This window comes from Telopea speciosissima, chromosome 7 (assembly GCF_018873765.1).
Source record: "Telopea speciosissima isolate NSW1024214 ecotype Mountain lineage chromosome 7, Tspe_v1, whole genome shotgun sequence".
Classification (NCBI taxonomy): Eukaryota; Viridiplantae; Streptophyta; class Magnoliopsida; order Proteales; family Proteaceae; genus Telopea; species Telopea speciosissima.
In genome coordinates this window covers 27955503-28084729 of record NC_057922.1, presented here as the reverse complement: position 1 = coordinate 28084729, position 129227 = coordinate 27955503, and the positions used below count along the sequence as shown (strand labels likewise).

Sequence of the window (129227 nt, the reverse complement as noted above, 5' to 3'; positions counted from 1 at the left end):
TCTCTCCTTTCTCATCTTCTTCTAATGTGAGACTAAACATCCCACACAAAAAAGTGCATTGCTTAAAAGCAAATCTCATGTGCAAAATTTGTGGGAGGGAAAACGAAATTTCAAAGGTAAGAAAAGATATTTTGAAACTCATTTATTAAAACCATTTAATATAACATTTTATTCTCCGTTCTTCCAATTTTATAAAGATCTAGTTTTCCTTCACCCAAGATTAAGAGAGAATATCTGTATCCACCACTTTTAATGATTGAATGGAATTCCTGGAGCATTGTGCGAGCATTTCAGACCTTCGTACAATGGTGAGTGAGTGAGAACATGGAAAAATGTTATCACGTCTTTTAGAAGAACAGTAATATCCTCCTCTTGGTGGAGAGAAGGAATAATGATAATTAAGTCACTCTCTATTTTAAGGTCTAAGATCCATGAATATGATTCCAGTGGAGGCATAAGTCAATCCAAAAAACGGAAACTCAAGAATAATGATAAACCACTCTCTATATTAAGGTCTAGGATCCATGAATATGACTTCAGTAGAGGCATGACTCAATCCAAAGAATAGAAACTTTTAGGTTGCGGACAAGAAGATGTTAGGCATCTTGGTTCACCTAGATAAACCAGTCTTCTTAGTTTTTGGTATTTTTATTAAATAATATTCTTATATTAACATATGTATTAGATAATAATAAAATAAAACAAGAAGATTAAATAAAGAACAAGGTCTTGAATTGGTTCGAGAAAAGACACCTCTGCCCCCTTATTTTGAGGAGGAGAGAGATAGACTCATGGGACTCATGGGACTGATGGCGTAAGCCACACCCCTAAACAAAAAACTACTCCCCCCCCCCCCTAAAAAAAAAAAAAACACATTTTGCTACTTTTCAATTCCAATTTTCTAGAGTTCTGACTGATTTCGATCGATACCGATCCAATCTCATTGAGGCTAATCCCATATCCAATTTACTCCCATAATAGCAAAAAATGCTGGAAAATTATCTCCTGCGATTCTCTGCCCAACACAATTCCCTAGTACCTCTAATAAGAGGGGGTGGACCCCACCCAGATAGTGTGTTCGGGAAGGGGGTAAGGTGGTCGTTTCTACCCCCTACGAGAGGAATTGCAGGAACTGTACCGGACAGGGAACCACAAGGGATAAAGATCCGGAAATGCTCACTTGCATAGATGAACTCAAGGAGTATAGCCCTATTTAAGAAGACACAATTACCCCTTTCTAATGCAATCCATCAATGCTGATGGCCTTGGGGTCCTTCACCTCAATAGTGTTGAAGAGAAACTAATTTACCCGTCTCTAATGCAATCCATGGTGTCCTTCACCTCACTAGTGTAGAAAGGAAACTTGGTTCTAAATAGTGGGTGAGAAGGCAATATGACACAAGACTCCAATTATGGGATTACATTACTAGTGAGAAGGATTTTTTTTTTTCTATTTGAACTTGGCCTAATTTGGTATGATTTCAATTTCAATATCATTGGGTGATTTCTGTTTCGGAATTTGTTTGGTATGATTTATGCACTTAATTGGGTGAAATAGTAGTCAAATTTCGCTCAAATTCTGAAATAAGTGAGAAACTCTTTCAGTTTCAAAATAGAAATTGCATTCCTTTTTGTTTTTTTGGTGGAAAAATTGAAATTGAATTCACTTCTACTCTTTAATGAGCACATGGTTATGACGGGTAACACAGTAATTTCATGTTAAAAATATAACACCAACCTTCTTCTTCTCTTGATGGTCTTACTACCCGCCATTGCCACCCCCTTCCCAACCCCGCCCTTGGCACCACCACCGCTACCACCATCACCCTCTCCTGAAGAAATATAGAGAACCTATTCTCATAAATTGAATTACCAAATGAATTTTTTATTCTTGAAATATTTAAGATTGATGCAACCAAACAATTTCAAGAAAAAAAAATATATTTGTTGACAATTTCATAAAAATCATATCAAATCAAGCCTAATGTATTATTTATAGGTTTAATTTAGAATTTGGCCAAAAGTTTTGTGCAGGATCGTGCACCCTTGCATGATCTTGCTCCCTCTTATAATAATACATCATAATTCTTTCCCCCTTATACGGTCGTGCATGAAAACCCTCCCCGTAAAATTTTTATTTCCATAAAAAAAAAAAGGGTTTATGAACCGGGTAATGTACTTTAGTATCTCTATTTATCTATCAAATGTAGATTGCGCCTAGACACATGGGGCGATCATCTTAGCCATTCAGAGGCGCAGGGTGGTCATTTCGCCCACCCCCCATGTGTCTAGGCATATCCTACATCCCCAGCACATAGAACATTTGGCCTTTTCTATCTCTATGAAATGATCTTGCAGCACTAGCACCTCTATATCTATCTATTTTTCCTTCTCATATGAAATGATCTTGCTACACAAACACCTCATAGGTACGCTCTCTATGCCGCTACTAGCTCACGCAACCCTTTCCCTAGGATTTTCTACCGAAAAAAAAACACCCTTTCCCTGGGATTTATTAATCGAGTTTCTACCAAAAAAAAAATTAATCGAGTTTATAATAAAAAGTATTTTATACAAACTATTCCAATCCTAAGGTTTTCGTTTATAGTAACAATCATACATTTTAGAATCCAACGGTCTGATTGTGTGTATAAGATTAAAGTTCAGATTTTCCTTTTGAATAATTAATATCAGATAACCTCAAAAGGCGGAAGATATTTTGCTGCCGAGTCGGACACAGTGAGACTCTTCTTAAACCCTAGCCGCAAGCCCCCTTCCTTTTATTTCCTTCTCTTCTAAAACCCCGAATACCTTTCCTTCTTAACTTCATCGTTAAGAGTTTCTCAGGTAAAATCCTCTCAGAAACATGTAATGGACGCATTTTTTCATGTTATATTCTCCATTTATCACATGTGGTTGTTGTTATTATTCTGTTTGTTCTGTTTTTTTTTGGGGTAGAATTTGTGATTCTCTAAGTTCCTTCTGTGGTATGCAGTCTTGTGTATCTTTTTTGTTTGTTGTTTCATGGATTGTAACTATTGTTATCCGCTTGCAATTCTTAAGCATCTAATCTTCATAATTTGTGGTTTAGATTTTTGGTCAAACGTTCGGTGATACGGTAGTTTTTCTTGTGGGTTTTAATCGGGAGAATTTTTTGATTCAGACCATTATTTTATTAGGGTTTCTATTGGAACCCTGCAACTGATTTAACTTCGATAATCAATTTGGTAGCGTCTAATGTTCCTTTCCTTTACACGCATATGTGTGGTCGTTTTCCGTTTGAAAGTGGAAATGGATTACAGTTTGAATTTGGGCATAAGGTATATAAAAATGTCTATCGGAAGATCTTCTTGTTAATGTCTTTCCTCATACCACAACTTTAACAATTTATTTACATATTTTCTCTCTTTCGTTTTGGTGACCTATTTTGTCCTTTTGCATCGGTTTTAAATATTGCATGGCATGTATGATAATCAGGTCAATAGCTTCTTCTAAATTTCATTAGCTACCCTATTGGGAGCTGAGTTTGAAAATGCTTGCAGAAGATCCAAACTTGGTCATCTGGTTGCAAGTATTCCATAGATCTAGGATCAGCTTGTGTGTTATGAACATGTGGATTGTGGGCAGCTGCATTGTGAGATTTTCTTGTCATTTCATGTTGCCCATTTATAGTGGGTTTCTATGTTTATGTGGATTTTGAAGAATTAAACAATAGATACCAAGTAAAAAGATGTTTGTATATGTCTATGTAATGGCATAATAGCTTAAGAGATTTAAAACTGTGGTAATACTGTCCATGTTGTATTGTATTTTTTGGTGCCAACGGATTCATGCCACACTCAGTGTTTGGTATATTCCTTTTATACCACCCCATTTTTACATTTTAAGTTTAATATATCGTTGGGAGGTCTAACTACTTATTTGGCATGGCTTGTATTTGTTACTGGGCAAGGATAGCAGTAGCTTCCGTGAAGAACCTTCTTGACACGTCATATAATCAGTAGCATTTCTGTTTACAATTCTTGTATCAAAACTGAATCTTCTTTGCTTATCTTCTTCTTATTCATGCTTGGGGGGTTTAAGAATGTTAGACGTTGATGGTGGTAGGAGATTCTTGTACTTGACCTAAACTTTAATTCCTCAAAGTACATTATTATCAAATACTGACTATTTAATAGCATGTTCTTATTGGTATAGAATTCTGAGATATTAGTTTCCTGAAACCAAACATATTGAGGTTGGATGTGATGGTGAACAGTGTACACTTGAGCCACCTAGGGAAGTTGTTTGAAAGGCTTTTGTTGGAAGCTGGTTTCAAAGTTTACAGCGGATACATATCATTTAATCTATCGTAGACATTAAATAGTACTGGCTGTGCTGTCCTAGAGTATTCTTGCTTTGTAATGCATATATGAATCTTGAGGTGTTTGAAGATGTTAAAATAGTTATCTTCTTATTACAGCCTTGAGAAGACCAGTTAAAAAGTCAACACAATCACGATGGCAATGTCTAGTAGATTTGGGAGCCTTCTCAGGAAGAGCATGTCACCGAACATTCCATCAAATGGGCAGGCTCCAGTGACATCTATGCTGAATGCTGTTCGGTGTGTTTCGACAAAGCTCTTCATTGGAGGTATAATTAAACAAGTTTGTTATTTTTCATTGAATGCATATGTAATGTAGAATGATGCAAGGATATTGATTGTGGCTTGTTTGTGTTGTTAGGTCTTTCTTATGGGACTGATGACTCATCTCTCAAAGATGCATTTTCCAGCTTTGGTGATGTGACTGAAGGTGAATTATATCTGTGCTGGTGTCAATTCTGCATTAAATAAGTTGTAACTCAGTACAAAAAATTAAATAAATGCTTGATTAAGACAAGAAATGGTATTGCTATGCCCTTGCATTTTCTTCTGCTTCATAATTTGAATAAACCAGTAGGTTGATAGTGGTGAAAATAAACTTTTTGAGTAAAAAATTACATGTTGATGAGGTTATGACTTTAAAGCAGAGGCATGTTCATTTTTTTTCTGGGTGTTATGATGCAGCAAAGGTTATTACAGACCGAGATACTGGAAGGTCAAGGGGTTTTGGATTCGTGAGCTTTGCTGATGGTGAATCTGCTAACTCGGCACTCTCCATGGATGGCCAGGTTTGTATGATAAATGGTACAATTATCTTTCGATTGGTTGCACTTCCTAATTGAGGGATTTGCCTACCCAACAAAGAAAAGAAGTGGTATGCTAAGTGGCTTATTTTTCCAGGAACTAAATGGACGGAACATTCGTGTAAACATTGCGAATGATAGGCCAAGTGGACCTCGTGGTGGCTTTGGTGGTGGCGGCGGCTATGGTGGTGGTGGTTATGGAGGTGGTGGTTATGGAGGTGGTTCTGCTGGAGGGGTTGACGGGTTCTAAGGGTTACAATAATAATTTCTATGTAGTATGGCATCTCTGGCTGCCATTTCGGTCTTTTATAGCTTTGGGTTTTTCCTTTTGACAGCTGATAGTGCTTCTTTTGTTGGATTGAATGAATTGCCTTTGGATTATTACACTTGATGTTAGCGTATAATTACAATCCTGCACACCTGTTTTTGCTCTGTGTGTCACTTCTCCATTAGCACCTCTAATTGATTAGACCTGTATTTCCATAAAAAAAAAAAATACTGTTATTGGAGGTACTTACTGGTAAAGGGAAGATGAAAAAATGATCCTCCCTTCTTAAGGGTTGTTCAATGTTATTGTTGAGGGAGAATCTCATTTCTTGGTAATGTGCATCACAGACTTGTCACTTGGGGAGAGAAAAAGAGATCTGATGAATTCAAAATATTAGGTGTTTGGCAAATCACTGCCTAACTATTCTCCTTCATGTTTATTCTTGGACTTGCAGTCTTGTCTGTTTGTTTTGGGAGACAGAGTGGCTACATATTACTAGAGTTAGGTTCACCGTTCACTCCTGTTTTTGCCTCATTTTTTTGGGTAGAAACTTTGCATGTGACTAGGGGATTTTTGGGTCTACTGGTTATTAAGATTTGATTCTTTCTCATTTGTTATGTGATGTACTTTTGCGCAAAGTCCAAAGATACCTACATGTATATAGGTTCCCCTAGTGGAGGAGGGTATGTTTCACCATGGCTTTCGGATGAACGGGAGAGGGTATCCCTCAACAGTGGAGGGTATGTTCAGTTTTAAGGCCCTAGGATGGTGGTTAAATCCTTGAAAACTTTGTTCTAACAAAAAGGTTTCAATAGGTCAAAGGCAGATGATGAGTGAAGGTATTCGGTTCAAACTCACTACCAGAGTTTTAGTAATCGGGATCGGTCTTGGTTGATACTGATCCAGCTCGGATGGTATCAGTCCGGATTGGACGGATTTACCATTACATTTCAATAAAAAACAGTTTTATTTACATTTTTTTACCCTTGATCAGTACCCCTGGATCGGTATTGTATGGATCAGGTATCTCATCTTTTCTTAGATAAATCACAAGGTAAAAGCAACTGATAGTCTCTTTCTAATTCCTTATGGCGAAAAACACAGAGCTAACACAACTTCAAAAACTTAACCAATCGAACTTTATTAGTCTACCCCCATTTAAACTTCTCCATAAAAATAATTTAAATTTGAAAAGTATTTGGAGACTCCAAACCATTTTCCAAAGTTTCCTGTTTGAAGCTGTCTCACCCAACACCTCTTGAGAGGTAATCAAAGACTTTGAAGCCCCCACTGGTACTTAAAGACTCATTCCTGGTTAAAGGGCAAATCCAGAGATTTTCAAAAGAACTCCTACTTAAAAGAATAGAAGGAGTTAATAATAGCATTCGAGAAAACAAGTAGTTTGAGGAACACACACAAGGATCTGATAGTTATTAAGGGAAGGAATCCATGGATCCTTCCACATTGACTCTTTCCAACAAACCATATTTCGTAGCAAAAGGCAAAACTTTAGGAATAATATTTCAAATCACCAACCATTCTTTGAGGAGAAATATTAGGATCAAGCAAATGAGAATGAATTAACTATTTAGCTTTCAATACTTTGACCCAAAGAGCAGATGGATTGGTTAATAACTTCCAAGCTAACTTTATGCTACGCCGAAAACCAAGTCCCCTTAGAGGCTTGGGGCAACAAACTGAATCCCAAGAGATGAAGGACTATCCTTTCCAAAACCTACACTTCATAGAATTCAAATCACTAAAAATTTTAGAAAGAAACAAGACATCCAATAAGTTAATAAGGAAGACCCTATCAATTTCATGTAAGACAGTTTGACCGCATTCCATTCTTTGGTTTCATGAGCTAGTTGTTCAAGAAGCCTTGTGTAATCTACGAAATTCTAATATATGATTTCTCTATTACCGAAAAAAAAAAAATTAAAATATAACAGTGGTGAGGGGGCGTTTCCCAAAGCCCAGATAACTATCTTAAAACCTCTTTTCCTCATTTAATTGGGGAGGGAACGATTAAGCAACATCACCCTTACCAGCCCGGGACATAAGTGAAATTTTTTAATTACCAAGTTTATACTTGACTCTACTAAACACTTGACTCCAACTGTTAGATTTACAATGCAGAAACCTAATTGGAGTTTCAAGAAATAAATCTCCCTCAACGACTAGTTTAACCCCAAGACTCTTAAAAACCATGTTGTGAATGTCAACTAGGGTTGATTTACTGAAAAAACCAAAATTTTGGCAAAATTAATCTGCTGGCCAGATAGATCCTGGAATAGATTAAGAATTGCATGCGAAGTATCCACATCATTCTTATTAGCCCTATAGAATATAAAAGTGTCAACAAGAAGTAGAAGGAGAGACACCTCCGGCCTCTGGGGCTATTCTTCCAACCTTTAACCTCCTAAACAAGTTTAACTCCTTATATACATTTATCAATCTTGAAATTTTTCCACGGTTTTAATATATTGATAAGGACTGAGATGAATTGAACAAGAAAGCACAATAAAGTTAAAATACCTCTCTTCCACCATGATTTAATAAGTACAAAATGATATCAAATATCCAATTATGTCAAACCATTTTTTATTAAAACCTAAAAATTAAATATATCTAGTTTTAATACTACCTAACCAAAATTCCTTTTATGATTTTTATTAAATGATGGAAAATTTCATGAGAAATGACTATAGTATCTTTATTATCTGAACAAAAGCTATATAAAATGGGTAAATAAATCTATTGAGCAATGACTTAAACCTATTATTACCGGAAAAAAAAATGGCTTAAACCTATTAACTAAAAGTTCAGCAATGATTTATAAGTAACTATATACAAACTAGTAATCCTGAATTCATATACATTTAATGTAATGAATTCTTTATTTTTAATCAAAGAAACGGAAGAGAAAATTCTGCCCCTGAGATGCTAGTGCATGTGCTCTCATTGGCTGCCACACGTGCGTGGCCCCTGCGCTCCCCCACAAAGAACACTCTCCAAAAAATTATTATTATTATTTTTTTATGAAAGGAAAAACTTTATATTGCAAGTTAAAGAGATGTTCAAAGATCCATTAACCACACATCATTAGTAGGGAGATTTTCCTGAGCTAAAGATTTAAGCCAAGCAGGGATAGAGGGGGTCGGACAAGTCTTAAACACAAGATCTAAAGAATGATCTAAGATCTTCAAAAAAATTTCCAATACTTCTAAGGGCCATGGAGAGAGGGATGGAGTTAGAAGAAGTCCAGGTATCGCCTTGTTATAGCACCTAATTTCTTTCAGCTTCAAACCCCTAACTTTGGCTAAAACAATACCATTGAGAATGCCAAGCAACTCTGATTCCAACTCATGGTGACTCTTAGTTCTGCAGGCGTTTAACAAAATGAAATTTCTTTTAAACAGGATTACAAGGGTCCATCCAGAACAACCTATGTCCTTTGGATCAAGCCCATGTCGGCTTCTATTTTTCAAATTATTTTGTCTTCTTTAATAGTCTCCCAACATTTTGGTAGGAAATGACAAGGATTCCATCATGTTGAGGAACCTTAATAGCATTAAAAATTTTATTTTGACAATTCATATACATTTAATGTAATGAATTCTTTATTTTTTAACCAAAGAAAAAATTCTGCCCCTGAGATGCTAGTGCATGTGCTCTCATTGGTTGATGCACGTGTGTTGCCCCTGAGCTCCCCCACAAAGAACACTCTTCAAAAAATTATTTACAAAACATAGAATGCCTTCTTTAATAATCTCCCAACATTTTGGTAGGAAATGACAAGGATTCCATCATGTTGAGGAACCTTATTAGCATTAAAAATTTTATTTTGACAATTCTAAAATGATATTTCCAAATCAATACAAATACACCCAAAAAGAAAAATCAAACAAAAATAAGTAGAAATTCAAATGAAAACCCTAATGTCATGTTTTCAAATGAATATCAATTTCACCTCCACTTATTTACCAACAATCACGATGCCCAAAGACACAATTGTAATGCCCAAAAAAAAAATAAGTAATATCAAGTACAAGGCAAAATAATTTGAAAAAATAGAAGCCGACATGGGTTTACATATTAGCTTAGGCCTGCCAGCCCGAAAACATTAGGGTCAGCCCTGGGATTGACTAGGGAAGCCCAAGCCAGGCCAGAAGCCTGGTATCTTATATATATTGTATAATATTAGGGGGGATGTTCCCTGTCTGGGAACACATGAGGTTTAGGTTGTGCCTAGATACATGGGGGCGCAATAATTATTTCAGCCATTTAGGGGGTGGAGCTATCATTTCGCCCATTCCCATGTGTTTTGGAACATCCTGAGCGCCCAGTGCAGAGAACGTTTTCCCATAATATTATATATGTATTATATAATAAAACAAGATACAAAGATATTTGAAGGTTTTTCGATCCCAAGATTTTAATGTAGAAGGATAATCGGCTAACCAATTAAGCTAAAGCTGTTTTGCATTTTGAAAGATCTATATAATTGAGAGGAGAGGGTTCCCCATGACGCCAAGGTAGGGAAGAATCTAAACGCCACACTAATGGAGGTGTAGAGAACTGTATAACACAATGGGTTAGAATAGGAGAGAGAGAGAGTGTGTTAGTGTGGATTCCCGTGCTCATTGTTAGAGGGTGCATTATGGAATCTTCACTCCACTGTCGTGGAATTAAATCCAAATTATTTAAGGGTGTGAAGATTTACTACTCGGTGAGGGCATCAGGAACCCCGAAAAATTATCTCCTACAATTTCCTGCCCGGTCTAATTCCCTAGTGCCTGTAATAAGAGGGGGGTGGACCCCACCTAGACAGAGTGTTTAGGCAGGGGTCGAATGGTCATTACGCCTTCCCTTGTTAGAGGCACTAGGGGAACTAGACCGGGCAAGGGTGAACCCCTACTTCCATGAAAATATTGGAAAACAAAAAAAATATATATGTAAAATTAAATATAGAAATTTAAAAAATCAAGTGTGTCGGTATGCTTCATTTATACTGCATCTAATATAAAATGTTACAAAGTTATGTTAAATGAAAACAATATGGAAAAGTGTCTAACTAAGGCCAACAATGATCATGTCATTAACTTAAAAACCTAGAGATATATGGACAAATCTTTCAATTAAATTCTTTTGATTTTCATGAGAGGTGAAAAAATAAATATTTTACTTTGATAACTAACCACTATCTAAATTTTTTCTTTACAAGGATGGCAATTAGGGTCACAATAGGATTGTGTTTGGCTAGGTTTTTTAAAACTCCAACCCAACCTTAAGTCCCCTTAGTTGGGCCCAACCCTGACGTAGGGCCTGAAAAATCCAACCCTTACCTGACCTCAGGGTCGAGCCAGACTGAACCTGATTAGCCCTAACCATATGGAGAAGAAGAAGACAAGGTCGGACCAACTTGAAGCCTCTTCAAGCTAACCTCGCAAGGTGCCTTCACATACACTAGATTCCCTCTCACAAATATCACTCCATCACTATTACAACCCCGAACTTGGTCGCCAATTCCACTTTCTCCCCTTATTCCCTTCAAGGCCTAATCTATCCATCCAATGCACCCACCAACAACGAAAAAAAAAAAATCAAGATCTTTTTGACTTTTCAATCTTCATAATTGAAGATTAAGAAGAAGAAGAACAACAATCCTAGGGACTTGAGTAGAACTCATTCTCAAAAGCTAGTCGTTAAGGAGGAGAGGCTACCCAAGTACCTATAAACCTCACATATTTTTCGTTCATATCTAACGTGGAACTAATTTTTTTGCATTTTGCATGAAACTCAACAATCTCCCCCTCCACATGGGAGCTACCGAGATCACACTGGGTTCTCATACTCTGGCTTTGCCCCAAGTCTGGATCTGCCACACCCTAGTTCTACTATAATTTTGGCTCTGATACCACTTGTTGGGGATGAATACGCAATCACAAAAAAGAACCCAAATAAACAATCACACATAACTCAAGAATTTTACCGTGGCCATGGTAAAATTACCTACACCCGAGAAAACAAGTTATTTTCCACTATTTCTTGAAAAACTCTCTCCATTATTCTCTATCTTACAAAGTGTTTCCTTTTGCTTGTTACTAGGGTTTTCTATTCTAAGACAATATATAGGGAACCAAAATCCTGATCCTCCACATAATTACAATTCTATCCACATATAAGCAATTAACCCAAAATCTATTTTAATTATAAATACAGACCAATTATAATTACGTAAACCTATTAAATACAAGACACACAAAATCAAATATAGTGATTATCCAACCGTACCCTCTGCATTTGCAAATCTAATTACAAATACATTGTGCAACCACCATTTTATTGCAAAGGTAGGGGCTATGTACATTAGCTCTTTTATGAGTCTCTTTCTCTCAAATATATTAAAGAGTAGAAGTAATTACTTATTCAATCAATTTTCAAATCATTAAGCAACATGTGGCGGTTAAGTACAATGGGCCTGGGGTTAATGATAACCTGTGGTCAACTAAGTTTGACTGACTCTCTCAAGCTAGCTGTCATCTAATAGATATAGTGATATTCCTGGCTGGCCCGGGGAATTTTTCTTTTCTTATTTTCTGGGTTTGAAAACCCGGAGAAATTATTATACTCTTTAACTACTTTCTATACTCATCGTGGTCCATGTGTTTCTCATGCCCATTCTTTTAAATTTCATGGACATATCCGTGGTGGGTGCAAGAAATTTTTATCAAGTAGAATCGGGTGTACGTACAAGCCTTGTTCTTTTCTACAAAGTCTCCTCTAAGTGGTTCTTAGAATTCGGGTAAATATTATATTCGTTTCTCATCAAGCAAAGTAGATATAAAGAACATGCCAGTGTACGAGGCTCCTACTATTGGAGGGTCAGAGTAAATTTACATAGCTAACTTTACCCCTTGCTTCGCAAGAAAGGCTTTTTCCAACCAAGTCGAATAGATATAGGACATATATTATGTTAAATGGGTATTTACTATCAAATTCAAAATCATATATTCTAATGTATATAGAGAGAGAGAGAGAGAGAGAGAGAACCCACCCCCAAAGAAGAGTGCTGCTCTTCTTGTTGACATCAACCAAAGGTCCGGGTGTTGGCTGCAAGATCGTGGATATTGTTGGAGTTATTGAACAAAGACCATTATGAGAGTCTGTGTATACCTACTAAAAATTGTCAATCTGAAAAGATTTTGGAGAAAGTTCTCTGTTTGGGAGTGTGGCCTATGCCAACACTCTCATGAGTCTATCTCTCTCTTTTTCATTTGAAAAGATACTTCTATCCCTTTATTTTGAGGAGGAGAGATAGACATATGGGAGTGTTGGTGTAGGCCACACTCCCGGACAGAAAACTACATCCCAAAAGATTTATAATAAAAATGTTTTACAATAAAATGTTTTTATTATTTATTGATATAAAAATAGGGAGAAAGAACGCCATCGATCCGTTCATGCATTGCATGTCACCCCCTATACCTAGACACAAGGGCATGCTAAATAACCGTCGCACCCCTTGGAAAGCACCCCACCCCCGAGAAAGATAGAAATGACTGAGGGTGCGGTAATCATTTAGTGTGCCGCTGTGTTTGGGTGCAAGGGTGGCGTGCGCTGCGCGACTAGGCGGCATTCTTTATCCCATAAAAATATTATCTTCTTTTTTTTTTTCTAATTGCAAAACCAATGTTACGATTTGTTTTATGTAAGGGCTGATGTTCTCTGTGCCGCAGTGCAGCCTACACCCAGACATATAGGCCTGCCATTCAGGGGGAGAGGGTGGTCATTTCACTCACCCCCATGTGTCTGGGTGCAGCCTACACCCCTAGCACAGAGAACATTTGGCCTTTATGTGAAATATAGTTTTGCATTTTTAGTCCACATCGTATGTTGGGGGCATAATGCGTTAACTAGCAAAGTAAGCCCAATGGGCATTCCCGATATGTGCATTAAGTGACTAACATCTTACTTAGAGTTGAACTTTATGGCTGGTCATTTCCACCCTAAAGATATATAAAGATCTTAAGGCCGGTTGCAGGCAATGGGAATAGGAGCTCGAAATTTTAGTTTGTGATATACTCATCTAGTTAAGGTAAAAATTAATTCTGATTGTCTGTGAGATCTTTGAAAATTCAAACCAACCCAATTTTACCAAAAATTTGCAGAAAAACCCGACAGCATCATATGGTTTAGATGTGCACCTTCTAATTGAGAGTATATGCCCATCCCATGCTTTTTTAGATAGGTCAAAGTCATTAAATCCTTAACTCACACATGTGACCCGGTCGGACCAAACCAATCAAGATGGAATTGGACCAATAAGTTGGATTTAAAACACCAAGTAGATAACAAAAAAACAATGTCATGACAGCCCAAGTACCCATTGGTCCTAATTTGGCCAATTAACTTCATGCCTTCTATTTTTACTTCTTTTTTTTTTTTGTGGTAATTGCCTTCTATTTTTACTTATTACAATTATCAGTACAGTCAACTATAAACTATTAATTAGAGCCACATAATAAAAAAAATTTGAAAGCTCAAAATGGCTTAACATAAATGGCTGCAAGTTGAGCATCAATAGTACTGAAACAAACATACATATTTATATATAAGTTAAAAATTGAAAATGATTAAATGGTCATTGGAATCTCAAAATCTAATGTGACCACACATGTGAATATATGAGGCCTCTATAAGCAATTAATATTTGATACACATTTACTAGCTATCTCTTGAATATTGATGTGACCTAATAATACCAACCATTCAACTAAGATTCTATCATTGTCCCCCCCCCCCCCTCCAAAAAAAAAAAAAAAAAAAAAAAACTAAGATGTATTTATTAGGTTTTTTTTTTTTTGGTAAAAAGACCTATCTATTAGTTATAGTTGATTAAACATGCAAATGTAGTTCATTTAGCTGTATAATGTTTTATGGGGTAATTTGTTACAAATCAATATAAATTTGGGGATAGGGTTCCCTGAAAGGCCGCATGACCCTTGCACCAACATGGGACCATGGGAGCATGCGGAGAAGTATCAATAGGGGTGAGATTGCCATACACCACTAGCTAGCTACCCCTACCCTTTGGGCTCACTAGGCGCCCACTCCCTCTCTGGACCACCATAGTAGTGAGCCCACTTGGCACCCAAAAAAATAGAAGTAAAGTATAGCTATAGAGTTCATTCTATTTAACAAGATTTAGAGTTGAGTTCTTAAGGGGGTGTGGTGTCGGGATCCACAAACTGTTGAGGTTGATAAGATGAGATGACATGTAATGTTAATAAGTAGTAGATCAAAATGTTTAAGATAATAATTGATAGAGGACTAAGGTAGTGTTCGGTACATATTCTTGGAATCACTCTAAATCAATTTTGCATTATTGAGTGATAAAAATAGTTGTTTTTATCGTCTGAGAATGCAAAATCGACCTAGAATGTATTCCAACACAACCTAGATTTTCCATGGATTCACAAAGATAAGTCATAAAATAATTGAACTAGATAACGAATTAGGAATCGTTATCCCCTCCAATTCCTCACATGGGGGCGGAAATAACCACCCTACCCCCTGTCTGAAAACACTACCCAAGATGGGATCCACTCCCTCTGTTAGAGGAATTGAAGAAATTGAAAGTGCCCACAAATTAGAGGTGATAATTATTCACAAACCAAAGATATTTTTAATTTAATTTTCTTAGAAATTTTAAGGAAGAGAAGACCAACTAAAAAGTCTCGCCTGAAAGCCCTTCTAGCTACCATGTGAGAGTGACTTTGTTGTGGCCCAAAACTTAGCACGATATGTTGTCTGCTTGACCTTCTAATTATTGATTCAATTATATATAATCGACTTGACTACTTCAAGTGTTAATTTTTAATGTATTAAATTGTTTTCAAAAATCATTTGCTTTGTTAATCTTTGAAGAATGTTTGGAATATTTAAGAAAACAGTGTGAAATTGAAATAAAAATGATCACATGAGCCTAATAGATGAGGATATTATTGACAGTGCTCAATAGAAAACAATATGAAGTGGTTATGGAGAATGGGAGCAGAGCTGTTCTTTAACAATAATTGGGAGTAACATCTAAGAACTTGGACACAAGAATTTCTATTTTGTAGACAAACTTAATACAAATTTTAAAGTCAAGTTCCAAAGTCCAAACAAGATTGAGGGACGTCGATCTCAACTAGTTTTTTTGTGTCTTTTCTATCTGAATCTGAATTTTCAATGGGTGTTTCTCTTCTATAAATGGAGGCCGTACTAGTGGATGGGATGCTTTTTTTTAAAGCTTTCTTGCGCCAAATTTTCTATCAAAACTCTCTTTCAATCAATTTCTTCTATTTGTTGTTTGGGAAAAAGAGTACACACTAATCGCATGGTTCCTATTCCCTGACATATGATCAGTTTTACCGTTCAATCTCTAGTGAAATAAAAAATCTCATTCAGACAAATCCCTTACGTTCATTCTCATTGTAATCTCTTGTCCTTATTGTTTTACTAATTTTCTAGAGTTTTTTTATTTATTTATTGAGTCAATCCGGATCCTTTGCAGTACCGACGAGGGGACAGTGCACATCCGACAACACAACAGAGGTCAGGTGGCACACATTGCACACATGATCTATGCTGTGCTACCGGATGTGCACTGCCACCCCGCAGATACTACAGAAGATTTTAATTTTAGCATATGCCACGGTGACTCTATTATCTACTTCTTAGTCTTCTTTCATGTCTCTCTATTTCTAGACAAAAATCTATTTGATACTGGAATGTAGAAATTAAGTCAATCAATCAATATAGACTAATCTCTAAACGTAAAATCAGTTCTTCCTTACCAAAAAAAACCTAAAATCATAACCAGCCTCTTCAAAGCCATCTCCTAAGCCCTTGGATTTAATCAAACATTTATATTAAATCAAAAGAGATTGAAAAAAGAACACAATTGTTTTGATTCCAATTGGACGGTTGATCTGCACCCGTTCCGGCAGAATCAACCCCCCTTGTGCTACACAGAGTTCATCTTTATACATTATTATTACATGCAAATCCCTTCTTACCCCCCATGACCTTTTCCTTCATTATCTTCTTCTCTATATAATACAACATCCAATGAACAACTTTGAACAAGAAAACAGAATAATCTAAAATAATAAATAAATAAAAATTCTTCTTTTTTATTTTTTCCTATGAAGAATGCGAATCACTATCTCCTTCCTTTTTTACCCTTGACTGAATCCCATAATATCCAACGTACCACTTTACGAACTTCCTCAACCCAGTTCCCAAATCAGTGGTAGGCTTGTACCCGAAATCCCCATAAGCCAGGCTCACGTTAGCATGCGTATAGGGCACGTCTCCATTCCTAGGCATCTTCACCACTTGCTTTTTAGCCTTCACGTTCAATAACCCTTCTAGTATCGACACGAGCCTTCCCACCGTCACCGGTGACGTGTTACCCAAATTGTAAATCCTCAACTGCGCTTGCCCTTTCTTCTTGCCACCACTACCCGTACTCTTCTCCGCCGTATCCAAAGCACCTAAACACCCTTTCACGACGTCGTCGATGTAAGTGAAATCACGCGCCACCTCCTTATCGTCTGCGGTCTTATAGATCGTAATCGGCTTCCCATGTAATATATCTTTGGTAAAGAAGAAGTAAGCCATGTCGGGTCTACCCCAGGGTCCGTAAACCGTGAAGAACCGGAGACCCGTGATGGATAACCCGTAGATGTGGTTGTATGTGTGAGCTATTTCTTCGCCGGCTTTCTTGGTGGCTGCGTAGAGACTCGCCGGTTGGTCTGTTCTGTGGGACTCTGAGAAGGGATTCTGTGTGTTGAGGCCGTAGACGGAGCTTGACGAAGCCCACACAATGGATGGCTGTGGATTAGCCGATTTGGCGGTTTCCAGTAAATTCACGAACCCAGCGATGTTGGATCGAATGTACGATTGGGGGTTTTTCATGGCGTATCGAACTCCTGCTTGTGCCGCTAAGTGAAGGATGTGGGTGAATGGGATGATATCGAAGAGCTTGGAGAGCAATTGGGCATCGTTGAGATCGCCTTCGACGATGAAGATTTGGTGTTTGGAGAGCAGAGCTTGACGGGCTCGTTTCAGGGTTGGATCGTAGTAGGAATTGAAGTTATCGAGGCCGAGAACACCATCACCACGCTTCTTCAATGCGAGTGAGCAGTGGGTACCGACGAAACCACCTGCGCCGGTGACCAAGACAGAGAAGCCGTGTGGTCGACGAGGGGTTGAGGAGTGGATGGCTTGTTTTTCCCAGGCGGCGCCACCATTGAAGGCGGTGGAGAGGATGTTCTGGTGGACATGGATACGGTGGGGATGATCTGAAAGTATGGGGTAATTGAGGGTGTAGAACAAGATGAGTATGAGGGCTACGAAAAGGGTTGCTCGAAAGAGAAGCTTGGATGAAGCTGCTAAGAGTTTAGTGTTGTTTATACGGCGGAGGTAGCTGTTGTAGCGCTCAAGCTTGCTCGTGTCAGGTGGAGACGCCATTAAAATTCGGTGATCGATCATTTTTGTGAATGGACTCTGTTCCTCTCTGAGTCCTGGAATGATTTGACTACAGATCGATACATTTATAGATGGGAGGGAGGGGAAGAGATAAAGATGGAGATAGAGATATAGAGAGGGAGCTGGAGTAGTGGACCAAGCGAAGGTTGGTGTTGGTTGTAGTCCACTGTGTTTCTATTACTCAATTCACACTAGAGGATGAAATTATGTACAATCATCAGTTGGGTTTCGTATCGGGTCGGGTATTTGAATGATTGGACGTAGATCTAGAGGGGAAAGATTTAATAGGAGCCACGTGGGATATCACGTGATAGTTTTGTTTATGTGGTGCGCTTACCTTGTTAACCCTAGATTAAAGGGAACGGAGACCTAGTTTTACGGTAATCAACAACAGGGTCATTTTAATCATATGGTTTAGAGATCTTTACTTGATCGTATGCTCTCTACACAAGCATCAGGACTAACAGGGAAACACGTCAAATATCCATTTAAGAAGTAGAGGTGTCATTTCACCGTAACCTGTGATACAGTCAAGCTTTGGATTTTGTATCGGGGCAATGGTGGAAATATAAAAAGTACAGAAGGAGTTGATAGTTTTACTAAACAGCTGTGTGTGTATTTACTATTTCTTGGGGGGCCAAAAAATAAAGGAATGGATTAGTAGTAGTACTTTAAAAAGAGTCAAAAAAGAAAGGGGGGAGAAACCGTATCACGCTAATTACACGGTTTGCACAGAGTTTTCACCGCTTTATATTCTCATGCATGGTGTGGGCTGGACTCTGGAGAGGGAGTGTGGGGCCCACAAGTGGGGGGGGTTCACAGACGCGTCTTTTTCGGTTGAGTCCCGAGTCAGAGGGAACTCGGAAGGTTCTTCGTTATGGTGGGTGGTGCCGTGGTGGGTAGTGGGGACTGGGGAGAGTCAAGTCTCTACACGCGCGAGTTGGATCTTATCTGGAGTAATGCTTCTTCTTTTTTTTTTTTCTTTTTTTTTTTTTTTAGAATTGAAAACTTTATATATATATTTTCAACCGAAAAAGAAAAAAATACTAACTAAGAGATTCGAATTCGAAACCTCTTGAAGAAGATAGGCTTGAAGCGTACCAAGTGCTCACCAACGGCGCTAGGAAAACAACGGGGGTTTCGTAACGACTCACATGGCATTAAAATTGAGAAAATCTTTAATCTCCATTTTCTGCAATATATAACTCTGTTTTCGCGTTTCACGCTCGTATGAAACAAGTCGGTGCACATGGGACCTGCTGGCTGCTGCCCCACCACACTTGGGTTCTTTCAATCTCTGTTGTGCGGCTGTTGTGCGGCTGTTGTTGGGATTTGCTTTTAAGTATCTGCTTTAATGTGCATTTTGTTATACGGATTTCATCAATTTTAACATATACGCAAGACATCGCTGCCTGGACGGGTGGCCTTCCATCAATGTGGGGCCCAATGAGAGCCCACTTTGATAGAGACATAAATATGAATGGATTTTATTTTTTATTTTTTTTTTATTTGTATTTTTTTTTTTGGTAAAAATCATTTTATTGAGGATAAAGGCAAGAGATACACATGAAATCCTGCTTACAAACATCCAGGAGCCATGGATTGAAAAAAAGGCAAAACTATTCTACTTGCCCAGGATAAAGCCTTCCTAGCTAGGGAATCTGTGATGGAGTTGCAATCCCTAGATATGGACATGAATGGATTTTTTCAATCTACGGGAAAGGGGCAATAGTTTTGTGTGTTTCTATGTTTGGATAGAGACGTCATGTGACTTTTTTATTTCACGGGGTAAGGTGGTAATTTGGCATGCTCCTTATTTGGCACATCCCTATATTTGAGCATAAGAGCCACATAGTCCACGCAGCTCATTCCTCAGGCTGTGTAAGCTAGCACCTCATTGTATCTATATCTCTCCTCCAAAATAAGGGGCATCAAATATGTCATTCGATAATTGAGGATATTAAGTATCTCCAGCCTTATCTGGTGGCTTGTAACTTCCTCTTTGTTCCTAGAGCCTTAAGCAGCATAGTTGATGCTCTAGCCCGGAAAGCCACTTCCTTAGCGCAAAGGACTGTTTGGCAAAATTCCACTCCTTGACTCAAAGATCTTTGTATCCCTGAGGCCTCAGCAATCTAGCAATGTCCTCCCCCCCACCCCCATTAATTTATGAGAACAAAAAAGTGCCTAGGCATGTGGCCCTTGCGCCCACAAACAGGAGTGTGCAAAATTATCATCTTATCCTCGTAAAATAAAAAAATCTCACTTATATTGATGCCACATGACCAGACAACAATCTCTTGCCCTTAATTTATTAATGAAAAAAAGAACTCCAAAAGGCCGCTACACCTAGACACAAAGTGGGGGAGGCAAAATGACCGCCCCTCCCACATGAAGGGCGATAAGGACCAGCTTGTTGATGCCATCATCCATGCTCCCATTGGCACCCGTTCAGACGTAGGGGCCACGTTGCCTTTTGGAGAACCCTCCCCCTTTATTAATTAGCTTTTAACAATGGGTGCAACTTCTTGTAACGAAAGTGGTGAACAAAGAAATTGTAACCTTTTTTTAATAACCCCTTGTCTTATTCTCAAAAATTACTTAATGTAGTATTTAGTTAATAGTAATTTAATACAATATTTATGTGAAATGATATAATTTACCCTCATTTTAAAAAAATATTTAAGATTTTTTAAGATGAGATTGAGGGTATTATAGTCATTTTGTAAGCATTTCAAAATGTAGTTGGTTCCTTAAGATTTTTTCGTTCGTTCACTTAGGTTAACCACTAACATGAAATGAAGTTCTATGGGCTTCTTTGTTTTCAAATAATTTAAGATTGACCCAATCGCTACTATCAACTTCAAAAACGGTGTGGACTCAGACAAGCCCAAATTTGTTTCTTAATTAGAGAGAGAGAGACATAGTACAATAGTAGTAGTAGTAATAGTGAGACTAAGTCAATAAGAATCTTAAAATTCTTTGACACTACATTCCCATGTGGACAATCTAAGGGGAAAGATAATGTATGGCATGTTCTCTTTACATGATTAGTCCAACAAAATTATTTTATATATATATATATATATATATATATATAACTATTTTCCAATAAAATAAGTTTCTCTTGTTTCTTTCATTTATTTAATTAGAACAGCTGGCTTCAAAAGTTTTTGAGAACAATTTCAGTTTTTGTGATGTGGCAAATTGAATGGGATTTAAATTTTGTGGACAAGCGAACCCTCAAGGTATGTATAGTTGTTTTAATCATTTGAAAATGCGAAATGGATCTAAAATGTATTCCAATAATACATATCAAACACAGTCACATGAATGTTAAATGACAAAATTAAGCTCGTTCCTGAAATCAAAGGATCACAATCACAAAAGGGTGAAAATAAGCATATACAACCACTAGAAAATGCAAGGATGCATGTTTATAATCTTGAAATTTGATATGTGATTAATCTAAATTTAAATCCATTTATCCAAATTTCAAAATTATCATATTAATTAAAAATTTTGTAGTAAGAGTATTTTAAGAGAGAGCGTTGAGGAGGGAAGGAGGGAAGGAGGGAAGGAGGGAGGGTTTTGATGTTGAAAGAGACATGATAAAGAGGTAGAACCCGAGCACATGCAGAGGCTACATCACCACTACACCATTTGGCCTTTTCAATCCCAATCCAAATTCAAAATAAAGTGACGTCATCTACTTTTTTTCTTCCTTTCAGACTTGTCTGGTGGACTATAGACTCTACACTCGTCGGTGACACGAGATTTCAACATTTTGGGTCCCACTCTTTCTCCCACCCGTTTGAGAGTAATACTAATGGGAATACGGAAAAAAATCCTCTGAATACATGGGTGTCAATGAGTAATCACTACCCAAGTACTGAATCCGGATCTGGATCGCATACCTGGTTTTGATCCGGATCGAATTTAATATGGTTAAGTCTTGGATTTAAAAATATCTTTATAATTCAGTTCGGATTGGATCTGGATCTACCCAACTATCTTGCGGATCTATCCGGATCCGGATCCGGATCCAGACCGAATACCCGCCTTAAAAATTAACATAAAATCCTAATATTTTATTAAGTTTAAAAGACTCTAATTGACAGTTACGTGGTTAACTTAACTTTTCAATTCTCATTTTTGTCTCTTTAGTCTTTATTATTTCATCTTCCCTGAGGTAAGCAAACTACAAACGAAGGATCTGTCGCAAACTAAGGTGTCAATTGAGTGGTTTCTTACAAGTTTCTTATGGAAAAGCAAACATTGATTTGTCTCGTAAATATCATAACCAAACGAGAACCGAATGACATAACCGAATTTAAATTGGATATAGTAACCGGCTGTAACAACCAGATAAGAATTGAATACAAGAACCGGATTGTAACTAGATCCGAACCGGAACCGTCCAGGAACCGATAGAGTATTCAATTCTAGAATCGTTTCGGGACACGATCCGGATCTGGATCCCACTGCCACTACTTGGAACTGAACTGGATCCAAACCGAATACCCGGTTCCGTACCAAATTGACACTCTTACTTATAGTACAGAATATGGAGAAAGCTTACTAACAATGCCAAGGTTAGAAACTAGAAAGGGACGCCGCTCCTCTCTTGTCTCCAGACGCTCTACTCTCCAATCTCCATGCGCTTGAGGGTACTAATAGCAGTCCTAAGGGTGTCAACTGGTCGGGTCTAACCGGACTCTACCAATCTCAAGTCCTACGTTGTGACCGCCCGTTTAACTAATCGGGTCAGGCCTGGACGGGCTCGGTCGGTCTCTGGGCTATAATCAGGTTTTAACCGGATTATGGGCTTGTTTAATTCTAAACAGGCCTTAATCAGACTAATAGAATGATGTTCATCATTTATTCATCTTAATCAATTTATTATTCATTAATTAAAGAATAACTTGATTATCAGAGTTTCCTTCCTAGATGTTTCTTATGGTGTAAAGAAGAGCACCACTTTATTACCGGGAAAAAAAAAAGAAGAGCATTACTTAAAATAGCACATGAGGTCCAATCAGGTTAAAAATAATAATCAATTGCTCTAATTTGTCCAAAACATCTTTCTAGTTCTGCCCTCAACTACTCATCCAATCACCTTAATTAGTGAAAAATATATCTTAGGGTAGAATTGAAATTTCAAGTCCAACACATTTAATAATCGGATTGGGCTTTAATCAGGCAGGTTCAATCGGGCCAGGCGTGGAATTGACACCCCTACTAACTACTAAACCAAAAAGGGGATGCTTCGGGTCATATCCTCCCTTATGGTTCGTTAATACTTTCCAGTGACCGGAGAGAATTTGGGGGGAGGAGGTGTAATGGTGGGATGTGCTTTGCATGTCTCTTTGTGAACTAAATTTATGTAGATGGGTGATGATGATCATGGTTTTAGTACACGGTTTTGGATCCGGTACTGGCATGGATCGGCTCGTATTGGAGAGTTTTGCCCCTGATCTTTCTTAATAGTTGGGTTTTTAAACCCATGGTTTAAAGTACCACACTGTATCATATCATATATGTCAGTGTGTATCAGTATCTGAAGTATCGATACGATACAACAAGATATATATATATATATATATATATATTTTAAATATCATGTATCGATAAGTATTGCATTATATCGGCCAATATTGTGTGATATAATATGATACTACCATTACGTATTGATATTCATCGAACGTCAAGTTAAGGGATTGGGGAAAAATTAAAGTATCAGTACTTACAGCTAACGTAAAGATCGATACGACACGATATGATGCGATACATTGCAATACATTGTGATACATCACGATACATACAAAACAAACTATTAAAAGCTCATGCTCACATTTCAATTCTCATAAACGAGTTCTGAAGGCGGAAATGACCACCTGAAAATCTCATTCATTAGTCTAAACCTCTTTTATTATTATTATTATTTTTTTTTTTGAGTTGGGATTTACATTGAAACAAATGAATCAGATTCAACTAACAAACCTTTCTTTCTTCCGATGATTCAAGTGGCTGAAATCATAGATTGAAGGGGAAGTTCTCAGAAAAGGTAGATTTTCAAAGAACTTGATTATACGAGTTCTCCATTTTAATATTTATGCATGATACATATTATATATTACTTATCTGTATTATTTTTAACTTGAAAAATATATTCTCATACTTTGTAATATTATTTGTTCCCCCATATTGTATTTGCAACTTGGCTTTCAAACTACATAAAATCCATTATTATGAGAGTATTTTTAAGGAAGACTAAGTAGTTCAATCAAACTTAACCTAGGTCGGTATATCCTAAATCTTAAATATATCATTTTTTCAAAACTAACTCGAACAAATGTCAAATTTAGTGGTATACCTCAACTAGTAACACATCTTGTATAAATTATTTTTCTTGTCTTCTCAATTATCTCTTATCTTAAAATATGGTTGACTTTTCAAATCTCTGTATATAATAGCCAATTGGATGTCTTCCGAATCTCTATGAGCTAAATTTCTATAGGTAATCAGCACCCAAGATGTGTTAGCTTATTTGACTTGGCCTTGCTTATGGTATCCTCTTTTTGGTTATGGTATTCTTGCTCACGTTACCCTCTATCGTCATCAAAGTTTTAAAATTTAGTATTGGAGATATAGATCGGTGTTCTTCGTGGGGGAACGTGGTGCAGGGGCCAATGAGAGCACTTGCATTGGCATTATGGGGGTGGGTTCTTCCTTTCATAGGAGGTGGGGTGATTATTCGCCCCTTTTGTGTTTGGGCATGGGCGATACACTCCCCCACAAAGAAATTTCTTCCTGAAAATATATAAGACTATTTCAACCAACTTGAAATATTGATTGTTATAGTATTTGCAACTTGGCTTTCAAGGTAAGACCAATATTATTTTGAAGGAAGGGATTAGTTCAATCAAACTTGGTTGGGTCCAGCCTTAATCTCAGATATATCATTTTTTTAATTATCTTGATCAATTTTTGTATAAAGTACATGTCAAATTTAGTGGTCTATCTCAATCATATGATCCAAATGGTAATGATTTTAATTTCCTTATCCAATGGTAAATAAAGTTCCTGCATTTTAGATTCCATTGTGTCACTAGAGTGTCTATCGCCCCGCTTCCTAGAGCGTTAATGATGAAGAGACTGGAAAGAAAATTAAATTAGGAGTAAATGACCATTTAAGCACCAATGAACACTTGAGTCATAAGTCATGCCATATGATCTAAATAAATAATCAAATAGGCCTCTTTCTATATTTATAGGTAAATGTCATAAGTAGGGGATGAGCTTCTATCTCAAAGACAATCGCCTAGACAGTTGGGTCTATCGTAGAATTTTTATCGTATGCGGTTCCTTGATTGGTGCGGTTTCCTAGTGCCTCTCACAAGAGGAGGGTGGACCTCACCCGGGCAGAGTGTTCGGTCAGGTTCCCCGGGTGGGTCCCACCCCCTCTTGTGAGAGACACTAGGGAACCGTACCGGCCAGGGAACCGTAGAAGATAACGATTCATCTACTGTAAATCTATGGAAGGTCGAGAGTTCGACCCTCCTACTCCCACCCCTTTTGAGATATGAGTAGTATGGTAGTATAGTAATAAATGTGACCCAGTGAGCCCCTAGTGGGTTCTTGTCTGGCCCAAGCATAGGGCCTAGCACCCAAAAAAAGAGGTCAATGTCATAAGTCTAGTGCAGTATAGCCTAGTCCCTAGGAGGTTTCGAATTTGTTACCTATCCCACCATTTTAAAAAAAAAATTATTGCAAAAGTTTTCCTTCACCCATGTAAGAGGTCTTCCTTCTCCATGGATGAACGGACTAGTGATGGATTCTTGGGTCATCATTACACTCCCACCCGTAATTTAGGATATCGAAACTACCCTCCTCTTTAGCAATCTGATGTTATTGATGCCCATTGGTGAAGGAACACTTGGTCCATAAATTATTATCCAATATTAAATCATTAAAAAATGGACGTATGGCATACTTTCAAGTGTCAACACTCAACAAGCCTATGGTTTAAACCCACAATGTAGACTACGATGAGTGTTTAAAACCAATTTTATGCGGGGTTTAAATTTTGTGGACAAGTATCTAGACTTGAAGGTCCCCAACCTAAATATCAAGTTTCAGCCCAAGCAAAGTTCCCTGACCAATCAGGTTTGTAGGTTCCTCTCATAGGGGGGCGGAAATGACGATCTTACCCCACCTAGGCAATATGTTCGGGCTGGGGGTGAGGTCGTCATGCCTGCCCCCCTGTTAGAGAAACCTATGAACTTGACCGAACATGGAACCTGAGAGGAGAACGATCCCTAAAAGTCTGGCAGAAAAAAAAATTGATGGTTGTATGCCAAAGTAGGGTATTGATTGAATTAAATCCTAAAATGTGACATGTGACTAATCCATTTCTAAAACTATCTATCCATTGGTACATCATCTGTCACGCGCTTGATTGTCATGGACCACCTTGATAAGCTTATCAAGTTGGCAAGTTCAAAGCAACTTTTGCCTCTATAAAACGTACAAATTTGATGAAACAAACAAGCAAAGTGAAATGTAATCACACAAACCACACACCAATTCCCAGAGAGAAGAAAAAATACACCTTACAAATTTGGGTAAAGAAAAAAGGATGGACATGCCGTTGGGGTGCCCACCCTATATCTATCTTTCTCCCCTACCCGCCCATCCCACTTACCTAGAGCGGGCAGCATGCCCAATCCTAACTCTGCATATGTCTAGGTGGCAAGCTTCTTGAAGCCAACGACCCGGGCCAAAAAAGAAAGTTCAAGTAATAGCGATTTGGGGGGACCTTTATTCTCTAATTTTCATTTTTTGGTTTTGAGAATCTAGTTTCTAAAACTTTAAAAGCTAGAAACTCAGAAACGTGGGCTTGAAGCTTCGGAAAACTAAAATGAAATTAACTAAAATTTTAGTACATATAATCCAAGCAATACTCTATAAAAATAAAAATAAAAAAAAGCAATACTATTATCTTTCACCATTATGGCACATTTTTTGAATGGATTTGATTTGATGTTAAAGTCAGTGACATGCTTATACGGAAAAAAAAAACATCTAAGATTCAATTTCAAAATAAGAATAAAGTTCTGTGCACTCGGGGCGCATGGTATGCCTAAACACATGGAGGTGGGTGAAATGACCACTCCCTTTCCAATGACGCAAACCTTGTCTCTGTTCCACCTCATGTGTCTAACGTGTTCTCAGAGAACGTGTGCTTTTCAAAATAACATCAAACAAGAAAAGTGTACTTAATCTTAACAATAGGTAGAAGGGAAAAAGAAGCATACCCCACCAGAGTGCAGATTTCAATATAAATCCTCTCATATAATGAGTCATAGATTCCACACTTGACACATTCTCTCCTATTATAACTATGTAAGTTTCATGTAGATGATAACATTCTCCCAACTTTCATTGGTATGGCAAGCAGATTTCTTCTTACACTGAAGTCGTGGGAAACCCTCTTCCTAGAAAGAGTAAAAGGGCCCACGGGGATATCCGAATAGTACTAATATCAAATATAAAGTGGAGCTATAGGTGATTATGTTACTCAATTGTTTCCTTTCTTCTAATTAAAATTGTTCCTTCTCTACTCTACAAGTGAAGGAAAATAGTCCAATTGAATCAAAATCCCCTTCACCCATGGTGTGGAAGGAATTCCTTCACCATTGGCATAGGTACGATCGGATTGTATTAGGAAGGGGTAATTTTGACTTTGTAAATAAGAGATGGGAATGTAACAATGACACAAGATTCCACTCATGAGCTTACATCACCAGTGGAAAAGGAAGTCTTTCTCCAATGATGAAGGAAAACTTAGTCCAAATTTCATGATCCCTACAAAATGTTCTCTTTCTCTCCTCAATAGTTTTAAGACTCTGAGAATCAAATTGCTGAGTCAGCCGATTTGTATTGAAACTGTCCATGAACAATCCCGATTCCGACCGATCCAATACGGCAGATTCATACTAAAAACCTTAGAAATTCCCTGTTTTTGGATTTGAGGACCGATACTACAATTCTTAGAGTCAACTTCCTCCAATCCAAATCAAAATTGCCATAGACCAATTCCAATTTCATCCCCAATTCTGCCTTTTAAAACCCTCCTCCCCTTCTTAACTCTTCCTTAGTGAAAGAGGCACTAAATCCTAAGACTTCACACCAACTATGCTAGTAGGCACCTTTGCTCATAAATTTAATTAACAGAAAAAAATAAAAAAGTAAATTGTTTGGTCGCCCATCCCTATGTCAAGACATGCTTACCGAAATGATCACCCCGCCCAATGTTGGATGCTTGGGCACCCCGTCCCAGTTCCATTGGCCTTGCACTGGCATAGGCAGTGAGCAATAAAATAGGGTTCTCTCTCCCATAAAAAAAAAATACAATAATCACTAAGAACAAAATAGAAGGACATCTCAATTTTCGCTCCTTGATTTAGGATATTTTATATCTATACCTTTTGTATTTATCATGTTTTCTATCTGTTTTATATATCTTGATTTCCTTTGCTTGGCGTACCCAAAAATCTCTCTCGGTCTATAATTGAAAACTTCTGCTATCTACTTGCGGAGACTGTCTTAAATGTACACGCATTAAGTGGTGTTAGAACGTTGGTGAACGTGGCCAACTTGGAAGGTTGAAAATAATTTTTTTTAGGGGGGAGAGAGATTTTATTACTTGGAGTGAAGTGAAGTAATGAAGTGAAGAGAAGAAAAAAGATTTCATTTTGGAATGGAGTGAAGGGGTGACAGGGAAATTGTTTGGCAATATTTTCTGTCAAGAAAAGAAAGGATCGAGTAGAGGACGAGGAAGAGCATGTGAGAAAGGTTCCTCTTTGTAGTGGGGGGAATCATAAATACCCAAATAGGGGGGGCCCTTACAACATGTGGAAGCATATGCATGTTTGGCAACGTGTGCTTCCCCCCTCTTTTGAAACAATTTGTAATCGGCATCTTTGACAATTGAGGTGGGAGACTATTAGGGGAGAGAGACAGAGGAGTACCATGTGGGACTCACATGGAGTGGATTCCATTTGAATGACTGTGAGTCATTTTTGTACGTGAATCTGAGCCTAACGAGAGAGAGAGAGAGAGAGAGAGAGAGAGAGAGAGAGATGGTCAGCTCTGATTAAACTTGGTTTGAATGATCAGTCTGGTCTGATTTTCAAAACTGTGGTTTCTTCATCAAGTTGATAAACACTTGGATGGTATTTTTTTTTTTTGTTTGGGATAAAGATAGGACAGTATTATTATAGAAAAATGAGAACCTAAAGCTTGCAGAAAAGAATGAAAATCTTAAACACCATTTACACAATGCAAACATGATGATTTATGTAGAATTGTCTATGTTCACAATGAGAAGAGATCTGCTTCACAATCAATGGAGAATAGGGTTACAATCGTTCGTTCTCACACCTCTCTCAGATTAATTGCAGAGAAAGAAATTGCTACAAATTTATAGTGAAATCTTATACAGGTAATTTACTCAAATACCTGTATAGCCTTTCGGGCCCTACAACCCTTTAAAATCAGCTCAAAAATACAAGCAACAGAATGCAAAACATCGTACCCAACAATCATACAGTCTCGATCGATTTCGATTGTGAGTTACACAATTCTAAAGATGCCCATTGAATCAGCTTTTGAGGTTCAAATCTGTTGAAACTATATAGTCTTACATCAGTTTGTTCATGTTCTTGGTGCCTTCGTATACTTGAGGAGTTCATTCTACAATGCAATTCAATTTTGTGTTAATAAACACTACTTTCTAACACCGCAACCTCAAAGTTACAAATCTATAGGAATTATTTGAGCTCCATTATTTGATTCATAAACACCATTCCTATAATGTCATGAAATTATTCTTTGATTGTGATATCCTTGAGTTTTGTTGTTAATTATTGTTTAGTAAAATGGATCAAAATAGTGGACTCCATTGTTAGTTGCTGTAAAGCTGTATATTATTCATTGTTTTGATCACCAAAAATATTCCTCATAGAATGGTTAAGTGGAAGATGATGCCCCAGCTGTCCCTATGCCTTGCAACTAGCATGTGTAGCCTTCCTCTTTTTTTCCAAACTCTATGACTAGAGCTCTGATATGGATGGACTACCAATACCATCTTTCACTTTTAGAATCATTCACTTTAAGAAAAACTCCAAATTGGTAGTGCTGGGCTAGATTACTTCTACAATGACTTATAGAAAGGTGCATCATTCGCTTCTAATCAATACCTTTTTATTAATTTTTGTGGGCCATGCTAATCTTAGATCTCTCCCATTCCAACTTTATCAGATTTGTATTGAGGAGGGAACTTTCACAGTCCCCAGTTTAAGTAATAAACCAGACTCCTATGCATAAGAAAATAGATGGACTTGAGTATGTGGGTTTTGTAGAAACTAATAATTCAAAAAACACAATAAATACAAAGAATAAATAATCACACAATGTAAGGATTTACGTGATTCGATAAGATGCTTACATCCATATATATGAGGGCAATTTTCATTAACAATAGAAAAAGGGTTACACACTCTCTTCCTCACGCATCTCTGAACATCCAATAGGGGATCAAAGTGGTCATTTTGCCCTACCTATGTCTAGGAGTAGGGAACGCAGTCTAGCAACGTTCTTTATATTCTTTTCTTTTATACACATGGAAAACTAAGATCGAACCATTAATAAAACCAATAAAGGAAAGATAAGAGAAAATCAAAAGAAATCGATAATAAAAAAAATTTAAAAAAAAATGAAACCAATCGGATGAATATTATCAATTGCGGTTCGGTTTTAGAGACCAAACCCTTATCGGTTCGTTTCGATCTGAACCGATATATGCAAAAAACATCAACCAATACTGTGGACCAAACTGATCGTTTGGTACCCTTAACAATGTGAGAAAAATTCTACCCAACAAAAAAAATGTGAGAAAATTCATATGGTCTCAAATGGTAAGTTGGGGACGTGCTTCTAGCGCATTGGCAGGCCTCTAGTCAGTGGGATCTAGCATAAGTCCAGGGAAGGTCGCGTGTTCCACCCACTACCCTCAACCCTCTCTAGTAGTAATAAGTGTGGCCTATTGGGCCCCCCTGCTGACCCCATTATGGGTCTTGCACCCCCAAAAAGAAAATTATGATATTTTGGTATCCAATAATCATCAACAATTTTAATGAACCTTGGGAAATGATTAACTTTCATTTACAAATTAAATAGTCTTAAAATTTTTTACCAATTTTATATCATTTGAAAATAACGTTTAAATTCCTACCAAAAAATTAAAAAATAAAAAATAACGTTTAAATATATAAGAATGACCTATGAATCTACCATCTATATTTTATGAAAGTAAATGCTACAGATATAATTAATCAAACCACTACTTTAGGAATGGAAATAAAAGATCTCAAAGAATCCATTTTAAGCAAGTCAGATGCAATGTCAAACAAAAATAGAATTTTGGATTTCAGGCAACAACCAAGCATATAAAGCCTTTCTCTTATTCAGAAAATCCATTCCAAAAGCAAGATTCCTTTTCCAAAAAAAAAATAAAAATTTTGGGTTGATATAAGGTCTATAGCTCATTTGAGAGGTCATCTTCAAGTTCCTAAGATAAGGTACATATGCCTTTCATTTTGATTTTAGTGTACTCTTATTCCAGCATAAAATAAACAGCAGCTTCCAAATATGGCTAAAAATATGGATGGCTGAGTCCCATGTATTTTGAGCTCTTTCTGGGTCCATCTGTTGTGTGATCAACAGAGGTGAACATCCTCCCAGGTTAGCCTCCACTGTCTCTATGCCCCAGTCTAACATCTGCTTCCTAGAAGTTTTTAATTGAGAAATGGGTACTAAGACAACTGAAGCAAGTAAGTGGCAATGGCAAACTGATAAGCTTCTTCTGTTGGAAAAGAATGTAGCGAAGTAGTGGTGAAAATGTAATAACAGATAAGTTCAGCATTTAGCATGATAAATATGTTATCATGATTGTAATGACCCCAGATAATTGTTCCATCAGCACAGCTGCTAAAGTCAGACACTAAAGCATATCAAAGACCCAAATCGGCAAGCTTTAAAAATACATGTATCGAAGGCCTCATCCGAGGATAATATTTCATGTTTTATGTCATGAATTGTGTCACTTATCCTCGCACAGGACCTGCTAATCTTCTCGCCTCTCGGTACCTTTACATTTTTTGTCTGAAGAGGCTTTAACTACATATCACTTGTATATCTATTGTAAATAACATAAACTATCTTATTGAAACTTCCTATAAAATAGATTTAAGTCCATCGAGTGTACTAAACATTAACTACAATGACAAGAATGAAATTAAATCTAGTGGTGTCACTCGGAACCTAATGCATGTCCAACACGGACGTCATAGCTGCATTAAGGCCCCAATAATGGAGATAATGATGACAATAACATAATAATGACACTCATGATGACACCATCACCTAGCCATTTCAACTTTCAGTTGCATCTGGGAAGTTCAGCAGCACCTGTTAACGATAGATGGCAAATAAAGCCATAAACAAACCAACAAAAGGGGGGGGGTATTATTTACCTGATATAAGTACCACGAAACAAAAGCATCTGTTGCTGCATATTGGAGTTGCTCCCTTGATAGGACATCAGCTTCCCAGTTTCCTAGTCTAATTTTGCCAGGCTTCTCAAGCTGTAGTAAATAAATGAAGATTAACAGGTATATTCCCAATTATACTGCCGCAGTGCTAACATTCATGGGTAGATAATGCATTCAAACCAAAACAACCAAGCTCTGTCAAGGAGGGCTATAAATAACAGTTCTTACGAAGTAATGGTCAGTCCTGAAATTGAATGCATGCATGGTTGCGTTAATACATTGAGAAGCCGAATTGCTTCAATCTTTTTCCAACACAACTTCTCATCTAATAGAGGCATGACTTATTGATTATTTGAATAACTAGTAATTACCCATTCCCCCAACAAATACAATTATAAAGTGCCATACAAAAATTAATACCAGAGCATCAGCATCATCGAGGATGTGTATGTTGCGTATCTATCACTTTGTGTGAGTACAGCAAGGAAACTGCTTTAACCATGCACCTCATGCCTCACAGTGAGAGGTGCAATGCCTCATTGCCTTGCACCTGGCACTATGTCAATAAGGCTGGTGCCCCTCTGCATTTTTCATCTTTAGCGTGTTTTTGCACCTGCATGCTTTTGTTGTGTCTGTGATTGGGTTGCACTATTCAAGCAAACAAAGCATAGCCCATTGAAGTTATACAATTACATCCTGCGGAGTTACTCTAGTTGGATAAATAAAGCATGTTGTGCAATTTTACAAATTGGTCAAGCTTTGAACTAAGGCTTTGTTATCTTCCACACATGTAATGTACTAAGAACGAACTTAGTTATCTTCCACTGATTAATGTATTTGTAGCCTCACATCAGTTAGGCACATGCCTCACCTTGCATGTCTCTCCCTAAAATAACTTTGCACCATGTGCATGTACACTCGCCAGAAAGTAGAAACGTAGAATCTTAATTAATGAGATATTTTTTTTACCCACATGCCTCACATTGCATGTGTTGCATGTGTCACTCCCTAAAATAACTTTGCACCATCTGATAATAATTAATTCTTTTACACTTCTGTTTCCTAGTTGCTGTTGCTTGCCAGCTTTCTGAATTGAGGAAACAGCTATAATTCTCTTGCTGTAGTGTTATTGCTGTTACTAGTGTTTTCTGTTGAGTTTATTCCTTGATTTCAGATTGGATTAGCTTTGAGCCTGCTACTTGTTGGATACTTCATTGATGTCCTACATCACCTATTCAGTTTGCAAGAAGCCAAGAACAAACAACCAAGAAACCTAATGATCACGAGATTTGCATGAAATCATTATTGCCCTACTTTTAGTGAAGTCAAAGATCACATGAATGCAAGTAAACATAATTAGGAGAGGAAAAGAGATGATAGAGAAAAAATATTCTATATGAGGACATGATAGAGAAAAATATTCTATGAAAGAAGATAAAAAGAATTACCTGTTTGCAAGTAAGCATTTCAGTTAGAGAAGAAAGACTCCACCTAGAAAGACCACCAACCTTCAAATTTGCAAGACTGGACAAATCCTCCAGAGGTTTAACACGTACATTATAATCGTTAAAGATCTTGTTGGCATCATTGGCTATACAAATTCCAACCTTCACATGTATTGAGCATCAGCAATTAATACATAATACAAACAATCCATGTAGAAAGAGTTAGATACTATATGAAGTGTACCAAAATTTCAAAGCCAAAAATTAACTAGACAGACCTTCAAAGATGTTGAATCCTCCAGAAGGGTCTGCAAAATGGGAGGGATTCCAGAATGAATGATGTGCATTACATAACAATTACTACTATCCCCACATATCTGAATAACCGCTGCCTTACGTTGAGCATGTCCTGCAGATTCCAGGTTATTTTCAGCAAGGTTCCAGCATCCCATTTTTTAAGGCAATATATTTTTTCAATTTTAAGCTCTACCAACTTGTCAGAAAATTAATCTAATATAACTAATTCTTAGCCACCTTAACCAGAATTTAACCAAGTTTTTGGAAAGTATTAGTGCCAGGATTTAGTGAGTGTGAGGCTCCTATTAACAGTCAGATTAGTTTGGGAGGGTACTTCTACTGATCCAAAATGAGTAACTGAAAATGCTACATGTGCATACCGCATAAAAAAAAGTCCTGCAGATGGTGGTATTTACCATAGAAATCTTTTACCAAGCGCAATTTTAAGGATGCTCTGAATCATCTTTTCATTCAAATTTCTAATTAGATGGTTTTATTTGGGAGACACATATATATGCACACAACACATGCACGCATGCACACTGGAAAACATACTAACTACACCTATAGTTCTCAGAAAAACATCAGAGGCACATGATAGAGACCTCAAATCGGAACACTCACACATGAGCATGAATATATGCAAAGAGAAAAGAAGAGAAAGAAATGGTTCCTCTTCAGAAACATCTGATAAATTTTAAATAATACAGCATTAAGACAAAGAGGACACCCCCCACCCCCCAAAAAAAGGAATTAAACACATGCATATTCTATGGACATAGGTAGATGTATTCTTTTAAAATGCAAAAATTCGCGAGAAGTACATTAAAAAAAAACATGACCCAGAAAAAAAAGGCAGAAAAAAACCATAACCTAACACTTAGAGAAGAATTTGTACATAAAAACAATGTTCAAACATTGATTAAAATTTCAAAACTTAAAATCAGCCAAAAGGACTGAAAACTTGTTCCCCGCTCACTTCACCAACCTCTTCTGAAGATGGGCCTCCACTCAATGTCAAATCCAAGAGGAACTTGGTCCATATTTTTTTTCTTAGTTTCAATGAACTCCAAAAGCTCCATTGTGGCTTTTTCCACCTTGAGAACAGTCCTGCTGTAAGCAATACGACCTCCAAAGTTCATTGTGGGGTATCTCGCTTTTGCCTGTGCTGAAATAGTGCAAGTGTTAAAAGTTAAAATAATATTAACACTTAGGAAGCATTCGAAAACTTCATAGTTCATACACATTGATTGGTTGGCAATTACCCAACTTCCATAACTGAATGCATCAGAACTAGTTCTGGAATGTTCTGTAGAAGCTGACAAGGTCAGCATAGAAGTAAATATAGAACATTTTGATTATGTGTCATTCTGTACATCAATTCATTGAGGAGTTAGTACTTCTCAAGATTGACTCAAAGGCTGAGGGAATGGCTGCTCTACATTCTATAAGTTCCTTCTTTTCAGTTCTATGGAGAAAAGAGTAAAACAACACCAAAAAATAAACCAAACAAAAAAAGCATCACAAATAGCATAGGGTAATCTGTGCGCATCATCTACTACTACCACTAAACTCCTAGCAATCCTAAAATCATCATTAATCAGAGAAAGTTCAAAAGGTACTACATAAAAGAAAGATCAATGTCAAATGGGAGAAGTAATTAGGGTTCCATATTCGAACAACCAAACATATTGAGGCCCCATAACCACTTTTCTGGAAACAGATTACCCAGGAAAATTATATCAAAGTTTTCTGAATATATAATTTTACATTTTCTCTAAACAAGTTGTTTTGATATACTTATTAGAGTATGCATTTCATTCATGTTATATGTATTTTTCCTCGTTTCAGTTGTTTGTCATTAGATAGAGAATTGGAGAGGAGAAATGGGGGATCGGAGCATGAAAAGATAAGGTAAGGGTTGACCCATCCATTCTATTAATCATCAACTTGCAAAACCATAATGCATACACAATCAGTTTGAAGTTTTGAGCCAGGTCCAATCAGATGAGAGACAGTCGACATAATTGACACATTGCATGACCAACAAGTAATGAAATCTATAGTTGGCAAACCTTGAAGCCGACGTGGGAGACCACCTTGAAATCTAGGAAACCCAGGATGTGTGAATTTACATAGATCCAAATGCCTAGCCGTTCAGAACAGAATGAATGGCTTAGGCTCTACCGGTGTGGCAATTTTATTTATAGAATATAGAAAGAGTACAATTAGTTAAGTTGTGATACAAAAAATAAAGTTCTACTAAAATTAGAACTATTAACATAAGAGGATTATGGTATCTTAAACATAGAGACAAATAAGGCCTGATTTTCTGCTTGATTTCCTCCCTAATTATCTGCTTTATTTCCTCCTCCATCCGGCTGCTTGTGTGAGGAGCAGAAACACTATCCCTATCACCCCCTCAAGCGAAAGTGGGAATGATCATGAACACCAAGCTTGGACTGGACATATATGAAGAATTGACAAAAGCTTTGGTTAAAATGTCAACAATCTGAAGCAGAGTGGGAACGAATTGAGTAATAAGAGAGCCAGCAGCCACCTTCTCACGAACAAAATGGTAATCAAGTTCAACATACTTAGTTCAAGCACGAAAAACAGGATTAGTAGGCTAGTAGCCAAGAAAAGTGCACTCAAATTATCACAAAACAGAATAGGAGCATGAAGAAGAGGCACAACTAAGTCCTGAAATAAAAAAGGAATCCAAGTTAATTCAGCGGCACTGACATCAAAGGAACGGTATTCAGCCTCAGCACTAAAATGGGTGACAATGGGTCGTTTCTTAGCACTCCACAAAATGAGATTAGATCCAAGAACTAAACAATAACCAGAAGTAGAGCGTCGAGTATCAGAACACCCAGCCCAATCTGCATCACCAAAGCCACATAAATTTAAGGTACTTTGCACCAAAATTCAAAGACTGAAATAAACCGTTCCTTTAACCTAACGCAAAATGCATTTGACTGCATGTAGATGAGATAGATGAGGCTCATGCATAAACTGGCAAACCAAGTTTACGGCGAAGGATACGTCGGGACAAGTCATAGTTAAATTAAATATTGTTAAGGCGCCCACAATACTACAATAATAATTTGCATCGACCAAAGAACCCGAAGCATCTAAACGCAAGTGATGACTGTCAAGATTAGTAGTCTTTCTCCTGTCCTGTCGGTAGGAGTATTTTGGGGTATGGTCTCTTTATGTTTAAGTAAGGTTGTACGTAGTTTATTCCTGATTTATACTAATGGGGGGTATACTTGTCTTTTGTACTTATTCTTTTCTGTTTTATATAATAACAATGCTGCTCGTGGCAGAAATCTATTCCATTCTACTGTGAGCTCTGGTTTACCCATCTCTGTATTGATTGTTTATTGTTTTGATACTGCTACGTGATATCAGAGCTCTAAACATTTAATAGCTTCAATCCTTACCTTCCTTTTGAGGGTCTATTTAAGATCTTCTTCCTTATGGTTTAAAGCAACCTATGTTGTCCTTGCTTTGTCTGAAACCATAGTTTATAATACATGACAACTACGGTTTTCAATGGTGTTGATCATTGCTACGCGAATGGCCCTTCTACTCAAATGGAAGAACATTAGTTTCTGCTGATTTCTACAAGGGTCGGTACCCCTGTTTTTTGCCTTTTTTGCTGCACTCTTGGATTGAAGATCTCTCCACATCTAACCGTTAGTTGATTGAGATTTTTTGGGGTTCATTCATGTGACCAGAGACCTCATATTGCACCAAAATTGTTGCTGTTCCGACAAGTAATTAGTTGAAGCTTGAAGATTTATAAATTCTGCAATTTTGGAATTTCTGTTTTGGTGTATCTACTTATTCTCTATCAAACCATTGGATTGTTGTAATATTTTGGGTTTATTTTCTGCTACATCTAAGCCCTACTTGAATTGGTTATTGGATTCATCTGAGGCTCTGATGATCTGCTACAAATTTTCTCTTGGGCTGCTTGTTGGTTATCTTTTGCAGTATTGGCCCTACATGGTGTTTTTATTTTCTCCTTCCATAGATCATTAGTTTCTGATCTTAAAGGTGATATATTGCTGCTGGTTTGTATTGATTGTGACTTCTTCACTGATTATTGATTACCTACATTCATCTGTGAACCTTTCTGAGTTCCTATATTGGTATTTGGTTGGTTCCTCTCAGAGTGTTGCTGCTGTACTTTTCTTTTTCTTTTTTGTTACTATGGGTGATTTTAAACCTCCTACGAACAGTGTTATTGTCCAGATTACTACCATTAAGCTCAATGGAGCTTCTCATTACTTACTTTGGGCTCAAGCTGTTAAGATGTACATCAATGCTAAAGGAAAATTGTGAGTATTTGATTTCCTCTCCTCCAACCACCACTGATACAGAGTATAAGAATTGGATGAGGGAAAACTACATACTGCTAGTGTTTCTATGGAATAGTATGGAACCAACTATTGCTGTCTGTGATATTCCACACAACAACTAAGGGAGTGTGGGATGATTTGAAGGAAAGCTTCTCCCAAGACAAGTATATGGCTCGTGTCTATGATTTGTATGAGAAAAACTTCACATTCAAACAAGGAGATTAGTTTGTTGATGAATATTACGGTGCCCTTAAGGGGATGTGGAAGGAATTCAATGTTTACCAACCTCTCACCACTGATTTAGAGTTGTTAAGACACAGAGGGTTGAGTTTCAAGTTGCAAAATTCTAGTCTCGGTTGAATTCAGATTTACAACCAGTTAAAGGCCAGCTACTTGCTGGTAAAAAGGTACCTTCTATGAATGAGGCATTCTGTCGTATTCAACGTATTGTCTCTCCATCTCATTCTAAAGCACTGGATTTATTACTGGTAATAGTGGTTGTGGCCATGGTTCTAGTTTTCCTGATAGAGGTTGTGGTTCAGGCTATGTTTGGATGTCAAGAAAAGACAAGAACAGAAAAAATTCAAAAAAAAATTGAAATTGAGGAGAGAGATAGACACATAAATAAATGATTGTGTAATGATGGATTTTGTCTAATTATGTTTTTTCTTTTCTTGGCATCCAAACGTAGCCTCAGGGAGAGGACAAGGACATGGTGCAGGTGGTCGTGATGGCCAACAGACTGATCAATCTATCCGACAATGCTCACATTGTGGCAAGCTTAATTATACCGCAGATACATGTTGGACTGAGTATGGAAAACCCCAGTGGGCACAACAAATAGCCAATGCAGCGGTGTCTAATGGGTATTCTGGCATGGTTGCAACTTGCAACTACTGACTCTAAAGCTAGTACCTCATCTGGAGTGAATTCATCAGGATCCTTGTCTCGTGATGCTCTTGTTACTCAATTACTTAAGCGTGTCCAGCAACTCGAGTCATCCACTTTCTCCTCTACTGCTACACTTGCCCGTTCAGTTAACACTGCACTTTTTACTGCCTCATCTCATCCATCTTGGATTATTGACTCCGGTGTCTCAAATCATATGACTGGAAAGTCTAATTCATTTTCCTCCCTTTCAAAAACTCAACATCCCTCACATGTTATTCTTGCTAATGGGTCTTCCACCCAAGTGATTGGTCATGGTACTATTTCACCCTCTTCTTCGTTGTCCTTATCATTTGTCCTCCATGTACCTCTTTTACCCTTGAATTTATTATCTGTTAGTCAATTTACCAAAAGACTAAATTGTTATGTTACCTTCTACCTTTCCTATTGTGTTTTTTAGGATCTTCAAACAAAGAAACGATTGGTGGAGGGTATTATGAGGATGGCTTTGTACTATCTCAATTATGACACTTCTTTTACGGTTGTTGTTACATGTTCTAGTATTGTGTCTCCTCTTCGGTGGCATCATCACTTAGGTCACTTGTCATTGTCTAAACTTCAGCACATGGTTTCAAGTTGTAAGTTTGTGTCCCGTCTTGAATGGGAAGCCTGTGAGCTCAAAAAGCATCACTGTTCTTTTTTTTTCCTCCTCGTAGTGAGTCTAGAAGTCGGTCCTTATTTTCTTTAGTTCATTCAGATATTTTGGGTCCTTGTTATGTCAAAAATAGGTTAGGTGTTTCTTATTTTGTTATCTTTGTGGACGATCATTCTCGTTTAACATGGTTGTATCTGTTAAAGGATCATTCAAAGTTTCTATCTATTTTTAAAGTATTTTTTACACTGAAAACAAAACTCAGTTTGATGTTTCTATTAAAGTTTTTTGATCTGATAATGCACTTGAGTATACTCAGACTCTGATTTCCTATATTTGTTCTGGCCATGGTATGATTCATCAAACAAGTTATTTGCATACTCCTCAACAAAATGGAGAAGTTGAAAGAAAAAATAGACATTTATTGAAGGTTGCTCGGTCATTGGTCATTCATATGAATGCGCCTACAAGTTTTAATGCGACATTGTTTTAACCGCTTGTTATTTAATTAATCGCATGCCTTCCTCGGTTCTTAATAATCAATCTCCTTTGTCCGTTGTTTTTCCTACTTCTCCCTTGTTTTCCTTGCCACCTTGTATTTGGATGCACTTGCTTTGTTCACAATTCTCTCATGACCATTGATAATGTAGAATTTCGTAAATACTAGCTTGAGTTAGAGTGACTACAGCCATCTTTATTTATAATAAAGAGAAGAACATTCTGGAATGAGTACAAGGATAGAAATACCCTTATGACTATTCTACCTCTGAACCCATATTACAACACTCCCCTCAAGTTGGTTCATACATATCAAACATGCCCAACTTGCTAATAATAGGAAAAAATAACATATTGCTGATCCCTTTGGTAAGGATATCAGCCAGTTGTTCACTAGACTGGATAAACGGAATACAAACTGTTCCCTATTCCAATTTCTCTTTGATGAAGTGCCGATCAATCTCAATATGTTTCGTACGATCATGTTGGACCAGGTTGTGAGCAATGCCGATTGCTGACTTGCTGTCACAGTAGAGCCGCATTGGAAGATCAGCATTCATCCCCAAGTTTTGAAGAAGCCTCTTGAGCCAGAGAAGTTCACAAATACCCTGTGCCATAGCTCGAAATTCAGCTTCAGCACTAGATCGAGCTACAACAGCTTGTTTTTTGCTTCTCCAAGTAGTTAGGTTCCCTCCAACAAATGTGCAATATCCGAATGTGGACTTCCTATCATCAGGACTGCCAGCCCAATCCGCATCAGTGTATGCTTCTATCCGGAGATGGTTATGTGAAGAATACAAGACTCCCTTTCCAGGAGAGGACTTGAGGTAACGGAGTATTTTGTATGCTGCTTCCAAATGAGAAGAGTGAGGATCATGCATGCATTGACTGACAACACTTACAACAAATGTGATGTCTGGTCAAGTATGTGAGAGGTATATCAATCGGCCAACTAGCCTCTAATAGCTACCCTTGTCTACTGGGTCACTTTCCTTACTCTTCAAATGTATGTTGGGCTCAAGAGAGGAATCTGCTGGTTTACACCTAAGCATCCTTGTTTCACTCAACAGATCCAGGGTATATTTTCTTTGGGAAAGAGATATGCCCTTAGCTGAATAGGCAACCTCAATCCCTAGAAAATATCTCAATCTCCCCAAATCTTTGACTTCAAATTCGTTGCCTAAATATGTCTTCAGCTACTGGATTTCATGTGCATCACTACCCGTGATCACTATGTCATCAACGTAGACAATCAAAATGGTCACTTGCTATCCCATCCTTTTAACAAACAATGTATGGTCAGCATTGCTCTGCTTATACCCATAGCCTTATGGAATCGGCCAAACCAAGCCCTTGGTGATTACTTCAGACCATAAAGAGCCTTCTTCAACTAACTTACCTTTCCCTAAGTCTCTGAAGAGGTAAAGCCAGGAGGTATCTCCATGTAAACATCTTCTTCCAAATTTCCATGTAGGAATGCATTCTTCACATCAAGTTGTTGGAGTTCCCATCCTCGATTCACAGCACAAGAGATGATAACCCGCACAGTATTCATCTTTGCTACAGGAGCAAAGGTCTCTCGATAGTCAATTCCTTGGGTTTGGGTAAACCCTTTGGCTACGAGTTTTGCACTCTTGCTTTGTATCTTTCCACTGAGCCATCAGCCTTGTGCTTCACAACAAAGACCCATTTACAACCAACCAGTTTCTTTCCTAGTAGAGGACTTACCAAATCCCAGGTCTGATTCTCTCCAAGGGCAAACATTTCTTCATTCATCGCATCCTTCCATTTCTGTTCGACTATTGCTTCCTGCCAATTGTTAGGGATGGAAACAGAGGATAAATAAGATACGAAAGCATGGAAAGCAAGAGTTAGAGAGTTGAATGACACAAAGTTAAAATTAGGATGTTGTGTACAACTCCTTTTTGGTTTTCGACTAGCAATGGATAAATCAAGACTGGGATCAGTAGGTGGCTTACCAGAAACATGACTAGGAGCAAGACTTGGGGTAGGAACAGATGCCGATTGTGTAGGGTCGGTGGTAGTGGTCTCTTTGTACCGAGGGCCATCCACAGGAAAATCAGTTCCCCGAGTGTAAGTTTGCACATTAGTCTTCACATTATTCTCCCCCTGCACCTGTTGTTGTTGCTTAATCTGTCCCACTTCTTGTTCTTGACTTGTAACTCCATCTTCTAGTTCAACAAAGACATGCTCTATAGTTGGTATCTCAATGTCCAGAGGAGCAATCAACGGGACCTATTCACCACTTAGAATCTCCCCCTGCAGAGGTACCGGCTGTTTAAAGTAAGCCTCAAACTCCCGGAAGACGACATCTATAGTGACAAACACCTTTCGTGTAGGAGGATGATAGCATTTATGTTGGATTGTATGGGCCAGAATACCGTGGGGGTATTCTGGACTTTTTCCTATTTTTATTTCATGTACAGCCATGTCGGCTATGTTAGGGACAATTCTACCCATGTATTTTCTTCTCTTATTATAAATATATGGCTTGGGGTCTACCTTAGACCATCCAAGCATTATTCTCTAATTCTAAATCTCTCAACATGGCATCAGAGCAGGTTGTGAATTAGGGACCTTCCCTTCCCTCCATTCTCGATTTTTTCCTCCCCTTCACTCTCGATTTTTCCTTCCCTTCTTCTTCTTCTTCTTCTTTTGTCTTGATCTCCTTTGCTTTCATTCTCCCACTAGGGTAGCACTGATGAGGTGATCTACAGATCCAATTGCTGCCCTCAATTACCTCTTTCCATGCTGCAATTTTTTGATCGATAGGGACAAAGTGGTGCCTGCGATATTTGGAACTTCAAGTTTTTTTGGGATTGCTTCCATCTCTGCTACAAGGAACCAATCTTCCTCTTTGAAGACCAAGAACTGCAACAGGCTCTCTTCTCTGATTCAGTTCCTATCTCCAGTTGCATTGAAGACCCCCTAAGATCGATTTTTCACAAAAATAGGGTTTTTTTCAAAACCCTGACAATTATCGATCTAGGAGTTGTTGACTTCTATTGGTTCTGATTTTTTGAAGGGTGGTTCTCTACTTATAAAGGCACCCTCGACTTCAATTTGAGCTTCAACAATTCAGTTTTTGGGCCCATTCTTCCCTATATCGATTTCAGCAAAATAGGGTATTTTCAAAACCCTGACAATATCGATCTAGGGGTTTCACTTGTCTGCTGCTGCTGATTTTTGGAGACATATATTCTCCCATTGAAAGGGGATTCTCCTCCAATTTTCAGTCCTTAACTTGATGGAATTCTTGGGTTTCTCATCACCACAGCCCTTTTCTACGATTTGGGTTTCTCTGCTGCATTATGGGTGACTCTGAAGTCTCTACTGGCACTTCTGCTACTGATGGGCTTGGTAGGAATGATAACCGTGATCTCCTCCCTAATCCTATCAAATTGGATGGGAGCAATTATTTGATCTGGTCTCGCTCGGCATACTTTGCTATTGCTGGTCGTGGGCTTACTGGCCATATTGATGGTACTATTGCTGTGCCGACTGCCCCTGGCCCTCTCTTGACCAGATGGATCTCCAACAATGGTATACTCATGTCCTATTTGATTGGCTCAATGCAATCAGACCTTGCCAATGGTTTTCTTCTCCTTGATACAGCCCATCAAATCTGGTCTGCATGCAAGGAGACATATGGGCAGCTCAGTAAGATGAATGAACTCCGGAAGAAGGCCAATAATACTACTCAGGGGGAGTTATCTGTCTCCAAGTACGATGCTACCTTGCACAGTCTCTGGCAGCAATTGGACCATTTTTCTGATTACCACCCCACTACAGCTGCTGATATCACTGCATATAAGAAGCATCTGGACAAAACCAGGGTGTATGATTTTTTGGCTGGTTTAAACATTGAGTATGACCAGATTCCTATTCAAGTGTTGAGTCATTCCCCTTTTCCCACACTTGAACAATCCTATGCTTTGGTCTCCTCTGAAGAGAACCGTCGGGCTGCTATGCTCCACCCTCCTGTTACTGATAGATCAGCCCTCCAGACTGCTGCCCAGGCTACTCCTGCACCTGTCAGACATGTTCCTCTTGGTGATTCTACTACATGGGCTGTTACTTGTGAGCATTGTCACAAGCCTTACCACACCAAAGAGAAGTGTTGGAAGCTTCACGGGAAACCAGCTGATTTTGAGGCCAAACGGGCTGCCAAGAAGAAGACAAAAAATAAGGCAAACCACTCTGAATCTGTTCCTACAGCCCCGGCTAGTGACATTGGTCTATCCCAGGATGATCTACAGGCATTCCTACGTGTGCTAAGGTCTTCCGCTGCCGCTGCCTTTACTGCATCAGCTACTGCCAACTCTTCTGCTCCTTCAGGTTCACACATTGCCCAGTCAGGTATTCCATTTGGTGGTCATTGTGCTTCAATAGCTTCCCATCCTTGGATCATAGATTCTGGGGCTACAGATCACATGACCGGTTCCTCTAGCCTATTCCATCGATATTCTCCCACTTCTGGGAAAAACAAGGTTAAAGTAGCAGATGGTTCCCTTTCCTCCTTATCTGGAAAAGGTAATCGTGATCTTAACTGTAAACTGACTTTTTTTCTTTCCCATTGTGTTTTTCAGGATCTGGCCTCTGGGAAGACGATTGGATTGGGTAAAGTGCACGGTGGACTGTACCTGCTTGATGATGATCGTCTCTCTACACCACCATTACCTTTTCCGCTACACCAGAACTCCTTGGTCTCTTCTGAACTTTACCAATGGCACTCTAGATTAGGTCACCCTCCATTAGGCATTTTAGCACATTTATTTCCTACTTTAGTCACCAAATGTAACAAGGATGATTTTTTTTTTGTGAGGCTTGTGTTCTAGCCAAACAGACACGTTCCACTTATTCTCTATCAAATAAAAGGAGTTCTTGTTTTCATTTGGTGCATTCTAATGTTTGGGGGCCTAGTCGTAAAACTTCTCTTTCTGGCCATCAGTGGTTTGTCTCCTTTATTGATTGTCATTCTAGAAACACATGGGTATATCTTATGCACACAAAAAATCAGGTTTTTGCATGTTTTCAGCATTTTCATAACATGATCCAAACTCAGTTCCAGGCTACTCTCAAAATGTTGAGAAATGATAATGGGACCGAGTACAAGGAATCTCAATTTCAAAAATATTTTGTAGATCATGGGATTATACACCAGACTAGTTGTGTCGATACCCCAGCCCAAAATGGTGTGGCTGAAGAAAGAACCACCACTTGTTGGAAGTGGCCAGAGCATTGATGTTTGCTCGGCATGTTCCATCCCAATATTGGGGTGGTGCTGTCTTAACTGCAGCTTATCTCATTAATCGGCTACCTTCCCGAGTTCTTGATTCCCATAGCCTAGCTGAAGTTTTACTTCGGAATTCCTCCTTTGTAGTTACTCCCAAAGTGTTTGGTTGTGTCTGTTATGCTAGGGATACCAAATCTCCTAGCAAACTTGAACCCCGTGGGTTACAGTGCATATTTTTGGGTTATTCTCCTACCCAAAAAGGTTATAAGTGTTACCATCCTCCTTCCTGTCGTACTATGGTCAGTATGGATGTCATTTTTCATGAAAACCTTTCCTATATTTCTTCCCCACCTCTTCAGGAGGAGAGTTCAGGTGAAGATGAGGTTCCCCTTCTTTTATCCCCTATAGTTGCTGACCCGCCTCCTCTAACTGATGACCAGCCTCCCATGGCTGCTGCCTAGCCTCTTATGGATGCTATCCAGCCTCCTATGACTGCTGCCCAGCCTCCTTTGACTGCTACCCCTTCACCCAAAGGGAATCCTTTACAGGAGGAGATCATGGAAACAAGTGGTGGTGATGTTCCTATTCAGGGGGAGCTGACTCCAATACAGAGAACCATCAGTAAGTTTCAGAAGGCCATTGATGACTCTAACATTCTCACTTATAAAAAGAGAAGTTCCAGCAAAGGGAAGTTTCAATCCCCGTAGCACCAATACCTATCCAGTTGCCGACTCAGGACCCAGATCCTTCTTCTCTTGGTAAGCCTTCCTCTTCCGACCTACCTATTGCTCATCGCAAAGGTACTAGGACTTGTACTCTGCATCCCATTTCTTGTTTTGTTTCTTATAGTTCTCTTTCTCTTTCTTTTCATGCATTTATATCCTCTCTTTCTTCTGTTTTCATTCCTAAAAATTGGTAGGAAGCATCTACAGATGGAAAGTGAAAGGCAGCAATGTTGGAAGAAATGAGAACATTGAACAAAAATAATACGTGGGATCTTGTGGCTCTTCCTCCAGGGAAAAAACCAGTGGGATGTAAATGGGTGTTTGTGGTCAAACAGAAGGCAGATGGAACAGTGGATAGATACAAAGCCCGTCTGGTTGCAAAGGGCTTTACTCAGACATATGGAGTTGACTATCAGGAGACCTTCGCACCAGTAGCAAAGCTCAATACTATAAGAGTGTTATTATCTTGTATTGTGAATCTTGGATGGGATCTTCAACAGTTAGATGTGAAGAATGCCTTCCTCCATGGAGAACTGGAGGAAGAGGTATCTATGGACATTCTTCCAGGTTTTTCAGGTAATACTACTAAGGGCAAGGTGTGTAAATTGAAGCGTGCTATCTATGGGTTGAAGCAGTCACCTAGAGCTTGATTAGGCAGGTTTCACAAGGCTATGGCTTCTGTGGGATAAAAACAAAGCAATGCTGATTATACCTTGTTCATCAAACGTGTTTGTGATAAGGTAACTATCCTCACAGTCTACGTTGATGATATTGTTGTGACTGGAAATGAAGGTGATGAGATCAACAAATTGAAGCTCTTCCTTGGCCGTGAGTTTGAAATAAAGGATTTAGGAACTCTAAAATATTTTCTAGGGATATAGGTTACCCGATCTTCAAAAGGCATCTTTCTTTCTCAAAGAAAATATATCCTAGATCTATTGTCTGAGACTGGGCTGCTAGGTTGTCACCCTTCAGATACTCCTATGGAAGCTACTACAAGACTTAAGGAGAAAGAAGGTGAACCTGTTGACAAAGGTCGTTAACAGTGATTGGTGGGCAAACTGATCTACCTCTCTCACACACGACCTGACATAACCATTGCTGTAAGTTTGGTAAGCCAGTTTATGCATGATCCTTATTCCTCTTATATGGAGGCAGTCTTTCGCATCTTGCGATATTTAAAATCTGCTCTAGGAACAGGAATCCTCTTATCTCCCAATGATCATCTAAAGGTTGAAGCTTATACTAATGCCGATTGGGCTGGCTCTATTGACAGAAAATCCATTTCTGGATATTGTTCTTTTGTAGGTGGAAACCTTGTCACATGGTGCAGCAAGAAGCAAAATATTGTGGCAAGGTCCAGTGCCAAAGCAGAGTACCGTGCAATGGCACAAAGAATCTGTGAACTGTTGTGGCTTAGAGGATTGTTGCAGGATATTGGTGTTGTTGTCCGTCTTCTGATGATGCTTTATTGTGATAATAAAGTAGCCATTAGCATTGCTCATAACCTTGTCCAGCATGATCGTACTAAGCATGTGGAGGTTGACCGACATTTCATCAAGGAGAAGCTCGAAACCGGACTCATCTGTGTTCCCTTTGTGAATTCTGTTGATCAGTTAGCCGATGTGTTCACTAAGGGGCTAGGTGGCAAAGTGTTTCTGCCTATATTAGTCAAGTTGGGCATGCATGACATATATGCTCCAACTTGAGGGGGAGTGTTGGATTGTATGGGCCAGAATACCGTGGGGGTATTCTGGACTTTTTAAATTTTTGTTTCATGTACAACCATGTCGGCTATGTTAGGGACAATTCTATCCATGTATTTTCTTCTCTTATTAGAAATATATAGCTTGGGGTCTACCTTAGATCATCCAAGCATTATTCTCTAATTCTAAATCTCTCAACAATTTATACCCTTTCTGGGTAGCTGAGTAACCCAGAATAATGCACCGCAATCCTTTGGGATCAAACTTGTTGTGTACATGGTGATTCCTGGCAAACACGACACAACCAAAGACCTTTGGAGGCACAACAAAAGTGGATTTTCCAACCAATATGTCCAAGGGACAGCGGCCACCTAAGACTCGAGAGGGAAGCCGATTGATAAGATAGGTGGTTGTAAGAATAGCATCACCCCAGAAACATGGAGGAACAGCCATAGTAAACATAAGAGAACGAGCAACCTCCAAGAGATGTCTGTTCTTGCGTTTAGCCACTCCATTCTGAGCAGGAGTGTTAACACAAGAAGTCTTGTGTATGATTCCATGGCAGTCCAAATAGGAGCGAAAGGCACCATCCATATACTCTTTTCCATTATCAGAGCGGAGAATCTTCTCTTTGGCATCGAACTAGGTCTGGACCATGTTATGGAATAGAGTGAAATAAGTGAAGACGTTACTTTTACTATGCATCAAATACACCCAAGTTGTCCGGCTAAAACAGTCAATGAAAGTGACAAACCATCTAAATCTAGAAGTAGAAATACATCGGGCAGGGCCCCATACATCAGATTGTATCAAACCAAAAGGCACATTACTTCGATTATTAGAAATAGGAAAAATACTTCTAGTTTACTTTGCCAAAGTGCAATCATCACAAGAAAAATTATGTTTATTACACCGTTTCACTAGACTAGGAAATAAAGCAGATAAAACTCCTATAGGAGGATGGCCCAAACGACGATGCCAATTATTCAACTCAAATAGTGCAGAATCAAAATCAGAAGATGCCAGTTGAGATGTCAAAGCTGCACGGGAACTGTCAAGCACGTACAGACCACCAACCACTTTACCACATGCAATCGTATTGTTCATTGCCAAGTCCTGAAACAAACAATAGGTTGGAAAAAATGTGACTTTGCAGTTTAAATCCTTAGTTAGGCTACTAATGGAAAGCAAATTAGTAGTAAACTTTGGAACATGTAATATAGAGGAAAGGCTAAGAGAGGAAGTGCACTGGGCAGATCCCTTCCCCGAGATAGGAGAAAGAGATCCATCAGTAACACGAACCTTGTTATGACTAGAAAGAGGAAAATATTTGGAAAAAACAGATGAAGAACCTGTCATATGGTCGGTTGCCCTTGAGTCAATTACCCAAGAATCGGGCATGGCCGAGGTGCAGTTCCCACCAAATGAAATACCTGTGGAAGAAGATGAATTTGGGTTGGTAGGCAAAGACAAAGCAGAGGCAGCCATGGAAGGAGATACCGATGCCGAAGAAGATGTGTCCAATCGATTCACCATATCCCGAAGATTTTGCAATTCAGCCATAACTTGGGAAAGAGATTGATCAAGTTGGTCGTCAGCAGTTGCCTGATGAGCACGAGTGTTACTAGGTCAATTGGAACCACCCTCTCCACACCTGCGAGTCTCTGCAGGGTGATCGTGAAGCTTCCAACAGCGGTCTTTAGTATGCCACTCCTTCCCACAGTGATCCCATTTAATGGCAGGGCGATCATCAGATGTCCGATTAGTACTAGCAGACCGGGAAGAAATTCCTCAGGAAGCCTGTGAACCAGAGATAAGAGCCGATTGTTCCTGAGTAACAGGATCAACCATGGTTGTACACCTACTGTCCACAGCCAAGAGAATCGCATAGGCCTGCTCCAGAGATGGAAGTGGGTCGCAATTTTAAATATTGGCAAGGATCTGATCAAACTCAATATTGAGGCCGGCCAAAAAATCAAAAACACATAAGCCATCCTCCCACTTACGGAAAGCCTTGACATCAACATTGCAGGTGGCGGTGAATGTGCCCAGAAAGTCCGACTGCTGCCACATAGTACACATGGTATTGTAATACCGAGACAGAGACAACTCCAACTACTTGAGTGATTTTCTGGCGAAGCTCATAACATTGGGCAACATTCCCAACTTGAGAATAGGTGTCCTGGGCTGTTTTCCAAATCTTCGTAACCGAATCAAGAAGGGGATAGCGCTCGGCAATATCTTGGTTCATGGAATTAACCAGATATGACATAACCAAAAAATTGAAGTTCATCCATCGATCCTGTGCAGAACCAGTCTCATCAGGCCTGACCTGAGTGCCCGCGATGTAGCCAGAGAGACCACGGGAACCAATCGCAAATAAGCAGGAGCGAGACCATAACAAATAATTACTGCCATTCAACTTGATGGGATTCACCGGAAACGGAATGAAGTCACGTTGCGACGAACCATCAGAACAAGATGAGGCAGAAGTGATCTCAGAGTTGTCAGGCATGATGACTAGTAAAAAAAAACAGAAATAAATCCCCCAAAATATAGTTAGAACATAAGGAGGAAGGGGGAAAACCCCCGGTGGGAGTCAACTCACCACCAAGGGTGGATAAAAAATCTCGACAAGGAGGGAAAAAGCCTCTCGCAAGAGTAAAAAGAAAGGGCGAGAGGCCTGTGGGCTGGAGGGAGTGGCGGAAGGTGGTGGAGAGGCTGGCGGAGCCTGGCGGAGGTGGCAGAGGTGGCGGAGGGTGGTGGAGGGGCTGGCGGAGGTGGCGGAAGGTGGAAGAGGGCCTGCTGCTTGCGGTGGTGGCTGGCCTTAGGGCAGAATCACGATGGAGAAGAGAGAGAGAGAGAGAGAAAAAAAAAGAAAAAAACTCAATTCCCATATCCCCGGAATAATTTTGGCTCTGATGCCACGTAGATTTCAGTGAATACTGGCTTGAGTCAGAGTGACTACAACCATCTTTATTTATAATAAAGAGAAGAACATCTGGAATGAGTACAAGGACAGAAATACCCTTATGACTATTCTACCCCTGAACCCATATTACAACAGATAAGTTGTCTCCTATGGCTATCAAGTGTATGTTTCTTGGTTATTCTCGTACCCAGAAAGGGTACCGCTGTTATGACCCTAGTGCTGATGCTACATTTTTTTAAATACTCCATATTTTTCTGCTGTGAGTCGTGATTTAGTTAGTGCTAATTCTGTGTCTAGTCCTCAAAAATCACCACTACAAGTATATCTGCGCCGTCCCAAGCAACTAGTTGTGGTTCTTACTACTTCTATAGTGCCCTCCACTCAGTCTGATTCCTTGCCTGCAATTCCTGCCCCTTGATCTGACAGCTTACTAATGGTCTCTATAGAGGTACTCGTTCCTGTATCACTTGGTTGCTTATCCCATTAATAAGTTTGTTTCCATTTCTCATCTTCCATCGCCTTTACATAGCTTTGCTTTGTCATTATCCTCTCATTCCATCTCTAAGAACTATTATGAAGCTTTATCTCATCCTAGATGAAAGATTGCTATGGATGTGGAAATAGATGCCTTGCTTTCTCACCAAACTTGGACCTTGGTAGATTTAACTTCAATTAAGGACCTAGTGAGGTGTAGTTGGGTGTATACAATTAAGTTAACCCCGATGGCTCTGTTGAACAGCTTAAAGCCCGCTGATTGCCAAAGGATATACACAAACCTATAGTGTAGGTTATTTTGAGACTTTTTTCCCAGTTTACCTCAATTCCATATGTGTGCTTATTGATTTAGTTGTCAATTTTGATTGCCCATATATCAATGAGACATAAAAATGCCTTTTTATATAGTTTGACGAAGGGTCTCCAGCAACTGGTTGGGATTTTATCTGATGTCTCCTTAGTTTGGGCCATAAGGGTGTTTTGGTATATGTCCCAGTCTCTAGATCTGGTATGTTCTTTTATTTATTATTCTTTTTTCTTTTGGAATTTGGACAATACAGAATCTGAGATTTTGTTTATACTAATAAGAGAAATCAGATTACAAGATGGGGGCAGCACACCTTACAGCTCTATAATGGCCCGATAAGTTCAAGCTTCTAGAAGTCTGCTACAACATTGGTTACCAACAGTCTCCATTTATGCTTAAGTAGATGAAGAATATCCTTTAGATAAAGGTGCTTCCAATTCTCAACCCTTCCTTCCTTCACTGTATTAGCCACTACTTGGCAATCAAGTTCCATTATAACAACGTTGAATCCTGATTCCCAGGCCACATGTAATCTTTCTCTTGAGGCCAAGAAATCTGCAGAAATGTTAGCAACTAGCCCATCCTGCTTTGCAAAAGATCGAGTCAGTTGTCGCCCTTGCTGGTTTCTAATGATGTCACCAATACCAGCTGGCCCATTTGGTGAAACAGCAGAGCCATCTGTATTTTATTTCACCCACTCCTCTACGGGCTTCGTACATGACATCAATCAAAGGGATTGAGGTGATGTTTGGCCAAGAAGTGGGTGAGCAGACTGATAAAGTGATGATGCTTGGCCCAGAAAACAAGTTTGATTCCATATTGTAGACATCATACTTTCCTGTTTGAAGATAACAGAGTTTCTGTTCTTCCAGTAAAACCATAACATGGAAGGGAGCCAAGTGTGGATGGAAATTGATTGGAACCAGCAATACTTCATCGTTGCACTAGTGAGCATATAGACAAGCCAAGACAGGAACTTGAATCTGGAAAGCCCTCCAAATTTTGCATTGGAAGAAGGACATGAACCCAGATTTCATCGGCAATCAAGCATGATCTGCAAACTGGTGAGGTTATGACACACCTTTCTATTAAAAAGCTCATTAAGGGGTAATTTTTGGTGTATCAGCTTCCAAACAAAAAACCTTGCCCTTGGTGTTTCCAAGACATTTGTGAAAAAGCGGCCATAAGTATAGATGAGCTAGTTGGCCACTTATAAGATGAGGTCACTATGAGGATTCCACTAGGAGTCATTTTCCATTCCGGCACATCAGATTGAGGGGCTGTGGGTATTGGAAAGGCTAGGATGAGCTGAATAACCCAATCAGGGATTATTGACATACTGTACTCAGGTTCTAGCTACCATTCTCATAATCCATGACCTCCTTTATTTGGAAATTCAGGCTGAGATGTGACAGAGATGGAAGATCGAAAAATTTAGTATGCTAGAAGTTAGTAAGATCTGATAGCCAGGTATCCATGATACTCCCTGCTTAAACAAATTTTCTCTCCAAAGTAAAGAGGGAATGCTCTGTAAGACCTGTGTAACAGGAAAGTCCTTGGCACGCATTAGCTGAGTGAGCATTGATTGTGGCACAGTAAGCAATTTCCTACAGTAGCTTAAGGAGGAAAGCCACATTTCTATAATGTAATAAATTTAAGCCCAATGCTCCAAGGCTATAGGCACACAAAACAGTTCTAATTCCCACCTTGTTCCATTGGGATATATTTAATAGTTGCTAGAAGACCATAATACAAGAACATTGCATATTTTGCATTTAACTGATTGCTGTGATTAATTTCATTGCAAAAGTTCAAATGCCCACTCAAGAACAATTGACAACTTACATTTATAAACAAATGAACAGGACAAAAGAGAAAGAATGAGTAGGTATCTTTACCTTGGTAAGGAGAACAAACAGGGTTCCACTGCCCAATTCTGGGAACAAATGAATCTACATCGGTAATCGAACAATTTTCCACTTCGGAGCGATCGAGAGAAGGGATTTGCTGGCATCGACCCAGTGAACTGGGCAAGCGCCGGCCGTTGTAGCGAACTTCGACGACATCGGGAGAGGAAGATCTTCTCCGCTTGATAGAAGACGAATTAGCAGCATCCGTGAATGCCGCTTCGATTGCGTCCAGCTCTACTTGGGTGATGGGTTGGTCCCAGTCCGGCACGGAGGCGAACGAAGGTTCGCCGCTGGACTCCATTTTCACATTTGCGACTTCTTTTCAACTTCAACGTTCATAGAGAACCGGTATCCGTCTCCTCTCTCCAATAATCACTAATCAGCGTCTTTAGCCCGGGAGTGCGCAGCGCCAAAATTTCATGGGTTTTTTACAATTACCACCCCAAAATCTTTACTATCTATTATTATCCCCCTAAAATTTTCAAACAACTGTTACCCCCTCTGATGCCTACTAACCACTAACTGACCCCCACCGTTACATTTCCGTAACGGTAGGGGTTAGTCGTAACAGTATGCCGTTGTCACGAATTTTTGAGGACCAAAATACCCTTTTGGGGTGGTAATTGTAAAAAAAAAAAAAAAAAAAAAAAACCATCACCGTCCTCCTCGTCCTTCTACTTCTTCTTCTTCCTCCTCTGCAACCCCAAACCTGATTATATTCCTTTGGGAGATAACCAGCTTCTTCCCTCGTCTTCTTCTTCTTCTTTTCCACTTTACTTTTAATTTATTTTGCTTAACTCCAGCCATGACTAACCAGTAGCAGCATCATACCATCCCCTGTTGTTGTCTTTCTCTGGTTCTTCCCTATTGCGAGCTCCATTTCTTCTTTCCATTTCCCATCAATCCCTGAAACCCCTCTTTCTTCCATTTCATTTTTATTTTTTTGATTCTCCTTTCAATCACCTGAAACCCATTCACCACAACCCACTTCCTCTTCAAAAAACCATCTTTCAAAACCCATCTGAAACCACCGTTCCTACCCCATTTGTAAACTTCTTCTTCGGAATAATCTATTTCCTTATTCCTCTTCAATTTCTTTTCTTCTTTTCCCCAACCGAAACCACCGTTCCTATTGCGAGCTCCATTTCTTCTTTCCATTTCCCATCAATCCCTAAAACCCCTCTTTCTTCCATTTCGTTTTTATTTTTTTGATTCTCCTTTCAATCACTTGAAACCCATTCACCACAACCCACTTCCTCTTCAAAAAACCATCTTCCAAAACCCATCTGAAACCACCGTTCCTACCCCATTTGTAAACTTCTTCTTCGGAATAACCTATTTCCTTATTCCTCTTCTATTTATTTTCTTCTTTTCCCCAACCAAAATCCCAGCTCCCACCGTCTATAACCGAATCCTAGTCTTGGTTCATCACGCTCGATTGTGATTTTTGGTGAAGGATTCTGCAGATGCTCCATCTTCGATCACACCTAGCACAGTCAGAAAAATCAACGTTGGTGCTGCTGCAGATTACGTTGGAGAACTTGTATCTGGTTTTATTTTTATTTTACTATTCTTTTCATTTATTCTTCATGTAATGGTTTGTAATTAAATCCCCCATCCCCTTTGTTTGATTTGTTCTTCCCTTTGTTCCTGATCAGTCGCCGGTAGCTTTGCTCCCATTGCTGGCTTTGCAGGTGGTGCTGGTGTTGTTGGTGGGAGTAATAATTATGTTAGTGGTACTCATGTTAGGTTTTAATCTCTCGAATTCTCTTCAGTTCCTCCTCGCGGCGTGGTTTCATTCCATCCAAGGTTTTTTATTTTGGTTTGATGGCAGCCACATTTTGGGGTTGCAGAGGAGGAAGAAGAAGAAGAAGAAGAAGGAGAAGAAGGAGGAGGAGGAGAAGGACGGTGATGGGTTTTTTGTTTTTTTTTTTTAACAATTACCACTTAAAAGGGTATTTTGGTCTTAGAAAATTCGTGACAATGGCACACTGTCACGACTAACCCCCACCGTTACGGAAATATAACGGTGGGGTCAGTTAGTGGTTAGTATGCATCAGAGGGGGGTAATAGTTGTTTGAAAGTTTTTGGGGGGATAATAATAAATAGTAAAGATTTTGGGGTGATAATTATAAAAAAACCCCAAATTTCATCATTAAAAATTTGGAAAAATATTGGTAACCGATTGTGTGATTCCTGCGCTTTGACACAGGAGTACGCACAATAGACCGCAACCCTGAAAAGATGTCAAAATCCGTATTCGAATCCATGTTCGTATCTGTTTATGAGAATCCAAAATTGTTTGAAAACTAATCAGATACGAATATGATAATCCCCCTATCCGACCAATTATTATCTGATTCGTTTAGCATTTCGATAGGAATGAAATGTTTGAAATGTATCTTTGTGTCTTTCTACCTGATTAAGTTTTTTTTTTATTTTTATAATGTGATTAATTTTTCTATATTTTCTATTGGTATATATTTTATGTATTGTGATACATGGAATCACATATCTATTAAAATAAATACAAGATAAAATCAAAAGTATAAAATATAAGAAAATCAAAAACTCAGAAGAGTACAAGAAAGAGTGGTTGTTGAATTCTCGAGTCTCAACCCTAACCCTCAACAAAACGATAAAGATGTCAACGGATAGGATATTATCCGAATCCGTCTGAATATAATTGGATATGAATATGATAATGCCACTATCCGACCGAATTCAATCAGTTTACATCCTTAAACACTGGGTTGAGATTATAACATTGAACTAAATATGCAACATTGGAAAAGTTTAGGGCCCTTAGCCCTATTTCGTTACAAGCAAGATGATGTGAATTCGGATTTTGGAAGCACCTCTTGATGTGTTGGTGGGTGGCTGCCAATGCAATCACATCAAAACCTGGAATCAGGGATGAAATCAATTAATGGGGATTTCGATCTAGATTGGATTGGAATTGATCCGAATTGGTGCTTAAGAACCCTAGAATCGGTCATCACATCCAAAAAATATGGAATTTCTATGATTTTTTGCATGAATTGATTGTATCGTGTTGGATCGGTAGAAGTCAAAACCTGTCACGGTTGATTCTGATCCGATTCTTAAAACCCAATGTGGAATAGAGCGCTATCCTAAGTCTAGGAAGAGGTGGCATGTTCGACCCTACCCCCCATCGGATGTGTATTTCCCCCAAACACTGTCAACCCTGTTGCCCTTCCTTGAGTTGGGACGCCAACCCCTAGTGACCTAAGGGCTCTCTTGTTAAGAGATGTCCCAAAGATAATCATGGGTATTTTTGGCAGCCCCTGCACTAAAAGAGAATCCTAGATCTACCTGATTTTTGGAGTGTGCAATATGAGGTTAGATCTTCAACTAGCTTTGGAGTTGGGTATTCAGAACATTGTGGTGTAATTAGACTGTGCTGATTTAATCAAGTATGCAAACGTCCTTCTAATCCCCCTTGGGAAATTTTACCTTTCATCAGGACATTTGGAGTTTCGCCTCTAACTTTAATTCTCTTATTTTTTTGCATGTTTTGAGGTCTGCAAACTCTTCTCCTCATATTTTAGCATCATTTGCAATATCGTCTAAACAAACAAGATAATTCAACAATGCGGATCATGCTGTTACAAATGCGTTGTAAGAAACCGAGTCATCGGTCCTGGTTCGCGATTTAAGTCGTAACTCGAAACCTACTTACGCATCGCCACGTATGCATGGCTCATTGACTACCAAAACATCAGAGCGTATACACCAATATATAAAAAAGAGTAAATTACTCCCCCCTCCCCTCGATTATGCCTGAATGACAAACCCCTCCCCTGGGTTTTGAGTAATGACTCTCCCCTCCCTTGCATTCCCAAGATTCTAACAACCGTACCCATTCCGTTAAAAAGGGCTATTAAGTGATGACATCACCCAAAATATTTTCATTTAAACCCCAAAATGCCCTTATTATTCTGATATACCAATAATACCCCTTAATAAAAATAGACAAAATCTCTTCTTCTTCTCCATTTCGTTCGAACATTCCAGCGAAAGTTTCCCTCTCGTTCAAATACTCCGGCAGAACCAGCGAAGATATTCTTCATTTCGTTCGACCACTCCAGCGATATCAGAGATTACGAATCTTATTTCTTTCGTTCAAACACTCCGGCAGAATCAGAGAACTTCAAGAAGTTCAGTTCTCCTCTTTTTCCTCTCGTTGAACACTCCGGCAGAACCAGAGAGCTTCTTCTTCGTTTCAGTCGAACACTCCGGCGCTATTCTTCTACCACCAAGTTGTTGAAGGTAAGGTGTTTCATCATCATATCCAGTCCATAAGAAGAAGAAGTTCAAACAAAGTTGGCAGCTCTGGTGCAATCACCCACTATAGGTGGGTTAAGTTTGAACCCGATTGGAATTGACCATGTGTAAAAGGATAAAGGTTTGAAAATTTCTCTGAAGAAAAAAAATACAAACAAATGGAAATTCAAGGGGAGGTTAACTATGGTAAGAACAACAACAGTTGCCAGTGAAATAAACAATTGAGGATGCTTTGCCACCATTAAAATTGAATTGTTCTCAGACAATAAACACAAAATTCATTTTTTAAAGAAGGTGAATTATTTTCTACAATTATATCCATAAGTTCTAATCCCCAATTGAATCAGTAAACTATTAATGGTAAACCATACGACCTTAAGAAAATTTAATTCATCAAAACTTCTTGTAACCTATCGGGATACAATCTGCACTTTCTTGATTGAAGAGATTTAGCACAATGAGCTTCCCTTGTCTTTCATTTCAGCAACAGTAGAGGTGCAATTAAAGTGTGTCCCACAGAAGATTGTGGAGACACTGTGCCATGTGCACAGAAACGAGTGGCTGGCTAATGGCTAACGGGTATGAGCCAAAATGACGAATCGCTTTCTTAATACAGTTTTGTTTTATTTGAAAGAGAGAGAACGATGAGTTATTATTCATTAATCAGAGAAGCTGGATCATATCAATCTTCATTCTGAGTTTGTGAAAAGATTATGGATTTCCAATTAGGATAACTCCAAAGAACAGAGGAATTGAACTACTGGAGTCCTGAGCATCATAGTTATCGTTTGCTATTCTGTTTGGACAGATATGATAAAATCTTCTTCCCCAAAAAACCCACTTGTGATCATTCATAGAATCAAAACTGTGTGTGGAGAAGTAAGAGGTTTTTGAAAAATTCATCACAAATGGGGCAAATAGATATGAGAGCAGTTCAGAACTTCAAACCAGATCTCCTAAAGTTGGATAGAGACCAATCAAAGATGCAAATAAAAAGTCAGAAATCTGATTTAAAGGAAATCCGCCAATTTGGCTCCCAACTAACTTCTCAAGTGTTTTTTTCTGTATCTTCAATAAACGACGAATCTAAGAGGTTATCTGAATCGGGTTTTGATCCATTTACTGTACTCAAACAATAGAAATGGTGGCCATGGCTTTAAATTCATTCTCCTAAAAAAATGAAGAGTTTACTGTAAATTTCTTACCTCCAGTACATGCATGGAATGGAATCTCTAATTGTCTGGCATTAATTTGTTGATTTTCTGGGTCTGGGCTTCTAAAAGAAATGTTTTTGATAGTGATGGTGAGAAAGAGACGCACTCAAAATAGTCATAAACGTATCTTTTATCTGTATTTGAGCAGGTGGATGTTGTGGAGTGCCATTTTCACCAATAAATTTCCACTTTCCACTCATCTTTTTTAGTCCAAGCTGTGAGAGAATAACCGAGATGGGAGTTGGTTGCAGGTCCAAGCGGAGATGGAAGATGCACGTCCAAGCGATCTGCGAGTTGTTGCGGCAATGGTCGTTTCAATGTGGAAGATGCACTCTCCATCTTCACTTTCTCGTTTCCATAGGTGGGAGACGATAGAGCAAGGAGAGAGAAGTTAGAATAGGGGTTTTAGATATACTGTAAAAGGGTAATATAGTCTTTTCCTAACACTTAACAGCCCTTTTTAACGAAATGGGTACGGTTGATAGAATCTTGGGAATGCAGGGGAGGTGAGAGTCATTACTCAAAACCCAGGGGAGGGGTTTGTCATTAGAGAATAATCGAGGGGAGGGGGGAGTAATTTACTCTATAAAAAACATTACCCGCCATTTCTGTGTTTCTACTCTGGCGCGAGAAACTCTACTTCGCCTCTCACTCGTCCATCACCTCTCTCTCATAGTATAATCTTCAACCTGTGAAGATGAGCACCATTGATAAAATGCTGATCAAAGGTATCCGTAGTTTCGACCCGGAGAACAAGCATGTCATCACCTTCTTCACACCCCTAACCCTAATCGTTGGCCCCAATGGCGCCGGCAAAACGGTAAAAAAACTATCATACATTCTTAATTTTCTAATAAATCTCTTTTTTTTTTTTTGTAACGTTCACTGAACTATCGATTGTTATTGGATTGGTGGTTCGCAGACCATAATCGAATGCTTGAAGCTTTCTTGCACGGGGGAGTTGCCTCCCAATGCGAGGTCTGGTCAGAGTTTCATCCACGACCCCAAGGTCTGTTGTGTTGGATTTTAGTTTCAGTTGCGGTATTTGTGTTTGCGTTTTTATGTTTTGAATTTGGGTTTTGGTTTTAGGTTGCTGGGGAGACGGAAACGAAAGCTCAGATTAAACTTCGATTTAAGACGGCGGCTGGAAAGGATGTGGTGTGCGTAAGGTCGTTCCAGTTGACTCAGAAGGCGTCTAAGATGGAGTACAAGGCAATTGAGAGCGTTTTACAGACTATTAACCCGCATACCGGGGAGGTATGCCCCCCCCCCCCTTCTCTTCTGGCGTTGTGTTGCGGACTTGGGGTTTAGTCTAGGAACTAGGAAGTGAACTACATTAAACCCCAACAGAATTAGGATTTAAAATTTTTCATCCGTTGTTTTTTAATAGAACAAAAAATGTTTTATTGCCCAAAGAACTAAAACATAGCATAAAGGATACAGCAACAACACCAACGACAATAAGTAATATACAACAACAGGGGCCAAATCCCACAAAGCAATCTAGGCTATCCAGTGTGCACCCTGATGCATGAATCCCTATTAACCATTGTTTACGAGCCTTCTAATATTGTACAAAGACTTGCATGTCAGAGTTGACTGAATATCTGGCTTTTGTTTTCCTTCCCTTTTTTCCTTTTATTCCCCTAACTTGCTGGGTGTTACTTTTGAGATCAAAATTATGTTATTCAGTGGTAGTGGCAGTTTTGAGGTGGGACCTGTTGATTGATAGGTCTCATTCCTTTGAAGTATGAAACTTGGCAAATTGTTGATTCGGGCATTTCCTTATACCAAAAAATTGTGGTCTATCAATGTTTGTTAGGCAGTGTGGCTTAGGAGTTTCAGATTTCGGTACACTGTTGCATCTCTTCATTGACCAAACATAGATATTGACCTATCTGGGACATTTTTACAGGGCTATTAGACTTACTGGACATCTGAAGATACTGTTATCTTCTTAACCAAGAAAATGGAAAAAAATTATCATTAATTATCAAGAAATCTTAAGTTTTTCCTATAAAGCAAGGACGTGATTTCTATATTGTTGTGTAGTTTCTGTGATTTTGCCATCTTGGAGTTTTGTTGTACCTTTTTTCCCCCCTTCTTTGTATTTTAATAAAGGGACTTGCTCTGTGTAACCACTTGGTTAAACTGAGACTCTCACCATAACGATTTTTACCCTTTTTCATGTGTAAGGGGGCAGTAAGAGTATTACACTTGATGATTAATAATTTCCTTACCATAAGCTACGGTCAGATTACATAATAGTCCGTTGTCTTTTTGATCCATGCCAGATCCTGAGGAGCACAAAATGGTGGTTACAAACACTGTGTAGACATGTATTGTTACACTGAAAATAAGTGTTAACAATTTCTTACTTGTCAAAGAAAAGGGGATTTTTATTTTTTATTTTTGAAACCAACACCAAATGCTGTTTCATCACTTTATTTCACAATGAAGAATTCTTGATATTTTTTTTTCTATTTGTTCCTTAAAATCACAATCTGTGGAACAATAAAAAGTAATATGACATTAATCTTGAAACTAATACCCTTTCATTGATTTAATTCACAGTGAAGAGTTCTTGATTGTTCAAATGAGCTGCTTGATTTATTTTATATTGTTCTTTATGTGTGTGCTGTTTATCCATTTATTTATTTTCCTGATATTTTGATATAGTTATGGGCTCTACCCAGTTTTTTTTTTTTTCTCTGTTATGTGTAAGTCATACACTGTTCTATATCTCACTTAGGTTTCAACTCTCCTTGGTTATTGCCAAACTGCAGAAAGTTTGCCTCAGCTATAGATGTGCTGACATGGATAGGGAAATTCCTGCTCTAATGGGTATTTCAAAGGCCATCTTGGAAAATGTTATATTTGTGCATCAAGACGAGGCTAACTGGCCATTGCAAGACCCTTCAACATTAAAGAAGAAGTTTGATGATATCTTCTCTGCTACTCGGTACTTGCTAATGCCTATACGTTATTCCTTTTTGGGTGCAATTTTGACTTTTGTTATATATCACCCCCCAAAAAAAGCCACTTGATTTCATTAACATATGTGCATATATTACTAGTGACTTGTAGATAACCTTATCTTTACAGTTCACTAGTTTGGGCTATATGGACTGCTAACCTAGCTGAACAGACCAGTGGATAGGTAGAGCATCTCTTGGTTTGTGTACAAGTCAAATTTGTTCGTCACGTCAGTGGACGTCTTACGTGGCAATTATAGTCATTGGATAGATAGTGAACAATGTGGATTAGCTGTCCGTCTAATTGTGAAACCAAACTCATTTGTATGACCCACAGTTTATGGACTCTTTTCCATTTTTATCATCAGTGATCCCAATTGATGGAATTAGGAATTTTGGGGAGAACTTATGTCAATGAGACACAAGTCCTCTTTATTTATAATGAATGATAAGATGTACAAGTTACAATCATACCCTAGGGCAACACAAGGAGCACAAGCTAAACCCCACAGGGCAATTATACCCTTGTACCCATATTACAACACTCCCTCTCAAGTTGGTGCATAGATATCAATCATGTCCAACTTGCTAATAACAGAAACAAAACTCTTAATGGATAAACCCTTAGTGAATACATCATCTAATTGATCATCCAATGGGACAAATGAAATACAAATAAGACTCTGTTCTAGCTTCTCCTTGATAAAGTGGTGATCAATCTCCACATATTTGGTTCTACCATGTTGGACGGGGTTATAGACAATGCTGATTGTTGATTTGCTGTCAGAGTATAGGCGCATGGGCATCTCAACTAGGACTCCGAGGTCCTGAAGTGACCCCCTAAGCCAAAGCAATTTACAAATGTCATGGGCCAAGGCTCGAAATTCTACTTTTGCATTGGAACGAGCCACCACTGCTTGCTTCTTGCTTCTCCAGGTGACTAAGTTACCACCAACATATGTACTGTAGCTAGAGGTATATTTCCTATCATCAGGGCAGCCATCCCAACCAGCATCTGTGTATGACTCAATGAGTAGGTGGTTATGAGATGAGATGAGGACACCTTTTCTAGGAGCCGTCTTTAGATATCGCAAGATTCGGTATACAACATCCAAGTGAGATGAATGTGGATCATGCATGTATTGACTAACCCACAAAATACTCCTAGCAATTTCCCGGAGCCAAGATGCTAAGGCTCCATTGCTAGTTCAAACTGGTGTTGGCTAATCTGCTACCTGGCCCAACACAATTGGGTCAACCTTGCCTCACTCAAATCTGTTGACAAATTCAATAGACTATCTGCATTAGGCAATCATTTTCTTCCCTGTGACAGTGGCTTTTGGCACTCAAATTTCGTGGATGTTGACTGCGTCATCATCTAATCATGAGCTAATGTTAGCCCAATCTGACACGGTCACATGTGAGAATAATATTTTGAAAATTGTTTGAATTGGTCAACTTGGTTTTATGAGCATGGACCACTGAAACAAAAAAGGGAAAACCCAATAGATGGTGAACCATATGGTTGAGATAGACGTGGCATATCCGAAAGAGATTCCTCATCTATCAAAGGTCAATTTGACAAACTATCAGTCCACATGGCAGAAAAATGGTGAGGCAGCTAGAGAGGCTCTATGTTTTTGTTGTTGAACATTGATAAAGCATCAATACTTATTCCCAATAAGGAAGCAGACACCCGTAGAAATGTATCATCTAAACTTAACCTCTAAACATAAGAATAACACAATGCAAAGGAAAAGGTATGTGGAAGGATTATAGAGAGGTTAGATACAATGACTGAAGTGGGATGATTGGGAGGTGGCCATTTAACAGAAGGCTTCTGCAAATGCTCTATGCCATTTCCAATGAATTATTGTACCTCAACTCAGTTATTGCGAGTGATTCCCCCCCCCCCCCCCCAATAGATGCCATGTTGGAAGTGAAAAGTATATTTAATTATATAATTTTACCTCAACTAAATCAAGCTTGAGCTTCCTTGCACGTTCTAGAGCCTCACGCCTCGAGACAATTGCATGCCCTACAAATGTATACAAACATTAATCAGATCGTGCTGCGGTTAGCAGTAACTGTATACTGCAACACACTCATCACCATAAATATTTTCAGATATTTGATTCGTCTATATACTCTCCATTAACTGCTTTATGATCCAAATATGATCCAAATAATGACATCAAATAGGAAGGAATCCCAAATCTGCTGGAATGATCTAGACATGGAGGTCCATCTTCTTAGGTTGTGGTCTAACCAGATATGGTAGATGGCTGCTCCGAAAGCAAGTTTTTCCACTGTGTCACAACAAGATTTTCTTGCAAAGGTCATGTCCACCCAAATCCACTCTGTGTCAAAGGGCAAAATCCTTCTTAGGTTAGGCCAACATTTGGCAAGAAGGCCTTTCCAAAGAGAGGAAGCAAAAGGGCACTCGAAGAAGAGGTGATCTGTGTCTTTGGAGGCATTCAAGTGGAGGCAACAGCGAGAGGAGAAATTCTTTCTTTGGCCAGTTATTAAAGTAAAGCCCTCACCGTTGAATAGTTGATATCTAGATAATGTCAAATCCCCCCTGTAGTTTTTTTTTTCTTTCTCTGAGAGATGCAAATCCCCTTTACCTTGCGCGATAAGGAGCTTGAATCAATGTTTCATCTTGGCCCAGGCTTTCACTTGGGCTGTTTGGGGAGTGGATTGGCCTTATGTCAAATTTAAGTAATTTTGGACAATGTTCAAAAGACTCCCCAGTCTGATTTGTCTTGGGGCTGCTGTGGGCTAAATAAGTGTGGAAGTTGTTATGGAGCCTCTATCCAACAGTCATGAACTGGCGGATGTGGAAGGAGAGAAATTCTAGGATTTTTGAGGGTTCAAATTATCATGAAGACAGTGAAGACATTGTCAAGAGTCAAGACCCACCCTTTTGTGCTTCAAATAGTGAAGGGTGTTGATGCAATATGAAAGTACATAAGATCAGACCATAGCAAAGGCTGTTGTGCTTCAAATGGTGAAGGGTGTTGACACTGTAGCTCGGCCGGCATTCATCCTTGATTGTATGAAATCATTGATCAGACCATGATCAAATGGTATGAAATTCGCAACACGAAGATCGTTGTTGAAGTAGCAACTTGGAAATACAAAATCAACTGGTTCACTCAAGAGATCAACCGATTTATTCTCTCCTACAAGTTGATCTTCAACGATCAGCGATTTCATCTCGTTCCCCATCATTGGTGTCTCATCTTCTGCTTCTTCCACCCTTTGCTCAATGACTGAGATTGATTTGTCAAAGGAAGAGTCCATTAGCTGACATGTGACCAGCAATCGGTTCTTGAATTCCTTGCATTGTCGTTGAGTCTCTTTGAGATTCTCCTGCATAAGTTGAAGTTGTTGACGGATAGCCAACAAGAGGGTTGGACCCATCGGCCAGGTTTGTGCTGATACCCAATTGATACAATCTGTAAGTCCAGAATTTATATCTCAGATTCAAGCAGGCCCAATGATCAAATATGTGATCAGATCTAGATAATTGAAAAATCTCGAAGACATTGTCTTTGGGCATATGCCCACACTTTTTGATGCAGGAGCATCGGTTATTAGGGATATTTTAGTTTGAATAGGGGTATATTTGTCTTTTATTGAATGAAGGGCCTAGATCTCGTAGCAAAACATGTAACGAGTCAAGACACATCAAGAACCACTTAGTTCTGAACTAAGCAATGATATTGGATCAGAAGAAGGATCTTATGCGGAATCAGATATCCGTCAACAAGAGAGTTGCATCCATTGGTCAGGTTTGTGCTGGTACCCATTGATACAATCTGTAAGTCCAGATTTTATATCTCAGATGCAAGCAGGCCCTATGATCAAATATGTGATTAGATCTAGATAAACGAAGGAATTGCATTGTTAAGGGAAGAAATAAGGGGTAGGGGTAGGGGTAGGGGAAGGGGAAGGGGAAGGGGAAGGGGAAGGGGCAGGGGCAGGGGAAGGAAGAGAGATGAGATCGATCTTCTTGGGCGTCGTTAAGGGAAGAAATCAGATCAATGGAAGGGGAAGGATAAGGGGAAGCAAGAGAGATGAGATCAATCTTCTTGGGAGGAAGAAGAGAGAAGAGAACATAAGAGAAGAGAACAGAAGAGAAGAAATCAGGTTTGGGTTACCAATCCCGTATGCACTGTTCAATCGCGCACCAAAACTCTTAAAAAAACCCATATTCTTTACTCAAATCATTTCTAATTGATGGAGGTTGTATTACATATAAAGACCTTCTAAATTTTTTAATTTAACCCATAAAAGGACTCCTATTCACTCTAACATACTCAATAAAATAAAGAAACTCAAAACAAAACTCTATCTAGCTATTAGGTATTCTAATCTAACTCAATTACTCAAACACTCAACTTAACTACTAATCCCCTGTAGTAAGGGTGTCAAAGCCTAAACCTAACCGTTCAAACCGGTCCGAACCGACCTGAGTGAGCCTGAAACAAACCGATCCGAGCCCTTATTGCTTCGGCTTTGGTTTTTGTTTATGTCACTATCTTGTTTTGGCTTGGTTCGGGCTAAAATGATGGGCCCCTGATTAGCTCGACCAATAGGACTGAACCAAAACCTGAAACGACCGCGAATCCTAAGAACCCTGGCTAATCCCTACCGTAAACCAGTCCATGCATGGTTTTCAAACCGAACTGAATCGCATCGAACCTGATAACACAAACTGGAACCGACCCAAACCCAACCCAAACTGAAGCCGAGTAGTCCTTATAGGTTCGGTTTCAGTTTCCTTGAAACTCACACCGAGACCGAAAAACTGAACCGAACCGCCTGATTGACACCCCCATCCTGTACTAACTTATCCCCCACTTTATGGTCTTAAAATTAGGTCCATTACAATGGAACCCAAGAAAATAAAATGCCCAACATTAATATAACTACCCAAGTCAATTTCAGCCCATTGGACTACCATCAATGCCTTATGGGCTTCCCAAGCTTGCGCATGGGCAGAGTACGGGATTAATGTCTAATCCAACTGCATCAGAATCTTTATAGTGGCAATTAGTACTCACTGGCTGTGCCTATTTTTGTTTGAATTGTTAACCACTCATACATTCTTGAACATATTATTCTTTCTCGTTGATGTGCAACTTGCCATCTTTCATAATATAATCTTGACTTTATTTAAAAAGAAAATAAATGTTATACTACCTGTTAAGTTTCAATTTTTTTCTTTGGATCTTCTCCGCTACTCCTCCTTTTAATAAAATTTTTATTATAAGAAGAACATGAAAAAAGCTAATACTACCAGGATACTTCAAAACAGAAGTGGTGCATGTGTCAGACAGTTGATTTCAAGTATTAAATGCTATAACTGAGTCATTTATCAAAAAAAAAAGGAAAAAAAAAAGACTGGGACATTTATTCGCCGTATGTTTGTAATGTTGAATGAATACATTTTTTTAAAGATTGCTTTAGCCCTTCTATTACAAAGTTAGCGCGTATCAACTGTCAAATCCGCTGGAGTCTCATAGTACTGCTGAGTTTATGTTCTCGATGTCAATAAGAGAGGTTTGGCATGTTGTCACTCAGAATTAGTTCAGGGTTATGTCACGACTCATGCAATTGGACCACTTGCTTGTAAGTTGTAATGGTTTTATGTTCTTGAGGACAAACAAAGTAAGTTTAGAATCCTGTAAGTAGACTTCCTCTCATAGTGGATAATCAATTTCTTAAGTTGCAGCATGAAGTTACTTGTTCACCATAGGAGAGATATGATGGCATCTCTCTCAACTCAGCTTCTTGGTTTTGCAAAAAAATAGGCCACAAATCTTCACTAAGTCTTGTGGCTAGGTAGACTGAATAGTGTAAGAACTTCCCATCAAATTACTGGGAAGATAAGTTCCAAGTCCTTTAGTCCTTACTCAGGATTAGGTGAGACATTTGATGCCCATAAACATCAAATATATAATGATTATAATCCCAAAGGCATCTTGAAAATTGTTGTAAAGAATAACTCAATAAGTTAACCTAGACCAAAGTTGAGTTATAGGCATCAACACTATGAGGAATATATGCATTATTTGCTATTATTAGATTGTGGTGTTCAGGATTGGTTTGTCAAATATATTCGCTTCCCACTTGTATCACTTGAAGATTAAGAGAGTTCTGGGGTACAAAATCTGCCAAAAGTTTGCCGTCTTAGGTAGAATGAATCCCTATCTTGGGAACAGGAAAACTTTAATCAAATTTGTGTGTGTGTTAATTGATTTTCTGTATTTGAAGTTAAGTTTTTTTTTGGATTAGAGTAGTATTCTATTACTTATTATCACATCTGCTTATTCAGATACACAAAAGCATTGGAAGTCATAAAAAAACTTCACAAGGAGCAGGCTCAAGAGATAAAAACGTACAAGCTGAAGCTGGAGAATCTTCAAACCTTGAAAGATGCTGCATATAAGGTTTTTTTTTTAGGGGGGGGGGGTTGTGGGGGAGAGTAATGCAAACAGTTGGTTTTGATAATATCTTTTTATCTTATCTTTATTATGTTTCTCATTTTATGATTTTGAGTTTATTTAAGCCATGACTGTATGACTAGTAATGAATGCTGATGAGGTCCTTCTTGTTGTAATGTTGTTTGTTGAACTGTCTTATCATTTTTTGCGCTGCTGTTTGTTACTTTTGAGAGCCCTAAAGGTTAATTTTGTTTGAATTGGTTGCTTGATGTGGTTACTGTATTGAATTGAGGGAAGAATTTTTTTTTACGTTACTGCAACTTTGAAAGATTTTGACTGTTTGCTATTACAGTAGTGAATAGAGGGTGGACCTTGGTGCAATGGTAAGGTTGCTCCATTGTGACCAAGTGGTCACGGGGTCGAGTCTTTGGAAACAGCCTCTCCGTGAAGCGAGGGTAAGGCTGCGTACATTATGATCCTCCCCAGACCCCGCAGTGGCAAGAGCCTCTTGCACTGGGTACGCCCTTTTTGCTATTACAGTAGTGCATCTACTGGAAAGAGCTGCTGAAACTTATTTCTAATAATAGTTTCCTGATCACTTATTTAGGAAAATGTATTAAATTATGTTTAATTAATTTCAGAGTTGCTTGAGGGAATGTCAAGTAATTCAGCTTTCCAACCAACCTTCTGTATCTTTCTGGATCATCAAGGGCATCTCCCTCATCTGCAACAAGCTTGATATTGGGATCCATTGGGTTATCAAGAGGTTTGCACCCTAGCATCCCAGTCTCCGTAAGCAATTCAAGAGTACACTTCCGCTGTGAGAGAGATATTCCTTTCCTGGATTGGGCTTTCAACTCCTAGGAAATAATTCAACTTTCCTAAATCTTTAGTTTGAAATCTCTGTTGCAGATGAGTTTTCAAACTATCAATTCCTGTAGGGTCATCACCAATAATCACAATGTCATCAACATATACAATCAGAAACATTCTTCCAGCACTTGTCTGACAGTAGAAGAGAGAGTAGTCACTATTGCATCATGACAAACCAAACTCAAGAACCACTTCTGTAAACCAGCCAAACCAGGCCCTTGGAGACTGTTTCAATCCCTATACACCTCCTGAGCAACAAACCCTGGAGGTTGCTCCATATACACCTCCTCATGGAGATCTCCATGGAGGAAGGCATTCTTAACATCGAGCTGATGTAAAGTCCACCGATGAGAGGCGGCAAGAGAGATCAAGACACGAACAGAGGAGAGCTTGGCAACTGGAGAAAAAGTATCCGAGTAATCGACACCATACACCTGTGCATAGCCTTTAGCCACCAAGGTACTAAAACTCGGGTCTCGGTACCAACTCGACTCTTGGAAAAACCGAGACGAGTCGAGATCTCGCCGAGTTGGTGCATTTTTTTTTTTCCAACTCGAAGCCTAAACTTTGGGTCAACCCGAGATCTGGACCCGAGATCCGAGATCTCGCCGAGATATGTCGAGTTTTGTCCAATTAGGTAAGGTATTTAAGTGGTAGGTGGGTTAAAATAATGGTGGAAACCGAGATCCGAGATCTCGCCGAGATATTGCATTTTTGAGACTCGTAGGCAGTCTCGTTTCGGCTTTTCCAAAAACCGAGATCCGAGATCTCGCGAGTTCTCGAACTATGTTAGCCACCAACCTAGCTTTTAGGCGAGTAAGAGATCCATCAACATTAACTTTGATCACATAGAACCAGCGACAACCAATGGCAGACTTCCCAGGGGGCAGTGGAACAAGGTCCCAAGTGTGGTTATGTTCCAAAGCCTGTAATTCTTCTTCCATAGCTGTCCTCTAGCCAGAAATAGATAATGCCTCTGTAATGCTCTTAGGAATAGGATGAGATGCAACAGTGGAAAGACAGGTTTGAAAGGTGGAAGATAAACCAAAATAAGAAACATTAAAAGAAATTGGGTATTGAACACACCGACGGGTACCTTTCCGATGAGCAATGGGCTGATCCAAATCAGAAAAGGGAGGATCATGGGTAGGATCCGCAGACATCAAAGACGTGGCAGCAGGCGGTGCATCAATAGGGGCAGCAACTTCTTCCCTTGGACGAGGTTGATGGTAATAAACATGAATGACTGGAGGCCGAACAACAGGAGGCAACACAGGAGATGGAGCAACAAGAGGCTGCACAGGAGGCTGAACAACACAAAGGGGAAGATCCTCATCCAAGGAAGGATCCACAATAGTCTAATGTACGTAAGACTGAGACTTAAAGAAAGAAACATCAGCAGTAATGAAATACTTACGAAGAACAGGAGAATAACATCGATACCCCTTCTGAACACGAGAATATCCCACAAAAATGCATTTAATAGCTTTGGGGTCTAACCTCGATAACCCTAGAGTATGGTCTCGAATAAAGTAGACACACCCAAAGACATGTGGGGGTAAGGGCAATAAAGGTTCAGAAGGAAAAAGCAAAGCATGAGGAATGCCCCCACCTAGGATAGAGTAGGGCATTCAATTGATAAGGTAACAAGCAGTTAACACTGCATCAGCCCAGAAAGACTTGCCCACTTTCATTTCAAAGAGAAGGGACCAAGTCACTTCCATCAAGTGACGGTTCTTCCGTTCAGCCACACCATTTTGTTGGGGTGTGTCGGAACAGGAAGACTAATGAATGATCCCACGAGTGGTCATAAAGTCAGAAAGAGGGGTAGAAAAGTACTCCCGTGCATTATCACTGCGGAACACTTTAATATAAGATCCAAATTGATTCTTAATTTCAGCAATAAATGAAGAAAAGGTAGAGACCAATTCAGAACGGTATTTCATTAAGTACAACCAAGTCACACGAGAGTAGTCATCAACAAAAGTAACAAAATAAGTAAAACCCAACTTGGAAGACACACGACAAGGACCCTATACATCTGAGTGAACTAAAGAAAAGGGATGTAAGGCCCGTTTGTTGACTCGAGGGGGGTAACTCATACGATGGAGTTTCCCAAACTGACACGACTCTCAATTTAAAACTGAAAGGGAACGCAAACTAGGAAACAGTTTTTGCAAACTCTGCAAGGACGGATGACCAAGTCGACAATGGAGCTGATGAGGGGTGGCTGTGCTCGAACAAGCAACTGAAGATGTGTCCTCAAGAAAATATAGCCCCCCAAAGACCCTGCCTCTACCAATCGTCTCTTCGTTTGCAAATCCTAAAAGACACAAGAATCAGGCAAAAAGGTTATGGAACAGTTGTAGGTAGTGGTAAGTTGGCTAACAGACAAGAGATTAAAAGGAAATTTAGGTAAATACAAGACAGAAGATAAGGACAAGGAAGAAGTGGGCTGAACAGTACCAATACCTCGGACTATAGCACAGGAACCATCAGCCAAAGTAAAGAGGTTTGTAAAGAGGAAAAGATACTTGAAGTTCCAGAAATATGGTTTGAGGCCCCTGAATCGATAATCCAAGGCCTAGAGGTGGAGAGACACGCAGTGGCATTACCTGTCTGAACAAAAGTAGCAGTGGAAAAAATGTCCTGAGAAGCCTTTCCCTGGCTGGAACGAGCATATTCCTCCTCTGTCATCGACAAAGTCACACGGCAGTCCTCTATAGGGACAAATGGGGCTGCAGGGTCAACACTGGCAATGTTGGCTATCTTGGACTGTGGAGGTTTGCCATGTAATTTCCAACAAAACGCTGAATGTGACCAGGTTTGCCGCAATGATGACAAGTCCTCAAAGGACCAGATTTCTCAGACTTCTCTGATGAGTCATGAGCACTAGCAGAAGGTGCAGCTGGGGGGATCTTGGCAGGCTGACGACCCCCACTGTGGCCACTACTCACAAGAGCAGTGCTATCACCAGAAGAGACTCGAGTAGTGTCACGAGACACCTGAAGAACTCGAGAGAATGTGTCTGCAAGAGATGGAACTGTAACACCTCCAAGAATCTGAGACCGTACTGAGTCAAATTCAGGGCCCAAGCTGCCCAAGAAACCCATAACTGCTAGTTGCTCACGTTGTTGATGCATCTATGTAACATTAGAGGTAATGGGCAGCAAAGCATTCAATTCCTCATACGTTCTCTTGAAATCAGTAAAGTGTTGGGTCAACAGGCGACCCTTCCGATCAACTCGATAAAACTCTTGAGAGAGTTCATAAATCCAAGAGAGGTTGTTGTATCCAGAATATAAAACAGCCAGATAATCCCATAGATCTTTGACAGTGTCAATATGGGTCACAAGGTCTACAATGTTATTATCCATAGAATTTAACATCTGGCCCTAAATGCGAGTATCAGTAACCTCCCAGGTATCGTCATCCATGTTGGCAGGCTTCTTTCCAGTCAAATGATGTTTCTCACCCCTTCTTGTGAGGACCAAGGTCACGATCTTGTGCCATTGCTGAAAATCGGACTGCCTTCTAACTTCTTAGAAGTCAGAAAATTTGGGGATGAGGATGCAACCTCGGTCACAACCTTTGTGTCCTTCAATGTCTCTCCCATAATTACCACCAAAGAGGAACACCAACCAACAATAATATAAAGGCCCTCAAATAGCTCAATCCAAAGTGCATACAGCAAAGAGTAGCACCACCCGAAAGTGCATAAAACAGCTCAATCCAAAAGAAAACTTCAAACAGTGGCCATCAATCAGCAAACCAGTAACTCAATAGGCATCAAACAGTAGCTCAATCAGCAAGCAGTAACTTAGGAACCACATATAAAGGGTCCTCAAATAGCAAACGAGTTCAATGAGAACAACCAGATAGCATAACAGTAGCTCAACCGAAACAGAACAGCCAAAAAACAGTCCAAAAAATGGATTCAAAAATCGATATCCATGCTAAGATTAAGCCAGCAGTACATTAGGCCTAAAAAAAAAGGATCACAGCAATGGAAAAGCGCCAAAAACATTCCAGAAATGTATCCCATTCAGCCTTAAATCATTGCAAAGAACATCGAACCTGATATAGAGTAGGAATCGATGTCTCTAAACCATTGCAGCAATCCTTTGAGCACCTTCAAGGCTTCAAAAATGGGGTAAACTACCCCTACAGCAGGGTAGATCCCTAGATTGTCTTCAAAATCGAATGGAGTCTATCCCACCTTCGTCTTTTGGTTATAGAAATAAGAAAGGGACAGAAAGAGGAAGTGGAAGCTAGCCCTTCTTGATTAGAATAGCTCTGATACCATGTAAATAATAGCATAGTTCGAGAACTCGTGAGATCTCGCCGAGTTTCTCGGTTTTTTGAGAAACCGAGACGAGTTGGCATATGAGTTGCAAAAGTGCAACAACTCGACTGAGATCTCGAGATCTCGCTGAGATCTCGCCGAGTTCTCGAGATCTCGAGAATCTCGACCCAAACTCCTTTATATGAGTGCCAGATCTCGAGATCTTGGTAGAAAATCTTGGTATACAGACACCTATCTAGGCAAACCTTGGTGTACAGACACTTATTTAGGCCAGGAACTAAGATGGACACTTATTTATGCCTTCATTTACTTAAGATATTATTCATACATAAGCAAATACCCCCTATTTGAATCCAATAAAAATAGTTAAAAAATCAAATTCCAAAAGGAAAAAAGTCAACCCCCTAGTTCAAGAACAAAAACTGGATTTTCGACAGTAGGTGCAATTTTTAACTTTCTAATGCTGGTGTTTTTCTCAAATCTAAATACTTCTTAAATCTTAATATGGTAAAACATTGCTAAAAACCAAAAGTGCGGTAAAATATTCATTTGTTTTGATGTCCAAGAAAATATTTTCATTTAGAGCGATTTTGACAGCATTCGTGCACACCAAATTAAGTATGACCGGTGCATAACTCCTATTTGGACTTTGTTTTTGCAAGATTTGATAGTGCCATTGTGTTTAAATGGCCTAAAATAGGCTGAATACCAAGTTTCAGACCCAAACTAGGTCTAAAACCCACCGAGTTGAGGCTTCGAGTCGAAAAAAAAAATGCACCAACTCGGCGAGGGCAAGATCTCGACTCGACTCGGTTTTTCAAGGGACCGAGTTTGTACCGAGTTCCGAGTTTTAGTACCTTGAATAATAGAGATATAAAAGAAGGGAAAGAAAGAAGAAGAAGAAGGACAAGAGAAGAGAATGAGGGAAAAGCTAGACTCTCAAATCTTAGAGAGGCCAGGAATCATCTCTTTATATAAAGCACTTTATAGGGGTAAAACAGGAACGAAAAAGAGAGGAGGGGAAGCCCTCTCGGTATTAGCGCCAGATTGTTTGTTGCTAATCCCGAGAGGGTCTTTGCTCCTTTTACCCTCCAAACCATACTTCTAACAAAACTTAATTGTCATTTCACCATACATATATTTGAAAATAAAACAATAAATTAGGGAAAATAACCTCCCTAAAAGGTCTTTGCTCCTTTTACCCTCCAAACCATACTTCTAACAAAACTTAATTGTCATTTCACCATACATATATTTGAAAATAAAACAATAAATTAGGGAAAATAACCAAAATGTTTTTGATTAAAGATACACATTTTTTTTTTTTGACAAACATTAGCCTTTAATAACATGAAAACAATAAAAAATTTAGTTATTCATGCATAATGAATCATGAAACAAAATTTCTGTATATATCATAGTTGTTTAATTTTTTATAATTTTTTTTTATTACTTGCAAATTATAAAAGGGAAATCTGTTTGTAACCAGGGTGGTTACAATATAAGTTGTAAGCTCTCTTTTATATCCAATGTCAGACTACTATTGTTCTTGTTACATTAAGGACTGAATTGCCATTTCACTTGGAAATATGGCAGAAGAAAAAATTAAAAGTTCCTACTATAGGCGCATTAACATATATTGTCAAAGAGAGAAGAAATCTATTCATAGCATTGCTCTTGCTGCCTATGCCGGTAGTGGCCAGAATAGGCCGGTTTCTACCATTTTCTTATAAGAGAGTGGAGGTAACCGTATAATGTCTGGAAGTTGTTGATAATGGGTTTTTTGATGCGTCTGTGTTGCTTGTAAACCAGAATACTCACCACTGCTGCAAGCAATTTCGCTCCTGATCCCGTTGTAAGACATGTAAATCCCAAGTTTCGTAAATCAATCAAGAACAAACTGTTACATTGTTACACCAACACCGAGTCATGTAACACCAACACTAAGTTTCCATAATCTCTTTCTTCCTCTGCAACTACCTACCAATCAATTTATCAATCCTTTCAGTTCCAGAGCAGATATTGAAGCACCTTCCCCCTGCTATGCTCTGTTTATCTCCAGACCCAAGTCCTGCCGCACTACCACTCTCTCTCTCTCAACTACCCCACAAAGAGGAACAATGGGAGAGTGACCCAACTCACTAACAAGGCATCTATTAGTGATCTGTAGAAATTTTGGTTCAATCTACTCCCTGCGATCAAAGTCGTGGGTGTTTCAGTCTGAATCCTTGCGATAGGCCACAAAGCTCAACGTTTCTCCTGTCAAACAATCCGCCTCTCTCACGGCAATGGGAAAGTTACTTTGATCTAGCAATCCATCTCTCGTTCATGGCAATGGGAAAGTTACTTCATTCCGGCAATTTACTTCGGTCTAACAAGCTGTAGACACTTAGTTGGGACACATAATCCCCATTCTACCTTTTAACCTAAGGGATTTTACTTATTTAAACCGCCTGGCACTTAAAAGTGTGAAATTATGTCATATACCCATTTATTAAAACTGAAATCAATTATACTCGGGGGCATATAATGTCTGGTTACAAACAGACGAACAACAACAACAATAACAACTCAGCCTTATCCCAATTAAATGGGGTCGGCTACATGGATCCTTGCCCGCCAATCAACAGTTACAAACAGATGAACCCATTATAAAAATCCTATTTTCCTTAAAGGTAAGCATTTTTTGACAAAAATACCCTTTAATAAAATAAAAAAGTTGGTTGTTCATGCATAATGAGCCATCGACTAACGTTTCCACATATATTACAACATATTTTTTAAATTTTGAATACTTACAATTTATAAAAACCATATTTTCCCCATATGTAAGCATTTTTTGTTTACAAATTGGGCTTTAAAAGCATGAAAAAAATACAAAATTTAGTTGACAATGCATATGTAGTCCTCAAACATCATTTACGCACATACACACACACACACACACACACACATATATATATATTCAATTTTGTAAATTTTTTATTACTTAAACGTTATAAATCCTTATTTTCCATCAAATTACGTATTTTTTTGACAAAATAACAACTAATAAATATGAAAAATTATAAATTTTGCACATCATGCATTCTTACATATAAAACATCATTTGCATATATTTTTGCATTTTTTTTAATACTTTTTGAATTTTTATTATTTTAAAAAACCCAAAAAATTCATTTTTCATCTCCATGTCTGCCATGCCCACAGCCATGTGCGCGGTAGTGCAGCAATGCCTGCCATGCCCACAGCCTTGTGCGAGGCAGTGCAGCCATGCCCGCAGTCATGTGCGCAGCAGTGCAACCATGCCCGCAACCATGCCCGCGGCCTTGTGCGTGGCAGTGCAGCCATGCCCGCAACCTTGTGCGCGGAAGTGCAGCCATGCCCGCAGCCATGTGCCAGGCAGTGCAGCCATGCCAGCAGCTTTGTGCGCGGCAGTGCAGCCATGCCAAGTAGAACTAACCTGTCTCACGACGGTCTAAACCCAGCTCACGTTCCCTATTGGTGGGTGAACAATCCAACACTTGGTGTCGTAATGATAGGAAGGGCCGACATCGAAGGATCAAAAAGCAACGTCGCTATGAACGCTTGGCTGCCACAAGCCAGTTATCCGTGTGGTAATTTTTCTGACACCTCTAGCTTCAAATTCCGAAGGTCTAAAGGATCAATAGGCTACGCTTTCATGGTTCGTATTTGTACTGGAAATCAGAATCAAATGAGCTTTTACCGTAAAACATTCTCTTTGCCAAAAACCCACTAAAACACAAAACTCAAACAATCAAAGTTGTAGCCTTGTAGGTATAATTATTCTCTACAACATATTCAAATCTTAGTTTCATATCCATTTTATTTTTTTAATTAATGTATTTTGAAATAAAAAATTAAAAAAAAGCATCCAAATCTATTTTTCAAGGAGTTTGGGTAGAAAAATCCACCAAAACCCAAACATTTAGCAAATGAATGTTGAATATCCATGTTTGATTTACAACATACTTGAATTTCATCATCATATATAGCCTATTTTTTTTTAAAAAAAATTTGTAAATGTTAACCATATATGGAAAATGACTAAAAAATGCATATTTCATGGTATTTACTTAAAAAATTTCCCAAATTGCATGCAAATCAAGGAAAACAACACATAAATTACCTCTAACCTAAGCTACACTAATCATAGTAGGAATCATGAGAAAAGCACAAAAAAACCTGCAAAATGGTTTGGAGGAAGAGGATGGATTTGGTGGGTTTAGATCTCCAAATTCGACCTTCAGATCTAAAACTGCTCCATTGGATGTTGAGAACCCGAAAAAATGGTAAGAATCCTAAAATATGAAGTCGATTGGATGAGAAACCAGAGAGATATGCCCTCTGGAAGGTTGCTGCCTGACTTAAAAGAAATTCTGAGTTTTAATGGGTAATGGGTTGGATTGGCTGATCCTGATCATTACCCGATCTAGAGGCCGATACCACTACCACTCTGGTATCTATCAGGAATTGGTATCGACTGGCCGATCCAATACCGATTTTCAAACCATGGCCTAAATGCCTTCTATTTTGTTTCTCTAGAACTCTCTTGCTTGTGTTTGAAGAGTTACTATTTGGTTGTATTTTTGCCAAGTTATAAATAAAGGAGTAGGTGATGATACTGCCCAACGATTTGAGAAACAACTTAGCCTTGAGCTTTTTTGAGTTCTGTGAGAGACAGAGCATGGTTCTGTGGGATTCGGAACTGCTCCACTGTGGGATGCAGTAGGGGAACCTTGGTGGGATGCCAAGGGTTGAGCTGGTGAGAGACCTTCTTCACAGTTAGGTGAGAGGCGTAACATACCCTTCTTTCTTCTTCTCTTCATACAATTAAAGACAGGTTCTGTTTTCTTCATCCCTATGCATATTCATGATCTGTCTACCAATCTGTTGTGCTTTTCTTAATATTAAACTGCCAACTAACTGCTGATGGGTTCTTTTCAGTTTCAGATCAGAATCTTGTGTCAAAACAGTTCACTCACTTTATCGATTCCTACTTCTGTTGATAATTTCTGCTATGTCCTAGTTCTATTACAGCAACCTTTCTTCTTTGTTTCTGTTCTCTATTAGTCACAAATTACTGATGCACTTACTATTTTGGTTCATCTGAGTTTCTTGATCTGATTTCTTGTTTCTATTTTGGAACTTGACTTGCTAGTTTTGCGTCTAGTTGCTATTTCCCAATAGTTTTTTTGGGTGAATAAAAGAATTCAGTACCAAAGAGAGAACAACAGAGACCCCAAAAGGGGGGGGGGGGAGAAAACAAAAAAAATACAAGCTAACACAGCCTCAAACAAAGGAGGAGGTCAGCTGGAGGGAGGAGAGGGGGAGATCCCAGGAAACAACAATATGTCTATTCCTTGGTGAATCAATATAAGGGGAAGTTACATTTGAGAGCTTTGCTTTGATGTCAAAGGAGATGGAGTCCCAAATCTGGCCAAAAGTCCTGGAGTTGGAAGTCCATTTCCTAAGTTACGCTCCATCCAAATTTGATTGATGGTAGCACAAAAAGCCAGTTTACCAACTGTGTCGCATATCAAAGAGCCCGAGAAAGTCATATCAATTCACAACCATTCCTTGGAGAAGGAGAGAATTCTCCATCTGCGAGGCCAGCATTTGACAAGGATTCCCTTCCATATAGCCGAGGAGAACGGGCAATCAAAGAAGAGATGTGCTGGATCTTCTATTGCATTCCAGCGAAGACTGCAAGAAGGGGAAACTGGGATCTGATGAAGACGGAGGAAGGACTGCGTTGGGAGGTAGTTGGTGAAGACGCGCCACACAGTGAAGCTGTGTTGGGGAATGTGGCCTTTGAACCAGACAAGATTTCTCCAAGGAGCCAGAGCACTTCTAATCCGAACAAGGTTCTAGGCATCTTTTGATCTAAACACACTAGAGGAAGAGGGGGTCCAGGAGACACAATCACACCTCCTAGAAGGTCCTCTAGGGATAGAGGGCAAAGCATCCCAGACTTCATTAAGACCCAGGTGGAGAGAGGGGGGGTTCCAATCTCCATTGGATATAATATCAGCAGCCCACGACTGCCTACTCAAACCACAATTGTATATAGCTCCGGGACTGATCGAGTGAATGAGGATACCCTTAGGGTGCCAATGATCCAACCAAAGAGCAGTAGAGGAACCATCCCCATTCTTGGAATGAATTGCATAAAGAGCCGTTTGCCTAAGAGAGAGAATCTTGCGCCAGGCCCAAGAAGCATCTGATGTGGAAGAGACTGTCCAAATAGAGTCAGACCGAAGAAATCCGGAGTAGATCCAATCTACCCTGTTGAAGTACTGTTCATGTGACACTGTTCACGTGAACAGTGATTTGGTTGATATGTGTATCTTCTATTTTCCTAGTCCTAGTTTCTAATTATGTCAAGTCCTAATTCTTCTGTGAGTTGTTAGTCTTAGTTTCAGTTTGAGTTGTTAGTTTTAGTTCTTTTCCTATTGTAACTTGGAATCCTATCATGATTAGGAATTCCTAATCTGATTAGGAGTTCCCCTTTCTATTGTAATTTGAGATTATAAATACAAGCATTATGAGGGAGACTGATAAGTTTAACAGTTCTCTCCTCTTCCTCATCTTTTCTTCTCTCTCAAGGTACTAGTTACAGGTCCTAGGTTTTCTACATGGTATCAGAGCTCATGGTCTGAAGTTACCCTGGGTTATCATCGTCTTGCCGGTTTAAGAGTTATGTAAGGTCTCTGGTGTGGTGAGCAGCCACCGTCACCGCTGCTGCATGTTTATAGATATTCAGTTTTTTGTTTGATTTTTGTTGCTATGGCTGTCGATTAAAAGTTCGAAGCCTTGTTTATGTGTCGGTTGCTTGCCGCTGTTCCTTTTTGAGGACTGGTTCAAAGGTGGAAGAAGAAGGACATCCACCTGCAATTTTCTGCTGGCTGTGTTCTTTGTCTGGGGATGGGGCTGCTATTACTGCCCTTTTATTTTTGTTATCATGGAGTGATTCTGTTGGAGAAGATGACTGCTGTTGTGTGAATCGAACCAACATCTGAAGAACCTTTGTTCGTTGAAAGTGCTGTCCTCTTTAGAAGAAAAAGGTCCTGCTGATTTACATATTGATTTCCTGCTGGGTTGGTTGCGGTGTTTGGTGCTTTGGTTGTATGTTGTTTGCAGCAGCTGTGGTTTTCTTCTTCCCTTTGGACTACTACTCTTCCCTACTTTACCGTACCGTCGGTTCGAAGACAAAGGTTTCTCGGTTCGACTAGGTCCTCTCCTCCTGAGAAGCTAGTGAACAGAGAAGAAGGTGTTCTTCGATTTCTGGTTTTCAGGGTTGATTATTGCTGTGGGAAATTTTATTTGGATCGATTCATCAATTGTCGCTGTTGTTGTTTACTTCGATTGCTATCGAAGGTTTGTTTGTGGAATTAAATTCTGGTTTTCTTCTTGCTGAATTGATTTGATGCTGTGGGTTGCTTTCGCTATCAGAGGAGATTGAAGGACCTACTTTTGTTTGCTGATCGAAAAAGTAGAAGACCTGCTGCATCTTGATCCATCTCGATCTACCGTATCTGAACCAGATCCGTCAGCTGCTGGTTCGAAGTTTGAAGACAACCTTCATCAATGGGTCCTTTGGTTACCGCCTCTCTGTTTCCCCTTTGTTTCTGCTGGTTCAAAGCCGTGACTGTCAAGAGGTAGAAGACGGTCAAAACTCTTTGCCTTTTGCAATCAATTCTTTCCTTTTATGAGTTGGTTTCCCATGTCACGTGTTGCTATATCCTTTGGTCCAGGATTTATCAAGAATGTGTTTTCTTACTTTTCTCTAGTTGTGTGACTCAAGAGACTTGGTTCTTTTATTAGTTACTCTATTTTATTCCTTAAGTTTCCCTTTATGCCCTTATCATCTTCTCTTATCTACCTCTGTCCTTATATTACTGCTCATTCCAACATTACCTTTTTGCCTTGGGTGGTATTTGTAATCAGATTTCATCTAAATTACAACTATGCCATCCCTTTTTTAATTGTGTTATTTACAATTCTGCCATTCCCCTTGCAAAATACTGGTTATTTACGGAACTGCCATTAATTTAATACATTCCCCTATTTGATTACCCAATTGACCCTTGAAATTCTGGTTTATTACCAGTTTGCCCTTTGGCTTGGTTTGTATTTAAAAAGTGGAATTCCACCAAATTACAGTCATGCCATCCTTTTTTTCCAACACCATTCCCTTTCAATAATTCTAATTCCCTTCATATCCCATACATTTGGCACATACCCATAACCCCTTTGGAAGTTAATGGTATTCTCTAATTTGTCATTTCTTCCTTTTCCATTACCCTTAGCACCTCTTGGAAAAATCTGGAATATTATGTTTTTGCTCTATCTCTTACATCATCTCTGTTATGTCCACGTGTACTACACGTGAGGGGGGGGATTATGTACAGTATACCAGCAGATATTGCAGAACGCAGAACTTGCAGGAACATTGGTGCAAAACATAGAAGATCAGTTTTCTCCGCCATTGCCATTGGGTATCCTTCGTTATTGGGTTGAGTTTGCTGTAAGGGGGAGATTGAAGTATTGAAGATATTTGGTTGTTGCATATTTGAGGACTTTCAGTTGGGTTGATACAGTGTTTTTCCGCTGCCTAATTCAGCTCATTTCCGCTACTTGCTGCTCTAGTTATTTAACTTCAAAATTTTATGTCATTATGACAATCTGAGATTCATTACTGGTTAGCTATTGAAGATCGTTAAAAGTTGCCTTTTTTTGGAAGAAATTCTAGTCCCGGTTTGCTGATCATGTCTGTCCAGGTTTTGAAGATCAATTATTTCAAGTTCTTGAAGGTTTATGTGGGAGCTACATTCATCTGTCAAGCTGGATTCTGCTGCAACTTAGTTTCTTCTCATTTTGTTCAAGTTGGGCATTGATACGTTGTATGCGCCAACTTGAGGGGGAGTGTTTGCATTATTATGGAGTTCTTTTTTTTCCTTTTAGTTCAAGCTGGATCTTCTTTCTTTACTTATTTGTATAATCCAGCTTGAGGGGGAGTGTTGAAGTACTGTTCATGTGACACTGTTCACGTGAACAGTGATTTGGTTGATATGTGTATCTTCTATTTTCCTAGTCCTAGTTGGGGTCGTAGTTTCTAATTATGTCAAGTCCTAATTCTACTGTGAGTTGTTAGTCTTAGTTTCAGTTTGAGTTGTTAGTTCTAGTTCTTTTCCTATTGTAACTTGGAATCCTATCATGATTAGGAATTCTTAATCTGATTAGGAGTTTCCCTTTCTATTGTAATTTGAGATTATAAATACAAGCATTATGAGAGAGACTGATAAGTTTAACAGATCTCTCCTCTTCCTCATCTTTTCTTCTCTCTCAAGTTACTGGTTACAGGTCCTAGGTTTTCTACATACCCAAATGCTGATATTTTCCCAATAGTTACTAAATCTGGACTCGCTATTTTAGTTACTTTCTAATTCTGCTCCCTGTTTCTGATTTCAATTTTAGTTTCTATTTTCTAGCTTCTAAATCTGGGAGTTGCTATTTAATAGTTACTAATTTTGGCAGCTTACTATTTTCTGAGTTTCTAAATCAAGGTGCTATTTGGAAGTTGCTAAATTCTGGTTTCTATTTTGAGTCCCTAATCTCTATGATCCTGGATTTACATGAGGTTTTCTAACCCTACTCATCTAATCCCTTGAGTGATTAGAATACTACATTATACTGAGATTGTATTTTTGAACTAGCCCCCCCGCACCACCCCCCCTCCAAAAAAAAAATAAAATATAAAAGAGTCTCTCTTCTTCCACCTCCTTTCCAGGATGTCTCTTCTAAGACAGATCAGATGCAATGGGCCCAACAGACTCTGCTTTCAGGAAATATTTATGACATAGTCCCTTTTTTTGGGGGGGGATAGGGGGGGCGGGGGGCGGAGGGGGGGGATGCTGCAAGCCTGAGAATTTTCTATTTTTCTGTCCTTTCACTTTGTTTTCTGTCCATACACATTCCATTGAGCTACAGTCTGCAAGTAATGGTATAATTGATCATGCAGCAAGTTTCTCACTGTTTTGTTTGCCACAAATATCTGTGCTTCACTAACCTGTCAGAAGTTGAATCATGGTGCATGTGCTGTGTTATACTTGACTTAAAAGCATTTTCTTATAGTTTTAATATATGAGAAATCTCTATTTAAAGAATATGTTCCCACTATTCTGAGGTTCTGTTCTTGCAGCTTCGAGAAAACATTGCTCAGAATGAAGAAAGTTCGGAGTCTCTAAAAACTCAAATGCATGAGCTCGAGAAGAATGTACAATCTTTGGAGGCTAAGATCCATCATGCAGAAGCAATGCTAGAAGAGTTGAAGAACCTACAAGATCAGATATCAAAAAAAACTGGTGAAAGAAACACGTTATTTAAGCAAGAGCAGGATCAATATGCTGCTCTTGAGGAGGAAAATGAAGGTTGGCATGGCATAACATGGGCAAGAAATTTTATCCTAGTTTTCATATTCTGTTTTGCCTTGTATCAAGGTTTAAGAACTCAGTTTCGACCCTGGTTTCAACCAGCCAGAAACCAAGATATGGTCGAAACCAAGGATTTTTTTCCCAGCCAACTTGATGAAATGGTTTCGAGGCCCAAAAATGGTTTTTTTTTTTTAATCTAATTTTTGCTATATGGCCTATTTTTGACATTTTAAACACGATGCATGAACTATTTTCACCAAAAAAAAAAAAAACACTCAAAATGGTATTGGTGGTTTTGACCCAAGTTTGATAGTGTATATTGTTCTTGGACATTGGCTGGAAACCAGGCTAGGCACTTATTTATGCCAAATATCATTTAAGTAAAACATTTACTTAAGATATTATTCATAAATAAGCAACTATCCCCTATTTGAATCCAATAAAAATAGTTAAAAAATAAAATTCCAAAAGGATAAAAAATCAACCCCCTAATTCAAGACAACAACTCGATTTTCGGTGGGAGGTGCAATTTTCAACTTTCTAATGCTTGGGTTTTAGCTCATCTTGAGTTTTCTAACAAATTCAAGATTGCTTAAATCTGATTTATATTGAAGGAGTTATGTTCTGGTCAAACTTAATTTAGTGTGCGTGAATGCTGTTTAAAATCTCTCTAAATGAAAAATATTTTGCAGACATCAAAACAAATGAATATTTACCGCACTTTTGGTTTTTAGAATGTTTTACCATATTAAGATTTATGAAAATTTTAGATTTTAGAAAAACCCAAGCATTAGAAAGTTGAAAATTGCACCTACCGTCGAAAATCCAATTTTTGTTCTTGAACTGGGGGGTTGACTTTTTATCCTTTTGGAACTTTATTGTTAACTATTTTTATTGTATTCAAATAGGGGGTATTTGCTTATTTACTTAAATGATATTTGGCATAACTAAGTGCCTATCCTAGTTTCCATTCAGGTTTCCTCAAGTTTCGATGGGGATAAGTGACACTCATATAGGTGTTTAGGTCGAACTTGCAAAATGTGGTCGAAACTGGTCGAGTTGGGTTGAAACATGGGATTTTTTAAAATCGCATAACAGCTGATCTCGGTTTCTTGTGAAATCGAGATTTAGTTCCATGCTTGTATGATTGTATCTGCATGATTACATCCCCCTAGCGGCATTATGGGTTTGCCATGGGCATAATTGCTTTATTCCTTTTGACTTTTTGGTGATTGACCATGTTCCCTCTCTTGTTCAGATACTGATGAAGAATTACAGGAATGGCAAACCAAGTTTGAAGAAAGGATTGCACTATTAGAAACAAAAATTGGCAAGTTAGAAAGAGAGATGCATGACACAGAGGAAAGAAGTTCTTTTCTTGTGGACACAAGTACTAAATCCAACCAGGAGATCGGCAAACTTCAAAATGAAGCTGAGGTATTACTGTACCTGATCTGCATACATGTTTTTGTTCTGCTAATATATACTGAATTGATTCCAATTGTTCTATTCTTAAGCACATAATTTTTTGTTTCAGGTTTTTATATCATTGAGGCAAAAGCAGGATTTAACCATTCAAAGGATATTTGAAAAGCATAATTTAGGGTCTCTTCCAAGTGCACCTTTTAGCTATGAAGTTTCTTGCAACCTCATAAATCGATTAAAGATGAGGTTGATGGATCTTGAGAGGGATTTGCTGGATAAAAAGGTGGATATGTCTGCGCTGAACCATTTAATGAGAGCGCCTGTATTTTCTGAAATTTAGCTGTGTCAGATGCCATATTTTACTCATTTTTGCTAATACTTGGACATACTTTCTTTTCACTTCTTCTATGATAAAGCCATGCCCTTGGGTTTTTTTTTTTTCTCTCATTTGCCTCATTGTTTCAAACTCTTTTGTGATTTACTTATTTTTTATTTGCATTTCTTTTAGGTTAGTAATATCTTTTATATGGTGTTGAGTTCCAATTTGCAATAAACTTATTTCAGAAATCAAATGAAGTAGAACTCAAGGCATTGTGGGACAGTTATGATGCTGCAAATAAACATTTCAATGGATTAGAACTTCAGAAGCATAATAAAATAGAAGCCAAGGTATTCCTGGAAACATCTGATTGTGACATTTTTGTTGAATCCCTTGTGTCTGAAGATGGATTTTGAATTTGTAGTTATGTGTCAGGAAGGAATATTGAGTTCCATTAAGAAAACGGAGAATGCCCGGGATCTGGAGGAACAACAACTTTTCAACTTTAATCTTTCTGACATCGATGAAAGGGAAAAGACACTGGTGATTATTGTGTTCAATTGTACTTGGTGCTACAAACTTACCTTTCAGTGTATACATTTAACTATTAAAGGCTATGCTAACTTTTCTTTATATTATATTTGCAGCAAATGGAGTATGAAAGAAAGGGACAGGAATTTAAGGAAAGAAAATTTGAGGAAAACATTCAGCAGTTGTTGTATGAAATACGTAACTTAGACAAAAAAATTAAAACTCTCAATCAGGAGAAGGACTTCATGGCTCGTGATTCGGACAATAGAGTTAGACTGAATGTCAAGAAGGAGGAATTGGAAACTTCCAGAAAAAAACATAGGAAGATGCAAGTGATCCTCTCAATTTTATTTGATTATTTGTTGCCTATGATGCCTGTTAAAAATAAAATCAACTGTATGTTCTTATGCAGGGTGGTCTTGAATTGGATGGTGACATAATTTATTTGGTTTTCAGAATTGATGAACACAAGGATAAAATCCGGAGAGTGCTGAAAGGAAGGCTTCCTTTGGACAAGGATCTGAAGAAAGAAGTCACTCAAGCCCTAGAGTTGTCCCTTGACTTTATTTAATTTTACAATACACTAAAATAGTTATAATTGAATTTGTTGTTTTGTGACTTTATTCAACTTTACATTACGGTAAAATCTGTATAATTGAATTTTCTTCTAGTACTGGACCATTGATCACAAATGATAGGACGATCGTGGCATGTTGCCTACTATTCCTTGGTTTCTTAATTTATTTAGATCTAGGTTCCAACATATGATTGTTGGTTTTAGTTTCGATTTTGACTGTTTTTTGGATTCAATACCAGTTGTATTGCTGATTGCAGATATTGTTTTATACTGCATGGGTTTTTGGTGTTACTTGCTGCTCTATAGTACTATGTTACGTATATCATAGATATAGTTAGAAATTATTTGGTCTTTAGTAAAGTGAAGCTGTTTAGATTTCTTTGATCATTATTTTCAGTTCCATAGGTCTAGTCTCTATAGATATACTGGAGGATATAATCATATAACTATGGAGTGATTTCTTATAATGCTATTTGGGATTTCAGATCAAACAAATGAGAGGGTCTTTGATTTTTAGGAGGGACACAATCGGAGATTACTGGCATGCAAGTCTGATTAGAAGCTTGTATAAAATAGTTATGAAAGTATTTTTGTACCAACTGAAAGAGGTGTTGGGTTTGGAGATCTGTACTCAACAAGGAGCTTTTCTTGTGGTCCGACAAACTCTGGATGTGATGCTGTTGGTTTTGAGTGTATGGATCCTCCTTTCACATGGGGTAATGGCTTGTGAATATATAATATTGATATAGAAAATGCAGAAGTTAATGTGGAGTGTAACTTTTAATGGGCAGTATTGAGGGAGTTTTGATCTATGAGAGATATGGCAAGGAGGTCTATCGTCACCTTTTTTTGTTTCCTTTTCTGTTTGTCGTGAAGGTGCTCAGTGGGATGTTGATTATGGGAGAAGCGATGGAAATGTTTCATGAGGTTCTGGAGGGGCCTAATGCACCTTCTATTTCTTGTCTTTATTATGCAGATGATGACGACTTTGGTTTTTAATTATTATTTGGGGGGTCTTGCTCCGGGAAATACTCAAGTAGCTTTGGGAATGATTTCGAGGAAATATGAGGGTATTTCCATCTTGGAGCTAATCTCTAGAAAAGTATATTATTGGGGTTAGGTTTAGAGGATCTGGATGCGATTGAAGGACAGGCAAGGTTATTGAGATGCAAAATGGTGGAGTTTCCTCATAAATTTTGGGTTCGGATTGCGGCTAATTTCTGGGCAACTTTGATCCAGGATCCATCTATTAAAAGGATGGAGAAGTGGCTGCCCAGGTGGAAAACGTGTATCCCTCATCTGAAGGGAGATTGACTTTGATGTGGAGTACCCTTCTTTCTTTTAGGTGTGGTATACTTTTCCTCATTTTGTTGTCCTAATTTTATTATCTTTGGCATCCGTCTTGGAGGGTTTTGAGAAATTTTCTGAATTTCCTGTGAGATGGATGCATGCATCTGACAAAAAGAAGAATTTGGTTCCATTTTTTTTTGGGTGCAAGGTAAGGGAGGAACACACACCAGCATCCAAAGTAGGACCACCAAGCAATGCTCCTTGGAAGTCAATCCATTGAGCTACAAGCCTCATTAATAAGACCTGAGGCCAATAAAAAAAGAAATTGTCAAGAAAATTGTTTTGCAAGCCAAAGAATTTGGTGGTTTTTTTATTTTTTTAAAGAATCATTAATAAAGAACAAAGTCATTGGAGAAAGCCAGGGAAGGGGGTTTCATTTCTTCTTTTCCTCGCAACTGCCGCCATAAGAAGGAGACGCTGGATTCGCGGTTTTGCAGCCACCAGGAGAGAGATTGAGTTTAAAGCATGACAGAAAGAAAAAGCAAGATATTTTCTCACAATCATCAGAGAAATGGAGATGATGAAATCGTCGGAGTTGTAGTGACTGGTAAATGACAGATTCTGGAAGCGACAGAGACACACATGGCAGATAAACTAGTATGATGGTGCTGGCCCAAGGGGGCAAAGGGCGCTCAAGATAGCATTTTCAGTGAAAAATTTGAGAAAAACTAAATATTCTGATAGATTTCGAGAAATCTGTAAAACTGAGACTCTATGAGACAGCCACCTAAAACATGGTGAAGATTTTGGAGGATGGCATGAAAGGACTTAGGTTGTCTACGTAAACTCTATTTCCTGTGTTATCCTGTTGGGTAAAGTCAATGTTGTTGAACTATGGGTTCTTGAAAAATGGCATCCCTTAGCGGTAAAAGTGGTGAGGGAGATATCCTATTTTGTTTGCCCCACAGGGAGTTTGGGGCTATCAGGCTATTAGGAGGATACAACAACAACAAACTCAGCCTTATCCCAACTTAATGGGGTTGGCTACATGGATCCAAACAAAACAAAAAATAGAAAACCGTAGTTATACTAAAAAACAAAAGGTGAAGAAAAGAAAGGAGAATAGGGATGGGGAAAGAGATGAGAAATGACAAAGGAAAAGGACAAATGGAAGATGGGAAATAAAAGAAAGATGAAAGGTAGTAAGAGGAAAAAGGCACAGCCCAACACGCAGGATAATCTCTGCTAAATGGGGTCTGCGACATGGATCCTTGCCCTCCAATAGGTTCTGTCCGAGGTCATACTTGGGACCAGACCTAGATAGAGATATCAAGCCAACCCCAGTAAGGAGGAGTGATATGATTCCCTTGTTGATTGGAGCTGCAGCTTGTGTTTGTGCTATTGTTTATGTGGGTGGGTTTGTGCCCTTCAGTTATTCTGGGGGAAGATCCCAAAGAATATGTGGGGTAAATGGGGTGGAAATGTTGGAAATGAGACTATCGTCTACCATACCCCCTTTATATGGGGGTATTCCTTAATTGAAATGTAATAAAACATGATCTACAAATGATAATTTTAATGCTTGAAGGTAGGAATAATTTGCAATGAGCTCAGGACAGAAGAGTTCTTGAGTGTGGCCGTTAGCTTAGAAATGTCTCTAGAGAAAGAGGGTTTTTGATGCAGAATTCCTGCAGGAAGAGAAGATGGGCTTGTTGTTTTGGTTTTGGTTTAGTTTATTGGTCCAAATGCACCTGTTATTTAGGTTTTGTTTAAGTTAGGCTTAATTGAGTGCGTAATGGGTTATATGGGCCATGAGCTTAGTATTTTTGGGTTTACTATTGTAATGGGCCAATTCTATAAGCCCACTATTGGGGATTTGAATCCTATACGGGATTAAGTAGTTAGTTTCTATTTTGGTTTTTATTGTTTTTTTAGAAGAATTGGAGGAGATTTGCATGGAGGATATTCTAAAAGATTGAGTGAAGATTGCATGGGCCCCATGTGATTTGTGTGGAGAGGAGATTATCTAGAAGATTGTTGGAATATTCTGTTAGATCTACTATTACTTTAGTTTCTATTCTTTTGTTATTTTGTAATGGGTCTTAGTTGTTAGTCAATATCTACTTAAGTAACTATTTTCTGTTTCTTTCCTTTTTGTGTTTTAGCAACTAAATCTTCTTTCTAGAAAGTTGTTATTTTTCTTTCTAGAGTTCCTTCTGTAAGCTAAGCCAAGACTTGCTATTCTTGTAACATAGCCTCTAATTTTATAAATACAAGCAAGGGAAACACATGCCTTTGAATTGAGTTATTGAGAAATTGGGGTTTCCCCTTTTTTGCTAGTGGTGAAGCTGTCGTTGGACTGTGGTGATGCAGCTCCAGCCCTTGGTGGTGATTCCAAAGCCATATCCTTCTTTTCTTTCTTTCTTCTCTCCATCTTGTTCTCAGTTTCAGCAAGCTACAAGATGAGTGTGTGGATGTCTGACAAGGTGAACTGAATCCATCTTCTTCTGATTCGATCCCCCTTCCTTAGTTCCTTAGTTCCTTGTGTCCATTCACTTTGTTTTGTATTGTATTAGTTTTTATTCACTCCGTGTTCTACTAATCTTCTTCCTAAGTTTCTGTTATTGCGTATCAATTCTGTCCACTTGTGTTCTCAGTCTACTCTTAATCTTGCAGCCCATCGACAGTCGGATTGAGCCCAATTTTGGACATGATGTTCCTCCCTAATAGTACTACTTCTGTCGAGAATTGCAGCAGCATCAGATCTTGAACTTGGGAGATCTACACGTTTTAGTAACTTACTAATTTTCTTTTCCATAAGTTTCTATGAAATTGCATTCATGAGAAGGAGTCGAGTCTATTATTAACGTATTAGCCAGCTTGATAAAATAGTAGGGCGCTTGAACTTGATCGACATCAATAGGCTGTAAGTGGCATTTTCTGTCCAGCGTTGTTATTCACTATTTAACTGTTGGTTTCTTATGATATTTTAGCCACAAGTACAGCAGGTTTAGGCCAGCCTCTGACCCTTTTTTCAGCCTCATCGGTTGGCGGGATTTTTAGTCATTGATCTTCTCTATTTCTGCCCTATTGTTCTCTAAATCTGGTTCACTGCGTTTCTGTCCTATTGGTTATTTTCTCAAATCTGTCCTAACAAATTAGTGGAACGCATCAGTTTTACCAAACAAACAGAAGGATAGATTTCAAATTTCAACTTAAACAAAAGCTGTTGGTACCCCTGCCAGTAGAGTGCATGGGTTCGACTCTCCTTTCTTCACTGAGTGCTTTAAGACACCTGCTCTTACTATTCCCATCCCCCCTCTCTCTTTGTAGCTCATGTGGCATTGTATTCTACTCTGTGTGGTGATAGATTGTGTAAAAATGATGTTTTTGTAACCCCCACCCCCCCAAAAAAAAAAAAAAAAAAAAAAAAAACAGAGCCTCCATCACAACTTTACTTCACCAAAATGTTCTGAAAAGGTAGATTTCATCCTTTCTGTTTGTATTTCATTCTAGATCCATTACTTAGCTTGCCTTTTGGTATTGAAGTACAAGATTGAAGGAATGATACTACCAGAGTTTGTGCTTTATTATCTTGTTGAGAATGAATTTATTGACATTGTTGTGGTTCTCTTCAAGGGGTGCTTGACATGTATCCTCCATTTCCCATGATGTATTGTTTAATGCATATTCTGGTGAACTTACAACATAAGTTGAGGACTGTTTTCAAGTTCTGACAATGCTTACTGTTGGGCACTTGATTATGCACAGCATGAACTTGTTTGCATCCCTTGTTTTAAAGGACTTGAGTTTACTTTAAAGAGTGGCAATGTATAATTATATTTCTAAATTTTATGAGGTGGTTATATTGTATTTATCATTTACTTGTTGCTTTGCATGTTCCAGTTATATTCACTCTTATCTTTTCAATTATCAGTACCTGGTGTCTAAGTTCATTTTAAATTCTGATTGTAGTCATTAGTCATTCTTGATAGGTTTTCTTGTTTCTTTTTCTAAAAATGAATGTTCAGGGATCTGGTGACTTTAGGCAGTACTGTTGCACAGACTTTAAAGGAATGTTTACTTTATTTTGACTTCATATATTTCTCTCGATGCATTTGGTTTCATACTTACTAGGGTATTATTCCTAGTGCAGAGCCCTCAAAAAGGAGTTCAGTGATTTGGAATCAAAATACCTTGAAGCAGATAAGGAGGTGAAAGTGGGGAAAGCAAAAATAGAAGATGTTGAAAGTTCCCTATCCAAGTTTCAAAAGGAAATGGTTGGTGAGTGTAATTCTCCCTTGAACAGCTTATTTACTTAGAAAATCATGTGAAGTTTGGTAATGAATTCCAGCTTCTGTATTATTGCGGTTCCTTGATTTCTGGGCCCACTCGTGTGACCTTTAAGGGGTTGTTTTTATTAGAGCTGTGTACGGATTGGAATTTATCTGGATCTGACCCATATCCAATTTGTTTACTTCAGATACAGATAAGCATATATTAGATCTGAATAACATCAGACTTCATTGCTGGCCGAAGTATCTTGGATAACATCATCCTTTGCCAGGAAATCGTCCGAGGTTTCGACCGCAAATCTCTCCCTCCGTCTGCTCTTTTGAAAATCGACATCCATAAGGCTTTTGATTCCATCCGTTGGGACTTCATCTCCCAAGTCCTCCTCAAGGTGTCCTTCCCTCCTATCTTTGTTAACTAGATCTACCATTGCATCTCCACCCCTCGCTTCTCTGTGCTTCTGAATGGCAGCCCGGCTGGTTTTTTCCCCTCCTATGTTGGTATTCGACAAGGTTGTCCACTTTCCCCTTTTCTCTTTTGCCTTTCCCTAGAAGTCCTCTCCCGTAGCCTCCAATTCAAAACAGACCTCCATCTCATCACCCCCATTCCTAAATGCAAGCCTACCAACCTGACTCACCTTGCCTTCGCTGATGATCTCATGATCTTCTCCAAGGCTGACCCTCTCTCCATTGAGTCCATCATGTCCTCCCTTCACCTTTTCCATGACCTCTCAGGGCTCCGCATCGACCTCCTTAAGTCCCAAATCTTCCTTGCCGGTGTTCCTGATACCACCAAAACCTCCCTTGCCTCCCTCTGTGGCTTCACCATTGGCACCTTACCTGTTCGCTACTTTGGCCTTCCCCTCATCCCTGCCAGACTTTCAGCCTGCCACTGCTCCCCCATCTTGGATCTCCTTCGCAAGAGGCTTCAGATTTGGAAAGCCAAGCTCTTATCTTATGCAGGTCGGCTTGAGCTGATTAGATCGGTGCTTCAGTCTTGCTACATCTTTTGGAGTGGTGTTTTTGGCCTCTCAAAGGCTACTATCAAGGCGGCTGAATCTATTATGTGTGCTTTCCTTTAGAAAGGAGTGGACTCCACCAGGTTCCTTCATCCCATGAGCTGGGCTTCCCTTTGTGTCCCCAAATCTGAAGGAGGCCTTGGGCTCAGGAGAATTAAAGATGTCAATATTGCTAGATCCATCAAGCTTATCTGGAAGCTCCTCACCAACCAAACCAGCATCTGGACTTCTTGGGTTTATGCTGGGCCACTCCGTAGGGACTCCATCTGGTCTATTAGCCCAGGGGCTGACTCCTCCTGGGTTTGGCGCAGGATTCTCCAAGTGAGACACTTAGCCAGGGACGCCATTTCTTGCAGGATAGATGATGGTTTGACCACTTTACTTTGGCTTGATAAATGGCACCCTTCTGGTGTCCTCTCTTCCATTGTGAGCCCCAGAGAGATCTACTCCTCTGGTCTGGACAGATATGCCCTTGTTGCCTCTATCATCTCCAATGGCTCTTGGTCCCCCCCACCTCCCCTCCCCCCCTGGCTGACCTGTGGAGCTCCCTCCCCCCCATTCCCCCTGGGCACTGTGGTAGAGGTGACACCACCCTCTGGCTCCACTCCCCCTCAGGCAGATTCACCTCTCACTCCGCTTGGGACTTGGTTAGACATAGAGGGACCCCATGTCCTTGGCACCGAGTTGTCTGGTTTAGAGTCCACATCCCCCGCCATAGTCTCACCGCTTGGCGCGCCCTAGCAAATTGCCTTCCCACCCAAGGCTTCCTCATCTATCGGCATATTCAGGTTAACCCCAGTTTCTGTCTTTGTTGGAATGGGGTTGAAGATGCAGATCACTTGTTTTTCGCCTGCCCCTTTGCTTCTTCCATCTGGTCCCGTGTTCTTCGTCACTGTTGGCCAGGTCGGCGCTCCCCCCTCCCCCTTAACAGGGAATGGATTTGGATTGACATGACGTTTGGTGGGAAGACGATTTGTGATTCGGTTGGCAAGATTGCCTTTTGTGCCACTATCTCCCATGTCTGGACGGAACGCAACCTCAGAAGATGGACATCCAACTCCCACTCTTACGACATGATTTGGAAGGCCATCTTTTTTGATGTTTCATCCAAGATCAGATCCCTCCCCCCCTCGGATGTGAAGGACACCCCAAGGAACAGGCTCATTGTTGTTGCCTGGGGTCTCCCTCCTTCCATTTTGCACCCTAGCTAGTTCCTAGCTTCGGTTTTGCCTTTGGGCTTGTATATTCCTTCTTTCTCTTCGTAATTTAATTTTTATTCATCCAAAAAAAAAAACATCAGACTTCAGTCCTGACTATGATGACATATACTGATGTAGTCAATCAAGAGAAGATTTTAATTGAGGAAACACAATTTGAAAAAGATGGAGGCCATTGATTTCCTTCTTCCTTCATAAGCCTTGGATGTGAGGCAGCCGATCGTTTCTGATTTTGATCATGAGATGTGTTGGTTCATTGCACCATCAAAGCCAATGATTATGGATGCCAATTGAGTGATGGTGGTGCTACGACACTATAAGACTCGTGGATGACTTTTCTAACAAGGAGGAAATAATGCAGGCCAAGTTTAAATTTGTGCCAGTTTTTTGGGTTGGGCCTTAATGTTTGGGGTTTATTGCTGTAACGGGTTGAAATTCCCAAATGTGGGGTTTTAAGGGGATGCGGGAAAATTATAATTTAATTTGTGGATCCCATGTCTAGTGTCTAGATTTAGGAAGTTATTTTAGCTATCCAAGAGTCCTTAGAAAATGTCAATCCTTGTTGGGGACTGTTTGGAAAACAAAGACATTGAAAAAGTTAGGGGAAAATTTCCATATATTATAGTCCATACAGTTGATATAGGCCACCAAATTTGATGCGTGGCCTATTGAGGAATTCCATCCAATCGATGGTCAAGGTGCCAAATTATCAGTTCATGTGGCATGAAAAATAGCTGGGGGTATTGGACACAATTCCAAATGCAGCTTGTCCTTTTTCCAGATCAAATCTATTATTTATTTTTCGGTGTGAAATATGAAAGTTTTCGTTTCCACAGAGAATTTAAAAAAATGGATCGAAATTTTGTTGAAATTGGGCACTTTTATATCAAAGATTGTAATGGCTAAAATGTGCCTCACTTTGGCAAAACATTTTGCTGATTCCCGCAGTCATGGTAAATGGCATCTAGAATACAAAGTATCGATTTAGCCTTAAAAGGCAAGTTGCAATAAATATTTTGTTCGAAATTAGAAACATTGAACTTGGGGTGTTGTGGTCCATCCACTTGGTTAAGGCAAACCACTGAGAAAGTCAACGAATCTGGGTGAAACGTACTCGCCTGTTACTGGTGTCTGGGTCACTGACTTTTGGGTTGATGCTTGACCTCTTGGTGGGGTTTCTGAATACTGCTGTCAACTAGATGAGGAAAAAATAATGATACCTTCCATGTTTACTAATTTTACCTGCAGTTTTGTTGTGTTAGTGATGAAGGCTCTCTAGCTCCACTTGAATTATTACTTTTACTTGCATGACACTATTATTTTTTTTTTCTGGCTCCACTTGAATCATTACTTTTACTTGCATGAAACTATTATTTTCTTTGTTTTTTTCTCTGTGATGCAGCGAAGAAAAAGTTTATTGAGTCAAAACTCCAGTTTTTGTTTCAGCAGTCTTTTGATATTGATTCTTTCCCTCAAGTTGTCAATGAAGCTAAGGAGAAAAGAGACATTAAGAAAAGGTCATTACTTTGCACTCTACTCATAGGGAAACAGACACACACATGCAAGTGCATGCAAAGACAGAGGAGCTCAGAGCTCTTCCTATATTCACAATGAAGAACTTCCTGGAGGGTCACATATTTCTGCTCATATATGTTCACTGCACCCACAGTGATGTTCCTTGTTTTTTTTTTTAAACATTTTCTTGCCATTTGGAAGGTCTGTATGATTCATAAGCGCTAATAGCCTTTGTCATTCATCGCTTGCAGTAAATACAACATTGCAGATGGCATGAGGCAAATGTTTGATCCTTTTGAAAGAGTTGCGCGTGCACATCATGTTTGTCCCTGCTGTGAGCGATCTTTCTCCCCTGAAGAGGAGGATGAGTTTGTTAAGAAGGTTAGAATTATTTCTCTGTGCAATGTAATACTGAGTTGGCAGGTTCTTAAATTGCTCCAGTGTTCCCTCTCTCATGTGTGTGTGTGTGTGTGTGACTTCTCTACCCACCCCAACCCCCTCCCCCCCCTCCAAAAATAAAAAAATAAAAAATAAAAAAAATAAAATCGAGGGGGAGAGGGTTGAGTTTGTTAAAAAGACCAGGATATCTCTATGCAAGCGATGCATTAGTGAGTTGCCAGGTTCTTAAAAGTGCTCCAGTACTCATCCCATCCCCCCTCTGTGTGTGTGTGGGTTATTACTTTTCCTTAGTTCTCATCGAGGTTGTTAATATGCTGTTGCGCATATTGTAGCAAAGGGTTAAAGCAACAAGTTCAGCAGAGCATATGAAGCTTTTGGCAGGGGAGTCATCAAATGCTGATTCACTTTTCCAGCAATTAGACAAGCTTCGAATGGTGTATGAGGAATACATTAAACTTGGCAAGGAAACCATCCCTCAGGCACAGAAAAATTTGCAACAACTAAGAGAAGATTTGGACCAGAAGTCTCAGGCACTCGATGATGTAATTTCCTTTCTTGCTTCATTTAGAAGTTTCTATTCATTCATCTGTTGTAGTCAATTCATTTGTCTGAATTTTTCCCCTTTCATAGTTTGTAGCACTACTGTACAGCTTCTTTTTTCATATGGCCTTTCTGCCTTTTTTATTGGTCAGTTAATGACTTATCTTCCATTTTACATGCTTTACTGCTCTATTAGTAAGGTTTCCTTGAACTTTCGGTGTTGGCATCCTGGCTTTATTAATATTTGATTGTTTGAATTTTCTGCTCATAGTACTTAGGACTGTCCTTTGGTTCATTTGAGGGAAAGGAATGACATAGTTTTTAATAACCATGCTTTCCAGTCCATGTGGTGGAAAATATGATCAAATATAATCTAATTTTGTTGTCTTGTTACTAATTTCGAGATACAGGTTTAACTGATATTAGAAACAAGCTCTGTTCTTATTTTGTGTAGGGCTGAGGTGCATTTGTGGATTCTTTCTTTACAGTGTTTTTGGATATTTATGGCCAATATTTTTCTTTTATTTTTAAAAAATAACCATTCTCTTTGGATTATCACAAAATAAAGAGGATTTTCATTTTAAATTTCCTTGAAGGTTCAGCTGAAGACCAGGCCATGCAGTAAAAATTGTTTTTATCTGCTGCGGCTCAACCTTCTCTGAGCCTAAAATATCCAACTTAGTTCTACTACACACTTAATTTCAGAGGAATCTGGTTAGCAGTCTCCTCATCCTTTCTTTACATAGCCTAGTAGTTTGAATCCTCTTTCTATGAGCTGGTCCAAAGTGGATAATCCACCAAGTGATAGTATCCTCAAAACTAGAACTCTCTGTGTTCCCCATTTTGGCCTGTGAAAGCATATCATAATATGATTTTACCAAGAAGATGCCATGAGCTCCATCCTTCCATCTGCTCGAGTCCTTTCTTAGATTATTAATCCTGTGATTTTTGAGTTGTAGAAGGTCTGCATGTTCATCTTTTAAAGATCTTTTCTAAAGCATGGAGACCAAGCCACTCTTTTATATTCATGTGCCCATACCTATACAACGTAGATCACTAGATTGGAAGAACCATAGGAAATATGTGCAACTGCTAAACCTAACCAAGTAATACGCTTGGCTGTGGCTACCACATGAGATTAGAACCATATTGGACATAAGAATAATGTAAATATTGCTTAGAAGGCACATTTCCTGGGAAAGTTTTTGTATAAATGCACCTAAGATATGAGTGACTTCTTAATGAAAGACATGATCTAGGTATGGGGACCTCTTACTAATGTAGTCCTAGATAGGTAGGAGACCTACTAGGAGCCAGACAACAGGATCAATCGCAAAAGGGGTTGCTGGTTCGAATGGACAGCCCTAGGATTTAGGTTAATTCTAGGGTTTAGGATGAGAAATTGGGAATGGGTCTTATATGGCTTTAATATGCAGGTCTAGGGGGTTATTATGGGATAAATATAATTGGATTTGGTTAAGTTGAAAAATCTGCAGAATTAGGGTTAAGGTTTCGGGTTTTAGGAATTAGGAAATAGGCTGAATTTAGGGTTTCTAATGGGAATTTAGGGCAGGGTTTTGGATCGAGTATAGGTAGGGCAGTGAGGGTACTGTGCTTGAAATTTGATGATAAATTAATGGGGAAATTGATCTGAATTGGGAAATTAGGGTTTAATGGAGATAGGATTAATGGAGGTTGATTGGAGAATGATTAGGAGAAGAAGATAGTTGCAGAAAGTTAAATAACTCACTGGTTTTGAAGATCAACAGAAGTAGGAGCTTGAGAATTGATTGAAGAGCACCTCCCGATCATAAGCAGATGCAAGGAGTCGTAGGAGTCCACCCACCCTTTCCACCTTGATAAACCCACAAGGATGCAACACTCTCAAGAAGCAACAGCAGCAACAAAGGCAGCAAGCATAAAGCTGAGTTTTTATTAATCAAAATTCGTATTCAATGTTGGCCTCCCTTACAAACATATATAGAAGACTCAAAAATAGACTTAGACACTAAAAAGGAAAGGCCTAACCCTATCCCTAACCTATTAGGTAACTTAAACTGACTAGGAAACTAGAATACTAAAGGAAATAGACTCAAAATATGGCTGGACTTATAGAGTCCTAATCCAACCCAACTTACATCACATGCCCACTTAAGTTGTCACATGACCATTTAATCAAGTCACTTGATCACTTAAATTGAACCAATTGGATGTAACCAATTTGACCGGTTCAATTAAAAAACATAAAAATAAACTGAGTATTGGGCTAATCCCGTATGCAACCTATATACCCCTAGTTTAGGCTCATTAAAGTGGCCTATTACATAGAAAACCCTTGGGATCAAAGGCCCAACCCTAGACTAATTCCTAATAAAAGAAGTCCAGTTTGGTGATAATTCTGCATCACTTACATAAGAAATTGTTTCTATTTGCTCCCAAAATTTACTCTTAGAAACATGAATCAATGGTACTTATAGAATAATGGTACTCTTTTTATTTTTTTTTATGGAGGGAAAACAAAGAGAAATTTGTTATTGAAGAACGCCTAGGTGTTTTATCCTCCCAACATGAAGCATTGATTAGTCAATGCCCAAAGGATGGCTAATAGACAACAAAAGGTAAATAAAATGGCCTGTCTGTTGGAGCATGGAAGTGGTACCTCCCCGATCCCCTTTCCTTCTCTAAGTTTACTGTATCCCAAAAATTTAGCTCTGATTAGAGAAAAGGGTCTTTTGAGATGGACTTGACATTCATTTAATATTCCTCCAACTCAATTCTAATGGCAACAAGACATGAAATTGGAATTATTGGATTAAATTTTATTCTCTTCACAGTTACAAGGCTAAAATAGTAATAAATGGACGATAATAATTGAATTTTAACTTGGGTGGCTCAGCTTGTTGCAGAAGAGCTACATTTAATGATCTGGTTTATTAAGCTCGAGTAAGAACAGGAGCAAGAACGGATGGTATGAAGAAGCTATATAACACTCTCCCCCCCCCCCCCCCAAAAAAAAAAAAAAAAAAAAGACCTTCACAACCAGCTATTCTTCTCTTTTTGTTTTTAAGAGAGAATGGATGTATATGGTCCCTTCTATGCTTTTTAAGACAAAGGGTATGATAGAAGTGCGGGGCTCTGATAGGGTTTGATATAACGGTTACTGTGCATTTCGGTGGTTATAATGCATGTATTGTGATTGGTTTCTGGCTTCATATCACAAGATGAATAATTTACGTCACATGTTAATAATAAAGGCCACATGATGGCATGAAAGTGGTGATGGGATTATAACAAATTCCTACAGCACCATTCAAATGAAAACTGTATCTTGAATTGGCAATTTTATTCAAGTTTCTGCATATTGATTTAGATAGGAAGTAGTTAATATTTTCTCTAGGCTTTATGGATTGTGGTACCAATAACCATGACCCACATGCGGATGGTATATGCATCCTGTGCAGAAAAGCATCACATGGCAGAAAAGATATGAGGAACTTGATAACTAGACAGTTTTTTTTAACTTTTGGTTCAATACTCGTTTTGACCAAACTGATGAATCAGGTTGCACATTTTCCAAAGTTCACTTGTCATAACCATTTTCCAATGGGTACTTGAATATGCTTCCTTTTAGTTTAATATTACAATTAATACCGTGTTTGTCTGCAGGTTGTGGGCGTTTTAGCTCATCTTAAAGCGGAGAAGGATTCAGTAGAGACTTTGGTAGAACCAGTAGGATCTGCTGACACTCTTTTCCATGAGATGCAAAATTTGCAAAAAGTAGTTGATGATTTAGAATATGCACTTGATGCTCGAGGAGAAGGTGTAAAATCTGTAGAGGAAATGCAGTTGCAGTTGAATACATTGCAAAGCAGGAGGTACATAATTCTTGAACTTAAGAAAACTATAAACTGGTTGATTATTGAGTCAAAGCAAGTGTTTTATTTCCACAACTTGGGAGCTGCTTTTCATGTATTTCTCATCTCTGATTTGATTTCTACTTGCTGTTGAGAGATGCAATTGCATGCAATTCACAATGCTTTTCAGTCTCATACTCTCATGTTTGCTCCAACATTTTCTTTTTTATTTTCTCCTTGCAACCAGGGATAGTCTGGACTATGAAGTGCAGAAGTTAAGGGATGAGAAGGATTCCATGAGCAGTGATTTGTCAAATGTTGAAATGCGGTGGAGAAATGCAAGGGAAGAGAAACTGAAAGCAGCTAACATTTTGAATAGCATTAAAAAAGCAGAAGAGGAACTAGAACATTTGGTGGAGGAAAAGAATCAAGTAGACCTTGAAGAGAAGGTAGACACCATCCCTTTCAAGTTTCTATCTTATCGCAATTTGCCATTATGAAGATGGTGTGGTCCACTGTGGGTAGGAACCTCTTGTGTGAGGTTTAGTTTTGTTGGGTTTCATTAGAGTTTCTACTGGTGAAATTCTGTAATTTAAGATTTTGTTGATTGTTTGAGGCAGTTCTTTAAATAGACAGATTGCAGTGACAGGTTAGGTCCAGACATGGGTTCTGTTTGTTATTACATTTTTGGTTAAGGTTGGGTCTAATGGTCAATCATAGTTGTCAAGACGTCGACTAGGCGTCCAGGCAGATTTTTTGGGGTCTAGGCGACTATCGCCCTTAGTGGTATCAAACAAGGTTTGACCTTTATTTATGCCAAATATCATTTAAGTAAATGCTGTTATTTCATTTACTTAAAAGCAAATACCCCCTATTTGAATCCAGTAAAAATAGTTAAAAAATAAAATTCCAAAAGGATAAAAAGTCAACCCGCCGGTTAAAGAACAAAAACTGGATATTTGGCAGTAGGTGAAATTTTCAATTTTCTAATACTGGTTTTTTTTTTCCCTCAAATCTAAAAATCCCGTAGATATTAATATGGTAAAACATTGCTAAAAAACAAAAGAGCGAAAGATTATTCATTTGTTTGATATCTAAAAAAAATATTTTCATTCAAAGCGATTTAGGCAGCATTCGTGCACACCAAATAGGATTTGACCGGAACATAACTCTTTCAATAGAAATCAGATTTAAGAAATCTTGGATTTGTTGGAAAATTGGTTTTGTGCTCTACCTAATGCAAAAAGTCTCATGTAAAAATAAAATCATTTGACCAGTCAAACTTCTTAGAGAACAAGAACATTTCTCTAAATCAAAAGCAGTTAATTACTTATAGATAAGATCATATTTTCTAGGAACAGTATAAACCAACTATGAGACTAGGTATACTAGGACAATGACCAATTCCAAGAATAGTATAAACCAAATGTATGTTTTGATTGTTTTTAGGGTAAATTACATGTATACCCCCTGTAATTTACCTTAAATACAAATTGATCCAAGGTTTCAAAAAGTGAACGAGTACACCCCCTGTAGTTTCAAAACCATGCTAAATTGACAGTTAGCCATCCAACGTTAAGTGATGACGTTGCATTGAGAGTGGATATGAAAATACACTTTTACCCTTTCATAACAAAGAGTGGGTGAAGAGCATAGTTGTCACGGCGATCCAAAACGTCAATATATCGACATGTCGCCCACCATGGCGATCATGTCGACCATGTTTTATTTTTTATTTTCTCTATTTTTAATGTCATTTAGTATGCTATAATATATATCCTATAACATAAAAAATCAACATGAAAGTGTACTACTGATATACTATGGTTTAATTCATGAAAGTGTAATATCCATTAGTGTATATGAAAGTATGAAAACATAGATTAGCCTATCAAATAATTGAAAGCAATAGTCTCTGTGTATGTATGTGTGGCTATGTGCAAGGTAAGAAGAAGAAAAAATAAAAAAAAACACCTTCTTTGTGACTGTGCAAGCCTGCAACCGCAAGGCAAGAAGAAGAAAAAAAAAAAACAGAGAGAACTACTGGCTATAATAAATCCCTCCCCCCCCCCCCCCCTTCTGTCTCTCGACTCTCTCCCTGTCTCGGTGTGTGTATGTGTGGCTGTGTGCAAGGCAAGAAGAACACCTTCTCTGTCTATGTGTAAGCCTGCAACTTTAAGGCAAGAAGAAGAAAAAAGAAAAAAGAAAAAAACTAAGAGGTCTGTGACTGTGTGCAAGCCTGCAACTGCAAGGCAAGAAGAAGAAAAAAGAAAAAAAAAACTGAAGTCTGTGACTGTGTGCAAGCCTGCAACTGCAAGGCAAGAAGAAGAACTGAAGAAGAAGAAGAAGAATAAGAGCTGAAGAAGAAGGATCGAGTTGCCGGAGGGCTGGGAGGAGATTGGAGAAGAAGACGAAGAACCAAATAAAAAAAAAAATTTACTTACCTGGAGGTTGCCGGAGGGGTTCGAACTTGCCGAGAGTTGCAGGAACTGAAGCTTCAGTTCTTCTTCTTCTTCTCACTTCTACGTCTTCTTCAGTTCTTCTTCTCACTTCTTCGTCTTCTTAACTCCTTCAGTCTCTGTGTCTCTGTCTCATGAACTCTCTCCTGTCTCGACCTTTCACTTTGCGATTTCTAAAATCTCCCAAATTCCAATTCCAATTAGTAGTAGTGTTTCAAAATTAGGGTATAGTATTATTGTGTACTGTTTAATGGTTTTAATTTTTTTATGTTAATGTGTCCAATACAAATCAAGGAAAAAATATTTAAGCTCTTAAATGGTTTTAAAAAAATAAAATTAAAACCTAAGTTTTATACACTAATATTGACTGATATGCCGATATATCGTGGTATGGCGTCAATGGCGACGCCATGGAGGCCATATCGGGCGATATTTGTACATCATCCATGTCGAAGCTCAAAATGCTTGCTTCTCCAGCGCCAGGATGCCATGGCGACGCCATGACAACTATGGTGAAGAGATGCTCCTTTCTTCAATCTTTTCTCCCAAATCTTGCACGTTCTTTTTCTTTTCTTTGGAGCATCTCACTTTGAATGAAATGCATTCTTTTCGATACAGTAGGGTAGACTGAACACCAATTCTATTTCACTGAAATAGGTTTCACATGGTTCGTATCAACTTGTCAGACCGCTACTTGAACCTGGAGTGATGGATGGGGAAGGAAGATGAGGGTTAACTTCAATGGAGAAAGAAAGCAATCGATGATCAGTTCTCTACCGGGACAAAGGAGATGATTACTAACAGAGATAGCAATTCGAACCTTAAGAGTATCCCTACAGTGAGGGAGACTTCCCGTGCCCTACTTCCTTTGAATGAACACAAACCAATCATGTACGGCTCCGCCTCATTTGCTTCGTCTCCAAGGCCTCCGAAATCAAGGTTTAAGCCTTGACATACCACCACCAACACCAACGGCGCCTCTCTCAGTCCCTCTACCATTCGTATCTTACTCTTCTTGTTCTTCTGTCTTACAATCCTGACTCTACATAAACTATCTGCTAACCACTCCGATCGTTTACTAGTTTAGTATTACTGTTCGATGAACTATACTTAAGATTCTTCTCTTCTCTAAATTAGTATTATTTATTTGTCATTGCAGAAGAAGGGAGCATGGAGGGGAGATAGGGCGTGATGGAGGTGTCCAACCTCCCAACCCGATAGCGCAGCTGCAAGCTCGCTACAAAGATCTGGAGGTGGGTTTCCGTGTGTGGCTCGCCAAGCAGTCGTTGCCTGTTGAGGCCGCTGTTGTCACCGTAACCAGCACTGTTCAAGGTGCGGCCATCGGTGCCATCATGGGCACTCTCACCAACGACGTCTCCTCCTCCTTCCCTAACCCTTCTTCTCAAGCTGCCCTCAAGCCATGGCTTCTCTTAAGCAAGCCCAAGTCATTGTCCAACCCTTTTCTCTCTCTTCTTTTCAAAATTGCTGGGAGTAGTGATTTCGTTTTGACCAAAGTCCTGAAGCTTGAAGGAATTGATTGGATTAACTGTTTGTTGGCATTCGATTTTTTTCTTCTTGGTAGTAATTGGAAGTCATTCAGATTATTGGTTTTCCTGAAAGATATTTTTTGTCCAAAGAATGTATTGTTCAAGTTGGTTACTGTAGATGCTTCAGGCAGAAGCATTAGAATCACCGGCATTTTACGTTTAAATAAAAGTAACCCAACAAAACCCTTCAAGTAGAAAACCATAGGTAGCATCGTCATTTGCTTAGGCGTAGACCATGAGACTGCAACCATTTCCCATGGGTTTCCACTGTTTTGTGTCCTCCGTATGCATTTCCAGAAGAGAGAGGATAGTGAGAAAGAGAGAGAAACCTCAAGATTTGGGAAGGAAGATGGAAGAAGGGAGAATCTCTTCACCCACTTCTTGTTATGAAAGGGTAAAAGTGTATTTTCATATCCACTCTCAATGCCATGTCATCACTTAATGTTGGATGGCTAACAGTCAGTCAGTTTAGCATGGTTTTGAAACTATAGGGGGTGTACTTGTTCACTTTTTGAAACCTTGGGTTGATTTGTATTTAAGGCAATGTACAGGGGGTGTACGCGTAATTTACCCTTGTTTTTAACTTCCAATAGCTTGCTTCTGTAGTTCTGCTGTCTTCTAGTTGTATCATTTATGTTGATTTTTGGTGACTTGATGTGGTTCAATATTGATTTTTGATGATATAAGGTATATATTGTAGTTTACTAAATAATGTTAGAAAAGAGGGGAAATAAAAAACTTACACTTGGGCACCTTCGTCGCCTAAGCGCTTAGGCACCCCTCCACCGCTTTGGGTCGCCTTGTCACCTTGACAACTATGGGGTCAATTAGTTAGGTGATGTCTCCATTTAGGCTTTTTTTTTTTTTTTTTTAAATTTATGAGAAAGTAGTTTTATTATTAGGTAATATAGAGATTGCATTGCATGGATGGATGAGTGCAAGGTTTTAGCTAAGGAGAAAAGATATTTATACGGGGTGATCTGAATGGACATATTAGGAAAGATCGTAGTGGCTATGAAGGTGTACATGGAGGATATGGGTTTGGAGAGAGGAATGAGGAGGGGATCTCAGTCTTAGATTTTGCTATGGCTTATAATTTATCCATTGTATATACTTACTTTGAAAAGATAGATGAGCGTTAGTTACGTTCAAAAGTGGGCATCATGGTAGCTGAATATATTTTGTCCTAACTAGAAGGTCCGATAGACTGTTATGTAAGGACTATAAGGTTATACAGGGGAGAGCCTAACCACACAACATAGATTAGTGGTCATGGATATGTGCCTCACTACACAAAATCGTAAGAAAGATAAGCTTATTTGCCCTAGGATAATGTGGTGGAGCTTAAAAGGAGATAGTTTGAAATTATTTACTGATGAACTGGTCGAACAAGGAAAGTGGGACTTTGAGGGAGACACTACTGCGATGTGGAATGAGATCACTACTTGTATTAAGAAGATTGCTAAAGATGTTCTAGGCGATCCTAAAGGAAAACATCATTCCTCTAGAGAGACTTGGTGGTGGGATGATGAGGTTTAAGCAGCCATTAAGGCTAAGAAAGCTAGTTTTAAGATACGGCAAAGGACTAGGATGTAGAGGATCTACAAAAGTATAAATTTTCCAGAAATGGAGCTAAGAAGATTGTGGGAGAAGAAAGGGCGAAGAAATATGAAGATCTTTATAACAATCTAACCACAAAGGAAGGGGAAAATGCTATCTATAAGATAGCTAATGTGAGGGAAAGGAAGAGTAGAGATCTTGACCATGTTATTAAATGTGAAGATGGTAAAGTACTAATGAGGGACAAGGACATCAAAAAGAGATGGGAAGGTTATTTCTACAGCCTACTAAATGAAGATACTTTGAGTAATAGTTTTCCGAGAGACTGCATTACCCATGAAGGCACGGCATGTCGTAGATATATACGAAAATTTAGGGTGTCTGAAGTAAAAGAAGCTTTAAGGAGGATGACAGTAGGCAAGGCACAAGGCCCATATGAAGTCCCAATAGAAGTGTGGAAGGGCTTTGGAATCTGTGGTTTATCTTGGCTAACCAAGTTGTTTAATAAGATTATGAGCACAAGGAAAATGCCAGATGAATGGAGGAGAAGCATTGTGATTCTGATTTACAAAAATAAAGTGATATTCAAAGCTGCAATAACTATAGAGGCATAAAACTAGTGAGTCATACTATGAAATTATGGGAGAAGGTTATTGAAACCCACTTGAGACAAGAAACTACTATTACAGAAAACCAATTTGGTTTTGTGCTTAGAAGATCCTTGACAGAAGCTATTTACTTAGGAGACTCACGGAAAGATTTAGAGATTGCAAGAAGGATCTCTATATGGTCTTTATTGACCTAGAAAAAGCTTATGACAAAGTCCTTAGAGAGTTAGTCTGGCAAGTATTGGAGAAGGAGAAGTTTTTTAAATAAATATGTGAACATAATTAAAGATATGTATGATGGTGTGGTGACAAGTGTATGAACTGTGGGGGGGGGGGTCAAGGTAGTGAATTCCCAATTACAATTGGGTTACATCAAGGATCAGTTGTAAGTCCTTATTTGTTAGCACTTATCATAGATGATTTAACCAAAGACATTCAAGATGAGTTTCCCTGGTGTATGCTTTTTAATGTAGTCCTAGATAAGTAGGAGACCTACTAGGAGCCAAACAACAGGATCAAATAACAAAAGGGGCTGCTGGTTCGAATGGACAGCACTATGAATTAGGTCAATTCCTAGGGTTAGGGTAGGATAATGGGAATATAGTTTATACGATTAAACTAGGCAGGTTTTGGGGAGTTTAGAAAGCTAGATTTGGTTAGGTTTAGATGAGAATTCAAAATTCCAGAAATAAGGGTTAGGGTTTCAGGTTTTGGGTTTTAGAAATTAGGTCAAATTTAGGGTTTTAAAAGACAAATAGGGGCAGTAGCTTGGGTCGAGTGTAGGGGGTGTTAAGGAGAGGCTGTGGTTTGAATTTGAAGTAATTTTAATGGTTAAATATGGCTGGGCAGCAAGATCTAGGGTTTAATGGAGTTAGGGTCTATGGGATTCAAACAAAAAATAAAGGGGATCGATTGGGGGAAAGGATTAGAGGGTTAGAAGAAGAAATTGGGTGTCAAACTTACTGGAGATTCCATTGGCAGCAGCTTGAACAGATGTGAACCACCTTCGAATTGAAGAAGATCCTCCCAGCAGTCACGGCGTAAGGAGTCAACCGGATTCCACCAGTCCCTTTCCACCTTGATAGAACCACAAGGACGCATACTCGCAAGGAGCAACACTCAACAGAGCAGGGCAGCAACAATGGCAACAAACAAATGCTTTTCATTAATCAAATTCGTATTCAATGTTTGCCCCCTTTACAACCTTATATAAAAGACTCAAAAATAGACTCCCACTCTAAAAAGGAAAGGCCTAACTCCATCCTTGACCTATTAGGTAACTTAAACTGACTAGGAAACTAAAATACTAAGGAGATAGACTCAAAACATGACTGGACTTATAGAGTCCTAATCCAGTCCAACTTACATCACATGACCACTTACGTTGTCACATGACCACTTAGCCAAGTGATGCAGATCCTAGCCTCTCCTCGAATTGAAGAAGCCACCCTAAACCTAGGGTTTTAGTAGGAGCCTTAGCTTAGTTTAGTTTATTTCCATACTTAGTTTTTATTTTGTGTTTTTAATTGAACCGGGTTAAATTGGCTGCATCCAATTGGTTCAATTGGTCTAATTTAAGTGAAGTGATCCTATTGGCTAAGAGGTTTTTATATCCTATTGGCTAGTAGGGAATCTTCTTTTATTTTAAGTAGTTTAAGTTGTTTTTAAGTCAATAGGACTCTATTTTGAGTCTATTTCAGTTTCCTAGTCAGTTTAAGTTAGCTAATAGGTTAAGGATTGGGTTAGGCCATTCCTTTTTAGTGTCGAAGTCTAATTTTGAGTCTTTTATATAAGGTTCTAAGGAGGCCAAGTATTGAATACAAATTTTGATTAATAAAAACTCAGCTTTATGCTTGCTGCCTTTGTTGCTGCCTTTGCTCCATCGTGAGTGTGCCTTGTGAGTAATATCAAGGTGAAGGGATTGGTGGATCTCCAATCGACTCCTTGCATCCTGTAGATCGGGAGTTCCTTCTTCTTCTTCAATCAAGCTTCCTCAACTTGCTGCTAGTGCAGATCCGGTGAGTTGTTTGTTAATTTAGTTATTCCCTTCTTCCTCTAACCTAATCCACACCCCCCTCCTTCCATCAAACCCTAATTCTCTATTAAACCTGCACTCCTACCTCAACTAGAACTCCCTCATAACTTCAGATCTGTCCAATTCCAAATTAAACTTCTAGCCTATATCCCCCACACCTCTCCCTACACTCTACCTTAAACCCAGTCCATAATCCCCACTATAACCCCTCCATTCCTCCACTCCATTGAACCTAGAAAACCTGCAACTCGATTCTGCCCAACTGCAGAATTTTAAAACCCTTCCAAACCCTAATATTCTTATGCCATTAAAGCCTCCTAAACCTGCATTTTAATACCCTATAAACTAGGGGTGTCAATGGGTCGGGTTGGGTCGGGCTTGCCCTAAACCCTAACCCAACCCTAGAGGCCTTAACCTAAACCCTGACCCGACCTGACCCTGCCAGGGCCAAGAAACCCTCAACCCAGTCCCGACCTTGCCAGGGTTTTTCCTGACCCGACCCGACCCTGATTGACCTTGATAGGGTTGGGCAGGGTCGGGTTGGCCTTGATTGACCCTGTCTTGACCCTGACCCTGACCCTGATTTTGTCTGTAATCCCATGTGCCTTTAGGGCTTTTATTGTCTTTTGCTTTTTAAATTTTTTATTAGGCTATATATATAAATAAATATTAGACCAAAAAAAAAAAAAAAATATATATATATATATATATATATATATATATATATATATATGCAATATTATATACTTATAATTAATGCAGGGTCGAGTTGGGCCGGGCCGGGCTAAGCCCGGGATCTAAACCCTAACCCGACCTGACCCTGCCAGGGCCAGACTATAACTAAACCCAAACCCGCCCTCAGGGTTGAAAAATTAGGGTCGGGTCCGGGCCGGGCTCAGGGCGGGTTCGGGCCAGCCGGGCTTTATTGACATCCCTACTGTAAACCCCTTTCCCGAAATCCATCCCTAAACCCTAGATCCTGAAAACACTCCATTTTCACAAGGCCTCTAACCTGAAACCCTAGATTTCCAACTTCATCCAAATCAATCCAAACCTACACCAATAGACTCCTAAAAACCTGCATATCATTACCAAATAAAACCCTTGCTCGAAACCCTAACCCAAACCCTAATTTCTGCCTTATTTAGCCTAAGCTGTCCCAATCGGCCAGCCTTGTTAGGTGAACCCATTCTCCTGGCTCCTAGTGGGATTACTCCTACCTAGGACTACATTACCAAGTCACATGATCACTTAAATTGAACCAATTGGATGCAACCAATTTGAACCGGTTCAATTAAAAAACATAAAAATAAACTAAAACATAAAAATAAACTAAGTATCAGGCTAATCCCGTATGCAACCTATATACCCCTAGTTTAGGCTCATTAAAGTGGCCTATTACATAGAAAACCCTTGGGATCAAAGGCCTATTGACCCCTCCCCTGGTTAGCTCATCAGCCCAATGATTGGTTGGTTGCATCTTCTTCAAAATAGAAAGTTTCTTACGGACCTGAAGTTTTATAAGCTGTAAATGCCACCAATGCCCACCATCGTGTGACTGAACCCAACCAATGACCACCATAGAATCTCCTCAAAACCAAAGTATCCATGCATCTGGTAGAGGTTTTTCTAAGTTCATGTTTATTGCCTTCAGGTTTCAGATCCATAATGAGAATCACCTGTAACAATAGGACTGCAGAAATCAGCAATACATCTCCAACATGTGTACTAAAATGCCCCTCCCCTTAGACCTGCTGAGCTGGGTTTGCTAAAAGAGCTACCAACCATAGAAAAATTTTCATTTTATGTGAAATGCCACCTGAAACTTCTAACAAAGGAAACCCTACTACGACAGCAACTCAAATAAATTAAAAAGAAGGCTGTAACCTGGTGCAAGTCCTGCTTTCACAGGGTCCTGGGAAAATGTCTGTATATTTGTTGCTTTCTTTCATTTAAATTCAATGAAATCTCTGTATGTGAGTGTGGTTTCGGGAAAATAGATGGTTAGAAGGAGGAAGATTGAGGGACTGCTGTCCTAACTTGTATAGGGTGGCAAAGGATAAAGAAGCTACAGCTGTGTAGTGCTTTCTGATGTGAGAGCAAAAGAGACTCTCAAACCTGTGTGTGAGAGAGAGAGGTCCTAATACATGTGAAAGTACAAAACTGCCCGTAGAATACATTGCAGAGTTGGGGAAAAGTGGACAGTACTTCCCTTGCTAATAACACCAACACTGTCCAGTGTCGAGAGAATGCTGATTTGGAATTCACAGTTTATAAGTGGTTTGAAAGGGAATTTGGATGAGGTTTATGCATTATTTTCCCAGGGAAGAAGAACGCTGCCCGGCTGATGCAGGGGCCAGTGAGGGGACACGCAGGGCCAGGGGGGATTTTTCATTTTGTAGGGGGGCGGGGCAGTCATTTCATGGGGGGTTGTATCTGGGCGCACCGGCAGGCTGCATGCGACCAGGCAAGCGTTCTTTTTCCCATTTTCCCACTTGCACATTATTTGAATTGGGAGGAGAGGATCAAATAGTCTCAGAAGGCTGAAGGAGTGGGGAGTCTTATACATTATTTGCCCACTTACTCAGTTAAAGTGTAAGCCACAAGCTTGCTTGAGGAGGAAGAGATAGATTGTTTGCAGGTTAGGAAGACTTTGAAAACTCAAGCTTCCCTTAGAATAGCTATTTTTGCTTGGGCATTGGCTTTAAATTTAACCTATTAAATTGAATAATCTACAGTCAAGGGGTAGGCACTTAACAATTAGATGTTGTCCAAGTGGTAAGGAAGAGGAAACAATTGCACATTTTGGTGTGGATATGTTTGGGGTTTGCTTTTCATGGCTGAGGGACTTGAAACACATGTTTATGCATTGGCTGATAGACCTTTTGTGGTAGGAAAGGTTCATCTCAGCCCTTTTGGGAAGAAAAATTCAGTTTTGTAGAATCTGTGGCCGATGCTATTTTGTGGGGTTTATGGAAGGAAAGGAACAGGGGGATTTTGAAGATCACTCCAAAATTTTCCCTGAACTTTGTGCTGATATTGGTTCTCAACTGTTTTCTCGGTAGCCCTACCAGGTTGGCCACCCTGTTTTACCTTGGTCTAAATTCCTCTCCTTCCCCATACCTCTATTTTACTTAAAAAACTAACCCTGACGCTACCCATAATCAAAGTTGAAATTCCAATATTTATGCTCTAAAACCTCAATCAGTCCGCAACTTAGACCAGCTGCCTCCCTTATTTTAGCCTCGAGTATAGACCTGTAAAGCCTTAAAACCCAATTATATCTCTGAGCATAGTATAAAAATCTTGCTCCTTTCCCATTCAGTGCTTCTATGGTCTTCCTAATGTAATTCCAGATGGATGTCAATCCAACTAAAACCAGAACCAGAATCTGCTTGGGTATAATGCAATCGATTAGGGCAGAATGGAGGATTAGATGAACTGAGGGTTAGGGTTAATGGAGTTAGGGTTTGATGGTACGGATAGGAGAAGAAGGGTTAGAGGGTTGGGATGAAAGCTTACTTGTGTTGGATGGATCCTTGGACTGAGAACAGATCTGAGTAACTAATCTTTGAACCCTCACACAATCGGCAGCAACAAACTTGACAAACTTGAATGCACTCGAAGGAGAGAAAACAGTGAACTAGTGAAGGCTATCTCAGCCTCACCTTCACAGCCTATCTCAGGACAGTGGAATGCATTAAAGCAATAATCTTCTTCATTCAATCGTGGGGGCTCAATGGAGCTCTTTACATTATATAGCCTTCAAGGCTAGACATAAAATAAATCCTAACTATGACTAGGACTCAAAATAGAAATAGGAATGCCAACTAGGACTAGGACTCAAAATAGGAATGCTAAATAAAACATAGGACTTCTAATTAGGATTCAGATTTGCACTAGGAATCCTAATTAGATTACAACTCAATAAAAATAAAACAAATGCTAAAAATCCCCACGATTGTTGCTAGTGTAGGGATTCTTCCCTACACCAGCCGCAGGTGTAGGGATTCTGCTGGTGTAGGGAAGAATCCCTACACCTGCGGCTGGTTTTAGACAGCCAGTTTACATCAACTCCCCCCTTCTCAAAAACATTCGTCTCCGACGAATGGATGAAAGACATGTAGCGCTCGTAGAGATCGGGATCAAGGCGCCGAAGTCGTCGGCGTGAATCCAGTGCATCGTCACTATCAGGGCGATCCTTCCATTTCACAAGGAAAGAGTAATAGCCGCGACCACCCCGCATAGTAGTAAACTTGTTATCAAGCACATTCTCAATGACATCAGCAGTCGGAGTGGTAAACTGTGGGAGGCGGAGAGCATGTGCAGTATCACCGTCGTCCGAATGGTGGCCGACATAAAGAGTGAGATCGGCCACGTTGAAAACATTGTTAATCTTCATAGACGGAGGAAGCTCGAGCATATAGGCATTGGTCCCAATGCGTTGTTGCACCTTGAAAGGACCCATTTTGCGAGGGTGGAGCTTGTGATTGGTTCCAGGAGGAAGTCGCTCAGGAGAAATACGAACCATCACCAAATCACCAGGTTGGAATTCCACGTATCGGCGATGACGATCAGCTGCTGCCTTGTAACCTTTATTGTTAATAGCAATGCGTCGGCGAAACGTCGGTATGGACCTCGGTGATGTGGCGGAGGAACTCATCAGCGTCCACACTAACACGAACATGAGGAGGAAGAGGAAGCAAGTCCACGGGGCGCTTGGGTTGCAGACCCAAAACAATCTCAAATGGAGTACGGCCAGTGGTCCGATTGACAGAACTATTGTACGCGAACTCGGCAATATCAAGGACAGAAGGCCAATCTTTCGCATGATCACGAACACGACATGGGAGGAGATTGCCTAAACTACGATTAACCACTTCAGTCTGCCCATCTGTCTGAGGATGAAAGGCGGTGGAGAACTTCAGCTTGGTATTGGTCTTCATCCCAAGGTCTTCCAAAAATAGCTAGTGAATTTGACATCACGATCGAAACAATAGACTCGGGTAGCCCATGAATACGCACGACCTCTTTGAAGAAGAGCTGGCGATGTGATCGCATCAAATGTCTTCCGACAGGGAATGAAATGAGCCATTTTCGAAAACCTGTCCACCACCACAAATATAGAGTCATGACGCTCCCGTGTAGATGGGAGGCCGAGAACGAAATCCATGCGATATGTAACCAGGGTGCATGAGGCACTCGGAAGAGGTGTGTAGAGGCCCGTGTTTTGCTTATCACCCTTGCAAGCCGACAATCTCGACAACGCTGAATCACCTGTTGGACGTCACGCAAAGATGAGGCCAATAATACAAATCAGCAATCGCAGCATATGTCTTGCTAATGCCAAAATGCCCTCCCATGCCACCGCCATGTAGTTCCCTAATGAGGTGCTGCCGAAAGGATGTGTTAGGGATACATAGGCGTGTCCCGAAGAAGAGATATCCATCACGTAGGGAGTATTTGGCATCGCCCGCCTTGTAATGTAGTATGAATGGGGGAAAATCAACATCACCGTGTGTACTCATCTCTGATATGTTCGATGCCTATGCTGTGAGTAGAAGAGATGGATAGGGTGAGAACTTTCCGACTTAGCGCATCAGCGACCTGGTTCTCTTTGCCTGCCTTGTACTTCAGAACGAAATGAAACTCCTGGAGATAGGCGATCCATTTAGCATGGCGGTTGCTTATGGATCGCTGAGAATGGAGATACTTAAGGGCCTCATTGTCAGAGTATAGAATAAATTCTTTGCCCACAAGGTAGTGTCTCCAATGCTTTATAATCTGGATCACTGCATAAAGCTCCAAATCATAGGTAGAATAACGCCGCTTAGCATCGTTGAGTTTCTCACTATAGAAGGCAATGGGATGATTTGATTGCATGAGAACTCCTCCAATCCCAACATGGGATGCATCTGTAGCCACCTCAAATATGACATCAAAGTTTGGGAGCCGTAGAACAGGTGCCTCGGTCATCTTTTGCTTGATCAAGGAAAATGCTTTGGTAGCAGCCGGTGTCCACTGGAATTTGCCCTTACTTTCTCTCATGCACTCAGTAATGGGTGCCATGATGCCGCTGAAGTTCCGAATAAAACGCCGATAAAAAGATGCTAGGCCGTGGAAACTCCTAACCTCTGTCAAGGTGTGTGGCACTGGCCAATCGACTATGCTTTGCACTTTCTCCGGATCAGCTTCAACCCCGGTTGAAGATATAATAAACCCAAGGAAGATAACCTTAGGTAACATAAAAGAACACTTTTTGAGGTTGATGAAGAGTTTCTCTATACGTAACACTCTCATCACTTGCTTTAGATGATCGAGATGCTCCTCGGTGGTGTGGCTGTAGATAAGAATGTCATCAAAGTAAACCACAAGAAACTTACCGATGAATGGACGAAGTACTTGTGTCATTACACGCATGAAGGTGCTTGGAGCATTTGTGAGACCGAAAGGCATCACCTTCCATTCATATAGACCATCCTTTGTCTTGAAAGCAGTCTTCCACTCATCTCCTGGGCGGACCCGAATCTGATGATATCCGCTCTTTAAGTCAATCTTCGAAAAGATGGAAGCACCTGTGAGCATGTCTAACATGTCATCAAGTCTTGGAATAGGAAACCTGTATTTGACGGTGATCTTGTTTATTGCCCTGCTATCAATACACATCCTCCATGTACCATCTTTCTTTGGAGTAAGTAATGCTGGAACAGCACATGGGCTCATGCTCTCAACAATAAACCCCTTGCGAATCAGGTCATCTACTTGTCTCTTGAGCTCGGCATGCTCAGTAGGGCTGAGACGATAAGTGGGCAGATTTGGTAGCACCGAACCTGGTACTAGATCAATGGCATGCTGAATATCCCTCATAGGAGGTAGCTCATCTGGAAGATCGTCTGGTACTAGATCTGAGAAATCATCAAGTAGATCTTTTATGGGTTTGGGATGAATAGTGGTAGGGGTTGGTGACACTGCTCTTGTGACCAGGGCTAGTATCAACCCTGTCTCTTCACTTGTAGTAAGGAATTCTCGGTGAGGCAGGGACAGAATTCGTTGCTCCATGGGTTGTGCTTTAGTAGTACTAGTACTAGCATGTGGTGCCTTGCTGCTTGACCCTCCTTTCATTGGCTGTCTATTGTCAATAGTTTTCAAGACCTGTTGTCGCTTCAGCTGGGCAGCTCTAAGCCTTGGCTTCATCAATGGTACATTGAGGGGGTTGAGAACCAGTGGTTTCCCTTTGAAGTCAAAGAAACACTGATTTTTTGTACCTCCCGTCAATACATTGTTATCATACATCCATGGTCTCCCAAGTAAGACATCAGTCAGAATCATAGGAATTATATCGCACCAGACATTCTCCTCGTAACCAGAAATCTTGAGTGGCACTGAGCATCGCTGATTAACCTCTAAAGTATCATTATTAAGTAAGGATACCTTGTATGGTTGTGGGTGAGGTTCAGCTTTAAGCTTCTCTTCAATGACAAAAGCTTTGGAAACCACGTTGACACAACTACCGCTGTCCACGATCACTTGTGCTGTTGCTGTCCCGCTATCCATCAGTGTATAAAAGATGCAATGTCGACGCCAGTCCTCTCCTTTAGATTCAGCAACCAGAATGCGAGTTACTACATTTACCTCATAAATTTCGTCTTCCAAAGTATCATCATAGTCTTCTCCCTCAAGAGCAGCATTAACGGCCCAATTGTCATTAAACTGCGGGTCACAAACTTGGACATCTGGACTAGTTTCCATGGCTGCAATCACTGAATTGGACTTCCCTCTTTGGGGGCAGTACCTTGCATAATGACCATCTTGTTGGCAATGGAAACACTTGTTAGGTGTTTGACTACCTATGGGGGCCTTACCCTTTTCCTCTGTAGTTGGTGGAGCTCGGGTAGGGAAACCACTAGATCTGTTAGGAGTAAAGGTTCTCCTAATATCACCGGACTGCGGTGTGAATCTTCGCGGGGCAGCCTTGATTAAATCTTCAGCATCCATGGCCTTTTCAAAACAGTGATTCAAATTATATATTTCAACCACGCCTATCTTGTCTTTAATGTCAACCCTCAATCCCAACTTGAAATGGGATATAAGCTGGTCATCATTCTCATCTACACCCGTACGTGAGAGTAAGTCATTGAATTTATCAATATACTCCTCAACTGTTAAGGTACCTTGTCGTATAGTGTTCAGTTGATCATGCAAACGCCTCTGATAAGAAGGAGGTAAGTACTTCTCTTTGAGAATCTCTTTCATAGCTGCCCAAGTAATTGGTTCCATGTGACGACGGATCAACCTGTCTTCATGTGTACGCCACCAATCTCTGGCTCCTCCAGTTAACTTAGTCGTGGCCAGCTGCATCTTTCGGTCTTCAGACAACCGAAACCACTTGAAGTAGTCATCTAGAGCACTCAACCAGTCATGGAATGCAATAGGGTCATGTTTCCCGTTATATTCCTTCAGATCCAGTTTTACCTTATGCTCATCATCACGATAATACTGATTTCCATCGTGATCTTCATCTTCTTCATAGGTAGAATTGTTATTGATCCTGTGTGTCTGTAGTGTGGGAACCTTCTGTGGTAACCTACGTGGATGTCGGTTGTTAGTGTATGAAGCAGCAGCTTCAGTTTGTGATATTTGCTGTAAAGGTGCAGTAGGACCTTGTTGTGACAGTACATCAACCTGTTGCTTGATGGTCTTCACATCTTCAGATAAAACCTTGACTATCTCAGCCAGTTGCTGTAGAGTGGTTGGATCACTTGATTTTGGAGAACCCATAGCTAGGCTTTGATACCAAATAATGTAATTTCAGATGGATGTCAATCCAACTAAAACCAGAACCAGAATCTGCTTGGGTATAATGCAATCGGTTAGGGCAGAATGGAGGATTAGATGAACTGAGGGTTAGGGTTAATGGAGTTAGGGTTTGATGGTACGGATAGGAGAAGAAGGGTTAGAGGGTTGGGATGAAAGCTTACTTGTGTTGGATGGATCCTTGGACTGAGAACAGATCTGAGTAACTAATCTTTGAACCCTCACACAATCGGTAGCAACAAACTTGACAAACTTGAATGCACTCGAAGGAGAGAAAACAGTGAACTAGTGAAGGCTATCTCAGCCTCACCTTCACAGCCTATCTCAGGACAGTGGAATGCATTAAAGCAATAATCTTCTTCATTCAATCGTGGGGGCTCAATGGAGCTCTTTACATTATATAGCCTTCAAGGCTGGACATAAAATAAATCCTAACTATGACTAGGACTCAAAATAGAAATAGGAATGCCAACTAGGACTAGGACTCAAAATAGGAATGCTAAATAAAACATAGGACTTCTAATTAGGATTCAGATTTGCACTAGGAATCCTAATTAGATTACAACTCAATAAAAATAAAACAAATACTAAAAATCCCCACGATTGTTGCTAGTGTAGGGATTCATCCCTACACCTACCCGATGGTTACTTAGGCTGGTGTAGGGAAGAATCCCTACACCTGCGGCTGGTTTTAGACAGCCAGTTTACATCACTTCCCCATAAAATTTCCCTTTCCGTATGCAATTCCATTACTTTACCTTTTACTGGTACATGACCTTTTCCCTATATTTTTCTTCCATTTTAGAGTCTAAAATCGAGGCTTGCCAAACCCTAGCTGATTTCTTAAAGAGCCTAAATCAGTTTACTTTGCTGGTGTTACAAGCATAGGTTGGAAAATGGCAAGTGCTTTGCCAACCATGTCACTTTAAAGTCCTTCCTCAGTTCCTCTTCAACATTATCAGGTTCATGATCTTCTCTTGCTGGGGTTCTTACATTCCATGATGCATGAATGACCCCATGAAGTGCTTTTGTTCATTCATGAGTTCTTTTATTTTTTTTGTAGATTTTCTACAGATGCTCTTCCCATATCCTTATTGGATGGTCATCTAGATGCTTCCCCTCTATTTCTGATAATGTTGTTGCTTATTACTTCCATGGTTTATAACCTTTTTGCGTTCCTTATTTGGACTATGGTGGAGATTCTACGGTATTTCGTCAAATTCTCTCTGATATTGTTGGTCTGATATAGTTATTTGAATTTTCAGCATTTGGGCGAGGCACTCATTATTTCATTGAAGGAGAAAGATAGATTGTATCATGAATATGAGGCAATGAAAACAAAACTTGACTATGAATATGATTCACTGGCCGAACTGAAGAGAAGTTATAATACCGAAGTAGAGAAGCTTCTGGAATATGCTTCCCAGATTAAAGAGTATGTGTTGACTGAATTGCAAATTATTTTTCTCACTTGTCATTGAGCTTGACTATGTTTTTTGTTGCAATAGGTATAATGATTCAAAGAAAGGGGAGAGGCTGAAGGAGTTGCAAGAAAAATTATTGGTATATGAGTCTCAACTTCAAAATTGTAAGGCCAGAAAACATGAAATTTCTGTTGAATTGGACAAAAGTAAAGAGTTGAGGCGGAGTCAAGAGAAATTAAAACGAAATATTGATGACAACTTGAAGTATCGGAAGACAAAGGCTGAACTGGATGGATGTACACATGAAATTGAATCACTTGAAGATAGAATGCTAAAAATTGGTGGATTTTCCACCTTTGAAGCTAACAAAAAGAAGTATGTGAAGGAAAGAGAAAGACTTCTTGAAGAGGTAATTGAGAATTTTCCTGGTATACTCCCATATTGTTCTCCACTTATCTAAAACTACAGTGATAAACCAATTTCCAACCGTCTGTTTCTTCAAGATGTGATGCATATCAATTCCATGGTCTCAAGCACAGCCACAGAGACCATGGAAAGGGTGGTCCATCGCACCAATTAGTGGGCCAGCCCCTTGTGGCTGGGAGTTTTCTGGTTCTTGTGTTTATTTTAAGTTGCTTTGTAAATCAGCAATGTAGTACCTTGGAGTTCAAGTTATTCGCTTCTTGGAGTTTTTATTTTTGGAAAGTAAGTTCTATATAATGTAATGGATTGTCAGTCATTTCCCCACGAATTAATGAAGCTTTGTGATTGCTTTGCGCAATTTGTTGTCCTGTGAGAGGCTGAGGTGAGATACCTAGTAGGGAGAGAGTCCCTGGCTGAGATAGCCACCCTCAACCCCATCCTTTCTTCTCCACTCGATCTTCTTCTTTCCCTTTTCTCTGTTTTATTTTCTGCACTAAAACAAGGCTAACTGAGACCATGTTTTAAAGCTGCTGATCATTCCTTGAAGTTCAAATAAGCCCCACACTGCTGCTGGCAAGTTATCACTGATCTGCAATTCAAATCAGTACCTGCAGCTGGGGTTACTGCTCATTCCTGCTGCTGATTCAAGCCTATAAATCCCTGCAACCTGTGTGCTGTTGTTGCTGATACTTTGGGGTTTAGTTAACCCCCCAAGGGACTACCCTCGACTGTTGTTGGGGCCTGTGGATGAAGTTCTCTGAAATCACCTATTCTCCTCCTGTGGCTGACTTGTTCCTCTAGTTATCACTGCTGCAACTTTGCGGATCTATATCTCAGCAACTACTTATTGGAATTAACTCATATTTAGAGGATTAAATCAGCCCCTTGAGAGCTCCACTCAACCCTGGTTTGGTCCACATCTGCTGGCTGGGTTTGCTTATCTTCACTAAGTTTCTAATTTCATCCGATATTTTTGTACCTAGCCTCCACCTTGACCTCAGATTTCTAGAGTTTGTTCAATCCTTAGAGACCCACACTTGATGGGAGTTGGAGCCCCATCAGGTGGTTGCTGATTAATGTTCTGATTATATTCAGTTTTCTGGGTTTTAACCCATTATTACACCCTGTGATAGAGGGTATTGTGCTGCTGGTTGTGTTACCTTTAGGCTGGAGTTGTTCCTTGTTTTAATTAAGTATTATTGAAGGTGCAAGGGACTGATATATGTATTGTTTGATTGCTGTTACGTTAGATACACATTCTGATATCAGTTCTGACTTCTGAGATCAGTACCTATATTGGGCTACAGCAGTGATCCTACTTGGGGTTACTATAGTGATACCTAGCCTTATATTAGGATGCCATCAGATGTATGGAGAACCAAAGAAAAAGGATGCCTTAATTTTTGCATTATTATTGTATCTTTCACTTGACCACTTGCATAATTTTATTTCCATTTTGGTCAAATCATCTATATAAATTTGCCTCATTTACTAACAATATAATTGAATCATACAAAAATTTTACAGTTGTTCCAGTGAAAGATCAAAATTGATATATGCATCTGTATTACAGTTGAACAAGTGTCGTGGAACTCTGTCTGTATATCAGAAGAACATTTCAGATCATAAAGCTGAGCTTAAACAAGCTAAATACAATGACATTGACAAGCGCTACTTTAATCAGCTGATTCAGCTTAAGGTGAAAGCCTTTTTCTGTAGTTCTTTAATAATTTTGCTTTCTCCGTCTGTTAATGTTTCTCTAAGTGTTCTAAGTCAAAACTCCTGATGCAGACAACTGAGATGGCGAACAAGGACCTGGACAGATACTACAATGCTCTTGATAAGTGAGCACTTCAAATGGCCTCTGACTTTCTTTTCCAAATGGCTTCTGAGCTGGCTTATCTCTTAAATTTTTTACATTTGACTTATCTTTTAAATTCCTTGAATATTTTATCAAGCCTTAAATTTCTAGAGCCATTTTACGTCTTTTTGTTTTTCAAAGTGTGTTAGTGGTTCTCCGATTAGTTGCCTGTAGATGAAGACATGATTTGAACCCAGGTCTAGGGTACAACCCTAAAAACCTCCGTAAAGTTCACCAGCTTAGCAAGCGGACATTTTCAGAGCAATTTGCTACATGTTTGATTGTCACCCTTATTTCTTGAACCATCAGTTTATGTGGGAATTTTGATACCTCTTAGAAATTTTAGTTTGGTTTCACATAGTAAATTTGAAAACTGATATATTTTGATGGGAGAGGATTATCTGAGCAAGCAGGGTACTCTACACCCTCTCACATTGATTTATTAATTATTATTTCTCTTAAAAAGCATTATAATAATCCATGAGGGAAAAGGCTCTCTGAAATGGATTATTATAATTTTCCTATTTAGATGTACATAATTTGCATGAAGGCACCTTTATTTATTTATTTATTTTTTTTGGGGGGGGGAGTTGGTGGGTTTGGGAGGGGGAGCTAAATGTCACTTGTCTAGTGATGCTTAGTGCTTCACAACCTCCTACATGGCTTCATATTGGGGGTCTATGTGTTAAGGGACCCCACGCATAGATCATTGGTAATATTTCAGCTTTATGTTATCCAGATTCAGCAGCCCCTGCCAAATCGCGTGTCCATTTTTGTGGACACGGATTCAATTCATTTGGGGAATCAACTTTCCCTTCTCCTGCACCTCCACCTCCACCTCCTTCGTCGTCTTCCAGCACCCCTTTCTTTGCCTGCAGTCTGCATCTCTATGAAGAAGAAGAGTAGAAGTGAAGCAGTGGCATACCTGCGTTTGGTTTGTTGCTTCTTCCTCTGTCTTGCATCAATGGCTTCCCCTCATTCCCTTTCTCTTTCTTGCCCTTATTACTTTAACACTCCCCCCCCCCTGCCCAAAAACCAAAAAAAAAGGGGGTCCAGGGACTACTGGGTGGATCCCATGGATCCAAGTGATATGAAATCTGTAGGATCCATAGCCAAATCAATGGACCCTAATTGAAAATCTTGACTTCAACAAAGGACTAACAATCCTAAGGTCCATAGATAGAACCAAATTGCCCAATTAAGAACCTTAATTTTAGAATTTCTATCATTTTGAATGAGAATTTATAAAATATTTTACATTTTGGGCTTATGTTTATCATTAGCCCTTTAATATTAAATATTTTTTTTTATGATTAAATAATACATAATCTTTAAAATGCGAAAAGGTGGCAGAACAGCTGTTGTGCTAGGCTTGACACAACAGACCACCCAATTTGTGCCACATGGAACACGATTTTGAAAGATTCAACCATATGGATAGGTAGAGTCCATTGTGGATTACTTGTTTGTCAAATTTGGTGGTCTAAGTCAATGTATGGCCCATTTGCATTCTATTATTCATTTTGTATTTTTAACGGCCAATCTATTTTGCTCTTATTTTTTATTTTTCATCTGAACTTTGACCCTCTTCCTGCACATATAGAACTTGAATTTGGCTGAAATTTTGTAGATGGATAGGGAACAATGGACCCACCTGTGCACCAAATTGGAGCATCAGATGAGCTGCCACAAGGCAGATAAGTGGGCCATTGTGCTTGCCCATTTTGCCACCACTCATGCCATTTAAAAATATTTAGAAGATCATATATTTTATATCCCCAAGTGCCCAAATCCTTTTTTTTTCTGGGAATCAGCCAACTCTGATACCTGTGAACGTGTCAGATTCCGACACCAACACCTGCACCCTAGTAACAGACTTCAGCCCAATTGAGCAGACTGAGTATAAAAATTACAAAGATTCCTTCTTAAATTTTATTTTCATTTTTCTCGTAGTAATTCTTGTAATATTTTATTTTCTGAGAAGTGAACCACTATCCTTCCTCATTTTGGGCTGAAATTCTACCATTGAGACTGGTTGGGGTCCTGCCCTCCATGTCCTGCCATGAAAGCTCGTTATTGTGACTATTAGAAGCTTGCTTGGGAAGAGAGGGGGGAGGGTTGTTCATTCTATATCATGAGGGGTGTGGTTCACCTCTTGACACTATTGATGCAATATGTTTCTAACGTCGTAGTTTTATTATGGTGGTGGCTTTCCTCTCTTTATGTTTAGATGTTTATTTCAATTAGTTATCTAAGTACTTTTCCATGTATTGCTTCAATTGTAGAGCCTTGATGCGCTTCCACACCATGAAGATGGAGGAAATAAATAAAATTATTAGGGAGCTGTGGCAACAAACTTACAGGGGTCAGGATATAGATTATATAAGTATTCATTCCGATTCTGAAAGTTGTGGGACTCGATCTTATAGTTACCGGGTATGCGAGAGGAACCTTTATTGACTGCGTACTTTTTCTGAAGGTATGTTGATTTTTGACACACTTGTATATGTTCACAGGTTCTAATGCAAACTGGTGATACTGAGCTGGAAATGCGAGGAAGATGTAGTGCTGGTCAGAAGGTGAGAACTAATTGAACCCCTCCAGTTTGAGGCTTGTATGAAGAAAAATCAAGAATATGTTCCTCTTAAATGATAACCATTAAAACAAAGGGGTGTATTTGTAAATAAGACTTAGATCGCAAGATACATTTGTTGGGTAAACCAGCAAAAAAACAAATTCAATTTGTCTTCCTGAAAGATAGATACAAGATTGATGGAATTGTATATATGAATGTGTTGCATCTTGATGCTTCCCTAACCAAATTAGTACAATCAGTATATGGTTTTCCAGTAGTGAGCTTTCTGTACTGTCCATGTCCATATTTTTGGAAATCCAAAAATGGTAAAACTGCAAAATACTAGTTCACTGGATGAGAGACTATTGGCCTTTGTTCAAACTATTCAATGATTGTGACTGGTGAAGTGTACTTATCTATTCTGTGTTCTCTAGTTTCATATTGATCTGTAGTGATTTGTCTTGTCCGTATACTGTTTGATGTTATTGTGTACTAACAATTAGTGAAGTGTACTTATCTATTCTGTGTTCTCTAGTTTCTTATTGATCTGTAGTGATTTTGCCTTGTCCGTATACTGTTTGATGTTATTGTGTACTAACTACTGTCTTAAACTACATGTCAACACGTTTAGAAGTTCTTTATTGGCAGAAACTGATATTTTTGGCAGCTCTTCTGATTTTAGAGTATTTTGACTCTTGAATATAAACTAAAAGGAATTAATTGGTACCATACTTTTTACTATGTTTCAGGTCCTTGCTTCGCTTATAATACGGTTAGCATTAGCTGAGACGTTTTGTCTCAACTGTGGAATACTAGCACTCGACGAACCAACAACAAACTTGGATTGCCCAAATGCTGAGAGCCTTGCAGCAGCTCTCCTGAGGTATGTGTATGCTTGCCCCGTGCGTTGTTGCTATTATGTTGGACCTCACACTGTTTTTTTACAATGTTAGACTGCTCCTGATATTTGCAAATTCCATTGATGCTACCACATTTATCAGAATCATGGAGGATAGAAAAAACCAGGAGAATTTCCAACTCATAGTAATTACTCATGATGAGCGGTTTGCTCAACTGATTGGTCAACGCCAGCATGCAGAACGATATTATCGTGTTGCGAAGGATGAATTGTAAGCCTGATATATTCATCCTATCTTCTTGCTTAAATTCCTAGTTTCTTATCCTTAGTCATTTTTGTTTGACTTCATGGCTTGTATTTCACCCAGACCTGCCTAACATTTATACTCTCTTCCAGTCAGCATAGTATTATTGAAGCCCAGGCGATATTTGACTGACAGTCAAGACGTATCCATATATAATTGATCAAGACTTGGAAGAAGCTAAACATCTCAGATGCTCTTTAGCTCCAATTCTGATACAAATTTAAGAACCTCCAAAAAAAAATCTGGATACATGTTGCACATTTGCTACTCAGCTGAATCAGAACCAACTAAGAAAACCCTGATGCTTACGCCTAAGCAGTAGGATCCGAAGGTAAGAGGTAAGCTAGAGGTAAACAGAAGGCAAGCTGTATGTACAATATGTGGATTTCCCATTTGAAATCAATCCCCCAACGTGCATTTGATCGTAGGGCAGAGGCCAGGATGCGCATTTCATTTGTTTTTCAACTATTGAACAACGAAAGATTTTAGTTGAAAATTGCCTTAAATGAGCAAGGCATATTCATGTAATCTCTTTATTTGCACATTATTATTGTGACAAAAATCTGTTTCCAGGACATGTTATCTTTGTTTCTATTTTCATTGAGCCCAGGTTGACTTAAAGATTCTTGGGCCTTGGATTGGTATTATCGAACAGTTTAAACGGTAGTCTTACCTGGATTCTGGACGCAATGGAAGAGAAAATTTTCATTTATTATTCTGATTAAAGAGTCATGAGCTACTTCTTAATCTTCTAAAATTTGAGTACCACAGTTTTTGAATCCATTGCACTGGGTACAGAGAGTTGAGACTACAAATTTTTTTTTCTCAAAATTAAACAAATAAATTAAAAGAATCACTATTACCGAACACATAACACGTTTAGTAGGAAAAATAATGGGTTTAAATCTTGTCATTAAATATAGGATTAAGTTTTCCTCCACCCATAGAGGATGTTCACCCACTATTCTAGGGTTCACAAACCCCTCCTAAGTTTTTTATATGTTCTAAAATACCTTCTTGATACCCTTTTCCACCCTCTTCCGCCCCACGGTGAATGGGATACACCGTGGGTGGAGGGAAACTCAGTCCTTAAAAACATGTTAAGAGCTATACTGCAGCGATGTGGAGGCAATGATTTGCAGTCTTATAGTACAAATCTCCTTCGTAGTTCTTAATGGTTGCTTTGACAAGTTTCATTCTTACCTTGTTGGTTTCAAGCCTCAACTATTAATGTACCAATGTCTGTATTACAAAACTATGTAATAAACAAATTGGTTGCACACTTGCATTAGTTGAAATGGTTACACTATTAGAATTTGCGATAACATAAAATGAGGTTAGCGTGGATGGTTTCTTTTGTCCTTTGTTTTTACTGTGGTTTATAAATAAAACAAGAAAATCATCAAGGGAGGGGGGGGGGGTTATGATATTTTTGTTTCTTTTCATAGAATTGCTTAATTATTCTCAAAGTACCCCAAAAAAAAAAAAAAATCCAATTCCAAATGCTCTTACAAATTCTTGTTTCAATTGGACCATTTGTATCTATATGCATCAGGAACCCGAATCATGTATCTTTCGATTCGATAGAAAAGAAGATCAAAGTATCAAACCATTTCTTCTTACTCTTTTTCAAATTCGATAAATGTTGATTACTCTTTAGTTCTCCTTGGGGTTGGGGGTGTTTTTCTCATACCTCACTAAATAAGGGTTCCACATATTGGCAACAAATTATGTCATATGCAGTAGTTTAAATCATTGGATTGATCATGTACCAAATTCAAATTTATATTCTCCCCCATTTATTTCCAAATTTCTTTGTAATTTTCATCCATCTAATTGTGTTTAAACAATGTTTGTTAGTTTATTATGAGGGACTAGGGAGAAAGTTCTGTCAACAGGAGTGTGGCCTATGCTAGCACTCCCATGAGTCTATTTTCTCTTCCCCATATGAAAAAACAGCTCGACCCCTTTGTTTTGAGAAGGAGAGAGACAGACACATAGAAGTGTTGGCGTAGGCCACACTCCCGGACAGAAAACTACTTCTCTTATTATTATTTTGGGAAAAACGAAAACTGCCAAGTTGCATGGCACCTGCGTGTGTCGGGCTCCTCTCCTACTACTTGCCCCACCTCCCTCCCTCCTATCAGACACAAACAGGGGTGAAATGACTGTCTTACCCCCTGCCAGGGTGGGGTCCACCCCTATTTTGTATCTGGTAGAAGGGAAGGAGGTGGGGCAGGTTGTAGGAGAGGAGCTGGATCCCACCTGCGCTCACACAGGAAGGGCAAAATAACCATCCCAACGGCCAACCCATGTGAAATGTGGGATGCCCCCTTCTCCTCCGTGCTCTCATTGGTTCTCATGCTGGTGCCAGGGCCACACAGCCTGGCAGCAATCCTCCTCTCTAATTTTCCCCCCTTTTTTTAAATAGATTTTCAAGTCTCCAACACGTAGGGATATAAATGAATAGCCGAAATCCGTTTCCGTATTCGTGTCCTTATCTGTTTAGCACTATTTGAATCCGTCCAAAAGCTAAACGGATCCGGATACGGATAGGCTATAGCTATCCGAAAAGCTATATTTACATGTAAACGGATAAAATATCCGATCCGTATCCGTTTAGCGCTATCCGAATCCGTCTGAAAGCTAATCGGATGCGGATATAGCACTATCCGAGCCGAATCCGATCCATTTACATCCCTACCAACACGGCCAACTGCATCAGATCTAAACTGAACATGTGCCTCATGATCAGCCATGTGGCATATCTAGAGCCCTACAAGAAACCTTTCCTACGACTCCAATGTTTGATGATTGTGATCAATGAATTACTATGTCAGACTGGTTAAGGGTCCCTTCTACCCATTTCAACAACAGCTTTGACTGAAATGTGCAATGGTAGGTTACATCCATCTCAAGGAATAGGAAGATATTTAATTCCAACTTCCATAAGGTGACAGATGAGGGTGGCTGCATGTGTCAACATTAACCACCACCGGGTTGGCATCAGGACCCATGGGACCCACAACCAGATGATGAATCTCACAGAATATCCATCTTCATTCAGAAAATGCTCATCTTCTGTAGCAGTGGGTGAGTTCAACTTATGTGC

General features: G+C 39.3%; 4 protein-coding genes across 9 annotated transcripts; 2 read left to right on the top strand and 2 right to left on the bottom strand.

Annotated features, from left to right (window-relative positions):
* Positions 1-2754: 2754 nt before the first annotated feature.
* Positions 2755-5602, top strand: LOC122666823 (glycine-rich RNA-binding protein 4, mitochondrial-like). Its single transcript, XM_043862901.1, has 5 exons — positions 2755-2847; positions 4463-4632; positions 4725-4793; positions 5048-5151; positions 5264-5602. The coding sequence occupies exons 2-5, from the start codon at positions 4500-4502 to the stop codon at positions 5414-5416; spliced, it is 459 nt and encodes a 152-aa protein (XP_043718836.1). The 5' UTR covers positions 2755-2847; positions 4463-4499; the 3' UTR covers positions 5417-5602.
* Positions 5603-16583: 10981 nt separating this feature from the next.
* On the bottom strand, positions 16584-29810 carry LOC122667898 (UDP-glucuronate 4-epimerase 6-like). Its single transcript, XM_043864373.1, has 3 exons — positions 29802-29810; positions 27365-27369; positions 16584-17996 (listed from the first exon to the last, which is right to left on the bottom strand). Exon 3 carries the CDS (start codon positions 17981-17983, stop codon positions 16631-16633), a length of 1353 nt encoding a protein of 450 aa, XP_043720308.1. The 5' UTR covers positions 17984-17996; positions 27365-27369; positions 29802-29810; the 3' UTR covers positions 16584-16630.
* Positions 29811-32378: 2568 nt separating this feature from the next.
* LOC122667899 (Werner Syndrome-like exonuclease) lies at positions 32379-54493 on the bottom strand. 3 transcript variants are annotated; one of them, XM_043864374.1, is made up of 6 exons: positions 54069-54493; positions 35326-35505; positions 34319-34449; positions 34044-34202; positions 32578-32688; positions 32379-32512 (listed from the first exon to the last, which is right to left on the bottom strand). In XM_043864374.1, the coding sequence occupies exons 1-6, from the start codon at positions 54379-54381 to the stop codon at positions 32477-32479; spliced, it is 930 nt and encodes a 309-aa protein (XP_043720309.1). In that variant the 5' UTR covers positions 54382-54493; the 3' UTR covers positions 32379-32476. The 3 variants fall into 3 exon arrangements, with proteins under 3 accessions (XP_043720309.1, XP_043720310.1, XP_043720311.1); XM_043864375.1 differs by having other exon boundaries at positions 32385-32512; positions 35326-35499; XM_043864376.1 differs by lacking the exon at positions 35326-35505 and having other exon boundaries at positions 32385-32512.
* A 5746-nt stretch (positions 54494-60239) lies between these two features.
* On the top strand, positions 60240-126643 carry LOC122667338 (DNA repair protein RAD50). 4 transcript variants are annotated; one of them, XM_043863596.1, is made up of 28 exons: positions 60240-60422; positions 60525-60611; positions 60692-60859; positions 62389-62564; positions 68924-69038; positions 84437-84665; positions 85927-86105; positions 86206-86376; positions 86658-86762; positions 86848-86955; positions 87060-87271; positions 87400-87492; positions 92967-93094; positions 96741-96855; positions 97105-97234; positions 97585-97794; positions 101459-101667; positions 101894-102095; positions 119935-120104; positions 120178-120502; positions 122090-122215; positions 122308-122360; positions 124663-124813; positions 124894-124956; positions 125702-125835; positions 125954-126082; positions 126208-126271; positions 126366-126643. In XM_043863596.1, the coding sequence occupies exons 1-27, from the start codon at positions 60300-60302 to the stop codon at positions 126245-126247; spliced, it is 3951 nt and encodes a 1316-aa protein (XP_043719531.1). In that variant the 5' UTR covers positions 60240-60299; the 3' UTR covers positions 126248-126271; positions 126366-126643. The 4 variants fall into 4 exon arrangements, 3 of the variants coding, with proteins under 3 accessions (XP_043719531.1, XP_043719530.1, XP_043719532.1); XM_043863595.1 differs by having other exon boundaries at positions 126208-126643; XM_043863597.1 differs by lacking the exons at positions 124894-124956; positions 125702-125835; positions 125954-126082; positions 126208-126271; positions 126366-126643 and adding an exon at positions 124008-124078 and having other exon boundaries at positions 124663-124803.
* The last annotated feature ends 2584 nt before the right edge of the window (positions 126644-129227 follow it).

What these genes read in the sequence shown, in the direction of transcription:
- LOC122666823 (XM_043862901.1), top strand. Translation starts at nt 4,500, where the DNA reads ATGGCAATGTCTAGTAGATTTGGGAGCCTTCTCAGGAAGAGCATGTCA. An exon ending in GACAAAGCTCTTCATTGGAG is followed by an intron (nt 4,633 to 4,724) that starts GTATAATTAAAC and finishes TTGTGTTGTTAG; the next exon opens with GTCTTTCTTATGGGACTGAT. An exon ending in CTTTGGTGATGTGACTGAAG is followed by an intron (nt 4,794 to 5,047) that starts GTGAATTATATC and finishes GTTATGATGCAG; the next exon opens with CAAAGGTTATTACAGACCGA.
- LOC122667898 (XM_043864373.1), bottom strand. Translation starts at nt 17,983, where the DNA reads ATGATCGATCACCGAATTTTAATGGCGTCTCCACCTGACACGAGCAAG.
- LOC122667899 (XM_043864374.1), bottom strand. Translation starts at nt 54,381, where the DNA reads ATGGAGTCCAGCGGCGAACCTTCGTTCGCCTCCGTGCCGGACTGGGAC. An exon ending in AGGATTCAACATCTTTGAAG is followed by an intron (nt 34,203 to 34,318) that starts GTCTGTCTAGTT and finishes ATACATGTGAAG; the next exon opens with GTTGGAATTTGTATAGCCAA. An exon ending in AAATGCTTACTTGCAAACAG is followed by an intron (nt 32,689 to 34,043) that starts GTAATTCTTTTT and finishes TATTTACTACAG; the next exon opens with CTTGAGAAGCCTGGCAAAAT.
- LOC122667338 (XM_043863596.1), top strand. Translation starts at nt 60,300, where the DNA reads ATGAGCACCATTGATAAAATGCTGATCAAAGGTATCCGTAGTTTCGAC. An exon ending in GGGATTTGCTGGATAAAAAG is followed by an intron (nt 86,377 to 86,657) that starts GTGGATATGTCT and finishes AACTTATTTCAG; the next exon opens with AAATCAAATGAAGTAGAACT. An exon ending in GAGAAAGACTTCTTGAAGAG is followed by an intron (nt 120,503 to 122,089) that starts GTAATTGAGAAT and finishes TCTGTATTACAG; the next exon opens with TTGAACAAGTGTCGTGGAAC.